The 101,237-nt window shown below is 46.8% G+C and overlaps 3 protein-coding genes across 13 annotated transcripts; 1 reads left to right on the top strand and 2 right to left on the bottom strand.

The window, feature by feature from the left end:
- Window positions 1-2,974: 2,974 nt before the first annotated feature.
- Window positions 2,975-26,226, bottom strand: DUSP15 (dual specificity phosphatase 15). Of its 3 annotated transcripts, XM_084645834.1 has the most exons (8): window positions 26,144-26,215; window positions 25,667-25,783; window positions 20,103-20,136; window positions 13,702-13,784; window positions 13,084-13,133; window positions 7,580-7,654; window positions 6,636-6,807; window positions 2,975-4,040 (listed from the first exon to the last, which is right to left on the bottom strand). In XM_084645834.1, exons 2-8 carry the CDS (start codon window positions 25,685-25,687, stop codon window positions 3,828-3,830), a joined length of 648 nt encoding a protein of 215 aa, XP_084501960.1. In that variant the 5' UTR covers window positions 25,688-25,783; window positions 26,144-26,215; the 3' UTR covers window positions 2,975-3,827. The 3 variants fall into 3 exon arrangements, with proteins under 3 accessions (XP_084501960.1, XP_084501961.1, XP_084501959.1); XM_084645835.1 differs by lacking the exon at window positions 25,667-25,783 and having other exon boundaries at window positions 20,028-20,136; window positions 26,144-26,226; XM_084645833.1 differs by lacking the exon at window positions 26,144-26,215 and having other exon boundaries at window positions 25,667-25,823.
- A 198-nt stretch (window positions 26,227-26,424) lies between these two features.
- On the top strand, window positions 26,425-61,938 carry TTLL9 (tubulin tyrosine ligase like 9). Of its 6 annotated transcripts, XM_084645828.1 has the most exons (14): window positions 28,014-28,103; window positions 29,037-29,083; window positions 36,023-36,115; window positions 37,124-37,235; window positions 38,132-38,317; window positions 53,859-53,927; window positions 54,712-54,802; window positions 55,447-55,487; window positions 55,580-55,667; window positions 57,151-57,209; window positions 58,424-58,620; window positions 59,938-60,051; window positions 60,669-60,793; window positions 61,399-61,938. In XM_084645828.1, exons 1-14 carry the CDS (start codon window positions 28,089-28,091, stop codon window positions 61,467-61,469), a joined length of 1,308 nt encoding a protein of 435 aa, XP_084501954.1. In that variant the 5' UTR covers window positions 28,014-28,088; the 3' UTR covers window positions 61,470-61,938. The 6 variants fall into 6 exon arrangements, with proteins under 6 accessions (XP_084501958.1, XP_084501954.1, XP_084501957.1 ...); XM_084645832.1 differs by lacking the exon at window positions 28,014-28,103 and adding an exon at window positions 26,425-26,613 and having other exon boundaries at window positions 60,669-61,938; XM_084645831.1 differs by lacking the exon at window positions 59,938-60,051.
- Window positions 61,939-63,771: 1,833 nt separating this feature from the next.
- On the bottom strand, window positions 63,772-72,404 carry PDRG1 (p53 and DNA damage regulated 1). 4 transcript variants are annotated; one of them, XM_084645838.1, is made up of 5 exons: window positions 72,191-72,404; window positions 70,673-70,748; window positions 70,136-70,210; window positions 65,190-65,306; window positions 63,772-64,798 (listed from the first exon to the last, which is right to left on the bottom strand). In XM_084645838.1, exons 1-5 carry the CDS (start codon window positions 72,251-72,253, stop codon window positions 64,710-64,712), a joined length of 420 nt encoding a protein of 139 aa, XP_084501964.1. In that variant the 5' UTR covers window positions 72,254-72,404; the 3' UTR covers window positions 63,772-64,709. The 4 variants fall into 4 exon arrangements, with proteins under 4 accessions (XP_084501964.1, XP_084501963.1, XP_084501962.1 ...); XM_084645837.1 differs by lacking the exon at window positions 72,191-72,404 and adding an exon at window positions 71,465-72,075; XM_084645836.1 differs by lacking the exon at window positions 72,191-72,404 and adding an exon at window positions 71,444-71,929.
- Between the last annotated feature and the right edge of the window lie 28,833 nt (window positions 72,405-101,237).

Raw genomic sequence — 101,237 nt, 5'->3', positions numbered from 1 at the left:
ACCCCAGGGCACCCTACAGGCTCAAAAAGCAGAAGGCAAATAATAAGAACCCCACATCTAGTATGTTTACATAATCTCAGGATTTTTGGTGAGCCTGAATCATGATTTTTGAACATGTGGGGCTGGCAATCCTGGAAGTCCTGTATAACACAGGCCATAGAAGGTTAGACTAGATGATCAGAGTGATCCCCTTGGACCTTATAATTTATGCATTTCAGCTCAGCCCATCATCCCAATGGGGTTTAACATGTTGACACCCTGAATGACTCCTCTCCCTACCCGAAAGAAACTAAATAATAATGGGGATCATGCAATGGCTCGCCTGGGAGGAGAGAGTGTGGGACCCTGGCATGAGGAACATACCACCGCAGGCATGGGGGAATCTCTCTATGTACAAGTTATGAATTCTGGTTGATGCTTTGAAATTGCTGTAACATTGGATGCCTCCGTGCAAGTGGAATCCTCCATGTGCTGACAGGGCTGTGCCACAATATCTCCCAGTCCAGGGACAATGGAGGCTCGTTACGCCTGGATCGCTCCCATTCCAGTGGGAGCACCTCAGAACAATGGGATGGCTGAAATCAGAGAAACCAGCCGGCCACATTTGTCTGTGGAGCTGGAGTTTGAGGCCAAGGAATTTTCCCAGAAAGGGAAACCAAGAAACCAGGGAACCAAGAAACCACAACCATTAAAACCTCCAAAGGCTGAGGAATTGAAGAGGGGAACTCAGAGGAACGCGCAGAGACACAGGAAGTTTGGGTCAGTGGCTAGGAAGGAAGCACAGAGGGGCATGTTGAAGCAGAGAGGTCCCACGCAGTTGCATGACCTGCTATGGAAGAAGGAAACTCTCTGCACACGGGGGGACAGCGAGTGACTCGGAGGAGATGCGGTGTGCAGGAGGGACGAGTGAACTGTCTGCTTTGGGAACTGTCTGCTTTCACTAGAGCAAAAAGAAAAGGAGTACGTGTGGCCCCTTAGAGACTAACCAATTTATTTGAGCATAAGCTTTTGTGAGCTACAGCTCACTTCATCGGATCCGATGTAGCTCACGAAAGCTTATGCTCAAATAAATTGGTTAGTCTCTAAGGTGCCACAAGTCCTCCTTTTCTTTTTACAAATACAGACTAACACGGCTGTTACTCTGAAACCTTTCACTAGAGCATGTCCCGAAAGAGGTGAACGGTAAACCCCGAGTGCCTACATGGCTGGAGCCTTGGGAGAGGGTGGGCTTAAACTGGGCAGTCAGCACACGGCCTGGGGCAGCTGGGCTGCGGGTCCCATTTCTGTGAGGGGGGAACAGATGGAGGTTGCAGCCTATTCAGACCAAGGGACACGTAAGAGCAGACGCCAGGCCCAGTGCGGTGGGACCTGAACACTGTAGCCTGGGGACTGTCCAGCAAAGGGAGGGCTGGGTGCCAGGGGTGTGTCTGGTTTTCAGAATGTAACACTGCCTCCGGCGGGCTCTGAGCTGTTATCCAGCCTCTGCCTAGCATAAGAACAGGGCTGCTGAACAAGGGTGCGGTGTGGGCAACACGGAGCCTTTGCCTAGCACGGGCGCTCAGACCATGGCTATGTCTACAGTACGAGCATGGGGCGTGATTTGCCCCGCTCAGATACAGACTCACACCTGGAGCTAGTGTGAGTACCAACAGCAGCGTAGACACAGTCGCATAGGGGCAGCAGCAAGCGCATATCCACTGGTCTCAGGAGGGTTTGCACTTGGCACTGCTCAGCCATGCCTCTGCTGTCACTCCCTGTGCTATCCTGGCTACAATGCCCAGCACTGGCGTGTGTGCACAAGCAGGGGAATCACGCTCGTAACTCACAGTGTGGGCATAGCCAAGGGCAACACCCATAGGAAAATGCTTGGCACTGAAGCATAGAAACCCAGCAGGCTTATGGGGCACGTCAAGATGACTGGTATTCCATTCGTCTGCTGTAACGCCAAGGGAGGGTTAAGGCACCAGAGTCCTCGGTGCTGCACAGACATATAGGAAGAGAGAGCCCATGTCCTGAGGAGCCTGAGGCTACGAATCCCACCAGCTTCATGTGTCCCGCCAAAGAGCTCCTTGCACAGGAATCTCCCGGGTGTCAGGCAGCAGCTGCCGTTCTGATGATGTTCTGTCATCTGATTTTATTGGGTAACGTAGAGGCAGGACTATGGGGCCCAAAGGTGCAGGTTTGTTGGGTATTTAACTTCAGTGTGGCAGGGATCAAGTCAAAGTCCTTTTGCTAGCTGGGCGCCTGGTGCGCTTGCCGGGTATGTCCAATTGCTTTGGCAGTCTGCACTCGGGGACACGGCTGTGTGAGTTCTTTATTCCACTCTTTTTTAGAATTGCACTTTCACACATGGGCCTCCGAGCTCTCGTCACCCAGGACTGAGATGGTGGGACACTGCTGCCATGGGAGGTACAGTATTAGAGTCAGGACAGAGGGTGAAGGGGGACACCCCTAAATAGAGTTGTTTTTACACTAGTTTATTAACTTTAATGTCCAAAACAGCTGGAATGATGTCTGGCTCTGATCCCGAGCTCTGTGCAGACAGAGCCCCATGCCTGCATAGTCTCCTCTGATGTCCATGGAGCTCTCTGCAGATGCAGAGGTTCTCGTGGGTGAAGCTCCCTGCGGGACTGGGGCCATGGGCTGTGTAAGCTCTTCAAGGCAGAGAGTTTGTCTCTTTATTTGCTCTGCAAAGAACCTGGTGCACATTAGGCACTGTGTAAATACATTAGCAGTAAGCATGAATAATTAATGTCCTAGTCCACTCTGCTGCAGCCGCACGGGAGCGTTGGTGGCAGGGATGTCACATACTCCCAAAGGCTCTTTCTGGCTCCAGAGAGCCTTGCTCACTCCCAGTCTTCCCCAGTCATCACACCCCCTTTTTCCGATTGAACTCTGCTCTGTGCTGAAATGTACATAAAACTCTGCACTGAGAAGAAGTTTATTAGGAAATACGTATGTAAAAAGTCTTCAAACAAAATGGCTTCATATTCAGCTCTAGCAATAGCTGGCCCTGTGTTAAATATTATTTGCCCCCTGTGGGAGACCACACCAGGATCAGAGGAAATGGAGTGCAACCCTGTTAACACACAATTCACTCTTGATTTCTACTTAGCCTGTTGCCTACATTTGGACCTTTGCCTGCATGAGAGCTGTCTCCTGGCTGGTGTACTGGGTCTAATGGAAAACACACACACACTTCTTATCAATCCCCCTGGACAGTGGAAACCACTTGCTGATGGAAAAAGTTTCATCTATAAAGAGACATCCCCCCACACTTCATTTTATTTTTATGGGTTCAGTGCAGCATTTATTGAAGTATTAAAATCTGCTGCCAAAGTCCATCCCTGGCTGCTACTTTCCAATACAGTCTCTTAGCGGCAGGAAAATCCCCTCCTGCACAGCTGTTCTGATCTGACTCAGTAAGCTGGGGCTCAATGCTGTGTGCTCAAGGCCGATCTGTTCACTGATGATGATAGTCAGCACATCTAACCCTCCCAGTGCCCTTTGTATATTTACTAACCAACCTTCACAGCAGCCTGGGAAATAGAAACATAAGAATTAACCCCCCACACGTTAGATGGGGAAACTGAGGCAGATGTTTGGTGACTTGCCCAAAGCCACAGAGGAAGACAACAGAGCTTGGATGGGAACCCAGGAGTTCCTGGCTCCCAGGCCTGTGCTTGCTCCACTGGACCGTACCTCTCCCCTGACATACAATAGCAGGGGTGTCCCTTTCCAGGCCTTGGTGTTTGTCAGTCTGATATGTTAGGCTATGCACTTTCCCAGAATGCCTTGCTTCCCTCCTCTCTGTGCCTCAGCTGGACTCACTTCAAACAGGTGGGGATGCAGGAGAATGTCTGCTTCACCCGCAGCAGAAAGGGGACTGTGTTCTTGATGTCTTTGCTCCTTGGCATCAGTCCCTGCAGGGGTCCATCTGTCCTGGATGTGCCTTCTCTGTCTGCTGGAAGCAGGAGCCTTATCTCCTCCTCGTCATTGAAAGTGTTGGCTCCATATCTCTGCTCCAGGTGTCTGTGAATCTGCAGGGTGCAAGGAGAACATCAGAACGGTCAGGTTGGGTCAGACCAAGGATCCATCTAGCCCAGTATCCTGTCTCCTGACAGTGGCCAATGCCAGGTGCTTCAGAGGTTTGTGATGGCCCAGTTCAGCTGGGTCACAAAGTGCGGAATTTCTGAGGCTGAACATGTGCTGTAATATACTGTGGCCTATTCTCCTCTCACAGCGCTCCTAGACCCCTCTCCTGTCTCTCTCTTGCACTGAGCTACGTGTTATGGGCCAGATCCTCATCGGGTATAAATCTGGGTAGCTCAGTGGAAACGAATCGCGATACTGATTTGCACCACTGAGGAACTGGCCCCAGTAAAGGGAAATGTATTGGCTCAGTATTTAGATGGGTGACCTCCAGGATATATTGAGGTGTAACAGGTGTTGATGGCTCTGTAGGTGGTGCTTTTCCTTTGCCATAAGGAGCAAACCAATAACCCAGCTTGGGCTGCTGCAGGTGCCATATTTCAAATGGACAGAAATCCAAGGTCCTGGGAATTGGTGATCCTGCCACGTTTGATACAAGGGAGGCCAGGAGGCGATATGCACGGTACTGGAGGAGCGGGAGAGTGTACCGCTCCACAGAATTGATTAGGATTTGGTCTCTCCTGCTTTGCTTTCTCTTTTCCTACTGACCCTCTCCAAGATGCTGGTGATGTGGGAGCTCCACGTGTTCCTGCTGGCCCCACCTCTGCTTCAGTCAGTCCACGTATTGGGCCTCCTTGGTCTTCCTGCCTCCCTCAGAGAGCAGGGAGCTAAGTGCCACTCGGGGGAGTGCCCAGATGTTGATAGGTTCACAGATTGCAAGGCCAGAAGGGACCACTGTGATCACCTAGTCTGACCTTCTACATGAAACGTCCCCCAAATCATTTCCAGAGCAGATCTTTTAGAAAAACAGCCAATCATGCTTTTAAAATGGTCAGAGATGGAAAATCCACCATGAGCCTTGGTAAATTGTTCCAATGGTTAACTACCCTCACTGTCAAAAATCTACACCTTCTTTCCAGTCTGAATCTGTCTAGCTTCCACTTCCAGCCACTGGATCATGTTAGAGCTTTCTCTGCTGGACTGAAGAGAGCATTATTAAACATTTGTTCCCCATGTAGGTACTTGTAGACTGTAGTCAAGCCACCCCTTAACCTTCCCTTTCTTAAGCTAAGTAGACTGAGCTCCTTCAATCTATCACTCTAAGGTGTGTTTTCTAATCCTTGAAACATTTTCATGGCTCTTCTCTGAACCGCCTCTAATTTATCAACAGCCTTCTTGAATCGTGGGCACCAGAACTGGACACAGGATTCCAGCAGCAAACACAGAGAGGTAGAACAACCCCTCTGCTCCTGCTCAAGATTCCCTGGTTTATGCATCCCAGATTCACTCTTTTGGCCACAACGGCACTCTGGGAGCTCATGTTCAGCTGATTATCCACCATCAGAGTCACTACTTCCAAGGATAGAGTCCTTGGCCAGTGTTCTTTGTTCCTAGATGAACACATATCCATTTAGCCATATTAAAATGCGTATTGTTTGCTTGCATCCAGTTTACCAAGTGATCCAGATTGCTCTGAATCAGTGACTTGTTCTTCTCCGTTATTTATCACTCCCCCAATTTTTGTGTCATCTGCAAACTTTATCAGTGATGATTTTATGTTTTCTTCCAGGTCACTGATAAAAATGTTAAATAGCATAGGGCCAAGAACCGATCCCTGTGGGACCCCACTGTAAACATACCAACTGGATGACTATTCATTACATTTTGAGACCGATCACTTAGCCAGTTTTTAATCCACTTAATGTGTGCCATGTTAATTTTATATCGTGATAGGTTTTTTTTTATCAAAACATCATTTGATACCAAGTCAAATGCCTTATAGAAGCATATCTATTAGTTTGACAGAATCTATTTTCTATAAACCCATGCTGCCTGCATTAATTACAATACCCTCCTTTAATTCTTTATTAATCGAGTCCTGTAACAGCCGCTCCATTACCTTGCCTGGGATCGACGTCAGGCTAGCAGGCCTGTAATTACCTAGGTTGCCCAGTTAAATGGGGCAAGGAAGATGCCCTTGGTTTGTGCTTGTGGCCATGTGAGTGACCAATAGGAATGCAGTGGCAGGGCAGTGCAGCACGTCAAGCAGGCGGTGAGTGCTACCGTGACCTGCTGGGGGCCTGGTCCAAGCTGCAGGCTGCACTACTGCAGGCAGGAGTCGGGGTCCTATCGGCCTGGGGGGGTGCTAGCCCTGGTGGCCTGGCCATATGCTGTGTTTGGAAGGAGGGGGGATTGTGTGGCTCTCTCATTGGGAATCTCTCTCAGGACAGCCTATCTCTTTCTGTGGGGGATTATAGATCTCTCTGATGCCTTTCCCCACCGTTGGATCCCACGTCTTGATCCGTCTCTTTCTAATGACCACCTTTTCTCTCTCTTCTTCTGAGCTCTCCCTTGCTCTTTGGGGATTCAGGTCCCGCTCTGGATTCTGAGTCCTTCTCTCCCTGGGCTTGCGCAATGCCTGGGAAGCGCTATATAAGGACTGACCACAGTCACCATGGCTATACGCAGCCTTCTGCTCTCACCTTTCGTGCAGGGCCGTGGCCGAACACCTCCAGCTGCTGCCTGAAGCCAGGGTTGGGATTGGCAATCGGTCGCACTGCTCTTACCGCCTGCAATACCTCTTGCCAGCTTAGCTCTGTCACTGCCATGATATAGGCAACAACAATGGTGGTGCTCCGGGAGATCCCCGCAAGGCTGGAGTCAGAAGGGGGGAAAATCAGGGCCTTGATTTTGCTGTTTCTTCCTCATCCCCACCCCCACTCACAGCCATCCTCCTTCGAGCCCATCCCCACCCCCACCACCATGCCCTCCTTCTTTCTTCATGGCTACTTCAGTTCCTCCTTGGAGGGGGGAGGGATAGCTCAGTGGTTTGAGCATTGGCCTGCTAAACCCAGGGTTGTGAGTTCAATCCTTGAGGGGGCCATTTGGGATCTGGGACAAAAATTGGGGATTGGTCCTGCTTTGAGCAGGGGGTTGGACTAGATGACCTCCTGAGGTCCCTTCCAACCCTGATCTTCTATGATTCTCCTGGAGACGGGACACTTTCACCATGACCTCAATTAGATCTATACACACATTACAGCTCCTAGAAGAAGTGAAAACATGAGCCACTTCCTGGAGTCCTGCCCCCAAATCGGTTCCTCTTCCTCTCCATTACAACTGAAACTAATGCTGCCCTATCTGCTTGGTAAACAGTCCTCTAACCCAACGGCATCCTTAAATCAAGCGGGGCTGGGGAGACACTCGCATGATCTCTGTCTCCAGGCAACACCCCAGTCTCAAGCGAGGTTCACCCACAAGCAGAGCCCGTCAGCACACGCTTGCTGTGTTTAGTAAGCTGAGCCCAGCATGTGCAATCTGTTTCCTACAAAGCCTGGGCCTTCTGAGGACTCTGCTGCCCAGTCCAGCTTCCACTGCACTGTACTTGGGAGAATGCTGCATGAGGGTCATTGGAAGGGAGAATTACCAGTGAACAAGGCAGTTCCCTCCATGCAGGCGACAGTAGTGGATAAAATTGATACATTCTTTAAAGTGCTTCTTGCTAGCAGGAAAAATAAAATAGAATGAAGACTCCAGGCTAGGGTGACCAGATGTCCCAATTTTATAGGGAAAGTTCTGATTTTTGGGTATTTTTCTTATATAGTCTCCTATTACTCCCCACCCCGTCCCAATTTTTCACATTTGCTGTAAGGTCACCCTACTCCAGGCTGTGAAATAGGATTTTACCAGGAGCCGCAGGTGCCCCATGGCGCGCAGGGCAAGGCGAGCAAACTAAAATAAAAGGAGTACTTGTGGCACCTTAGAGACTAACCAATTTATTAGAGCATAAGCTTTCGTGAGCTACAGCTCACTTCCTCAGATGCATATCGTGGAAACTGCAGCAGGCTTTATATATACACAGAGAATATGAAACAATACCTCCTCCCACCCCACTGTCCTGCTGGTAATAGCTTATCTAAAGTGATCATCAGGTGGGCCATTTCCAGCACAAATCCAGGTTTTCTCACCCTCCACCCCCCCACACAAATTCACTCTCCTGCTGGTGATAGCCCATCCAAAGTGACAACTCTTTACACAATGTGCATGACAATCAAGTTGGGCTATTTCCTGCACAAATCCAGGTTTTCTCACATCCCCCCAATCCCCATACACACACAAACTCACTCTCCTGCTGGTAATAGCTCATCCAAACTGACCACTCTTCAAGTTTAAATCCAAGTTAAACCAGAACATCTGGGGGGGGGGGTAGGAAAAAACAAGAGGAAACAAGCTACCTTGCATAATGACTTAGCCACTCCCAGTCTCTATTTAAGCCTAAATTAATAGTATCCAATTTGCAAATGAATTCCAATTCAGCAGTTTCTCGCTGGAGTCTGGATTTGAAGTTTTTTTGTTTTAAGATAGCGACCTTCATGTCTGTGATTGCGTGACCAGAGAGATTGAAGTGTTCTCCGACTGGTTTATGAATGTTATAATTCTTGACATCTGATTTGTGTCCATTTATTCTTTTACGTAGAGACTGTCCAGTTTGACCAATGTATATGGCAGAGGGGCATTGCTGGCACATGATGGCATATATCACATTGGTGGATGTGCAGGTGAACGAGCCTCTGATAGTGTGGCTGATGTTATTAGGCCCTGTGATGGTGTCCCCTGAATAGATATGTGGGCACAATTGGCAACGGGCTTTGTTGCAAGGATAAGTTCCTGGGTTAGTGGTTCTGTTGTGTGGTATGTGGTTGTTGGTGAGTATTTGCTTCAGGTTGCGGGGCTGTCTGTAGGCAAGGACTGGCCTGTCTCCCAAGATTTGTGAGAGTGTTGGGTCATCCTTTAGGATAGGTTGTAGATCCTTAATAATGCGTTGGAGGGGTTTTAGTTGGGGGCTGAAGGTGATGGCTAGTGGCGTTCTGTTATTTTCTTTGTTAGGCCTGTCCTGTAGTAGGTAACTTCTGGGAACTCTTCTGGCTCTATCAATCTGTTTCTTTACTTCTGCAGGTGGGTATTGTAGTTGTAAGAAAGCTTGACAGAGATCTTGTAGGTGTTTGTCTCTGTCTGAGGGGTTGGAGCAAATGCGGTTGTATCGCAGAGCTTGGCTGTAGACGATGGATCGTGTGGTGTGGTCAGGGTGAAAGCTGGAGGCATGCAGGTAGGAATAGCGGTCAGTAGGTTTCCGGTATAGGGTGGTGTTTATGTGACCATTGTTTATTAGCACTGTAGTGTCCAGGAAGTGGATCTCTTGTGTGGACTGGACCAGGCTGAGGTTGGTGGTGGGATGGAAATTGTTGAAATCATGGTGGAATTCCTCAAGGGCTTCTTTTCCATGGGTCCAGATGATGAAGATGTCATCAATATAGCGCAAGTAGAGTAGGGGCTTTAGGGGACGAGAGGTGAGGAAGCGTTGTTCTAAATCAGCCATAAAAATGTTGGCATACTGTGGGGCCATGCGGGTACCCATAGCAGTGCCGCTGATCTGAAGGTATACATTGTCCCCAAATGTGAAATAGTTATGGGTAAGGACAAAGTCACAAAGTTCAGCCACCAGGTTAGCTGTGACATTATCGGGGATAGTGTTCTTGACGGCTTGTAGTCCATCTTTGTGTGGAATGTTGGTGTAGAGGGCTTCTACATCCATAGTGGCCAGGATGGTGTTATCAGGAAGATCACCGATGGATTGAAGTTTCCTCAGGAAGTCAGTGGTGTCTCGAAGGTAGCTGGGAGTGCTGGTAGCGTAGGGCCTGAGGAGGGAGTCTACATAGCCAGACAATCCTGCTGTCAGGGTGCCAATGCCTGAGATGATGGGGCGCCCAGGATTTCCAGGTTTATGGATCTTGGGTAGTAGATAGAATATCCCAGGTCGGGGTTCCAGAGGTGTGTCTGTGCGGATTTGATCTTGTGCTTTTTCAGGAAGTTTCTTGAGCAAATGCTGTAGTTGCTTTTGGTAACTCTCAGTGGGATCAGAGGGTAATGGCTTGTAGAAACTCGTGTTGGAGAGCTGCCGAGCAGCCTCTTGTTCATATTCCGACCTATTCATGATGACAACAGCACCTCCTTTGTCAGCCTTTTTGATTATGATGTCAGAGTTGTTTCTGAGGCTGTGGATGGCATTGCATTCCGCATGGCTCTACTATCCAAGATCCATAAACCCTGGAAATCCTGGGCGCCCCATCATCTCAGGCATTGGCACCCTGACAACAGGATTGTCTGGCTATGTAGACTCCCTCCTCAGGCCCTACGCTACCAGCACTCCCAGCTACCTTCGAGACACCACTGACTTCCTGAGGAAACTTCAATCCATCGGTGATCTTCCTGATAACACCATCCTGGCCACTATGGATGTAGAAGCCCTCTACACCAACATTCCACACAAAGATGGACTACAAGCCGTCAAGAACACTATCCCCGATAATGTCACAGCTAACCTGGTGGCTGAACTTTGTGACTTTGTCCTTACCCATAACTATTTCACATTTGGGGACAATGTATACCTTCAGATCAGCGGCACTGCTATGGGTACCCGCATGGCCCCACAGTATGCCAACATTTTTATGGCTGATTTAGAACAACGCTTCCTCACCTCTCGTCCCCTAAAGCCCCTACTCTACTTGCGCTATATTGATGACATCTTCATCATCTGGACCCATGGAAAAGAAGCCCTTGAGGAATTCCACCATGATTTCAACAATTTCCATCCCACCACCAACCTCAGCCTGGTCCAGTCCACACAAGAGATCCACTTCCTGGACACTACAGTGCTAATAAACAATGGTCACATAAACACCACCTTATACCGGAAACCTACTGACCGCTATTCCTACCTGCATGCCTCCAGCTTTCACCCTGACCACACCACACGATCCATCGTCTACAGCCAAGCTCTGCGATACAACCGCATTTGCTCCAACCCCTCAGACAGAGACAAACACCTACAAGATCTCTGTCAAGCTTTCTTACAACTACAATACCCACCTGCAGAAGTAAAGAAACAGATTGATAGAGCCAGAAGAGTTCCCAGAAGTTACCTACTACAGGACAGGCCTAACAAAGAAAATAACAGAACGCCACTAGCCGTCACCTTCAGCCCCCAACTAAAACCCCTCCAACGCATTATTAAGGATCTACAACCTATCCTAAAGGATGACCCAACACTCTCACAAATCTTGGGAGACAGGCCAGTCCTTGCCTACAGACAGCCCCGCAACCTGAAGCAAATACTCACCAACAACCACATACCACACAACAGAACCACTAACCCAGGAACTTATCCTTGCAACAAAGCCCGTTGCCAATTGTGCCCACATATCTATTCAGGGGACACCATCACAGGGCCTAATAACATCAGCCACACTATCAGAGGCTCGTTCACCTGCACATCCACCAATGTGATATATGCCATCATGTGCCAGCAATGCCCCTCTGCCATATACATTGGTCAAACTGGACAGTCTCTACGTAAAAGAATAAATGGACACAAATCAGATGTCAAGAATTATAACATTCATAAACCAGTCGGAGAACACTTCAATCTCTCTGGTCACACAATCACAGACATGAAGGTCGCTATCTTAAAACAAAAAAACTTCAAATCCAGACTCCAGCGAGAAACTGCTGAATTGGAATTCATTTGCAAATTGGATACTATTAATTTAGGCTTAAATAGAGACTGGGAGTGGCTAAGTCATTATGCAAGGTAGCCTGTTTCCTCTTGTTTTTTCCTACCCCCCCCCCCAGATGTTCTGGTTTAACTTGGATTTAAACTTGAAGAGTGGTCAGTTTGGATGAGCTATTACCAGCAGGAGAGTGAGTTTGTGTGTGTATGGGGGTGGGGGGGATGTGAGAAAACCTGGATTTGTGCAGGAAATAGCCCAACTAGATTGTCATGCACATTGTGTAAAGAGTTGTCACTTTGGATGGGCTATCACCGGCAGGAGAGTGAATTTGTGTGGGGGGGTGGAGGGTGAGAAAACCTGGATTTGTGCTGGAAATGGCCCACCTGATGATCACTTTAGATAAGCTATTACCAGCAGGACAGTGGGGTGGGAGGAGGTATTGTTTCATATTCTCTGTGTATATATAAAGCCTGCTGCAGTTTCCACGATATGCATCTGAGGAAGTGAGCTGTAGCTCACGAAAGCTTATGCTCTAATAAATTGGTTAGTCTCTAAGGTGCCACAAGTACTCCTTTTCTTTTTGCGAATACAGACTAACACGGCTGTTACTCTCAAACTAAAATAGTGATCACTGCTTCTTTCCTAGGCACCATTCACAGCTGCTGATTTAACAGCGTGGTGCATCAGTGCTTCCAGAAGAAGTAGCCGTGCCAGGGGGCTGATGCTCCAGGCTATTCAACGCACCCTGCAGCAGAGGGCTCCAAAGCAGCAGCTGCCAGGCTTCCGGAGGGCACCCGTGCTCTACGCACCAGTCCAGGCACAGCCGAAGACTGAGGGGCACTTTCCAGGAGTTAATGAAAATGAGCCAAACTCTAGCCTCAGGCAGCTTGTCTGTTTGAGCCCTCGGTTAGTGCTCGCATACCTCAGTGCTGAGTGCATCGCACACAACCCCAAAGCCCTGCTCTGTTATTCATACCTCCGAAGTAGGACCCTTTTCCCCTCCTCCACCACCCCCGCTCTTATTCAGCTAAGCATGCTACCCCTCCCTCGCAGTGGTCTGTGGCCACTGGATTCTCGAGTGGTGTCTGCCATCCTGAGTTTAGGGAGCCTGTAACTAGCTTGTGACACCTCTCAAACTAAGCTCAGGCAGGGTGTTGCATTGTGACTGTGACACCGTCCCAGCGGTATGGTATGATTGTTTCATCCTACAGGACTCTCTGGCAAGGTGCCATCCTGAGTGTCCACTGGAGACAGCTGGTTTGAGGCCTCAGCAGTGCAGTTAGTGCCTATCCCCCAGTTTGTCCTGCAAGCTCCAAGGTTCCCCGTGACTCTGATTCTGGAGCAGCCTTGGCTTGGAACTTACATGTTGGCCTCGGGTGTATCTGGCAGAGGAATGCAAAGATAAGTCATTTCCTGAAATGCACAAAATGCACAGGTCAAGGTTAGGACCCCCGAGAGATCTGAAGGTCTTATTTTCCCAAAGGGCTGCCCCCAGAGCTGCTCACTCTATGAAGACACCTCCCCTTTAGCCCTTTAGTTACTACTTCCCTACCCCAACCCCAGCTTTCCCATGACAGTAAAGCAAGTACCACCTCCCTCTGCTCCTGAAAATACCTCCAGAGTCCAAGGAGCAATGTCCACTATCCATCTGGGAATGCAGACCACGGAATGAGTGATCAGGGAAGGAAATCAGTGACTTTGGATAGCGACGGGATAAACAGAGATGAGGACACAGTGATCTCTAACTAAGGCCAAAGAGCAGACAGTCCCTGATCATTTTGCTTTCTGAGCGTATCTTTGGGACTATTAGATTTGGGGGTTATAGTCACAGGAAGGCTGAAGGAGCAACCCAGTTCCTTTGAGACTGTTGAAGGGTGGGTAGCTATCACTGTGGCTTTTCTTCTTGAGGGAGAAGGAGGATGTTAGGGGCAAGTGGATGAGTAGAAGGCAGAGGGGTGATGTTAGGGACTTAGATACCTACCTGCAGTAGTGGCTGGGGAGATTCATGGATTGAAATAATGTGGGTGATCTTATTCCTGCTCAGTTGCTCCAAATCTTTGGCATCTGAAAGAAGGAAAAACACAATGAGATTGCAGTATGTACTTAGTTATTACACGTCCCACGAGCATGCCTGCCGCACCCCTGCAGACAAATAAGCATGCGCACACCTTGCTGCATAGAAACACATAGCTGCATTACACACACACACACACACACACACACACACACAGGTGCCAATACACACTGCAGGTGAGCAAATGCTGCCAGAGCTGAAAACAACCTATAAATCGCTATGTGCATGCACACACATTACACCAACAGACACCTCCCTAAATGAACACGCACCCTGCCTGCTCACACCTGAATGAATTCAAACGCACCCCAACATGCCACAGTATAATGAACACATGCTTGGAAAAATGTGTGCAAACACACATGCAAACACATTCGCATACCTGCTTGCAGCATGCACACATCCAAATGCTCCCACGTGAAGGAACACACTCTTACCCAACATGCAAACGTAGCATAAATACTAGCAGCTTGTATTGCTGCATGTACAATTTACCCCGTCCATTAACAGCAGCAAAGGAGCTGCACCCACTTACAACATGTCTGAGAGCGGCCCCGTCGGCCTGAACTCTTTAATGTTTGAACTTATCTCAACGGATGATTGTTCCCCGATTCTCCTGACATACGCTCAACTAGCTTTGTTGCATTTGTCATCTTTCGAATTGTACCTACCTGAATGAGGATTCCTAGATGTCCTCCCCGTTCCTACAGAACAGTGACCTAGCTTCTCTAACAGGTCTCAGTATTTTGTGGTTCTGGTCATTCGTTCAGGACCTAGGGTCAATCTTCTGGAAGGTGAGCATGCTGTTCTGGCCAACTAAGCATCTTTGCAGCAGGTTTTTCTCTTATGATTTTAGCAACTGTTAGTTTGCAAGCTGCTAGTTAGGCACTGCTTTTTCCCATCTCAAAGCTTTGGGATTCTAAATGTTCAAGTGGTATCAAGCATTGGCTTGTAGTTCTAAAGCACCGTGTGCTAATGGCACTATATAAATATTTAATACAATAGAGAATCTAAGAGAGTCGTTCCATGTCAGAATTCAAGGGGGGTGGAGGGGAGAGCAAGAACTACCCATCCCTTTATCTGTTTGTATTACCTTAGTATGGGGGTCTGACATGATGGTACTTAGACTGACATGATTTTAATGTCCAGTGTTTTGTGACCTACCAGGACAGAGGATGCTTTCCGTTGGAAAACATGTCTCTAGCTCTGGCAGTTCACAAGATATTGAACTTTAAATCTATACCATGACTCCCAATTTCTTGGTTGAGCAGTGCTCTTGTGGCACCAGTCCAAGATTGAATGTAGCAGGCCTTGGACTTGCTTTAACCCTTCTGGTTAAACTGGAGTCTGAGTATTCTGGATGCTGTCTACTGTAGATATTGGGCTCAGTACAGGATAAATGCGTGAAATACTCTAGTCTGTGATATACAGGGGGTCTCACTGCCTTTCGGAGTCTTCGTCCAAACTACTTTCGAATCCGCTGTGCGTTGGACAAAGGCTTCTGAGAAGGCTTTTCAGCCAATGAACTGCCTGTCTTAATGCACAGAAACAAAGTCAATGGCCTTCTTGAGACAACTGAGTGTCCTATCAGATGTATCTTCTTTTGAGGGGACTGTATCATAGAAGATTAGGGTTGGAAGAGACCTCAGGAGGTCATCTAGTCCAACCCCCTGCTCAAAGCAGGACCAACCCCAGCTAAATCATCCCAGCCAGGGCTTTGTCCAGCCAGGGCTTTGTCCAGCCAGGGCTTAAAAACCTCTACGGATGGAGATTCCACTGTATCCTCTCCTAGCAAGGGCATGGCCTCACTCATTGACTAGGCCTCTTCCACCTGTAAATCCTGAGATCCTATGAGTTACTGAGGCCCCTAAGGGGGAATAAGAGGAAGAATTGTCTTGTTTTCCCTTCCCAGATCTCCCGCTCTGAGCCTGTGGAAATAAATGGTTACACTCTGCTGCTCATGTGCCATTGTCATCGTAGAGAATCACAACGCCTGCAAACACCACACAGTGAGATTTTGCAGCAGGCGACCAGCTGGGTTTCTGACACCCTTCGCCAGAGGGGAAACAGGTGATCACTGGTACACTGCATGAGCTAACAGGTTTCCCTGTCTACTGCTAGTTGTCTATAGGGCAGAAGAATTGCCACCCCCAGTGCTGTGATATTTATAGCTGGTATCAAGATGTTGTGTCAGAGTGGGAGAGGCAGAGTCATGGTGTTGGAACACAAGACACTCGGAGTCACACATGGGTGGTACTACTTCATGATGCCCAGAGTCAGTATGGCGCTCTTTAACCCTTTGGGTGCTTGTCCTGACTGTCACCTTGCTCCCCAACATCCTCACAGCTGTGGTTCACGTCCCTGAATTGAACAAGAGCCCCTCCTACCTGTCTAGCTTTTTACGCCTCTCTCTGGGCACCACAGTTTCATGTCCCACCCCTGCACCAGGCTGAGAACACTGATCACACTGGGGAATAAAGCAGGTGAGAGGAGAGAGCCTTGAGTGGACAAGGGGGAGAGCGCCTCTCCCAAGCACCAGGGGAAGAGTGACAGATGGAGAAGAGGGGAGAGGAGAGCAGAGGTAGGTAGGAGAGTAGGCAGGGCCTTGCAGGTGAGGATGTGGCACTTGAGTTAAATGCAAGAATCAGGAAGTGAGAGGAAGGGATTCTTGCAGGGGTGCTGACACCTCTCTGCCTGCCATGATGGAGACAATGCCTATGACAGAGTGACCCAAGAGCACAGGAAGCTTAATGAGATATGATGGGTTTCAGAGTAACAGCCGTGTTAGTCTGTATTCACAAAAAGAAAAGGAGTACTTGTGGCACCTTAGAGACTAACCAATTTATTTGAGCATAAGCTTTCGTGAGCTACAGCTCACTTCATCGGATGCATACCGTGGAAACTGCAGCAGACTTTATATATACACAGAGAATATGAACCAATACCTCCTCCCACCCCACTGTCCTGCTGGTAATAGCTTATCTAAAGTGATCATCAGGTGGGCCATTTCCAGCACAAATCCAGGTTTTCTCACCCTCCACCCCCCGCCACACAAATTCACTCTCCTGCTGGTGATAGCCCATCCAAAGTGACAACTCTTTACACAATGTGCATGATAATCAAGTCTGGCTATTTCCTGCACAAATCCAGGTTTTCTCACATCCCCCCCACCCCCATACACACACAAACTCACTCTTCTGCTGGTAATAGCTCATCCAAACTGACCACTCTCCAAGTTTAAATCCAAGTTAAACCAGAACATCTGGGGGGGGGGGGGTTGGAAAAAACAAGAGGAAACAGGCTACCTTGCATAATGACTTAGCCACTCCCAGTCTCTATTTAAGCCTAAATTAATAGTATCCAATTTGCAAATGAATTCCAATTCAGCAGTTTCTCGCTGGAGTCTGGATTTGAAGTTTTTTTGTTTTAAGATAGCGACCTTCATGTCTGTGATTGCGTGACCAGAGAGATTGAAGTGTTCTCCGACTGGTTTATGAATGTTATAATTCTTGACATCTGATTTGTGTCCATTTATTCTTTTACGTAGAGACTGTCCAGTTTGACCAATGTACATGGCAGAGGGGCATTGCTGGCACATGATGGCATATATCACATTGGTGGATGTGCAGGTGAACGAGCCTCTGATAGTGTGGCTGATGTTATTAGGCCCTGTGATGGTGTCCCCTGAATAGATATGTGGGCACAATTGGCAACGGGCTTTGTTGCAAGGATAAGTTCCTGGGTTAGTGGTTCTGTTGTGTGGTATGTGGTTGTTGGTGAGTATTTGCTTCAGGTTGCGGGGCTGTCTGTAGGCAAGGACTGGCCTGTCTCCCAAGATTTGTGAGAGTGTTGGGTCATCCTTTAGGATAGGTTGTAGATCCTTAATAATGCGTTGGAGGGGTTTTAGTTGGGGGCTGAAGGTGACGGCTAGTGGCGTTCTGTTATTTTCTTTGTTAGGCCTGTCCTGTAGTAGGTAACTTCTGGGAACTCTTCTGGCTCTATCAATCTGTTTCTTTACTTCTGCAGGTGGGTATTGTAGTTGTAAGAAAGCTTGACAGAGATCTTGTAGGTGTTTGTCTCTGTCTGAGGGGTTGGAGCAAATGCGGTTGTATCGCAGAGCTTGGCTGTAGACGATGGATCGTGTGGTGTGGTCAGGGTGAAAGCTGGAGGCATGCAGGTAGGAATAGCGGTCAGTAGGTTTCCGGTATAAGGTGGTGTTTATGTGACCATTGTTTATTAGCACTGTAGTGTCCAGGAAGTGGATCTCTTGTGTGGACTGGACCAGGCTGAGGTTGGTGGTGGGATGGAAATTGTTGAAATCATGGTGGAATTCCTCAAGGGCTTCTTTTCCATGGGTCCAGATGATGAAGATGTCATCAATATAGCACAAGTAGAGTAGGGGCTTTAGGGGACGAGAGCTGAGGAAGCGTTGTTCTAAATCAGCCATAAAAATATTGGCATACTGTGGGGCCATGCGGGTACCCATAGCAGTGCCGCTGATCTGAAGGTATACATTGTCCCCAAATGTGAAATAGTTATGGGTAAGGACAAAGTCACAAAGTTCAGCCACCAGGTTAGCCGTGACATTATCGGGGATAGTGTTCCTGACGGCTTGTCGTCCATCTTTGTGTGGAATGTTGGTGTAGAGGGCTTCTACATCCATAGTGGCCAGGATGGTGTTATCAGGAAGATCACCGATGGATTGAAGTTTCCTCAGGAAGTCAGTGGTGTCTCGAAGGTAGCTGGGAGTGCTGGTAGCGTAGGGCCTGAGGAGGGAGTCTACATAGCCAGACAATCCTGCTGTCAGGGTGCCAATGCCTGAGATGATGGGGCGCCCAGGATTTCCAGGTTTATGGATCTTGGGTAGTAGATAGAATATCCCAGGTCGGGGTTCCAGAGGTGTGTCTGTGCGGATTTGATCTTGTGCTTTTTCAGGAAGTTTCTTGAGCAAATGCTGTAGTTGCTTTTGGTAACTCTCAGTGGGATCATAGGGTAATGGCTTGTAGAAACTTGTGTTGGAGAGCTGCCGAGCAGCCTCTTGTTCATATTCCGACCTATTCATGATGACAACAGCACCTCCTTTGTCAGCCTTTTTGATTATGATGTCAGAGTTGTTTCTGAGGCTGTGGATGGCATTGCGTTCCGCATGGCTGAGGTTATGAGGCAAGTGATGCTGCTTTTCCACAATTTCAGCCCGTGCACGTCGGTGGAAGCACTCTATGTAGAAGTCCAGTCTGCTGTTTCGACCTTCAGGAGGAGTCCACCTAGAATCCCTCTTTTTGTAGTGTTGGTAGGGAGACCTCTGTGGATTAGTATGCTGTTCAGAGGTATTTTGGAAATATTCCTTGAGTCGGAGACGTCGAAAATAGGATTCTAGGTCACCACAGAACTGTATCATGTTGGATGCAAATTGGATACTATTAATTTAGGCTTAAATAGAGACTGGGAGTGGCTAAGTCATTATGCAAGGTAGCCTGTTTCCTCTTGTTTTTTCCTACCCCCCCCCCCAGATGTTCTGGTTTAACTTGGATTTAAACTTGAAGAGTGGTCAGTTTGGATGAGCTATTACCAGCAGAAGAGTGAGTTTGTGTGTGTATGGGGGTGGGGGGGATGTGAGAAAACCTGGATTTGTGCAGGAAATAGCCAGACTTGATTATCATGCACATTGTGTAAAGAGTTGTCACTTTGGATGGGCTATCACCAGCAGGAGAGTGAATTTGTGTGGGGGGGTGGAGGGTGAGAAAACCTGGATTTGTGCTGGAAATGGCCCACCTGATGATCACTTTAGATAAGCTATTACCAGCAGGACAGTGGGGTGGGAGGAGGTATTGTTTCATATTCTCTGTGTATATATAAAGTCTGCTGCAGTTTCCACGGTATGCATCCGATGAAGTGAGCTGTAGCTCACGAAAGCTCATGCTCAAATAAATTGGTTAGTCTCTAAGGTGCCACAGGTACTCCTTTTCTTTTTGAGATATGATGGTGCTTCTTAATCACGACCAAGCCAGGTAGAAATCTCTCTCCCACATCCATGCAGTACAGAACAATCCCTGTCTTCTGTAGGACAAGTTGTGTGGTTGAGCATCTCTAGCTCCTCTGGATGTCACCTCTCAGGATATTAATCACTTTGATACCAGTGCTTCTGGTCTAAATAAGCACACACAGTGTTGTCAGGGCCTGGAGAGAACAAGGCTCCCTTGTAATGGGGGACAGTGGGGCAGAGGACTACATACATGTCATGCAACACAGACTATCGGTAACTTTCCAGCTCAGACAGTTCTCTGGGTGCTCTCAGCAGTGCTGCTCACCTATGAAGTTCCCAAGGTAAAGTCCAGGGAGAACCTGCAGGACACAAAAGAGAAGATTCAGCCTGAAAGAGGGTGACTCCTGGTGTGTTGCATCCCTTCCCCACCCTCCCATCCAGCATTCAGACAGAGAGGAAGCATGTAGCATGCTTGCCTCTCAGAACAAGCCAAGAAGAACCAAAACAAACAAAGGAAACCACCACTCTGCACCACCAACCCTCCCCCTTCCTGGACCCCTGCCAGTGAAGTCACTAACAAGCTGCGTGGATACTTTTCAAAGACACCATAATAGAAGCTCAACTTAAATGTATACCCCAAATTAAAAAAACACAGTTAAAGAACTAAAAAAGAGCCACTGTGGCTTAACAACCATGTAAAAGAAGCAATGAGAGATAAAAAGCCATCTTTTAAAAAGTGGAAGTCAAATTCTAGTGAGGTAAATAGAAAAGAGCATAAACACTGCCAAATTAAGTGTAAAAATGTAAAAAGAAAAGCCAAAAAGAAGTTTGAAGAACAGCTAGCCAAAAACTCAAAAGGTAATAAAATGTTTTTTAAGTACATCAGAAGCAGGAAGCCTGCTAAACAACCAGTGGGGCCCCTGGACGATCGAGATACAAAAGGAGCACTTAAAGATGATAAAGTCATTGTGGAGAAACTAAATGAATTCTTTGCTTCAGTTTTCACAGCTGAGGATGTTAGGGAGATTCCCAAACCTGAGCCGTCTTTTGTAGGTGACAAATCTGAGGAATTGTCACAGATTGAAGTGTCACTAGAGGAGGTTTTGGAATTAATTGAGAAACTTAACAGTAACAAGTCACCGGGACCAGATGGCATTCACTCAAGAGTTCTAAAAGAACTCAAATGTGAAATTGCGGAACTGTTAACTATGGTTTGTAACCTGTCCTTTAAATCAGCTTCTGTACCCAATGACTGGAAGATAGCTAATGTAATGCCAAAATTTAAAAAGGGCTCTAGAGGTGATCCCAGCAATTACAGGCAAGTAAGTCTAACGTCAGTACAGGGCAAATTAGTTGAAACAATAGGAAAGAATAAAATTGTCAGACACATAGAAGAACATAAATTGTTGGGCAAAAGTCAACATGGGTTCTGTAAAGGGAGATTGTGTCTTACTGATCTATTAGAGTTCTTTGAGGGGGTCAACAAACATGTGGACAAGGGGGATCCAGTGGACATAGTGTACTTAGATTTCCAGAAAGCCTTTGAGAAGGTCGCTCACCAAAGGCTCTTACGTAAATTAAGTAGTCATGGGATAAGTGGGAAGATCCTTTCATGGATTGAGAACTGGTTAAAAGACAGGGAACAAAGGATAGGAATAAATGGTAAATTTTCAGAATGGAGAGGGGTAACTAGTGTTGTTCCCCAAGGGTCAGTCCTAGGACCAATCCTATTCAACCTATTCATAAATGATCTGGAGAAAGGGGTAAACAGGGAGGTGGCAGTTTGCAGATGATACTAAACTGCTCAAGATAGTTAAGACCAAATAAGACTGTGAAGAACTTCAAAAAGATCTCACAAAACTAAGTGACTGGGTAACAAAATGGCAAATGAAATTTAATGCGGATAAATGTAAAGTAATGCACATTGGAAAAAATAACCCCAACTATCCATACAATATGATGGGGGCTAATTTAGCTACAACTAATCAGGAGAGAGATCTTGGAGTCATCGTGGATAGTTCTCTGATGACATCCACGCAGTGTGCAGCGGCAGTCAAAAAAGCAAACAGGATGTTAGCAATCACTAAAAAAGGGATAGAGAATAAGAAGGAGAATATCTTATTGCCCTTATATAAATCCATGGTACGCCCACATCTTGAATACTGCATACAGATGTGGTCCTTCATCTCAAAAAAGATATACTGGCATTAGAAAAGGTTCCGAAAATGGCAACTAAAATGATTAGGGGTTTGGAACGGGTCCCATATGAGAAGAGATTAAAGAGGCTAGGACTTTTCAGCTTGGAAAAGAGGAGACTAAGAGGGGATATGATAGAGGTCTATAAAATCATGAGTGGTGTGGAAAAAGTGAATAAGGAAAAGTTATTTACTTGTTCTCATAATATAAGAACTAGGGGCCACCAAATGAAATTAATGGGCAGCAGGTTTAAAACAAATAAAAGGAAATTCTTCTTTACACAGGACACAGTCAATCTGTGGAACTCCTTGCCTGAGGAGGTTGTGAAGGCTAGGACTATAATAGGGTTTAAAAGAGAACTGGATAAATTCATGGAGGTTAAGTCCATTAATGGCTATTAGCCAGGATGGGTAAGGAATGGTGTCCCTAGCCTCTGTTTGTCAGAGGGTGGAGATGGATGGCAGGAAAGAGATCACTTGATGATTACCTGTTCTGTACACTCCCTCTGGGGTACCTGGCATTGAAGTGAGCTGTAGCTCACGAAAGCTCATGCTCAAATAAATTGGTCTCTAAGGTCTCTAAGGTGCCACAAGTACTCCTTTTCTTTTTGTCAGTAGACAGGCTACTGGGCTGGATGGACCTTTGGTCTGACCCAGTATGGCCGTTCTTATGTTCTTAAGGATGTGACTCTGGGAAACTGCTGTTGCTTTTTAAAATAATCATTAATAATTAACAACAATTTGTATGTTGCTAGTGCTTTTCATCCGAGAACCTCAAAAGTCATTTATCAATTAAGTCTCAGACCCTGGGGAATTAGTACATAGTTTCCCCATCTCTAAAACAGGGATATAATAAGGTACAGAAGTTACAGGACTTGCCCGAGGCCAACTATGAAGTCAGTGGCACAATCAGGTACAGAACTCAGCAGTCCCCTGCTCGGACCACTAGATCACACTCCCTCCTCCATTTAGCCAAATAGTGCCAGTCCTATAAGAAGTCCTTCCTTTTCTTTCTTTTTCTTCTGAAAAAAACTTGTTCCCAACACAAGAATAGCAGGCCAGTTTGTCACAGAATTTAGGAACACAACTGCATGTCTGATCTGTGCATGCAATCATGGTAATTGTGCATTCAAATGAGGTGCACATTTTGCACATGTAATTGTGCCCCTAAACTGTCTGAAAATCTAAAGTTTTAAATACTTTAATTCCCACAATTACTCAATTCCAGTAATCTACCTACTGTATTTCCCATAGTGAGAAGACATCTGTTGCAGACTTAATTTTGTTAGGGACAGAATGAACTTCCAAACCGTAGGTTGGAAACAAACATTTCTTTACCTCCCTTACTAATAGCACCTTAGGCTATTAGAAGTGAGACGTTTAAAAATTCAGTGTACTCATAACTTCTTTGTTTACATTTTTACATTTCTCTCAACCTGGACAATGAAAACTAAAGGAGTCGTTTTCACTTTTCATAGAAATGTAAGGTTGGATAAGACCTTGAAGTCATTGAGTCCAGCCCCCTGTGCTGTGGAAGGACCAAATAAAGCTAGACCATCCCTGACAGGTGTTTGTCCAACTTGTTTTTAAAAGCTTCCAATGATCTTCCATGACATCCCTTAGAAGCCTGTTCCAGAGCTTAACTACCCTTACAGTTAGAAAGTTTTTCCTAATGTCTAACCTAAAATGTCCCTTTCTGCAGATTAAGCCCATTACTTCTTGTCCTACCTTCAGTGGACATGGAGAACAAATCCCCATCCTGATCCCCATCCTCTTTAAAATGCCTCTTAACATATGGAAGACTGTGATCAGATTTCAGAGTAATAGCCGTGTTAGTCTGTATTCGCAAAAAGAAAATGAATGAATGAATTCGGATGAAGTGAGCTGTAGCTCACGAAAGCTTATGCTCAAATAAATTGGTTAGTCTCTAAGGTGCCACAAGTACTCCTTTTCTTTTTGTGATCAGATTGTCCTTCAGTTGTCTTTTCTCAAGACTAAAGATTCCCAGGTTTTTTAACCTTTTCTCATAGGTCAGGTTTTCTAAACCTTTGATCCTTTTTCATGCTCTCCTCTGGACTCTTTCCAATTTGTCCACATCCTTCCTAAATTGTGGTGCCCCAGAATTGGACACAGTACTCCAGCTGGGGCCTCACCAGTGCCAAGTACAGTGAGACCATTACCTCCTATGTCTTGCATACAATGCTCCCGTTAACACACCCCAGAATCATATTAGCCTTTTTTTGCAGCTGCATCACATTGACAACATCCGATGAAGTGAGCTGTAGCTCACGAAAGCTTATGCTCAAAAAAATTGGTGAGTCTCTAAGGTGGTGAGTCCTCCTTTTCATTTTGCGAATACAGACTAACACGGCTGCTACTCTGAAACTCCTATTCAGTTTGTGGTCCGCTGTAACCTCCAGATCCTTTTCAGCAGTATGACCACCTAGCCAGTTATTCCCCATTTCGTAGTTGAGCATTTGACTTTTTTTTATCGTCAGTTTAAAGTTCTTGATGCTTCAGTGGTTGGTTTGCAAACACTGCAGGGGAAAGCTTAAAACTACAGTTTCACTTTTTAAAAAAAAAGTAAATTTGGAAATGTTTCTATTGACCTCATTGTTCAGAAGAGTTTTTTTTTTTAATATTTAAAATTTGGATCAAATTTATATAGACAATATGCCTTTTACAAACTAACTTTCAGCTATCATAGAAATTAGATGCTAAGAGATTGCTGTAGTGAAAGGACACGTCTAAAGGGGAAACTGCAGTAGCTATGTATCCAAGAATGTCCTTATTACACAATAAAGTGTCTCATTCAGTCCTACTCCTCCGTGAAATGCAATAGTTTGATATATTGCACCCTTCATCCAAATTATCACAAAACTCTTCGCTGTGCAGTGATAGTGCAGAGAGGGAGACTGCTTTAAAAAAAGGGTTAAGAATGGAGGTTCTTATACAGGCAAATAAAGTCACTTCCTTGCAACTTGGGAAAACTTCACTGAAGGGGAAGCAGTGGCTGCCCTCTCCGATAAGCTATGCCCTGGATATTGTATACAGCAAAGCCCGTGGTGTTAGAGCAGCTGCTACTGGGAATGCTGAGAAGCCGAGTGGTGCAGTACAAAGGTCACACCTTACAGATCTCTTGTCATGTGCTTATCTCATCTAGTTCTCTAAGGTGGTGTAGAACTTTTCTTTCACCTTCACAGGGTAATGTCCTGGGCCATGCACTGACCTCCTGGCCTCTCTGGTGGCACTGCTGTAATCTCCTGGGGAGGAATCCCAGGATCACCATTGATCAGCTCTGATGTCTGTCTACTTATTGCTGTCTTCCTAGGGTAATAGCACAGTTGCTTAGAAACCTTACTGACACGCCAGACCTGTACTAAGGACCTTGCCTACTGACTTACATGACTGCTAAAGAATCCCCACGTGGTTTCTTGTCCACCTTTGCTCAACGTGTAGTTAAGACCCACTTCTACTAGAGAAGCTGGATTTTGCTGGTCCCTTAAAGTAGATTTCACTGTAAAATTAAGCATACATGAGGGTGCCCTGAAATCTAACATGAAGTGGCGCCTGGCTCTTGCTTTCCAAGAAACGGAGTCCAATAACGAGACCTCGCACCCTAAAAGCTCTGAAAAGCCTGTCTCAGAGGGAACAGAGAGCCACAAAACTAGTGTCTCAGAGTGTTTATCTTTACCTTGTTCATGCCATTTCCCATGGTGCAAAGCAATTAATGTGGACGGCAAGGGGGGCGCAGGTGTTGTCTCTTGATGCGGTGGCACCGGCGTTTCCCCAGTTGAAATCTTAGCTGCCTCTGAAATGTTCAATGACAGAAGCGCTTCTCCGTGGATCTGCCTCCCTCCCAGATGGTGAAGCTACTCTTAAAGTGCCTTGTACCAGTTGTTCTCTTGCCCAGGGCAGAGACAATAGAGGAGAAACCCCACCCTTCAGCACTCATGTGGGAGTGCTAAGGCCATGCTGTCTGCTGACTTAGTGCTGCTGCTTTCCAAGCAAATCTGAACAAAGCCTCAGTGTCGGAGAAATAACAAAACCCTTTGTCCCCCTTGCTCTCCAGAAGGAAGGTCTGTTAAGCCATGCAGCTGAATGCTCAAAGGGATGCCCATTCCTGCCTGTACCCCCCGGGGCAATCAGTACTATGAGACCAGAACCGTACCTCTCAAGAGAAACTTGCAGCTTGGCAGCAATTCCAGCTCTTGCTGCTCACTCACACACAGGCAAAACTTCCCTTCCTCTCGGGTAACCTCTTGCTTTGTACTGCCAGGCGTGATAATGCAGCCGGCGTAGAGTGGAATGCAAGGTCAAGGGATCACAGAGAGAAAGTGGCAATCAGGTACTGTCCATCAATGTCAGGGTGTCTGGGAACATACCATATACTGCATTCATGAGTACACTCCTTATTTACAGACATACCTCCATCAACCCACTCCCCAAGGCATGCCAGCTGACAGCAGTAGCCAGCTGACAGCAGTAACCACCTGCCCTGTTTGCTACATGCTCATGCCCAGCAGCGAGAGGCATTCAGGCAAAACTCCTGATCCAAACATTTCTGAACTTTGGAGGACTTTGGATCTGGTTGGGTGCTAGCCTGGGACTGAGACAATTGCGGTTTGATTTTCGCCACAGGTACTCCCTGTGTGACCTTGGGCAAAACCCTTAGTCTCCCTGTGCCTCCGTTCCCCATCTGGGGGGGGGGGGGCAAATCCCTTAGTCTCCCTGTGCCTCCGTTCCCCATCTGGGGGGGGGGGCAAATCCCTTAGTCTCCCTGTGCCTCCGTTCCCCATCTTGGGGGGGGAATCCCCTAGTCTCCCTGTGCCTCCGTTCCCCATCTGGGGCGGGGGGGAATCCCCTAGTCTCCCTGTGCCTCCGTTCCCCATCGGGGGGGGGGGGGAATCCCCTAGTCTCCCTGTGCCTCCGTTCCCCATCGGGGGGGGGGAATCCCTTAGTCTCCCTGTGCCTCCGTTCCCCATCGGGGGGGGGGAATCCCTTAGTCTCCCTGTGCCTCCGTTCCCCATCGGGGGGGGGGGCAAATCCCTTAGTCTCCCTGTGCCTCCGTTCCCCATCTGGGGGGGGGGGATCCCTTAGTCTCCCTGTGCCTCCGTTCCCCATCTGGGGCGGGGGGGAATCCCCTAGTCTCCCTGTGCCTCCGTTCCCCATCGGGGGGGGAATCCCCTAGTCTCCCTGTGCCTCCGTTCCCCATCGGGGGGGGGAATCCCCTAGTCTCCCTGTGCCTCCGTTCCCCATCGGGGGGGGGAATCCCTTAGTCTCCCTGTGCCTCCGTTCCCCATCTGGGGCGGGGGGGAATCCCCTAGTCTCCCTGTGCCTCCGTTCCCCATCGGGGGGGGGGGGCAAATCCCTTAGTCTCCCTGTGCCTCCGTTCCCCATCTGGGCAACAGAGATAATGGCGGTAAGTCACGCTGTGAAGCTGGATCCGTCACATATTGTGAGGTGCTCGGTAGGATGGTAAGGGGGGGGCAGGCTTCGGTCCTTGTGACTTTATACCCTGCTGTACCCACTGTGCCTTTCGGGCGTTCAGCTCTTTGGGGCAGGGATCCCGTTCGCACGCTGCCTGCTGTGCAGCTTCGAGCACCCGGCCCCAGGCCAGGGTGGAAGGGCGTGGACGGGGGTGAGCCTGCGTTTGAAAACAGGCTGCAGGCAGGTTGAAATAACGTCGGGTCTCTCTCGCACCCAGCAGCTGAGGCTTTCAAAGCCAGGTCCTGACACCACTGTGCCGGGGGGCGACGGGGGGCGGGGGGACGACACACGTGATCTGCCTTTGTGAGGTGGGGAAACTGAGGCCGAAAGAGCCCTTGACTGGACAAAGGTCTGACCCTCCACGGCAGAGGCAGGAACAGAACCCGTGACCCTGCAGTTCTTCCTCAGGCAAGGCGCCCAGAGGAGTCACTGGGGATTTGTCCGGACTCAAGGGCAGACAGAGGTTGTGGCGCCCCCCCCGCAGCCCCCGGCCGCCCGGGCACGAGCCGCGGCACCTGGCCCCGCCCCCAGCGCGGTGGGCGGGGGAAGAGGTTGGTTGCTATGGGGACGAGACGCGCAAGATGGCGGCGGCTCGGGGGTGACCCCAACCGCGGGGAGGCGGCGCCATGGCGAAGAATAAGGTGAGGGCCGCGCGGCCCCCCCTTCCCCTCGGGGTCACGCGGCCTGGGGGGGCCCGGCCCCCACCTTCCCCTCGGGGTCATGCGGACGGAGCGGCCCGGCCCCCCCTCCCCTCGGGGTCACGCGGCCCGGGGGGGCCCGGCCCCCCTGCAGCTGGGCAGGCCGCCCCACGGGCTGGGTACACGCACTGTGCCCCCCCGGAAGCGGCCCCTGGACACCCTAATAGCAGCCAGGCCTGTACAAATCTAGGGTCCCCCCCGCCCCCCCCCTTGCGACAGTGTTACTGGCAAAAAGAACAGGAGGACTTGTGGCACCTTAGAGACTAACCCATTTATTTGAGCATGAGCTTTCGTGAGCTCCAGCTCACTTCATTGTCACTGGGGCCCTGCGCGGACGCAGAATGTGTGTCCGCATCCAACCCGCCATCCTCAAACATGGTCCGCGGGTATAAAGCAGATCTCCACCGATTTGCAGGGCTCTGCTTGTAATAGTTGGTGTGTGCCTTAAAGCCCCATCTCCTGGAGGCAAGTGATTACAGGAAAATCACAGCTTTCCTTTTTATTCTAAGGTAAGTCTCTAGCCCTTGTGGTTGCAGGGAAAGCCTGAGAATGGGAACCCTAATAGGCTGACATCCAGAGGGCAAATCAAAAGAACACCAAATGCATTTTTAAAAAATCTCATGAAGTGTTGGCATGGTTGTTATTTAAATGCCAACAGTGTGCTTGAAAACAGTCCCTGCTCTAAAAAGTTTGGGTCAGGTTCAGCCCTGATTGGCAAGTGCTGTATATGCCAGCATCCTAGTGAAAACTGTAAAGATACTGGTGAAATTTCACAGGACAAAGTGCCCTCCAAGGGGCTGTCCACAACTTATTCTGCACCAGCCTTATTCTCCCCATTTAATTGTTATAAGTTATTTTCTACTTGTCTTGTTGCAGAATGCAGGCCACAAAGGGTCTTATGGCTACCAGAAGCTGAAAGAACGGTGAGTGATTCTTTTTCTGAAGCGTAGATTGAATGACATGTTTGCATGTGGACATGAAGAGGGTGGGTATATGCTATGTATTACTTCACATTTGTTTCTCATTCCGAGAACTGGTCAGTGGCCTTTGTGCAATCATTGTTCCCTCCACAACTATTCTGATAAACAGGGTTTTGCCTGCCTTTGATGGTCATGCTTCTTTTCAAATAGGAATTGGTATTGTCACTTCAGTCATAGATCCTTGGGCTTGTATATTCCTTACTAATATATCTTTGTGATAATGATTCGAGTTGGTTGGAAAAATTCTGACAAAACATTTTTTGTCATAACTTAAATATTTTGTGGAGTCAGTGCAATTTTGGCAAAGTTCCTCCAGCAACTAGACATGTCTCAAAATATTTCCATCAGAAACTTGCCTGTTTTTTTGCCAGCTTGCCTGCCCAGCTCCTTGGCAGGCTGCTGGGAAGGATGGGTTTCCAGTGTCCATGGCTCTGGGGTAGCCCTCTAGGGGGATTATCTCAGAGTCTAGGACTTCAGGGCTCCAGGGTCTGCAGTTCCAAGCAGACTACCCCAGAGCCAGGGCTCCAGAATTTCAAAATGTTGGGGTTTTGTTCCAAATGGGAACAAAACCAAAATTTCAGAATCCCCCTGAAATGAGATCTATTTCTCTGCCCAGAACTAATCATGATCTTGCATCATCCCAAAGCATCCCAAATGTAATAAACTGATGTTCAGACTGTGTAGGGAATCATTTCATGCACAACTAAAATGCAGCTACATCTGGGGTGAAGTACGGCAAATAGTTAACAGTGCTTGGTAACAGTGCATAACAATTTAGCACAAGAAATAGAAATAGTATCAGTTGAATGAGCAGGGGGAATTCTAGATATGCAAAATAATTACTTGAGATGGAACTTGACCAGGACACTGAAATTAACCCAAAGTTTCTTGGTGTTTTTAATGACTACAGGTGGTCAGTACCTTGTTTTTGTATCATATTTGAAAAATAGTACCTCCAGCACCATAGCACTTCATAACACAATTAGGGGCATTGATTATTTACAGACTTAGAGGAAAGAATCAGTAGGACCATTTCTTGCAGGACACAGGTGTTCCTTGGTAGCCTACATCCAGTAGTGCATCACTGACCAACCTTTTACTTAATCTGCAGGGTTGGATGGGATCATAATACAAGGTGGTATGGCTGAAATGTAATTTTATCTAATATGTAGGCTATCTTATTGATTAGAGAAGCAGTTCTCAACCAGGGGTCTGAGGCCTTCTGGGGGGTCCATGAGTCATTTCAGGGGGTCCCCAAGCCACGGTGGGCAGAAGATCCCAGCCCCAGCGCCCTGTGGGGATAAAGCCAGGAGCCCCGAACCCTGGAGTCCTGTGGGGATAAAGCCCCAATCCCCCCCTTTCCACTCCGCAGGGCTAAAGCTGGGCGCCCCGGTGGGCAGAAGCCCTGAGCCCCCAGCCCCACAGGGCTAAAGTCCAGCATCCTATGGGGCAGAAGCCCTGAGCCCCCCATCTTCTCCCCCCCATACCCCTGCAGCTGAAGCCTGGAGCCCCACGCACTTTCTGGAGTCTGCTGGGCCCTGGAAATTTTAGAGCATGTTGGGGGAAGCCTCAGGGTATGTCTACACTACGGAATAAGGTCGAATTTATAGAAGTCGGTTTTTAGAAATCGGTTTTATATATTCGAGTGTGTGTGTCCCCACAGAAAATGCTCTAAGTGCATTAAGTGCATTAACTCAGCGGAGCGCTTCCACAGTACCGAGGCTAGAGTCGACTTCCGGAGCGTTGCACTGTGGGTAGCTATCCCACAGTTCCCGCAGTCTCCGCTGCCCACTGGAATTCTGGGTTGAGATCCCAATGCCTGATGGGGCTAAAACATTGTCGCGGGTGGTTCTGGGTACATATCGTCAGGCCCCCGTTCCCTCCCTCCCTCCGTGAAAGCAAGGGCAGACAATCATTTCGCGCCTTTTTTCCTGAGTTACCTGTGCAGACGCCATACCACGGCAAGCATGGAGCCCGCTCAGGTAACCGTCACCCTATGTCTCCTGGGTGCTGGCAGACGCGGTACGGCTTTGCTGCACAGTAGCAGCAACCCCTTGCCTTGTGGCAGCAGACGGTGCAATACGACTGGTAGTCGTCCTCGTCGTGTCCGAGGTGCTCCTGGCCACGTCGGCTGGGAGCGCCTGGGCAGACATGGGCGCAGGGACTAAATTTGGAGTGACTTGACCAGGTCATTCTCTTTAGTCCTGCAGTCAGTCCTATTGAACCGTCTTATGGTGAGCGGGCAGGGGATACGGATTGCTAGCAGTCGTACTGTACCATCTTCTGCCAGGCAGGCAAGAGATGAGGATTGCTAGTAGTCGTATTGTACCATCTTCTGCCGAGCAGCCATGAGATGTGGATGACATGCAGTCCTTCTGCACCGTCTGCTGCCAGCCAAAGATGTAAAAGATAGATGGAGTGGGTCAAAACAAGAAATAGACCAGATTTGTTTTGTACTCATTTGCCTCCTCCCCTGTCTAGGGGACTCATTCCTCTAGGTCACACTGCAGTCACTCACAGAGAAGGTGCAGCGAGGTAAATCTAGCCATGTATCAATCAGAGGCCAGGCTAACCTCCTTGTTCCAATAAGAACGATAACTTAGGTGCACCATTTCTTATTGGAACCCTCCTTGAAGTCCTGCCTGAAATACTCCTTGATGTAAAGACACCCCCTTTGTTGATTTTAGCTCCCTGAAGCCAACCCTGTAAGCCGTGTCGTCAGTCGCCCCTCCCACCGTCAGAGCAACGGCAGACAATCGTTCCGCGCCTTTTTTCTGTGCGGACGCCATACCAAGGCAAGCATGGAGGCCGCTCAGCTCACTTTGGCAATTAGGAGCACATTAAACACCACACGCATTATCCAGCAGTATATGCAGCACCAGAACCTGGCAAAGCGATACCGGGTGAGGAGGCGACGTCAGCGCGGTCACGTGAGTGATCAGGACATGGACACAGATTTCTCTGAAAGCATGGGCCCTGCCAATGCATGCATCATGGTGCTAATGGGGCAGGTTCATGCTGTGGAACGCCGATTCTGGGCTCGGGAAACAAGCACAGACTGGTGGGACCACATAGTGTTGCAGGTCTGGGACGATTCCCAGTGGCTGCGAAACTTTCGCATGCGTAAGGGCACTTTCATGGAACTTTGTGACTTGCTTTCCCCTGCCCTGAGGCGCATGAATACCAAGATGAGAGCAGCCCTCACAGTTGAGAAGCGAGTGGCGATAGCCCTGTGGAAGCTTGCAACGCCAGACAGCTACTGGTCAGTTGGGAATCAATTTGGAGTGGGCAAATCTACTGTGGGGGCTGCTGTGATGCAAGTAGCCCACGCAATCAAAGATCTGCTGATATCAAGGGTAGTGACCCTGGGAAATGTGCAGGTCATAGTGGATGGCTTTGCTGAAATGGGATTCCCTAACTGTGGTGGGGCCATAGACGGAACCCATATCCCTGTCTTGGCACCGGAGCACCAAGCCGCCGAGTACATAAACCGCAAGGGGTACTTTTCGATAGTGCTGCAAGCTCTGGTGGATCACAAGGGACGTTTCACCAACATCAACGTGGGATGGCCGGGAAAGGTGCATGATGCTCGCATCTTCAGGAACTCTGGTCTGTTTCAAAAGCTGCAGGAAGGGACTTTATTCCCAGACCAGAAAATAACCGTTGGGGATGTTGAAATGCCTATATGTATCCTTGGGGACCCAGCCTACCCCTTAATGCCATGGCTCATGAAGCCATACACAGGCAGCCTGGACAGTAGTCAGGAGCTGTTCAACTACAGGCTGAGCAAGTGCAGAATGGTGGTAGAATGTGCATTTGGACGTTTAAAGGCGCGCTGGCGCAGTTTACTGACTCACTTAGACCTCAGCGAAACCAATATTCCCACTGTTATTACTGCTTGCTGTGTGCTCCACAATATCTGTGAGAGTAAGGGGGAGACGTTTATGGCGGGGTGGGAGGTTGAGGCAAATCGCCTGGCTGCTGGTTATGTGCAGCCAGACACCAGGGCGGTTAGAAGAGCACAGGAGGGCGCGGTACGCATCAGAGAAGCTTTGAAAACCAGTTTCATGACTGGCCAGGCTACGGTGTGAAAGTTCTGTTTGTTTCTCCTTGATGAAACCCCCCGCCCCTTGGTTCACTCTACTTCCCTGTAAGCTAACCACCCGCCCCATCTCCCTTCAATCACCGCTTGCAGAGGCAATAAAGTCATTGTTGCTTCACATTCATGCATTATTTATTCATTCATCACACAAATAGGGGGATGACTACCAAGGTATCCCAGGAGGGGTGGTGGAGGAGAGAAGGAAAATGCCACACAGCACTTTAAGCACAGCACTTTAAAAGTTTACAACTTTAAAATTTATTGAATGACAGCCTTCTTTTTTTTGGGCAATCCTCTGTGGTGGAGTGGCTGGTTGGCCGGAGGCCCCCGCACCGCGTTCTTGGGCGTCTGGGTGTGGAGGCTATGGAACTTGGGGAGGAGGGCGGTTGGTTACAGAGGGGCAGCAGTGGCAGTCTGTGCTCCAGCTGCCTTTGCTGCAGCTCAACCATACACTGGAGCATACTGGTTTGGTCCTGCAGCAGCCTCAGCATTGAATCCTGCCTCCTCTCATCACGCTGCCGCCACATTTGAGCTTCAGCCCTGTCTTCAGCCCGCCACTTACTCTCTTCAGCCCGCCACTTACTCTCTTCAGCCCACCACCTCTCCTCCCGGTCATTTTGTGCTTTCCTGCACTCTGACATTATTTGCCTCCACGCATTCGTCTGTGCTCTGTCAGTGTGGGAGGACAGCATGAGCTCGGAGAACATTTCATTGCGAGTGCGTTTTTTTTTCTTTCTAAGCTTCACTAGCCTCTGGGAAGGAGAAGATCCTGTGATCATTGAAATACATGCAGCTGGTGGAGAAAAAAAAAGGGACAGCAGTATTTAAAAAGACACATTTTATAAAACAGTGGCTACACTCTTTCAGGGTAAACCTTGCTGTTAACATTACATACATAGCACATGTGCTTTCGTTACAAGGTCGCATTTTGCCTCCTCCCACCGCGTGACTACCCCCTCAACCTTCCCCCCTCCCTGTGGCTAACAGCGGGGAACATTTCTGTTTAGCCACAGGCAAACAGCCCAGCAGGAATGGGCTCCTCTGAGTGTCCCCTGAAGAAAAGCACTCTATTTCAACCAGGTGACCATGAATTATATCTCACTCTCCTGAGGATAACACAGAGAGATAAAGAACGGATGTTGTTTGAATACCAGCAAACATACACTGCAATGCTTTGTTCTACAATGATTCCCGAGTACGTGTTACTGGCCTGGAGTGGTAAAGTGTCCTACCATGAAGGACGAAATAAGGCTGCCCTCCCCAGAAACCTTTTGCAAAGGCTTTAGGACTACACCTAGGAGAACCGCATATGCCAGGGCAAAGTAATCCTTTCACATGCTTGCTTTTAAACCATGTATAGTATTTTAAAAGGTACACTCACCAGAGGTCCCTTCTCCGCCTGCTGGGTCCAGGAGGCAGCCTTGGGTGGGTTCGGGGGGTACTGGCTCCAGGTCTAGGGTGAGAAACAGTTCCTGGCTGTCGGGAAAACCGGTTTCTCCGCTTGCTTGCTGTGAGCTATCTACAACCTCCTCATCATCATCATCTTCTTCGTCCCCAAAACCTACTTCCGTATTGCCTCCATCTCCATTGAAGGAGTCAAACAACACGGCTGGGGTAGTGGTGGCTGAACCCCCTAAAATGGCATGCAGCTCATCATAGAAGCGGCATGTTTGGGGCTCTGACCCAGAGCAGCTGTTCGCCTCTCTGGTTTTCTGGTAGGCTTGCCTCAGCTCCTTCAGTTTCACGCGGCACTGCTTGGGGTCCCTGTTATGGCCTCTGTCCTTCATGCCCTGGGAGATTTTGACAAAGTTTTTGGCATTTCGAAAACTGGAACGGAGTTCTGATAGCACGGATTCCTCTCCCCAAACAGCGATCAGATCCCGTACCTCCCGTTCGGTCCATGCTGGAGCTCTTTTGCGATTCTGGGACTCCATCATGGTCACCTGTGCTGATGAGCTCTGCATGGTCACCTGCAGCTTGCCACGCTGGCCAAACAGGAAATGAGATTCAAAAGTTCGTGGTTCTTTTCCTGTCTACCTGGCCAGTGCATCTGAGTTGAGAGTGCTGTCCAGAGCGGTCAGAATGGAGCACTCTGGGATAGCTCCCAGAGGCCAATACCATCGAATTGTGTCCACAGTACCCCAAATTCGAGCCGGGAACTGTCGATTTAAGCGCTAATCCACTTGTCAGGGGTGGAGTAAGGAAATCGATTTTAAGAGCCCTTTAAGTCGAAATAAAGGGCTTCATTGTGTGGACGGGTGCAGGTTTACATCGATTTAACGCTGCTAAATTCGACCTAAAGTCCTAGTGTAGACCAGGGCTCTGAAAGAAGAAGGTTGAGAACCCCTGGATTAGAGGATAACTAGAAGGTCTGAACTATCAAAGTAAAAAGGGGAGTGAGTTGCTCTGCACTTCAGGAGATTACATTATATTTACATATACTGGTTAAGGCATACATGAAAATGATTTTGGTTGTCTCAACATAGTTCATTTTAAAATTAATTTTCTTTATAGGCTTCCCGATGATGCTCGACACTATAGTATATAAACGCCTTGCCTATATTAATGAATTTATCTTCACAACACTTCTGTGAGATAGGAAAGTATTATTATCATTATTGTACAGATGGGGAGCCTGAGGCACAAGAGATTAAGTGAGTTTCCTAAAGTCCTACAAGGAGCCTGTGGCAGAACAAGACACAGAATCCAGATCTCCATTTGTGGCAGGCTTGCTCTTGGACTTCATAGAGAGTATGGTGTCTTTTTTTCCCTCCCCACAGAGAACCAAGAGCTTGCATCCGATTCAAATGTGCGCTCACAAACACCATCTTAGATATCCTGCGCCAGAGACCAGGATGGATTGAAGTAAAAGAGTAAGCTCCAAATTCTTTCCCTTTGCAACTGGTTAGCCTTCCCTATTCTTTTGTCATATTCAACTCTGGCTCCACTAGAATTTTCAACCAAGTTTGCAAATGTGTGTCTAACATAACTCCTTGTCAGTTCATGCTGAACTTTGTTGTATTGCTGCTGTGGACCAGGTCATATGAGTTCAGCATCCTTTCAACAAAGTGTGGTCAACCCTTTTTAGAATGAAGGCTGGTTGATTGGTTTGTTGAAGCTGAGTGACACTGTGCACATCAGCAGAACATTTGATCTCAATGCTGCTTCAATGAGGGAAGACAAAGCTGTGTTTGACCACTGTTGTTAAATGTGGTTGAAAATTACAGTGCAATACAGTCTCTTTTCTCTGCCAGTCTCTCTCATTCCTGCTTAATTTAGTATTGCGATCATTTATCCTGTCTCTAGCTTTTTCTTTCTTTCACTGATTTGTTGTGTTTGAAGACTAGGAACTGCTGACTATAGTTTTTCAGTTTTAGTTCTGTTGCTATTGATCTGTCATCCCTTAAATAGGATCTTATAAATACAATTAAATAATGTAGTACTGACTCAGGGGGAAGACTGCCGCACATTGAATTTGTGGGAACTGACTTCAGTGGAGTTGCCTGGTTGTAGATGACTCTATTCTAAGTCCTGCTTCTGCTTTTCTAACTAATTGGATGATTTCAGTTGAACTCCTGGTAGTCAAGAATCAATATGATAACTGTTTTTTTTATACCTAATACGTTGGTATGTTCAGACCAAACCAGGCTTGGTTATAATGGGAACTATTAAAATTCAGAGCCTAAACTTTTAAAGAACAAAATAAACAAAAAAATTGATTAATCATGTGTACCAAGGCTTTTTATTAGCCTGAAAAACTGCAAGGAGAGAAGGAAGCTGTGGTGGTGATGACAGGTGGTGGCTGTCAAGAAGGGTGGGTGTGGTGATGACCTAGAACTTAGTGCTTGCCTTACCGGCTGTGTCTCTGCCTCTTTCTATAGGGAGGGTGAGTGGGATTTTTACTGGTGTGATGTCAGCTGGCTTCGGGAGAATTTTGACCATACCTACATGGATGAACATGTTCGTATCTGCCACTTTCGGAACCACTACGAGGTAAGAAACCACTATGAGTGAAATATATGGGTCAGGATGGTTTTGGGGAAATAGTTTTGGAGAAATAGTCGTAAACTTCCATGGGAAAAGCTTGTTGATGGAAACTACCTTGGAATATTCCCTGCCATGAAACCTAATACCTCCTGACTGCTGTGCTAACTCCTCCTCAGAATTTATCAACCTCTGTCACTCCAGGAAACAGAAGAGTGGCTCTGCCCAGGAACATTACACTAGATTTATTGTATTCCACATCTGATAAATCTCATGAAGGCTGCGCTGGACCATCTCAGGAATCCAGGACCAACTCTACACTACAAGGACAACTGTGTTGTAGCACAGTTCTTCCTTGGGACAGTTCTAGCATAGTTCCAGAATGTAGCATGTTCAGGGCTTTAGCAGAAGCAGAAACGCACGTAAAGTCCCATGTGCACTACAAAATGGAACTGTGTTTTAAATATATCTGAGAACAATTGTATTGCAACCAGGTCATCTGAGATGGTTGTATTTTCAGTATAGACAGGCCCTAAAACTTGGTGTTTACCTTGGAAATCAGCATAGCAGCTACACCTAAAGGCTTTAGACCAGAAATAATGCACTGGGGATTGCTACAGCTTCCCCTTGCTCCTCCTGAGAACTAAAGAACAACAACAAAAAACCCAAACCAAAGCCCATGCACACACCAACCATGCAGGCTCCTCCACAAAGAAGGAAAGAATCCCTAACTTTACTCATTGGTTTTCTCAGTTAGTTAACCTCCTATGGCATCGCTGCTGAGATCTATTACCAGATATCACCAGAAACATCTCATCTCCTGGGCAATTCAAGTGAAAGAAGAGTGATGATTAATTTGTGTTAACATTTGCAGAGTCTGCTCTTGTATTTCTCTTTCCGCTCAGCTGACTCGTAAGAATTACATAGTGAAAAACCTGAAGAGGTTTCGGAAGCAGATAGAAAGAGAGGCAGGAAAACTGGAGGCAAGAAAATGTGACTTTTTCCCCAAGACCTTTGAGATGCCATCAGAGTACCACTTGTTTGTGGAAGAATTTCGCAAGAATCCTGGCATCACCTGGATTATGAAACCAGTAAGTATGGTCCTGTCCCAGGGGACAATTCAGAGGAGACATTGCTCACTTGGGTGTTCTGTGGGGAGAGAAGAGTATGCACACAAATCCATAGCAGGCATTGCTTAGCCAGGTGGTCATAGGTGCCGACTTTTATTTTTCCTGGTGGGTGTTCCACCCCAACTCTGCCCCCAAGGCCCCGCCCTACTCCACCGCATCCCTCGAGGCCCCACCCTCACTCCGCCTCTTCCTGTCCCCTCTCCCCCGAGGCCCCATGCCACCTGTAGAACAGCTGAACAGCTGTGGCTGGTGGGTGTTGACCACCCCAACTATTTTTTTCCAGGGGTGCTTGAGCCCCGGAGCACCCTGGAGTCTGCCTGATTCTCTCCTCACTTGCAACAGTGTAAATCAGGAGCAACCCCAGTGAAATCCGTGGACTTACACTGGTATAAAATTAATGAGCCACAGGTGGTTCACCAGCCCAGGAAGTAGTCTGAGTGGCGCTGTGATTCAGCAGCAGATATAAACCCAATCTGACAAGCCAGAGAAGGCACGTCAGACTGGCAGTGCCAGCAGGAATCTGAAATGCACTCCTTGAATAGAAGAGGGTACTATGAAGGGGTAAGTCTAGCTGGCATAGCTGTACTGGCAAAGGCGCTATAAACAAGACCTGTATTAACCATGTTCTGGGGCAGTTAATTTCCCTTGTTTCTTGAGGAAGAGGAGTTAGTGAGGGGGCATGATTGGAGGGCACCTGTGGGAGGGGAATGATCTACCAGTTTAGCTACCAGCTCTGCCCTCCTCCTGGCCCCACCATGTCCCCGGTAGGGCTGAAAGGGCCATGGGAAGAAAGGGGGATGGTAACTGATGGGCTGAGAAGCATATCCACCAGCTGGAGGCAGCAAGAGGAATAGCAGGGAGCCCCAAACTTTGTATCTACTTCAGGGAGCTAGTGCAACGGAACAGGCTCTGCAGTACAGGAGTACTGTTGATGTGTGGAATGGCCCATTCACCTCAGTAGGGTGTGCTCAGATGAATTAGGATGCTCCAAAGAGATGAATAATCTGACACAATAACAACAAGGAGTCTGGTGGCACCTTAAAGGCTAACAAATTTATCTGGGCATAAGCTTTCGTGGTACAAAACCCACTTCTTCAGATGCATGGAGTGAAAATTCCAGATGCAGGCATTATTGAAGAGAAGGGAGTTACCTGACAAGTGGAGAACCAGTGTTGACAGGGCCAATTCAATCAGGTTGAATGTGGTCCACTCCCAATAATTGATGAGGAGGTGTCAAGACCAAGAGAGGGAAAGTTGCTTTTGTAGTGAGCCAGCTACTCCCAGTCCCTATTCAAGTCCAAATTAATGGTGTTAATACCATTGGAGCACCCACGGAGTCCACGTCTATGGGCATTGGTCAGAAGTGCTGTTTCTCCTATCTTCTGGTTGATGTTCCTTCTTTTGTAATAACTTATTTCAAAAATTGAAAAATAACCCCATTTATTTGCAGAGCCAAAGTAACCTAACTGTGAAAACAATGTGTGAATATTGGTGGGGAGAGCCTGTGAATGTAAGAAGTTGCTACATTAAGATACAGATTGTGCTGATTTGCTGAAGCAACAGGGAAGTCCCCAGGGGCTCTCACTGCCAAATTCATCCCTAGCAGAACTCTTCTGAAGTCAGTCAGTTAAACCCTGTGTGTGCACAGATGTGAGTGTGCACAAAGTATAACTCCGCTTAACTGGACCTTTGTGTTAACCAAGTCTATTGTGACCCCTGAAGTAACACTGGAGAAGAAAGCCAGTTGCTTTAAAGGAGACACACTGCACCTAACATAACCCTGTTACATCCAGCCAGTTTAAAAAGCTGATTTGCATTCTGTTCACTGCATTCTGGGATGAGGGAACCCTTGCGTGTAACCTTAGCAAAGCCAGCTAGTCTGCATCTGGCTGGCATTTCTTCCTCATTGTGCTTTAGGGTTGAGGAACAAGAACCTTTTCTGAATCCAGTGGCTGGCTCCTCCTGCCTTCTGAAACCCCATTTCTCCCCTGAGACCCAAACGGAGTTGTGCTGTCTGCAGTAACTTCCACTTGGATGTGTATCCTTGGGACCAAGAAAACGTGCTTCCTTTAGAAATTGCCAGTGTAGTGAATGGAGCCTAGAAATGCCATCCTGCTGCCAGATGACTCAAACCATTTAACATCATGAACATTGTACCATAGTGCATAATTAAATGTACACCCAACTGTGAGTCTTACAACATGGGTATTGATAAAATAGGCATCACAGAAACTTGGTGGAACGATGATAATCAATGGGACATGGTAATACCAGGGTGCAAAAATATATAAGAATGACACGGTAGGTCATGCTGGTGGGGGAGTGGCATTATATGCAAAAGAAAGCATAAAGGCAAATATAGTAAAAAATTTAAATGAATCAAACAGTATAATAGAAACTCTACAGTAGAGATTCCATGCTTGACTAGTAGGAGTACAGGAGAAGAATATACTACTGACCTCCTAACTCGATGACGACGGTGACTGTAACATGCTCAGGGAGAATAGAGAGGCTACAAAAATAGAAAAACCAATAATAATGGGAGATTTCAAGTATCCCCATGTTGACTGGGAACATATCACTCAGGATGGGATGCAAAAATAAAACTGCTCAACACCATTCATTGCTGCTTCTTGGAGCCGCTAGTCTTGGAACCCACAAGGGGGGAGACAATTCTTGATTTAGTCCTAATTGGTGCACAGAATCTAGTCTAAGAGGTGCATATAGCTGAATCGCTTGGTAATAGCAACCATAATGTAATTAAATATAACATCCTTGTAGGGAGGAAAATACCAAAAAAACCCACCACAGTAGCATTTAACTTCAAAAAGAGGAACGACACAAAAACGAGGAGGCTAGTTAAACGGAAGTTAAAAGGAACTGTCACAAGAGTGAAATGCCTGTGTGCTGCATGAAAACTTTTTAATGACACCATAATAGAGGCTCAAAGTACATGTATACCTCCAAATAAAAAAGAAACAGTAAGAGGACCAAAAATGCCACTGGGGCTAAACAACAGTAAAACAGGTGGTTAGAGACAAAAAGACATCTTTTAAAAACTGGAAGTCAAATCCTTCTGCGGAAAACAAAGGAACATAAACTTGGGCAGTCAAGTATAAAAGTATAATTAGGCAGTCCAAAAAAGAATTTGAAGACCAACTAGAAAAGACACAAACTAACAGGTTTCAGAGTAGCAGCCGTGTTAGTCTGTATCCTCAAAAAGAAAAGGAGGACTTGTGGCACCTTAGAGACTAACAAATTTATTTGAGCATAAGCTTTCGTGAGCTACAGCTCACTTCATCGGATGCATGTAGTGAAAAATACACAAAGAACATGAAACAATGGGTATTGCCATACACACTGTAACAAGAGTGATCAGGTAAGGTAAGCTATTACCAGCGGGGGGGCGGGAATGGGGGGGACGGACCATTTGTAGTGAGAATCAAGGTGGGCCATTTCCAGCAGTTGGGGGGAGGGAATAAACATGGGGAAATAGTTTTACTTTGTGTAATGACCCATCCACTCGCAGTCTTTATTCAAGCCTAAGTTAATTGTATCCAGTTTGCAAATTACTTCCAATTCAGCAGTCTCTCATTGGAGTCTGTTTTTGAAGTTTTTTTCTTGAAGAATTGCCACTTTTCGGTCTGTAATCGAGTGACCAGAGAGATTGAAGTGTTCTCCGACTGGTTTTTGAATGTTATAATTCTTGACATCTGATTTGTGTCCATTTATTCTTTTACATAGAGACTGTCCAGTTTGGCCAATGTACATGTACAAACTAACAGCAAAATTTTTTTTAAGTACCTCAGAAGCAGGAAGCCTGCCAAAATATCAGTGGAGCCACCAGACAATCGATGTGCTAAAGGAGCATTCAAGGAAGCCAAGGCCTTTGCAGAGAAGCTAAATGAATCCTTTACATCAGTCTTCACTGCAGCAGATGTGAGGGAGATTCCCACACCCGAGTCATTCTTTTTAGGTGACAGATCTGAGGAACTGTCCTAGGTGGATGTGTCAATAGAGGAGGTTTTGGAACAAACTGATAAATTAAACAGTAATAAGTCACCAGGCCCAGATGGTATTCACCTAAGAGTTCTGAGGGAACTACTAATTGTGTTACTTAACCTATTGCTTAAATCATCCTCTATACCAGATGACTGGTGGATAGGTAACGTAATGCCAATTTTTAAAATAGGCTCCAGCAGCAATCCTGACAATTACAGGCCAGTAAGCCTTAAGTACCAGGCAACCTGGTTAAAACTGTAGTAAAGAACAGAATTATCAGACACATAGATGAGCACGATATATTGGGGAAGAGTCAATATGGCTTTTGTTAAGGGAAATCTTGCTTCATCTGTCTATTAAAATTTTTTGAGGATGTCAATAAACATGGATGAGTAATCCCGTAGACAGAGTATACTTGGACTTTCAGAAAGCCTTTGGCAAGGTCCCTCACCAAAGGCTCTTAAGGAAAGTAGGTAGTCATGGGATCAGAGGGAAGGTCCTCTCATGGCTTAGAAACTGGTTAAAAGATAGGGAAAAAAGGGTAGGAATAAATGGTCAGTTTTCACAGTGGAGAGAGGTAAATGGAAGGATCCCCCAAGGTTCTGTACTGGGACCAGTGCTGTTCAATGTATTCATAAATGATCTGGAAAAAGGAGTAAACATTGAGGTAGCAAATTTTGCAGACAATACAAAATTACTCAAGATCGTTAATTCCAAAGCTGACTGTGAAGAGTTACAAAGGGATCTCACTAAACTAGACGACGAGAACTGAGGAGGACGGACGAGGTACCTGAGGACTGGAAAGGGGCAAATATAGTACATAGCTTTAAAACAGGGAATAAGGACAACCAAGGGAATTATAGATGAATCATCTTAACTTCAGCAACTGGAAAGATAATGGAGCAAACAGTCAAACAATTTGTAAGCATCTAGAAGAAAATAAGGTGATAAGTAACATTCAGCATGGATTTGTCAAGAACAAATTGTGTCAAACTAACTTAATATGCTTCTTTGACAGGGTAACAAGCTTATGAATAGGAGGAAAGAAGTAGATGTGATATATTTTGACTTTAATAAGGCTTTTGATACTGTCTCACATGACTGTCTCATAAACAAACTAGAGAAATATAGCCTAGATGAACCTAAAGGTGGGTGCACAACTGGTTGGAAAACCATACTCAGAGAATAGGTTTTAGGGTATGTCTACACTACGAAATTAGGTCGAATTTATAGAAGTCGGTTTTTTTGAAATCGGTTTTATATATTCGAGTGTGTGTGTCCCCACAGAAAATGCTTTAAGTGCATTAACTCGGCGGAGCGCTTCCACAGTACCGAGGCAAGCGTCGACTTCCGGAGCGTTGCACTGTGGGTAGCTATCCCACAGTTCCCGCAGTCTCCGCTGCCCATTGGAATTCTGGGTTGATATCCCAATGCCTGATGGGGCTAAAACATTGTCGCGGGTGGTTCTGGGTACATATCGTCAGGCCCCCGTTCCCACCCTCCCTCCCCCCTTGAAAGCAAGGGCAGACAATCATTTCGCGCCTTTTTTCCTGAGTTACCTGTGCAGACGCCATACCACGGCAAGCATGGAGCCCGCTCAGGTAACCGTCACCCTATGTCTCCTGGATGCTGGCAGACGCGGTACAGCATTGCTACACAGTAGCAGCAACCCCTTGCCTTGTGGCAGCAGACGGTACAGTACGACTGGTAGCCGTCATCGTCATGTCTGAGGTGCTCCTGGTCGCCTCTGTGAGGTCGATCAGGAGCGCCTGGGCAGACATGGGCGCAGGGACTAAATTTGGAGTGACTTGACCAGGTCATTCTCTTTAGTCCTGCAGTCCTATTGAACCGTCTTATGGTGAGCGGGCAGGCGATACGGACTGCTAGCAGTCGTACTGTACCATCTTCTGCCAGGCAGGCAAGAGATGAGGATTGCTAGCAGTCGTATTGTACCATCTTATGCCAGGCAGGCAAGAGATGAAGATGGCTAGCAGTCGTACTGTACCATCTTCTGCCAAGCAGCCATGAGATGTGGATGGCATGCAGTCCTTCTGCACCGTCTGCTGCCAGCCAAAGATGTAAAGGATAGATGGAGTGGGTCAGAACAAGAAATAGACCAGATTTGTTTTGTACTCATTTGCCTCCTCCCCTGTCTAGATCACACTGCAGTCACTCACAGAGAAGGCGCAGTGAGGTTAATCTAGCCATGTATCAATCAGAGGCCAGGCTAACCTCCTTGTTCCAATAACAACGATAACTTTGGTGCACCATTTCTTATTGGAACCCTCCGTGCAGTCCTGCCTGAAATACTCCTTGATGTACAGGCACACCCTTTGTTGATTTTAGCTCCCTGAAGCCAACCCTGTAAGCCGTGTCGTCAGTTGCCCCTCCCTCCGTCAGAGCAACGGCAGACAATCGTTCCGCGCCTTTTTTCTGTGCGGACGCCATACCAAGGCAAGCATGGAGGCCGCTGAGCTCATTTTGGCAATTAGGAGCACATCAACCACCACACGCATTATCCAGCAGTATATGCAGCACCAGAACATGGCAACGCGATACCGGGCGAGGAGGCGACGTCAGCGCGGTCCCATGAGTGATCAGGACATGGACACAGATTTCTCTGAAAGCATGGGCCCTGCCAAGGCATGCATCATGGTGCTAATGGGGCAGGTTCATGCTGTGGAACGCCGATTCTGGGCTCGGGAAACAAGCACAGACTGGTGGGACCGCATAGTGTTGAAGGTCTGGGACGATTCCCAGTGGCTGCGAAACTTTCGCATGCGTAAGGGCACTTTCATGGAACTTTGTGACTTGCTTTCCCCTGCCCTGAAGCACATGAATACCAGGATGAGAGCAGCCCTCACAGTTGAGAAGCGAGTGGCGATAGCCCTGTGGAAGCTTGCAACGCCAGACAGCTACCGGTCAGTTGGGAATCAATTTGGAGTGGGCAAATCTACTGTGGGGGCTGCTGTTATGCAAGTAGCTCACGCAATCAAAGATCTGCTGATATCAAGGGTAGTGACCCTGGGAAATGTGCAGGTCATAGTGGATGGCTTTGCTGCAATGGGATTCCCTAACTGTGGTGGGGCTATAGACGGAACCCATATCCCTATCTTGGCACCGGAGCACCAAGCCGGCGAGTACATAAACCGCAAGGGGTACTTTTCGATAGTGCTGCAAGCTCTGGTGGATCACAAGGGACGTTTCACCAACATCAACGTGGGATGGCCGGGAAAGGTGCATGACGCTCGCATCTTCAGGAACTCTGGTCTGTTTCAAAAGCTGCAGGAAGGGACTTTATTCCCAGACCAGAAAATAACTGTTGGGGATGTTGAAATGCCTATATGTATCCTTGGGGACCCAGCCTACCCCTTAATGCCATGGCTCATGAAGCCGTACACAGGCAGCCTGGACAGTAGTCAGGAGCTGTTCAACTACAGGCTGAGCAAGTGCAGAATGGTGGTAGAATGTGCATTTGGACGTTTAAAGGCGCGCTGGCGCAGTTTACTGACTCGCTTAGACCTCAGCGAAACCAATATTCCCACTGTTATTACTGCTTGCTGTGTGCTCCACAATATCTGTGAGAGTAAGGGGGAGACGTTTATGGCGGGGTGGGAGGCTGAGGCAAATCGCCTAGCTGCTGGTTACGCGCAGCCAGACACCAGGGCGGTTAGAAGAGCACAGGAGGGCGCGGTACGCATCAGAGAAGCTTTGAAAACCAGTTTCATGACTGGCCAGGCTACGCTGTGAAAGTTCTGTTTGTTTCTCCTTGATGAAACCCCCCGCCCCTTGGTTCACTCTATTTCCCTGTAAGCTAACCACCCTCCCCTCCTCCCTTTAATCACCGCTTGCAGAGGCAATAAAGTCATTGCTGCTTCACAGTCATGCATTCGTTATTCATTCATCACACAAATAGGGAGATGACTACCAAGGTATCCCAGGAGGGGTGGTGGAGGAGGGAAGGAAAATGCCACACAGCACTTTAAGCACAGCACTTTAAAAGTTTACAACTTTAAAATTTATTGAATGACAGCCTTCTTTTTTTTGGGCAATCCTCTGTGGTGGAGTGGCTGGTTGGCCGGAGGCCCCCCCACCGCATTCTTGGGCGTCTGGGTGTGGAGGCTATGGAACTTGGGGAGGAGGGCGGTTGGTTACAGAGGGGCAGCAGTGGCAGTCTGTGCTCCAGCTGCCTTTGCTGCAGCTCAACCATACACTGGAGCATTCTGGTTTGGTCCTGCAGCAGCCTCAGCATTGAATCCTGCCTCCTCTCATCACGCTGCCGCCACATTTGAGCTTCAGCCCTGTCTTCAGCCCGCCACTTACTCTCTTCAGCCCTCCACCTCTCCTCCCGGTCATTTTGTCCTTTCCTGCACTCTGACATTATTTGCCTCCACGCATTCGTCTGTGCTCTGTCAGTGTGGGAGGACAGCATGAGCTCGGAGAACATTTCATCGCGAGTGCGTTTTTTTTTCTTTCTAAGCTTCACTAGCCTCTGGGAAGGAGAAGATCCTGTGATCATTGAAACACATGCAGCTGGTGGAGAAAAAAAAAGGGACAGCGGTATTTAAAAAGACACATTTTATAAAACAGTCGCTACACTCTTTCAGGGTAAACCTTGCTGTTAACATTACATACATAGCACATGTGCTTTCGTTACAAGGTCGCATTTTGCCTCCTCCCACCGCGTGACTACCCCCTCAACCTTCCCCCCTCCCTGTGGCTAACAGCGGCGAACATTTCTGTTCAGCCACAGGCAAACAGCCCAGCAGGAACGGGCACCTCTGAGTGTCCCTGAAGAAAAGCACCCTATTTCAACCAGGTGACCATGAATTATATCTCACTCTCCTGAGGATAACACAGAGAGATAAAGAACGGATTTTGTTTGAATGCCAGCAAACATACACTGCAATGCTTTGTTCTACAGTGATTCCCGAGTACGTGTTACTGGCCTGGAGTGGTAAAGTGTCCTACCATGAAGGACGAAATAAGGCTGCCCTCCCCAGAAACCTTTTGCAAAGGCTTTAGGACTACATCTAGGAGAACCGCAAATGCCAGGGCAAAGTAATCCGTTCACATGCTTGCTTTTAAACCATGTATAGCATTTTAAAAGGTACACTCACCAGAGGTCCCTTCTCCGCCTGCTGGGTCCAGGAGGCAGCCTTGGGTGGGTTCGGGGGGTACTGGCTCCAGGTCTAGGGTGAGAAACAGTTCCTGGCTGTCGGGAAAACCGGTTTCTCTGCTTGCTTGCTGTGAGCTATCTACAACCTCCTCCTCCTCCTCATCTTCTTCGTCCCCAAAACCTGCTTCCGTATTGCCTCCATCTCCATTGAAGGAGTCAAACAACACGGCTGGGGTAGTGGTGGCTGAACCCCCTAAAATGGCATGCAGCTCATCATAGAATGTTTGGGGCTCTGACCCAGAGCGGCTGTTCGCCTCTCTGGTTTTCTGGTAGGCTTGCCTCAGCTCCTTCAGTTTCACGCGGCACTGCTTGGGGTCCCTGTTATGGCCTCTGTCCTTCATGCCCTGGGAGATTTTGACAAAGGTTTTGGCATTTCGAAAACTGGAACGGAGTTCTGATAGCACGGATTCCTCTCCCCAAACAGCGATCAGATCCCGTACCTCCCGTTCGGTCCATGCTGGAGCTCTTTTGCGATTCTGGGACTCCATCATGGTCACCTGTGCTGATGAGCTCTGCATGGTCACCTGCAGCTTGCCACGCTGGCCAAACAGGAAATGAGATTCAAAAGTTCGTGGTTCTTTTCCTGTCTACCTGGCCAGTGCATCTGAGTTGAGAGTGCTGTCCAGAGCGGTCAGAATGGAGCACTCTGGGATAGCTCCCGGAGGCCAATACCATCGAATTGTGTCCACAGTACCCCAAATTCGAGCCGGGAACGTCGATTTAAGCGCTAATCCACTTGTCAGGGGTGGAGTAAGGAAATCGATTTTAAGAGCCCTTTAAGTCGAAATAAAGGGCTTCACTGTGTGGACGGGTGCAGGTTTAAATCGATTTAACGTTGCTAAATTCGACCTAAAGTCCTAGTGTAGACCAGGGCTTAGAGTGGTAGCCATGTTAGTCTGTATCAGCAAAAATAATGAGGAGTCCTTGTGGCACCTGAGAGACTAACAAATTTATTTGGGCACAAGCTTTCGTGGGTTAGAACCCACTTCATCAAATGCATGGAGTGAAAATACAGGAGCAGGTATAAATACATGAAAGGATGGGGGTTGCTTTACCAAGTGTGAGGTCAGTCTAATGAGATAAATCAATTAACAACAGGATACCAAGGGAGGAAAAATAACTTTTGAAGTGGTAAGAGAGTAGCCCATTACACACAGTTGACAAGAAGGTATGAGTAACAGTAGGGAGAAATTAGTATGGGGGAAATTAAGTTTAGGTTTTGTAATGACCCAACCGCTCCCAGTCTCTATTCAGGCCTAATCTGATGGTATCCAGTTTGCAAATTAATTTCAGTTCTGCAGCTTCACATTGGAGTCTGTTTTTGAAGTTTTTTTGTTGAAGAATTGCCACTTTTAGGTCTGTTATTGAGTGACGGGCGAGATTGAAGTGTTCTCCTACTGGTTTTTGAATATTATGATTCCTGATGTCAGATTTGTGTCCATTTATTCTTTTGCTTAGAGACTGTCCGGTTTGGCCAATGTACATGGCAGAGGGGCATTGCTGGCACATATCACATTGGTAGATGTGCAGGTGAATGAGCCCTTGATGGTGTGGCTGATGTGGTTAGGTCCTATGATGGTGTCCCTTGAATAGATATGTGGACAGAGTTGGCACCAGGGTTTGTAGCAGGGTTTGGTTCCTGGGTTGGTGTTATTGTTGTGTGGTGTGTAGTTGCTGGTGAGTATTTGCTTCAGGTTGGAGGGCTGTCTGTAAGCAAGGACTGGCCTGTCTCCCAAGGTCTGTGAGAGTGAGGGATCGTCCTTCAGGATAGGTTGTAGATCCTTGATGATGCGCTGGAGAGGTTTTAGTTGGGGGCTGTAGGTAACAGCTAGTGGTGTTCTGTTACTTTCTTTGTTGGGCCTGTTTTGTAGTAGGTGACTTCTTGGTACCCTTCTGGCTATGTCAGTCTGTTTCTTCACTTCACCAGGTGGGTATTGCAGTTTTCAGAACGCTTGATAGAGATCTTGTAGGTGTTTGTCTCTGTCTGAGGGTTTGGAGCAAATGCGGTTGTATCTTAGAGTTTGGCTGTAGTCAGTGGATCGTGTGATGTGGTCTGGATGAAAGCTGGAGGCATGTAGGTAAGTATAGTGGTCAGTAGGTTTCCAGTATAGGATGGTATTTATGTGACCATCGCTTATTAGCACTGTAGTGTCTAGGAAGTGGACCTCTTGTGTAGACTGGTCCAGCCTGAGGTTGATGGTAGGGTGGAAATCGTTGACATTTTGGTGGAATTCCTCAAGGGCCTCCTTCCCATGGGTCCAGATGATGATGTCATCAATGTAGCGCAAGTAGAGTAGGGGCGTAAGGGGACGAGAGCTGAGGAAGCGTTGTTCTAAGTCAGCCATAAAAATGTTGGCATACTGAGGGACCATGCGGGTACCCATAGCAGTCCCGTTGACTTGAAGATATAAATTGTCCCCAAATGTGAAATAGTTGTGGGTGAGGACAAAGTCACAAAGTTCAGCCACCAGGTTTGCCTTGATGGTATTGGGGATGCTATTCTCAGAGAATAGTTATCAATAGTTCTCAGTCAAGCTTGAAGGGCATATCGAGTGGGGTCCTGCAGGGATCTGTCCTGAGTCTGGTTCTGTTCAATGTCCTCGTAAGTGTACTCTCTATGCCATTATCCAAATCATTCATGAAGTTTGCATATGATACCAAGCTGGGAGGGGTTACAAGTGCTTTGGAGGATAGGATTAGAATTCAAAATGATTTTGACAAACTGGAGAAATTATCTGAATTAAATAGGATGAAATTCAATAAGGACAAATAAAGTACTATGTTTATGAAGGAATAATCAGTTGCACAAATTCTGGGAAATGACTGCCTAGGAAGGAGTACTGCAGAAAAGAATGCACTAGTTATAGTGGATCACAAACTAAATGAGTTGTGAATGTCATTCTGGGATGTATTAACAGATGTGTTGTAAGCAAGACATAAGTAGTAATTCTTCCTCTCTACTCAGCACTGATAAGGCCTCAACTAGAGTATTTTGTCCAGTTCTGGGCACCACACTTTGGGAAAGATGTAGACAAATTAGAGAAAGTCCAGAGGAGAGCAACAAAAACGATTAAAGGTAGAAAACATGACCGATGAGGAAAGGTTGAAAAAATTGGCTTTGTTTAGTCTGGAGAGAGAAGACTGAGGGAGCACATGAGAACAGCTTTCAAATACATAAAAGGTTGTTACAAGGAGGAGGGTGATAAACTGTTCTCCTTAACCACTGAGGACAGGACAAGAAATAATGGGCTTGAATTACAGCAAGAGAGATTTAGGTTCGCATTAGATGTTAGGAAAAACTTCCTAACTGTAAGGATAGTTAAGCACTGGAACAAATGACCTAGAGAGGTTGTGGAATCTCAATCACTGGAGCTTTTAAGAGCAGGTCAGACAAACACCTGTCAGGGATGGTCTAGATAATACTTAGTCCTGCATCAGTGCAGAGGACTAAATTAGATGACTTATCGAGGTCCCTTCCAATCCTACATTTCTATGATTCTATGATTGAGCAACAAATTGGCAGATGAAATTCAATGTTGATAAATGCAAAGTACTGCACATTGGAAAACATAATCCCAACTATACATACAAAATGATGGCATCTAAATTAGCTGTTACCACTCACAACAGAGATGTTGGCGTCACTGTGGAAAGTTCTCTGGAAACATCTGCTCAATGTGCAGTGGCCATCAAAAGAGCTAATAGAATGTTAGGAACCATTAGGAAAGGGATAGATAAGAAGACAGAAAATGTCATAATGCCACAATATAAATCTATGGTACACCTACACCTTGAATACTGTGTGTAGATCTGGTCACCCCATCTCAAAAAAGGTGTATTAGAATTGGAAAAAATACAGAGAGGGACAACAAAAAATATTAGGGGTATGGAACAGCTTCCATGTGAACAGAGATTAAAAAGACTGGGACTGGTCATCTTAGAAAAGAGACAGCTAAGGGGGGGATATGAGAGAGGTCTATAAAATCATGAATGGTGTGGAGAGAGTGAATAAGGACGTGTTAGTTACCCCTTTACGTAACACAAGAACCAGGGGTTACCCAGTGAAATTAATAGGCAGCAGGTTTAAAACAAACATAAAGTAGGACTTCTTCACATAACATACATTCAACCTGTGCAACTTGTTGCCAGGGGATGTTGTGAAGGCCAAAAGAATAACTGGGCTAAAAAGAATTAAGTACGTTCATGGAGGTTAAGGAAGCTGGGACTTGATGACAAGGGATGGGGTCACTAGATAAATTGCCCTGTTCTGATCATTCTCTGAAACATCTGGTACTGGCCACTGTTGGAAGACGGGACACTGGGCTAGGTCTGATGCAGTATGGCCAGTCTTAGGTTCTTAACAGGAGAGTCACTTTGCTCTGCACAGCAGGTCTGGTAGGAGGGGACAAGATAGTTTGTCTCACTCTGCAGATCTGGCCTATCAATAAGAGAGGGCTTATGATTAGTGAATGGGAGGCAATTATGCAAACTAACAGTTTAATTACAGCCATAAGGATAACAGCTAGTGATTATCCAAGTCTACAAATGTTAATTTGGGTTAATCAGCAACAAGAAACCTTATATTAAGCTTGTATTTTGTGCCCACAAACTCAATTATCATTGGAAATAACCTGAATACAATAAATGAGACTATATTAAAAGATTGTGGTCACAAAAATTATACCAACAACTGGAATGAAGTAGTTTGTGGCTGACCTCAAAACACACAAGTAAAGATACACTTCGTGTTACTCCTCATGTCACTCTGTGCTCTTGAAAGGACCTAGACCTTGCAGTCTCAGACAGACCCTGCGTGTGTTGCAGTTGTGTTTAGAGGGGGTGTGTGCAATTCTGGTCCCAGGCCACTTTACTTCTTTTCCCACAAATGTGCAGCAGGGAAAATGGGAACTTAAACGTGGAGAGATGATATACACTGTCTTGGCTCAGTGGCAGTTTGAAGCTAGAAACACTGGTTTTATCACATTGGAGAACTGAGATTCCAGGATTTCCAATGGTGTAAAGCAGCTTGTTTCTATCCTTGGCCTATCTTCTTAAGGTCTTGAAGGATTGGATCTTAAAATCATGTCACCCTGGATTTATAGAAAATAGCTTCATTTTTAGAGGTTTTTAAAATTTAACTTTACTGTCACTCCAAGGCCTGTAGCTAGTAACTAAGGCAACCTGGCTTTACACACAGACAGATGTGAAAAATAGTCCCAATAAAAACTTTTTAAACTACTTACAAAATCTAAGGTAACTGTTGTCTAAAATGTGGGATAATCAAAACCCATGATGGCATGTGGTGATGTAAAGGTTTTATTGCCTCTCCTTTGGAATGGCTTGTATAACTCATGGCATTCCCACTCATGAATACTGTCACCATCCCATTAAAACCCTTATATCACCACACACCATAAAATATTTGCTTTTTATAGCTTTACATAAAATAGCATCTTCAGCCTTTTTAAACTCAATATGGAAAAGCACTGACTTATTCTTCTGAACTGAAATTGTGTGGGTTTTTGGCTGACTTTTTATATAATTAATATTAATATTATAGCTCCTTTCATCCAAGGAGCTCAAAGTGCTTTACAAAACTTTAAGCCTCACAATATGCCTGCATAAATATATGGACCAGTTCACCCCACCACTCAAATAGCAGCATTTAAGGTCATGATTCTAAGATCCTTGATCTCTCAGGATTAGGTCCAAGCAGCACAACACAACAGTTCAGGTCAGAAAGTGAAATAGGATACAATTACCTATGTGAAACTGCAGGAAGAACTTAGTTACCTGAGTAGGAATTTGGCCAAGACTGGGGTTGACACTCTTATTCTTACAGATGTTAAATGGCCAGAACCCTGGTTTTGTCTTTTACCCAAAAGACAGCCCTTCAAATAGATCCATGACTAGGGCTCTTAGGTGTTAAGGTAACACAAATTAATAATAATAAATGCTGTACCAGTGCCACAGTATGGTGTTACTGACCAATGCCTCCCGCTGAGTCTCCTGTTTTTAGCTTTTTGTACAGCACCCACCATGCCAAATGGGTGCTTAATAAATAAATGATGAATCAGGGTGTGCAACAGATGCTTCCATAATCACCTTTTAGAGAATAGCAGCTGTTCCGAAAGGGAATGCTAACTGCTGTGTGTGAGAGTTGCCAACAACTATAAAAAGGGCAGCAACCTGGATCTTCTGTTAGCTGCCATGGTGCTATAGAAATAAGATTTCTTTCAGTAACCACTTGTTCCCAGCTGGAGGCGAGGAGAAAACTTAAGAATAAAGCAACTAACACTTCCCTTCTCCTTTATGCTGCAGGTTGCCAGGTCACAAGGGAGAGGCATTTTTCTGTTCCGAAAACTCAAGGATGTCATTGACTGGAGGAAGGTGAAACGTGTACTTTCTCTTCTCACACCACCAAATTTTTTTTTGGAAGGTCCACCTAGAGCAGAGGCCACCAAAGTGTGGGGTGTGCCCCTGGAGGACCATCCAGAGGAGCGTGGTGGGGCCCGGGCCAGTCCCCACGGGGGCAGGGAGGGAGTGCAACCAGTCCCTCCCCACCCCCAGCTGTGCTACAGTCCAGCCCCCAGCCGCATCCCCGGCTCCTGGCCCCATGTGTGTGTGGCCCCAGCCTTGGCCACGGCTCTGTTCCTGGCCCAGGGCCAAGGCCGGGAGCAGAGCACCTGGTCGTGGGTCCGGTTGCTGGCCCCCACCGCAGCCCGGCTGTGGCTCCACTCCTGCCCCAGACCCACCCACAGCTGCGGCCCCAGCCTCAGCCCCCTTACCCTTGTCTGCATACCCCAGCCATGGTCCCGCTCCCGGCCCCAGCTCAGAGGGACACAGACAGGGGTAAGGGGGGCATGACCCTCAAAAGTTTGGGGACCGCTGACCTAGAGCTTTGGTCTTCCAACTGTAATTTTATCTAAATACCTTTACTCTAGTCACTTACTGTCCCCATCTACAGCTTTCACATGTAACACTTATCACCATCCACCAGGATTACAACAGATTTTCTCACTGTGCAACAAAACAAAAGGTGGGATGTTTGTCGTTGATCTGAAATCTAAAACTGGGACGGATTGACTGGAGAATCCTGTGAGTGCTTGTGATTTGATTTTTCTCCTCATTCAGTCTTGTCCATGGAGAAGAAATAACTTGTTTTATTTTGCAGGATGGGGTCCGTACAGATGATCAGAAAGATGAAACTCAAGTAGAGAATTATGTAGCTCAGTGCTATATTGAAAACCCATATTTAATAGGAGGTAAGATGCTTGTTTCAGTCTGTATCTGCCTGACATGTGGAGAGAGACACTTCCCCTATGATGTTCCTGTCACAGAGGGAGGGAGATCCCCAGATCACCTGTCTGATGAAGGTTAAGACTTTATATGGTCAGTTCTTGCCTGAAATTAGCTACTTATGGATTTAAATGTGAATCTTACAATGCTGCACAGTCAGTGCTGCTGGTGTGGTAATTTAGTGGTCCTGCCCCAAAAGATTTTGAGAATACAGAGGTGATCCGATGAACAAAAATTAGACCTAATACAAGTCACACATATTAAAGATAAGCCAAGCCCCATATGGTAGCAGGTTCCTCTCTAAGAGCTTCTCTTCATACAACCAGGACCAAAAGGTTTTAGCGCAAATCTTGTTGTTTTGGTACAAGTCTGTATGTCGCCACTTATTTGGATTAAGAGCATCCTACTGATTTAAATTGTCTTAATCCGAAATTCGTGTCCACACACAGATTTGTACCAAAATAACAAAAGGTGTGACTTAAGACCCATCTAGTTATTTTGGTGCATGGCTGTGTGTAGATAAGTTCTAATCTGGGTTTTTGTAACATTAGGTATGACTAGCACTAACTTCACTATGTTATATTGCTATATATTTCTCTTTGATTCACAGGTCGAAAGTTTGACTTGAGAGTTTATGTTCTAGTGATGTCTGTAAGTGCAGAAGTCCATTTTATTTTTATTGCAGTGACTGGATTGGATTTTCTTGCTATTCACCCTCAGTTTCTCGCTCCCCTTTCTCTCAGTACATTCCACTGAAGGCCTGGTTATACCGGGACGGCTTTGCTCGCTTCTCCAACACACGCTTCACTCTGAGTAGCATAGATGATCATTGTATCCTGACTTGTCCTTGTGGGATACAGGGCAGTTGCTAAGGAATGGAATCTACCATTTTAGTATTTTGGGAGGTGGGGAGTGAAGAAGGGATCCAGAAGAACACGTACCCTTATATCTTGTCTCCTGACTTCTGGATACTTACAGAATACTCATCCTTTGCGATTGTTTCTCACAGGCTGTTCCACTGTCATCTTGTTTCACTCTCGCCCTCTGTCATTGGAATACTGGTGTCAGTGGATCTCCAGAAACGTCAGTCAGCTAGGACCAAACATGGGAGATCAGTCCCACTTTAGCAGTACAGGTGCACTTATTGCAGCCTGCTTTTTTCATGGATTCATGGAGTTTAAGGCCAGAAGGGTCATCTAAACTGGCCTCCTATAAATCATAGCTAGGGCTCCATGTCTGTCACAAAGGTCATGGATTCTGTGACTTTCCGCAACCTCTGTGACTTCTGCAGCAGCCAGTGTGGCTGACTCCAGGGCCGACCAAGCAGCTGGCTCCGGGGCTAGCTGCTCTGGTGGCCCTGTGGAAAGCCACTCCAGCCGCTGCTGGAACGGCTCTGAAGCCAGCTATTCGGCCCAGGGGCCAGCCGCACCAGCTGCTGCTCGGGCAGCCCCAGGCAGCTGGCCCTGAGAACTGCCTGAGCAGCAGTCCTGGGGGCGGCCAGAGCAGCCGCTGCTTGGCAGTCCCAGGTGCAGCTGGTGCTGCTGCCCCACCCCCCCAGTAGCAGCTCCCCGGGGCGCCTGCCCCCAGTAGTGACCTCCACCCCCAAGATTTAGTCAGGGGTATTTTTAATAAAAGTCATGGACAGGTCATGGGCCGTGAATTTTTATTTATTGCCCATGACCTGTCCATGACTTTTATTAAAAATACCCGTGACTAAATCGTAGCCTTAATCACAGCCCATTAAATGTCCAGTTACCCCAGTACTAAGCCCAATAACTTGTGTTTAAGCATAATTTGTATTTGGCTAAAATTAAGCGTATTCTTCCAGAAAGGCATCCAGTCTTAACTTGAAGACATCAAGAGAGAGAATCCACCACTTTCCTTAGTAAAATATTTAGTAACTTGCTCATTCTTGCTCAGTATGATCAAAAGGTAGGTTGCTTTAATGAGGCAATCCAGAGTGGGTCTACATCCAAGGTTCTTGGGCACTGGTGCTCTGCATGACGGTTAGGTTGCGTTCCCAGGAGAAGAGCTTCCATGTAAGTCCATCACAAGACACAATGAGGGCTAAAACTTGCTCTGGGCTTTGTTACTAGTTGTTCCAGATTTCCATTTTTATCTGTATTTATTTTCTCTTAATTTTTCACTAAGATGTCTCCCTGCAGTGGTGGGTATAAGCTCCACAATTAGGGAAGGGAGGAGAGATTCATTGGCATAAGGAGCACAGGAGGCTGGTTTAGGACCCAAATTCAATTTCTAATTATTTAGAGTGTCATTTTCTGTCTCCATGATCCTTACCTCCTCCTCATGCCAGATGTGCATCTCACCAATGTAGCAGTGCAGAAGACTGCACCTGACTACGATCCAGAGAAGGTAAGTGAAAACTTACTGGCTACTTCAGCTGACCCAGCCTGTGTCCAAGCACGCACACACTATGCTGGGTAGTTCAGGGAACGCAAGCAAGTAGCTGTTCTGACTTCGTTGTTCCAGCTACTGTGCAGTATATATGGCAGTTTGGTAGTCCCTGAGGAAGTGCTGTATGGATGCTCTGCCTTGGCTGTCCTCTGATACCCCATGAATGTGTTCATTGATGGATGGTTCAGGAGATCCAGGGAGTGAGAGCTCTGCTCTAACTGTTCCATTACAACTGTGCACTACTTTGTGGTGTTGAGCATTCTGACTCCACAAGTAATTCATTTTTGGATAATGCTTGTCAGAGACCCAGACTTGTAGTTGTTAAGGAAAAGTTAGCACATGTGACTCCATTTTGGTTTGGGGCCCACCATTGTCTAAAAGCAAGCACATCATGCACCAGGAGGAGTGTTCCTTAGATACTGCATTCCTGTGAAAATCCTCCTCCTTGTCTCCAGCCTGCTTTGACTCCCGGTATCTGTTCTTTGTCAGTCCCTAAACTCCCTATCTCCTGTGCGTGACCTACCAGGCGTAATTCGTAGCATTTGTGTGCGTGTCCTACCAGGTGTAATTCGTAACATAGTGCTTAGCATTCATTGCTATTACCACAGCTATAAGATGAGCTTAGCATCTTCAGAGGTCATCTGTAATTGCTACCCCCCTTTTCTGAGGGACCTGCAGTTGGAACAAAGAAAAAATCTTAAACAAATGAGATCAGCTTTAAATATTCTTTGTGAATCTGAGATAGTTAAAAGTTCACAGAAACAAAGGTTTGCATTGAACTTTCCATTTTATTTGCTTTTCCTCTAAATCTCTAGCCTAATATTTCTTGGTCCTTTGGAAAGGGAAGTCCTAGATGTGTGTCTTGTGAAACTCTGATGGAAAGAGAAGGTGGGATGGTGATCACTATTAGGATACCACTCCCAGTTTTGAGATTAAGTATTGGTTTTACTCCACTTTCCAAGCAGAGACTGCTGTTTCTCTCTAGACTAAGGTTAAATTATTCCTTTCCGAGATGCACTGAGGGGAGGAACATCTGATTCTGGGTGTTTGGCTTCTTATTCAGAATTGTCCTTTGACTGTAGAGAATATTCAGTGATTATTTCAGGTAGGCAAGGAAATGCATGGTCACATATGTAGGAACAGCTTGTTATAGTTGTATTTGTATGTGTTAGGGCTGCAAGTGGATGATTCAGCGATTTCGACAGTACATGACTGCCAAGCATGGGGCAGAAGTGGTGGAGACTCTCTTTGCAGAAATGGACAACATTTTCATCAAGAGCCTACAGAGTGTTCAGAAAGTGATCATCAGCGACAAACATTGTTTTGAACTGTATGGATACGACATCCTGATAGACCAGGATCTCAAGCCGTAAGGATGTTAGTGAGCATACAGGTGGAATACAGTGAATGGAAGGCTGTCTAAACAGCTATTAGACTGAAAAGGCTAAATATTAAGTACACTTGCCATAACCTCAAAAGTAATTTATGTGAAGTGTTGGCTAAGAGGCAGCCTTCTTTACAGAGTTTTAGACTGTGGTGGGGTACTTCTCCTGTTGAAGACTATGGGAAACAAACTCCGCAGGAATCTAAGAGATTGTAACAAGAAATCATACATTCAAATTTGGTTCACCGTAGATTTTTATAAAAACAAACTTTCACACAATGTGACTACTAGAAACAATTCAATTGTTTTTTAAATACACATCAAATAAAATGTGCCTTTAAACATAAAAACCTTCTTCTGCAGGGTTTGCAACCAAAATATTGCAACATTGGAAACCTGAAAATAGAACAGACTTTCACTGCAAAAGTAAACAAAGAGCAGCAAAAGCAATAAAATTAGATTTTTAAGATTTTCAGTTTTAATCATATAAAGAGCTATTAGTAACATTGATATGGAAATTTGTATAACATATGATTTAAGTTGACAGTGCCACTTTAAGCATCCTCTCATTTCTTCCTCTTCCTCCCTCTAACAATGTGTGGTAGCCGGTTTTCCAGTTACAACCCTCAATGGCTTGTCAGCATCAGTCTGATGTCTCTGCAGTGCCACTGGGGACAGCTTTATTTGAAGTGAGCTAATAAGCGCTGCTCAACTGTGGTCTTGGGTAACAACCCAAATTTGTACAAGCTAGTCTGCTGTAGTCATAGCTTCAAACCAAACTGCTGCTTCTGCAGTGACAATCTGCACAGAAAGAGCTTGTGTAACTTCTGATCAAGAAACAAATCAAGTTGAGGTGAACTGGACTGAATCACCGTGATGTAACTATAATACTATAGTTTGCTGCTGTCATCTGAGCAATGTATTGGGTACTTCCGGATCCACGTAGTCATATTGAGCAGTTTGTTAGGAAACTACTTCCAAGATACATTCACATCCCTGCACTGAGGAAAGGGTTAAAACTTACCCTGTGATGTAATGGGGTGTGGGGGAAGGTGTTTCATCTAGCCTTTAGTTCTACTTGTATACTTTTTAGGGTGCTGGAGGGGCTCTCTCTTTATTACAGTTGAGCTCAGAATATTTTGTGTACAGGAATGATGTCTGGGGTTCGATTCCCTGTCACTTCACTCCCTCCTACCTGCTCTGCAGCAGTGCAATGAGGGTTCCCTAGACAGGCATTTCTGTTAGGTGGACAGATTGCTTAGCTGTCTGCTTCCCTCTAATTCACTGCTGTTCTCTCTACAGCTGGCTTCTTGAGGTTAATGCTTCTCCCTCACTCACTGCCAGTAGTCAGGAGGACTATGAGCTCAAATGTTGCCTTCTCAAGGACACATTGCATATTGTGGACATGGAGGGCAGGTGGGTGAAAAAACTAGTTTACTGCTCTCCATGAGTCTTACCAAAGCGTGTGAAATGTATCTGAGCTAGTCCTCCAGCTTCTGTAGACAAAAGATCGGACTCAAGGCTGCAGGTTTGTCATGCTGGCATTTGCTTCTCTCACTTGGTGCCACTGCCCTGTGACATATCTAGAACCTTCCAGTGATCCACTGGTGGGTCAGGATCCACCGTTTGGAAAACAGGTTATATAAATTTCTATTTTACACATCAGGAAACTTAAACACTGAGAACACTGTCCCAGTGGCCTTTTCTCAGGGCCACAGATGAAGGTGGTGTGAGAACTGGGTCTTGAACTGGAATTCCTGGCTTCCAGTCTAATGCTCAGACCACATGTCTCTCCTTTCATGCCTCATGTATCCAGCCTCCTGTCCCAGGAAGCTTGCCTTGCATCATTTTATGATTGACGGTGCAATTGTGCTAACCCAAGATATTAATAGTAAATAGCTGCCCATTGCAGCTCTCAGCTGTTTGGTTTTCTCCCTGATCTGCACAGGTTTCCAGCCAATGTGCAGACAGTGAATCAGATAGCTACACAGCCATTGCACATGTACTTTAACACCTTGTATTTGATATTGCAGGCTGACGGGGAAGGAGAAGCGTATTGGGGGCTTTGACCTGATGTGGAATGATGGTCCAGTCAGTAGAGCAGAAGGGAACGTGGATACACCAGTAAATGGAAGCTTCATGGCAAACACACATTTAGGTACTTCACTCATACGCAGATGGCAGGGCATCCCACTCATGGTCCTTAACTGTTTAGACATCACCAAAAGTGCAAAACATACTTTTCCCTCACGAGTAAAAGGACCAGGTGTGAATTATCACATCGTGCTAGCAGAGTGTAGTACCCCTGTGAGGCTAAGTGTGAGGGGGTGAACGTTTTCCAATAGTGGGTGTAAATGATCAAACTATAGGAGCGTTAAAAGCTGATGTGGTGGCAGTAGTAAGATTTTTGGAACTCCTTACCGCATGAGCGAGCACAGGTATTCTTCACCTGCCAGTTCCTTTTAAAAACTGATTCCCAAATGTTCACAATAAAATTGTGACAGCTGTTTATTGTGCACATTTCTAATGTTGGTTGCATATTCTTGTTTTAGGAGCCCACAATAATGCCCAATTCAATCAGGCAGAAAGTGCCTATTGCAGGTTTTCACATAGCACTAAGTAGTTGAATATGCCTTCAGTATTTTCTCTGGTTGTAGCTTCATGCTAACTGATTGGAGCACAGCTTTGTCTGAAAGCAGGTGATTATCTCTACTCTTCACTCTTTGTAAGTCATATGTCACTTTGTTAATGCTTTCATTTCAGGCTACAATAATGACAGGAAAAAACAACTGAAACAGCTCTTCAAACCTCTTCATACCCAGCAGAAAGTTTAATGCTGATCCAGAGCATCAGGAAAGAGAAGTCACTGAGGACTGAGCTCTTTCACTCCCTCTTCCTCCTATCGTGGACCTGCAGTTCTCATTTGTCTCTGGACAGTTTTGCTGCCTCAGCATAGGACTGCTGGCTATTTCTTGGTTCCTTAAGATTTTCCCTGCATGGGAACCTTAGTTAACAAATGAATCCTGTTCATAAGCCAGAGCAACAATAGATGTGGGTTGGCTTTTAACTTGGACATGATGCAATCAGGTATTTTGGTTATGTTCCGTTGTGATTGACCAGTTCTTCAGTAAAGAATTAATCTGTTTTGTTCCACAGCATAGGCTGTAGCAAGGCTGTCAGCTGGCTACTACATATGACTATAGATCAGCGGTACACTCCACATTGCAGACAAAAAGCACTCCTATCCATCACTTTGACTCTGTCTATGTTGCAATGGGTATGAATAAAATATTTAATGCCTCAGTGCTGTTAGAAATCCACAAGAAGTGCTGCTTCACTGGTCCTCAATTTGAGGTTGTTGACTTCAGTAGTTTTCCTTTGAAGTGTAAGCTATAACAGGGGCTATACAGAATTTGCTCAGTAAAATGGAAGCTTTTAAGAAAAGTGGGTATTTGAGCCTCATGCTGCTGCTACTATAGAAACGTGTCAGATCGTAAGACCTGTTGCCATGATACAGTAACAATAACCTTACCGGTAGATTTTATGAAGGCCCTGAGAGTGGCTCCACGACGCTGGTTACATGAAGAGGGCTGTTATAATGAAGGGGTTTAGTACCTTTGAGATAGGAAAAGCAACTTTACCACCCTCTTACAGAAGAGATGTAATTTTCTGGGAAGCTACAGGTGAGGCTATTGGCTAATGGGAATTATTTTTAACTTTGAAATGTGGAATTTAAGCCTTAAGCCTAGAGTGCATAGATTTGCGTTTAGCAGTTAGAAGCTTGTGGCTGTAGCTCTAAACCCTGCACACTCGCTAGTTAAATACAGGCAACTTCTTAAAAGTGCAATCAAGCAAAGCTGACAGATTTATCAAAACAGCCCCTGTCTTAAGGAGAGTGGAACAAGCCTATTCTGGTGCAAACCCACTCCTCCTGAGCTCCATTTAAATGTTATACTTGTGCAAAACTGAACAGGGCAGTGGATAGTAGTGTGTATGTGTCTGCCCAGCTGGCTGGGAGACTGGCTGAGGAGCTAACAATTACAGTTGTTCTGTTTAAAGTGTAAACACCTGGTGCTCAAAGCTGTTCACCCTATACGGCAGGAGGCTGAGTGCTAGAAAAAGATGAAGGGTCAGTTACAGTTCTCTGGGCTGAGTGTACAAAATTTCCCCAAACAGATGCAGTTGTTTCACTGGCTTGCTTGCTGTGACCTACTCCCCAGCCCTAAAATGTAAACCAGTGTTTTAAACTAAAATTCCACACCCAAAAGCACTTTCACTAATTTAGGGCACACTTTCAAGCAATGCAAACATTAACAGTGGAAAAAAGAGTGAAAGTGATTCTGCTAGGCCCCAAACTCCCTTTGCTGTATTCAGAGTGAACCAAGTTTCAACCTTATCTCTGACTTTTTCAAAATTAAATAGCAATAACAAGACATAACACACCTACCACTGTCTGCACTATTGAAGCGATGGAATATGAAGGAGAGCTGCTCACGGTAGAATCACCTTAATTCTTTTCCTTTAGTTTTTGCATTAACTGAAAAGTTGTGTGTTTTGTAGAGGATATTAATATATGATTAATATTTACTAAAGTTTACCTGAGCTAGTGTGGGGAAGAAAACCTTCATTTCTAGAGAGACGACAGCAGGCTTTTCTTGTCCCTGTATGTTCCTCTTCCCCAGGCCCGTGCACAAACATAAGCAGTCATATTTACCATTTCATTAGAGCAATTAGGAACAAAGGAATTACTAGACATGGGATTTATCTAGTCCACTATCCTGTTGCCAGTAGCAGCTGCTTCCAACCGCTTCACAGAAAGGTTCAAGAAAACCTGCTGTAGGCAGTTATGGGATAATCTACCCCCAGGGAAGTTTCCTCCTAATTCCCCATCGTACACACACTCCTCCATCTCCACTCCAAATAGTTAGAATTTGTCTAAAACCCTGAAACACGAGGGTGTAATTTTTTAAACACTACTATGGCTCTGGCGAGTCTTGTTATCCACCAGTGTTTAATCCTTTTTTGAATCCTGCAGTTAGCCTCAATGATATATTGTAGCAATGGATTCCATGTGCTAATTGTGTGAAGAAAGTATTTCCTCCTTTTTATCAGTTCTGAATTAATCATTTATCAACATCATTGAATAGCCCTTTATTCTTGTATCAAGACAGGATGAGTAGAGACACCTCTTCTCTCCTCCAGACCATTCACTGGTTTGGATACTTATGTCCCCTTCCCTAATGTAAACAATCCTACTTCTTCCAGATCTCTTCTTACAAGTTTAGACACAGGAGCCTAGCTCAGAAGTAGACCCTTCAGATTAACAGGCACTCAAGTATCTATTAAAAAGAACAGGAGTACTTGTGGCACTTTAGAGACTAACAGATTTATTAGAGCATAAGCTTTCGTGGGCTACAGCCCACTTCAAAGCTTATGCTCTAATAAATTTGTTAGTCTCTAAAGTGCTACAAGTACTCCTGTTCTTTTTGCAGATACAGACTAACACGGCTGCTACTCTGAAACCTGTCAAGTATCTATTGTACACTTAAAAAAAATCCAGGAATTTTCTTAAGTGTACACTTTAATTGATTCACAATTCTCCTACCACCACAAGCTTACATAACTCAAAGTTTCTTTATTTATTCTTTGAAGACACTATGGATTCACAGTTCTTTCCCTCCTACTCCCTTTCCTGCCAATAGAATGCACTAGCTGTGGAGCTAAGTTACAGAAGTTCATACATAAAAGAGATGCAGTTAGGAATGTCCTGCTCTGATTCTAATAATCCCACTCCCACCCCAGTGATGGCAGGCTGTCAAATAACTAAAAGGGCCAGTGTTCTAGCAAGTCTCTGCAAACTGCAGTATTTAATCCATGATCAACACTGGACCCGAATGATTCCTACCGTGAAAAGATTTCAAAAGCCAAATACTTCTTAGGAAATGTACCACTCGAGAGATACCAGGAGTAAATATGTCTTCACAAGAAATCTGGAGATTGTCCACAGATTTTGTACTGTGAGTGACGGTCTGAATGCACCTTATCAGCAACGTTGAAGTCTCCGTGATGAAGGTCTAGTTTCGTCCTTCCAGTATCTGATTGATTGCTCTCATTTCCTCATGGGTCATGGAGTTCAAGTTAAATCCTTTCAACTCAGGTTTACCTGAGGAAGAACAACAAGCGGGAAATAAAGATATTGTTAAAAAGCATGCTCACTGGCGCCTGGTGAAAGAGTTCTCTAAACAACTGCCAGAACAAGTAGTCTGGAGAAGACACTGCTGTATTTGGCTGCAGAATTGTTCCCATAGTCATCACTGACTGAACTACCAGCAATTAGAAACAACTGATAACATGTTAGTGGTGCACAGTGGGGTCTGCAACAGAACAGTCCCAGGCACATGCCCACAAAACTCGGCAAATATGGGGCTTTTGCTGTAAAGAGAATGGAGGGGAGTTATTCTCGGAATATAATTCATGGATTTTTGGACCTCTTCCCTCCACCCCTCACCTGATTTGTGCTCACAACCAAATGTTTCCTGACCCTTTTCAAATACCTTGAGCTTCAAAGAGACGGTTGACCTTCACTCTCAGCTCTTTCCGAAGTTGGTTTATTTCCTCGTCTAAGTGCTTCTGATCTGAGAAGATAGTGATGATGGTGATAATGAAGCATCCTGGAGTACAGTGAGTTAAGGCAACATCAACTCTGAGTGAGGGGGAACTCTTCTCTGCTGCCTATTCCTTGGATTCTCACTCTCATTAAAACTTGCTGCATTTGTTTTGTCATATAGAAAAAACTAGGTATACAGTTTTCTTTCTACAGAATATACTCATGCCAGATAATCCCTTCCAGTTAAGTATAAGTGAATTGAATGGTAAGAGAAACAAGGTTCTGGAGCCCAAACAGGCTCATCTGTAACTGCATTACAACCTGTCAGAAAAGATATGCCATGAGAGTACTGGGAGCCAAACCGATGGTTTCTTAAAAGTAACCGTAAGCTATCTGGGACAGGTACTGTCTTTTGTTTGGGTGGGGGGGTGTGGGGGAATGTACAGTAACTAATTATCAGGGCCTCTGGGTACTACCACAATACAAACAGTTAATATTTCTAAACCCACCCACTTTCATAGATTTTAAGGACAGAAGGGCCCATTATGATTTTCCAGATTGACCTCCTGCATAGTATACTCCTGGGGGGATTCTGTGCCAAAAAAATTAAAATTCTGCAAAATTATGCATATTTTGTCAAAATAATGCAATATAATCACACCAGTTTCAATTGTTTTCTTAATGTATTTAAACTAAAATACAGAAAAAAAGTCTCAGTAACTATTCAGCGTTTCCTAAACAAATGAAAGTTAAGTTACAAACACTTGGTAACTAATCCCCTGCATTCCAGTTATAATCCTGGAATTTCATTTGAATTACAGAACACCACACAAAAACAAAAAAAAGTAAATATCATTTTAAATTGCTCAGACTTTCACACATGAAAGTCATACAGTTTTGCTAATCATTGTCCTGGACCTGGCTAGGTACTTTGGAAAGTGCTTGGTTCTTATGGTCCTGACATTTTTACTAACTGCTTGGTAAATGTTTTATTTGCCCTCAAAGTCTTTTTTCTTCACGAGGTAAGTAAAATAAATCCTGAGCTGTAATCTAACCCCATTGTGCCACTTTGACACAGGAAAAAAGTGAGAAAGCACATACAGCTTCCTAGCTGAGGATTCCCTTCCTGTCATTTATAAGACTCCTTTACATCACTCTGGCAGTGTAGGGGCCTTGAAACTTTCACAGATTTTCATGCTCCTGGGGGAACTGACTGAGAATCATAGAATATCAGGATTGGAAGGGACCCCAGAAGGTCATCTAGTCCAACCCCCTGCTCGAAGCAGGACCAATTCCCAGTTAAATCATCCCAGCCAGGGCTTTGTCAAGCCTGACCTTAAAAACCTCTAAGGAAGGAGATTCTACCACCTCCCTAGGTAACGCATTCCAATGTTTCACCACCCTCTTAGTGAAAAAGTTTTTCCTAATATCCAATCTAAACCTCCCCCACTGCAACTTGAGACCATTACTCCTCGTTCTGTCATCTGCTACCACTGAGAACAGTCTAGAGCCATCCTCTTTGGAACCCCCTTTCAGGTAGTTGAAAGCAGCTATCAAATCCCCCCTCATTCTTCTCTTCTGCAGGCTAAACAATCCCAGCTCCCTCAGCCTCTCCTCATAAATCACGTGTTCCAGTCCCCTAATCATTTTTGTTGCCCTCTGCTGGACGCTTTCCAATTTTTTCACATCCTTCTTGTAGTGTGGGGCCCAAAACTGGACACAGTACTCCAGATGAGGCCTCACCAATGTCGAATAGAGGGGAACGATCACGTCTCTCGATCTGCTCACTATGCCCCTACTTATACATCCCAAAATGCCATTGGCCTTCTTGGCAACAAGGGCACACTGCTGACTCATATCCAGCTTCTCGTCCACTGTCACCCCTAGGTCCTTTTCCGCAGAACTGCTGCCTAGCCATTCGGTCCCTAGTCTGTAGCTGTGCATTGGGTTCTTCCGTCCTAAGTGCAGGACGCTGCACTTATCCTTATTGAACCTCATCAGATTTCTTTTGGCCCAATCCTCCAATTTGTCTAGGTCCTTCTGTATCCTATCCCTCCCCTCCAGCGTATCTACCCCTCCTCCCAGTTTAGTGTCATCCGCAAATTTGCTGAGAGTGCAATCCACACCATCCTCCAGATCATTTATGAAGATATTGAACAAAACCAGCCCCAGGACCGACCCTTGGGGCACTCCACTTGATACCGGCTGCCAACTAGACATGGAGCCATTGATCACTACCCGTTGAGCCCGACAATCTAGCCAGCTTTCTACCCACCTTATAGTGCATTCATCCAGCCCATACTTCCTTAACTTGCTGACAAGAATACTGTGGGAGACCGTGTCAAAAGCTTTGCTAAAGTCAAGAAACAATACATCCACTGCTTTCCCTTCATCCACAGAACCGATTAGATTAGTCAGGCATGACCTTCCCTTGGTGAATCCATGCTGGCTGTTCCTGATCACTTTCCTCTCATGCAAGTGCTTCAGGATTGATTCTTTGAGGACCTGCTCCATGATTTTTCCAGGGACTGAGGTGAGGCTGACTGGCCTGTAGTTCCCAGGATCCTCCTTCTTCCCTTTTTTAAAGATTGGCACTACATTAGCCTTTTTCCAGTCATCCGGGACTTCCCCGGTTCGCCACGAGTTTTCAAAGATAATGGCCAATGGCTCTGCAATCACAGCCGCCAATTCCTTCAGCACTCTCGGATGCAACTCGTCCGGCCCCATGGACTTGTGCACATCCAGCTTTTCTAAATAGTCCCTAACCACCTCTATCTCCACAGAGGGCTGGCCATCTCTTCCCCATTTTGTGATGCCCAGCGCAGCAGTCTGGGAGCTGACCTTGTTAGTGAAAACAGAGGCAAAAAAAGCATTGAGTACATTAGCTTTTTCCACATCCTCTGTCACTAGGTTGCCTCCCTCATTCAGTAAGGGGCCCACACTTTCCTTGGCTTTCTTCTTGTTGCCAACATACCTGAAGAAACCCTTCTTGTTACTCTTAACATCTCTGGCTAGCTGCAGCTCCAGGTGCGATTTGGCCCTCCTGATATCATTCCTACATGCCCGAGCAATATTTTTATACTCTTCCCTGGTCATATGTCCAACCTTCCACTTCTTGTAAGCTTCTTTTTTATGTTTAAGATCCGCTAGGATTTCACCATTAAGCCAAGCTGGTCGCCTGCTATATTTACTATTCTTTCGAATGGGAACAGTTAACTAATAATAGGAACAATAGGCATGCTGCTACATTTCTGCCCCAGAGAATGAGATCAATTAACTCAGGCAGGCTGCTTCATTTGTGCCTCTAGCCTGCCTCACCCATAATAAAAAGCCCTACCCTTACACACCAGGGAACTGCAGTCACGAGGGACAAAGTCTCTCTCTCTCTCGTTGGCACACAGGTACGCCCAGCCCTGCACCCCTCCTCCTGACGGTGATCACCAGGCACGCACCCCAGCCCCCCCACAATCTCTGAGGCTGCTTCAGGCACGCTGGAACAGATGCGCTGCCTGGGAAGAGACACGTGTCCCCCGGCAGATTTTTTTGTGTTTTTCTGCACGGGGGGGGCACAGAAAAATGCAGACCATATGAATTTTGTGCCGCTGCATGCCGCAGAATCCCCCCCAGGAGTACAGGCCAGACCATTTCACCCAGTTACCCCTGTACTGAGTCCAGTTTTAAAATGTGCCACCTTTCAATTTCATTGAATGCCCCTTTGTTCCTCATATGATAGAGGCAAGTTGAATACAAGTTCCCGATCTACCTTTCTCACCCTTCCTTTTTTTGTATACTTTTATCACATCCCCTCTCTACCAAGGTGGAGAACTAACTCATCTTCCTTTCATAGCAGAGATTTTCTTGTCACTCATCTCTGAAGCCCCTCTAATTCTGCTGCATCCCCTTTGATATGGGGTGGCCCATACCGCACACAGTATCAAAGGGAAGGTGCCCCATTGATTTATAGAATGGTATTCAGATATTTTCCATATTATTCTCCAGCCCGTTCCTTATGCATCCTAAAATTGTTTGTCTTCCTCACAGTTGCTGCCCAGGACTTATAGAACAATACACAGTGATGCCCAGGTTTTTTTCCTAAGCAGTGACAATTAACGTACATCCCAGGGAAATGTATGAGGGGTTCAAATTATCCCCTCTAATGTGTATTTGTCACCACTGAATTCCACCTGCCATTTTGCTGCCCATTTACCTAGCTTGGAAGTTCCTCATCAGCACTACTCCCTCATTTCTTTGACCTAATTTGTTCCTGTACAATTTATACCCAAGTATTAAAATATTAATTTAGCTTTTTACATTTAATCTCCTAATTCCTTAGTAAAAAGTGTAAAGGCTGCACTGTTAAACACTCAGCACAAGCTGGACAGAGGCCACCTCACTTCACAGCCAAGTTAAGGGCCTCTTCCTCTGAATTGCACTCAAGGAAAGTTGTGGGGCACTTTGGAAAGGATATGCAGGGTACATGGCTCACAAAGCAGGTTGACGAGGCAAAGCACTGAACTGGGTGTCAGGAAACTCCAGTTCTACTCCTTGCTCTGCCACTGACAAGCTACTCCCCTTCTCAGTGCCTCAATTTCCCCATGTGTAAAACACAGGTACTGGTACTTAACCTTCTCTGGAAAGCACTCTGAGGCCTAGGGATGAGAAGTGCTATCTAGGAGCTAAGCTTCCAGGCAGTGGTGAGAATAAAAGTTCTGGATATAAAAGCTCTAAGTCAATAAAGACAGACTGGCTCAGCAACCAAATTAGCGCAAGTACCATACTTGTGACACAAGACACCTGTGTATATGTCCAAGGGTATGAAAAAAAAACTTGTTCAATCCTGGCTGAAGCTTGAGAGTTTACAAGCAGGTTTTAGAAATCTGGCATCTGTCTTACCTTTCTGAATCATTTCCTTCGTTTTGGAATTTGGAAGCTGAATAAACATGTTTCCAAAGCAAACCATTGCTTTATCTGAAACAGAAAGACAGCCTGTTTAGATATTTTCATAATGAAACATGCTCCTCTGCATCCTGCTGGGTACAAAATAAATGCAAAATCCAACCAGCAGGCTAGTTTTTGTAGACCCTTCTGTGCTCCATAACAGTCTGCAGAATTGTTTAGGTGTGTGTCTAAGAGCAATTAAGCAAGATTCAGTCTCATGGAACCTGCGTAAGAGTGAGTTAGTCACAACAAACACTGTAATTGACCTTTCCCCAAATCTACCTCCACTCTGAGGCACAAACTCACACAATTACATCCGCAGCTGCAACTGTGTGTTTAATCTGCATGTGCCATTTTGGAAATGTGGCCCTCCATCACTTTGCAGGCAGGGTGTGTCAATTACAAAGATAACACAGCAACTTTGTGTCAGGCATGTCAGAGAGCTGAAAATTTCACAGATGTGAACAGCAGCGCTAACACTGGATCCCTCACCAGAAGGGTCTGGGTCCTTCTGCAGAGCCCTGAGAGCTTCTCGGTTCTGATTCCGCTTTAGATCCAGGTCCACAATCTGGAAAAGAAACACGAACATTCAGATTTCTCCGGCCTAAGGTGAAATCATAACTGTTAGGAGCTGGGTGAAGCCTTGTTTTGGGTTGAGTTAAAATCCCACTGAGAGCCCTAGGTCTGGACTTACCCTGCAATTAACATAACTGCAAGGGCAAGCCCCTGCCCAGGACAAAAGGTGAGTGTGAGGCCCCTGGGACTTTCTGGCCGAGCATCGTTTCGGGGAGGAGTGTGGGATGAGCACAAACACCTGTCAGGGATGGTCTAGAGAATTCTCAGTCCTGCCATGAGTGCAGGGGACCGGACTAGGGGACCGCTCCAGCTCCCTTCCAGTCCTACGAGGGAACACGGGGAAAGGGGGAACGGCCCAGGGCAGAGAAGGAGGCAGAAACAAGCTAGAAAGCCGAGCGGCGCCCGGCGGAGCCCTGGGAGAGCCGGAGAGCCAGCCAGCCAGCGAGCTTTGGGCTCTGGCGGCTAAAGCGGCCGGGGGCTGCGGCTCGGTTCCCGGTTCCCCCCGCGCTGGGGCGAGCAGGGGCTTCCTACCGGCCTGTAAATCGCCCCCCCGCCCCCGTCAGTCCCCCCCCCTCCAGCCGGGGCCCGCCACGGGGCAGCCCCAGGGCCGCTCGGCCTGGCTGGCCGGGGGGTCCCGAGGGGCGCCGCGATGGACCGGGGGAGAGGCCGCCCGCCCGCCCGCGGTACCTGCCGCCGCCCCGCCAGCACCTCCTCCGCCAGCTCCTCCACCTCGGCCAGGTAGCGCAGCACGAACTCGGGCTCCCGCGCCATGGCGCCCGGCCGGTCCGCCCGCAAACCCGCCCGGCCGGGAACCGCGGCCCGCGGGCGCCAGGGGGCCGGGCGGGCCAGAGCCGCCCCTCGGCCCGGGGCCTGGGCCGGGCCCGCCCGCTCCTGCGGCCCCTTGGGCCCCCGGCCGGAGCCCGGCGCCCCTTGGGCCCCGCCGCGGCGAGCGGGCCTGCCGGGCCCTTCCCCGGCTCCCCGCCCGGGGGCTGCCGCCGGGGCCGCTGTTGCCGAGGGCGCCTCCCTGGGGCACGCCCGCTCTGCGGGGCTCGCCGGCCGGTGGGGGTCTCTTGTGGAGGGCGCCCCTGTGCTCGGTCCCAGGCGGTGCCGTCGCCTCGCCTAGGGTGACCGGACCGCCAGTGTGAAAAACCGGGAGAGGCGATGCGGGGTCACAGGCCCCTGGATTTCCCAAAAGAAAGTCCTGAATAGCGGGACTCTCCCTGTCAAACCCGTACACCTGGTCACCCCAGGTCACTTGCGCCGACCCCTCAGCCCCAGCCATATTGCCAGGCGCCTCCCGCTCGCGGGGGGACCATGGCACCCGCCGCTGCCATGCACCTGCCTCTGGGGTGGGAGGTAGCCCTTGCTTAAGGGCAGGCCCTGGCGCAGAATCCTGTCGCGGGTTGGAAGGTCCCGGGGGTAGAGAACCCTTACCCGAATTATAATTGGCCTTGGGGCGAAGGGCACAACGCTGAAAAGTGCCGTGGAATGGCTCATGAGCACCAAGTCAGCGTGGGTTCCTGGCTTCCTGCTCCCTAAGTCCCCCTCTGAGACCACAGAGGTGCACCTGGTTACACCAGATACCAGGGGTCTGTGGGTTTCAGAGCAGCAGCCCTGTCACTCTGTATCCGCAAAAAGAAGAGGAGGACTTGTGCCACCTTAGAGAGACTAACCCATTTATTTGAGCATAAGCTTTCCTGAGCTACAGCTCACTGCATCGGATGTCTGTAGATGATTGATACCCCTAGATGCTGTGCAGCTGCATAATTCTTCCTTCTAATTCTGAATAGGGCAGCATTCGGGATAACTTCAGCTTTCAGCCTAGATATGTGAACTGACTTCTTTACCTTTGGTCCTTGTTACAAGAACTGAGTGTTTCTCTGTGGAGAATGGAGACGTGCTGAATGGAATGCAGGCATCCTGACTACATTTGCAGGGGGCGTTAGTGCATGTCTGTGCGAGAGAGAGAGAAGCAAAAAATCTTCGGTCAAGATGAAGTCGTGTTTATATGGCAAAAATCACTTGAAATTAAACAAATATGTTTTAGAGACTTTCCAGTCAAAAAGAGGACAGCTTAAGTAAATAGCCTCTGAGTTTGAAATAATTGAGAAAGGACAAAGGTATTGTTTGCGGTATAAGAGCAAAAAGGGATGTCAAATACTTGGTGAGGGGTAGGGACTTGGTAGCATCCCCCTCCATGCCTCTTCTGCTGGGTCATTGCCTGAACACTCTTTGTTGCCAAAATACTCTATAAGGGTCTTCTTTACTGGAGAAATGACAGCTGAATATTTAGCAACTCAGGACAGGGAGAGGTTTCTGTGGAAGTGAGTCAGCACCACTCTTGATGAAGCAGCAACTCTGCTGCGTGAAAGAGTAAATTACATTAATGTAATTAAACAGGGGCACTCAATTCATGAAGAGCATCTGTTTAATGCACAAAAGCAATAAAAGTGAGGGATCAGGGCTTCTCCAAGACTGGTCCCTGCCAAGTCACTGAGCAGTTGTCATTAAGGTATTGAAGGCTCTTCCTGGTGTTAAGAACCACTTCAGCTGCAGCTGAAGTCCTTGGAATAATGCAACTTCATGTAACTTTGGAGTCCAGTTATGGATTGCATAAGTGAACAGATTTTGCCAAAGAAATATGTAGGGAAACCTCCCAGAATCTGGATGTAAACTAATATTAATGATTGATTTGCATTAAAGGTTTTTTTGCTGTGCTTGGAAATTGCTTACAATATTAAGTGTCTGCAAGGGTGGGAAATATGTCTGGCTGGGAGGGTGGGAAATGTGTCTGCAAGCTGCATGGAAACTTTTTAAAGGCACCATAATAGAGGTTCAACTTAAATGTACACCCCAAATTAAAAAAAACATAGAAAGAGAACCAAAAAAAAAGAGCCACCGTGACTAAACTACAAAGTAAAAGAAGCAGTGAGAGGCAAAAAGGCCTCCTTTAAAAAGTGGAAGTTAAATCCTAGTGAGAAAAATAGAAAGGAGCATAAACTCTGGCAAATTAAGTGTAAAAATACAATTAGGAAAGGCAAAAAAGAATTTGAGGAACAGCTAGCCAAAGACTCAAAAAGTTATAGCAATTTTTCTTTTAAGTACATCAGAAGCGGGAAGCTGCTAAACAATCAGTGGGGCCATTGGACAATCGAGCTGCTAAAGGAGCCCTCAAAGACAACAAAGCCATTGCGGAGAAACTAAATTAATTCTTTGCATTGGTTTTCACGGCTGAGGATGTGAGGGAGATTCCCAAACCTGAGCCATTCTTTTTAGGTGACACATCTGAGGAACTGTCCCAGATTGAGATATCATTAGAGGAGGTTTTGGAATAAATTGATAAATTAAACAGCAATAAGTCACCAGGACCAGATGGTATTCACCCAAGAGTTCTGAAGGAACTCAAACGTGAAATTGCAGAACTACTAACTGTCGTCTGTAACCTATCATTTAAATCAGCTTATGTACCAAATGACTGGAGGATAGCTAATGTGATGCCAGTTTTTAAAAAGGGTTCCAGAGGTGATCCCGGCAATTACAGCCTGTAGGCCTGACTTCAGTACCGGGCAAACTGGTTGTAACTATAATGAAGAACAATATGTTCATCTATATGTCTGACAATAATTTGTTGAGGGAGAGTCAACATGGTTTTAGTAAAGGGAAATCATGCCTCACCAATCTACTAGAATTCTTTGAGGGGGTCAGCAAGTATGTGGACCCAGGGGGATCCAGTGGATATAGTGTATTTAGATTTTCAGAAAGCCTTTGACAGTGTCCCTCACCAAAGGCTCTTACGCAAAGTAAACTGTCACGGGATAAGAGGGAAGGTGCTCTCATGAATTGGTAACTGGTTGAAAGATAGGAAACAAAGGGTAGGTATAAATGGTCAGTTTTCAGAATGGAGAGAGGTAAATAGTGGTGTCCCCCAGGGGTCTGTACTGGGACCAGTCCTATTCAACATATTCATAAATTATCTGGAAAAAGGGGTAAACAGTGAGGTGGCAAAATTTGCAGATGATACAAAATTACTCAAGATAGTTAAGACCCAGGCAGACTGCAAAAGGATTGCTCAAAACTGAGTGACTGGGCAAAAAATGGCAGATGAAATTTCATGTTGATAAATGCAAAGTAATGCACATTGGAAAGCATAATCCCAACTATACATATAAAATGATGGGGTCTAAATTAGCTGTTACTACTCAAGAAAGAGATCTTGGAGTCATTGTGGATAGTTCTCTGAAAACATCCATTCAATGTGCAGCAGCAGTCAAAAAAGCGAACAGAATGTTGGGAATAATTAAGAAAGGGATAGATGATAGGACAGAAAATATCATGTCTTTATATAAATCTATGGTACGCTCACATCTTGAATACTGTGTGCAGATGTGGTTGCCCCATCTCAGAAAAGATTTATATTGGAATTGGAAAAGGTTCAGAAAAGGGCAACAAAAATTATTAGGGGGATGGAACAGCTTCCGTATCAGGGGAGATTGATAAGACTGACTTTTCAGCTTGGAAAAGAGATGGCTAAGGGGAGATCTGATGGAGGTCTATAAAATCATGACTGGTATAGAGAAAGTAAATAAGGAAGTGTTGTTTACTCCTTCTCATAACACAGGAACTAGGGGTCACCAAATGAAATTAATAGGCAGCAGGTTTAAAACAAATAAAAGGAAGTATGTCTTCATACAACACACAGTCAACCTGTGGAACTCCTTGCCAGAGGATGTTGTGAAGGCCAAGACCATAACAGGATTCAAAAAATAACTAGATAAATTCATGGAGGATAGGTCCATCAATGGCTATTAGCCAGGATGGACAGGGATGGTGTCCCAACCTCTGTTTGCCAGAAGCTGGGAATGAGTGACAGGGGATGGATCACTTGATGACTCCCTGTTCTGTTCCTTCCCTCTGGGGCACCTGGCATTGGCCACTGTCGGAAGACAGGATACTGGGCTAGATGGACCTCTGGTCTGACCCAGTATGGCTGTTCTTATTAAATAAACTGAGGTGAAAGCTCACAAAGCAGACAAACAGTGGTACCCCTGTGTCCACAAGCCCTCTAGAACACCAAGGAGTTAGTAGGGTAATTAAAGTAGATGAAGCAGTTGGAGAGAAGGTAAATGAATTCCTTGCAGCAGCCTTCCTAAAGCAGATGATGAGGAAATTCCTGCCTCAAGGGCATTCTTTACAGGAAATCATAGTATGGCATGAACAGAGCAAGAAGTCTCTGAAGAAGAGATTATGGAACAGCTCAAGTAACTTGAGTGCAGGGAGTCCCTAGAACCAGATGGCATTCCCACAAGAGTTCTTAAGGAACTAAAACTTGAGGCTGCCCTAAGGTTCTGTAACAGATCCCTAACCATGCTCCTGAACCTGAAGAATGGAAATTCACCACTGTGATTATCTTCTTCTAAAGAGGAGCCAGGGTGACCATGAGAATTACAGATTAACAAGCCTCCTGTCAGTGCGGGGAAAACTGACTGAGTGTAATTTCCAAATAATACACCATGTAGAAAAATGTTAAATGAATACAGGCAAACCAGCACAGGTGCTTGAAGGGTAAATATTGCTACTCTGACCTGCTAGAAATTTTTGGCAGAGCTATTAAAATAATGGAGGAAGGGGGAATCAGGCAGATATAGTTTACTTGGATTTTCCAAAGCATTTGCCAAGGTCGTTCCAAGATGCTGTTAAAGAAAATAAATAGCCATGGAGTAAAGGGGCAAAATCCTGTAGGGATTTGAAAAGTAGCTAAATGATAGGAAATAGTGTCATAATTAACAGCTGCTTTTCATAGAGATAAAATGTTTAATAGTGGGAAACCATGGTGATCAGTGTTGGAATCAGTCTTAAATGTGTATGAAAGAGTTGGTGGAAAGTGGGAAATGTGGAGTGATATTTTCTGATGACTGAAACCTATGTAGATCATTAACAATTATCAAGGATTGTGAGACTCTTCAGAAGGAGTAACATTGGGGTTTGGGCATCACACTGGCAATGACATTTACTCATCTCCCCTCTCTTTAATTCAGATAAAGGGAGGACTTTTTAATTGAGGTGTATGAAATACCAAAGGGTCTACTGAAATCCTTCTGGTTTCAGACACTCATTTTCACGCTGAACACTGGATGTGAGAACACAATGGCACTCAGAGCTGAAAGGCAGTACATCTAAAATAATGGGGGTTTTCTTCTTAACTCATTGTGCAATCAACCTACAGAACTCCTTGCAGCAAGAAGTGACAGTTGGTTACACCTAGTGACAGTTGTGGAAAGAATAGACTAATTTCCTTGGAGGATTTCAACAAATCCATCACAAACTGAGTCTGACTAAACAGAATGAATGAATGAATGGAGTTTCATATCTGGGAGCATCTTGCAAGAGAATGGCTTCCATGCAAATTTTTGGAGAGGAGGGAACTCTCTAGGAAGCAATTTTTGACTGGGCTTTCAGTAACAGAGCTGAAATGAGTGGACATGTACAGGTGTAGTAGCAATGATGGGCCAGATTCTGCTGTTGGTCATGCTGGAGTAAATGTAGAGTAATTCCACAGAAATCAATGGATTTAGGCCACATCAACACCATTGTAACACAGCGTAATCTGCCCCAGGAAGACAAGAATCTAGACAGACTGGTAGTGAGGTCTGAAATGAGTGCCAAAGACAGGAGAATAACTGTTTAATTTCAGTAGGATACATTCTGAGAGACTCCATTAAGATGTGGGCAAAATTGAGAAGAAAAAGCAATGGAGGAAAAGGACACAAAGAGGAAATGGAAAGAATTGAAGATAAATTACTGTATCCCCAAGTGTTCTCCATGCACCATACAGCTCAATAACTACCCTAGGAGCAGAAAAAGGCAATGAGAATGAACAAGGAAGTACAGAAAGTAGAGAGAGAAGTGCCCTCAAGGTCTAAAACATCAGGTTTTGGAGGAGGATGGGAGGGGTGTCAGCAAAGGTAAGAGTAAATCCATGGTAGGAAAAGAGAGGATGACGGATGAAGGGAAAGCTGCAGTGTTTTAGTGTAAAAGGTAAAGGTGACTATAACAAGGAAATGAATCCTTGGTTATAGATTGCACAAAGCAGAGTGAAGAGGGAGCATTTCTGGCTTGTTCATGTTCCCATCCGGAACGCAGGGTGCAGCTGGGTTGATGCTGAAATTACATGGGAATCAGATTTCAGAGTAGCAACGGTGTTAGTCTGTATCCGCAAAAGGAGGACTTGTGGCACCTTAGAAACTAACAAATTTATTTGAGCATAAGCTTTCGTGAGCTACAGCTCACGTCATGCTCACTTCATTGGATGCATCTGATGAAGTGAGCTGTAGCTCACAAAAAATTATGCTCAAATAAATTTGTTAGTCTCTAAGGTGCCACAAGTCCTTTTTTTTTTAAAGGGAATCAGAGACATTGAGGGGGGAATGAGCAGCTTGTATAGGAGCCCAGTCCTGCAAGCAACTACTCAAGTAAGTAATCCTATTGAAGGCAATGCCACTGCTCACATCGGTAAGGTCTGCTCCTGTGAAAGTGGATTTGCAGATTGAGATGCTTATCTTGTAGCACAGCTATTTGGCCCTTTGGTGTTGCTTTAGGCTTTCCAAAACCAGAGCTGGGTAAGTGAATTTAATACAACCAGAGTCAATAGGCTTGTGCTTGTTCACATCAAAGCTGAATTTTGTTCTTTATTTTTAGGAATAAGATCCCCCACCCCCATGGAGGCTATAGATCTGAAATAATTAGACAGGAGGGATGAGCTATGTGAGTAAGAGGGAGGAAGCCGGGGGCAGGTGAATGTAATATAGGAAGGGATAGACCAGTGAGGTTAAACTGAACTTCTGTGACTAGTCATTGTGTGGAAATGTTTACCAGGAAGAAACACTTGTGTATTTAGAACAAAAAGAAATTGTAGGGTACAGCTTGCTTCTGTGAGACAAGAGCACACCCGAAGATGGACTTTCTAGCATCTTATGGAAACATAGCGTTGTGTGGCCGAACAATCATCTCACTGAAATCCTCTGTAGTATAGGCAAAAACCTGCCCTCATGTATAACCATGCACCCCCATTTAGGTCATGGGTGCATGTAAATTTGATCCATGATTTTGAACACCGTGAAGACCCCACTAGGATCTTAGAAGGAAGACCCTGCTCCCACGGCATTCAGATTCACTGTGCAAACATGCACAGCCAAGACTCGGCGCTTACCTTTAAAGGACCCTCTTTCAGTTGGGCAGAGGGACAAGAATACTCTGTCCAGAGCTGGGCCAATCTGTTGCACCATCACCTCTGCCACAGAGCTGTTACCAGTGGCTACACACACCCGTCACTGGTCATTTGCAGCTGATCTGTGAGGACATGAAGAGGAGGGACTGATCCGTGCTCATGATTTGCCCCTGCTTCCCCTCCCACATCAGGCCTTAGTTTGTGCTTGTGCACACACACACACACAGAGTAACTTTTTAGATGAAAGCCAATTGCTTTTCCACATGTCTCTGCAGCTGTAAATAATTTATGCTTTGTCATAAATAATCCCCCTTTCTCCCCACCCCCAAGCAGTGCTCACTGGGCTTTGCTTATTCTTGCTGCTTTCTAACAATACATCCATGTCAGGCAGATGGGCTCATTAATAGCAGAGGGTTGGCTGTTGTGATTTTTTTTTTAACAATACGTAATAAAGCGAGCATTAGAAGACACAGTCGATGAGATCAAATTTCATTCACTGCAGCTAGGCTGCTCTTTCAGAGCTCAGTCGGTTATCTGCTCCTGACAGTTCCCTGGGGAAGGGGATCTATCTGTGAAACAGGGCAGCGCCTACCAATAATACAGAACCCACATTAATGAAAGATGCAGTGATCTGCACTAGGAACTAGGCTTCATTCACTGTAAAACCTGCCTGATTACAGACATTTAGTGAGTCAGTGGCAACAAATCTAGCAATGAGCAGAGAAGTCCGAGGTGGGTGCCCAACCATTGCACCTATGGACCACACTGGTAGCTTGCCAGGACCTTGAGAACATTATATAGGACATGTATTTAAATCTTCAGACATTTTAAAATGAGAACTACGTTCACATGCTCGTACTGGTGTTTGAAACATCACTAGCAATTGCTGCTTGTTTGAGTTCACTGAGATTAAAATTCCACTGATGATCAATTTTGTGTTCTTCCTTCTCTTACAAGCGGAGCGCGACTAGGGGATAGATTCAGGATGCTACAGCCCTTCAAGCTGCTCTTTCTGTGCCGTCGTTCTAAGGCATCCCATTTGTGGGAATTGGAGGGATTTCAGAAATCAGAAGCGTTTTGGTTCCCATTTTTCCTAGTCCACCTGATGTATGACAACCTGGTTATCTCCACTCTGCTGGGCTCCTATGATTGTAATTAGTTGTGCACGTACTGCACTTAGAACTGTACAGAATGTGCAGCATGCAGGGCCTCTGCCACGCAGATCTCTGTAGGCTAATGAATGAAAAGCAGTAAATCCATCGCACAGCATTTCTTCTGTATATGACTGAGAACTATCCATGCTAGGTGTTTGGATAGTGTGATGATGGGCATGGGGTAAATATGACAGATTAGAGGGATGGGTTACCCCAGGTAGGTGGCATGGTAGAAATTTATTTTGAAGGAGAGATTTGGGGCATCATGTAAGAATGCACAAAGAAGAGAAGAATACAGAGGGAGGGAGGTGTTGGTGGAAGAGGGGGAGTGGTATGACAGGAAACCAGAGATGATGGCCAGAATAGAGCCACTTTCATAGAAACATTAAAAATAGAGAGAAATTCCCATAAACATGCATCCCACTTCAGACAGTGCAGGATTGATGTTAAATGCCACAAATGATGGTGCTTTTTCTTTTGGAAGACTATTCCACCACTTAATAGTTTGCAAAGTTAACAAATTGTCCTCAATGTTCATCCCAAATATCTTTCTTGTTTTCATACCAATTACTATTTATTGATAACAAAACTTAACATTTAAATAGGGTTTTTCAAGCATGAACTCATTGATCTTTAACCAGTTTAGTGCTTGAACCATCCTTCAGAGTGCCTTTCTCCCTAACCCTGATCTGTTCTCCAGATTAGGATTCATCTTAATCCCTAATAGTTATGGGTTCTTTTAACCCCTGAAGAATTTCCTCCAAGTTTTCTTAGCATTAACTATAATTGTGAATATTCTTGTTATCCATTTCAGTGTCCACGCTTTAATTCCTTTTCCTTTCGGTAGAATACTGTTCAGTCTTGGCTTCTTAGGTACAGTCTTTCCAGTTGAAGGCAAGGGATTCATTATAGCTACCCCACCCGCAGCTGAGTGGAAATAAAATAATTTCTGTTCATTTTAATTTCATTTTTATTCCTTGCAGTGAGTTTGATGCTGGTGCCACATTGACAGCTGTGGAGACTGTGGCCCTCTCTTCAGAGACTAGGGGAGGGAGTAGCAAGACCAGTGCAAGCTTCCCCACACTACCCAGTCAATGACTTGGAAGACAACTCCAGGGATGAGGGGGAAGGTCACCCTCCATGGCCCATTCAGTCCTTGGCCCTTCTGCTGAAACTGCCAGTAAGGAGGCCAATTAATGCCAGTTGTAATGGTAGTTTTAATTATGTAGGTATCTGTCCCGGACTCAGGACAAGCAACTCCATTCACATACATCATCAGCTAAGTGTCAAGAAATACCAAGTGTAGACTGGACCATTTCTAGCGATGACAGGCTCCATCCCCAGTGAGCCACCCAGTCCCCCTTCTATTTGTTTTTAGGAGCCGCTGGCTGCTCTGCAATTCAGCAAGCACATTTTAAAATTCAAAAAGCGCCTTGTGAGTCTTTAAACATTAAAATGCTCCAGAGTGGTCATTATACCCTCCCCTTGCAATTCCGGCTCAGTGTCTCATGATTACAGTCATCCCATTCTGTCACCCACAGATTGCTGAGGGTCAGGGGGAGAGAGTGGGGAGAAGCCAGGAGGATAAACAGGTGCATTCCAAGAATACTCTCTCCAATCATCAGTCCTCTTTGGTATGATAAGTACAGGAAATGGGAAACAAAACAAGGCACGTCCCAGCTGCTGGTGATCTGTGAGGTTTGTTTGGCAGAAAACATCTGAATCCTAAACTCTCAGAAATGGGATCCTTTCCAGAGAGCGTTAGCATTCTATGTCAGGAAAGGAAACAGCTCCTGTGGTCTTGGAGCAAAAAACCTCTCTCTTCCTCCATGGAGCTAGCAAGCTGTCTGACCTTGAACGTGTCCTAAATGGAGTCAAGAAGGTCCGTTATTTGCATTCTGTCAGTAGAAGCTGCCAGTGTTGTTGCCCTTTGAAGAGCTGACATCTGAGATGCTGTAGGGAGGCCTAAGAAAAATGGGAGTGATTGTGAATGTGCAAAATTAGCACTTTATATTGGGGGGGAACCTGAGACTCCAGCAGCAGGGATCACACCAAGCCAGAGTTGTCCTCAGGGCCTTGAGGAACAGTTCCAGAAGGGTGTGATAGCTAGTCAAAAAGGGATGGGCCATATTCACACCTGAATTAATTCCAGGGGTTACAGTGGGGTTAAATGTGTAGGGAACTGTTAGAGAGCTTATTCCTTCACTCTCCCACTTCCCTGGTCCTTCTTGCATGAACAGAGAACATGAACAATACCTGAAGTCCAAAGGTTTATTGGGGTGAACTTCCAGCAAGCTTAAAGCCAAGTTCCTTTTTCCTTATTTTTGAATCCCAACTTACTTCCTGTTTGCCACTAATTTATATAGTAATATTCTTAGCTATACCTTAACCAATCATTCTACTGAAATTTAACTAACCAATCCTAACATATTGTAACATGATTAGCTAACCAATTATATCCCACCACCTTAATTAGTTTACACCCAGCAAAATTAATTATACAGCAGACAGAAACAATCACAGAACCAGACAGAGACCATGCCAATAAAAATAGCAAAGTGGGAACTATAGTGACAAAACAGTACAGAAGTGGGGATTTCACAAGGACATCTATAAAGACATAAGGGTTTCCCAGCTGTGAATATTGATAAGTGAGTTCTTACCAGACAGAAAACTATCAACCTAAATTTCCTTTTACATCTTCTAGGCTGTTCCCTTTCTCTGGAGGTGGTAGATCGGATCACCTTCCTAACGGCCCCAGATTGACTAGTTTGGGATGTGAGGATGTGACCGTTCGCTTCCCAGCTTATGGCTGTCTCTGCTGCTTAGCCAAAGACCTTGGCCTAAGAACAGGTCCCCAGACTGTCACGGTGAGAGAAGGCCCTTACACAGATTCTTTCTTGTATACCGCTATTACTAGCTAAATGATAAACATATACCTACATTCTTAGAGTCTAGGCCTTTACAGACAGGCCTGAATATCTATATCCTAACACTCCACCCCTTTTTTTTTCTTTTGGGATCCTCCTGCCCAGGTATCCCTGGAAAAGCATAGGACATATGGCGACACACTTTCTGATAGGGCCAGGCATCAAGGTGGAAGGTGTCGATGCTCCATCTGTCCCACTGCCCCTTGTGTAGTACCATGCCCTGCACCTTCTCTCGTACGGGCATACTACACCTATTCCAATTAGTGTTCCAGACTTCCCAGTGTAGTGGGCCCGAGAAGGTTGGGTCCGGGTTGTCTAGTACACTTGGGGGGGGCTTACTACATTACTTATAGGTTATAATTAGTGGCTGTTCTCTAGGGGGTTGTGCCCCCCTTGATCGTTTCCATATGCAATGTAACACACATATAGTTAATACACCAGCTGCCATGATAATCCACAGCAACACCGAGAGTCCTGACCACTGCAGTATGGTCCGACATCCTGGCCACCACCAAAAACACTGCTTCTCCTCCTCTGATAAGGTTAACATTTTGTCAGCGCCATCCTGTAGTGTGTACTGTAAGTGTGTCCAACTGTTGGCGCTTGCAGCAAGTTGCTCTTGTAATCTTTGTGTACTTTTGTCCATATTGTGTGTCCATTGAATATCCACAGTGAACTTTGGTATTGTCCAAACCAATTCAACTACTTGGTACGGTATGGAGTAGTAGGTGCCGGTTCGATTGTTTAACGATTAAGTCCACTGATCCATTGGTGCACCATAGTCCAGGTGGCAGTGTATAGAAGTTCATAATTTGGTCATACACTGGAAGGATTTTGCCTCCTAGTGTTATATTGCAGGATTGCATACATTCCCAACAGAATACACCGTACCCCATATGCATTACCCCTAAATGCCCCCCCTTTGCAATAAGCCGTTGATCCTGCTCCTCCATAGTCATAGGAGAGGGGCACATCCATATTTCTCCTCTGGATATACAACTGCTTAATGTGATGACAGTCCAATTTACCCCATTCCACGCCCCCCCCAACTATTTCCTAGTGGCTCCCAACGCACTCCCCCTTCCCTACTTACTCCCATAGGGTTCAAGGGAACCACCTTATTTGCATTTCCTTCCCATGGTATCATAGTAACAATTACACAAGAACTGTCCCCAAAGGTCGGGGATGTTATTTTCCAGGTAGATGGGTATGTTTTTGCAATTGTGGATAAATATGGGTTAGCCTCCCGATTTAATACTGAAGGCCATTGTTCTGACCAAGCATCTCTCATAATATCCATTAACATTATTAACTGAGCATTTTGAATACCTGCGCACACTTCTCCCCATGTTAGTCTTCTGAAGCCACCCCCCACCCGTGTCACCAGGTCCCCTGCCCAGTGAGTTAACTGCAAGTTTACCTCCACTGCGTCCTCCACCCTGTGGCAACTGCCGATACTTGCTGTGCCATTAATTCATTAATTTGTTGTTGAAATTTCACATTTTGGCTCACTAATTGTTTGGTTACCCCCTCGTCCCCCAGATTCCATGTATCCAGCATAGTGTTCCCTGCTGCCCACAATCCCCTTTTCCGACGACGATTCCAGGTGTGTCCCCTCACCCACCCATTGAATTGTTGTTTCAGTCCTTTTATGTACATACTACAATTAGGATGGATTTGGTCCACCCACCATGCCTTGGGGCGTCCCATCCCTGGAATAGAGTGAAAGGACACGTCAAAAACTGCTGGCTGCACCTGCTCCCACAATGGCTCCCAGACATTTGCTCGTCGGGGAATATTCTCGGCTCCAGGCTGTGACCAGAGTTTTTAAGTTTGGATTCTTCCAACTTGGCACGCATATCACCTGTAGGGTTACATTCTGTAAAATGGTTAACTCATCGTACACCCAGCGTCCGAAAGGGGATTTTACACCTTATGTAATATGTACATAACAATCACACCTTCGGGGATTATCTTCCATGGAAGTACCATTGTGGTTACATCACACCCTAAATGTGGGGCCCTATTTTCCCAAGAGGGTTCATTTGCTCCAGGAGACCAGAGGGTTATATTCTTTGGACCCTCTGTAACAAACCACATAGCTGGGTAACTGTGTTTTCCACTATCGTTAATCATGGCAGCACCCAGGGAGTACCATGCGATATTTCCTGATAAATTTGATATTCTCCACCTGGTTGGGATTCCCCCATCTAATCCATAAACCATATACCGACACTGCCAAATTCCTGTTGGAGTATTAGTGGTACATCTTTCTATGGGGAGATTCTCATAGTCTTCATTAGCTTTATTACCACAGGTTGCATGTGTAGCCATCCATGTGTTTCCTCCTTTTGACGCTTCACATCGTGGGATCTGAATAGAATTTGTAAATGTGACAATTGTGATTAGCACTAGTAATTGTTCCATCCAGGACCAGGGAATTTTTATCCTTTTCTCCTTTTTGAATTAACCTGTAATACACACATAACAAAATTTACATGTCCCCTTTCCCAATCCCCTGTTTGTACCTTTTTTATTTACGTGCAGTGAATCCACTCCCGTCCTCCATTCTCTGTACCCAGTAATAGCAGACTGGGCCCTAATTGGTCAAGGACAAGATAGGGGCCCTTCCATTGAGGAGCTGGGAATGGATGGTGTTGACCTGGAATCTTGTACACCACTAGATCTCCCACCATGGGTAGATTACTGTGACCAGTTTTTTCCTCCCATTTCCATTCCCTTTCTTAGCTCACTTTTTATGGTGCGGTTCATGCGTTCCCCCTGCCCCGCAGCCTGGGGGTGATAAGCAATATGGAACAACTGTGTGATTCCAGTGCGGGCCGAGAGCTCCCCTAACAGATCTGAACTAAAAGCAACTCCTTGGTCTGAGTCAATCACCTTTGGGACCCCCCAGCGAGTGAATACCTCATTTACCAGTATTGCAGCAGTTACCCAAGCAGTTTGATACTTTGTGGGGAAAGCTTCCACCCACCTGCTGAAAAGCATCCACCACCACCAACATGAATCGGTTTCTCCTGTGATCTGGTGGTGGGGGTCCTGTGTAGTCAATCTGTATTCTTTCCCATGGTCCCCTGTCTCATTAATTCTCCCCTTAGCACCTTGTGAGGTGGGCTGTGCCTGGCACAGTCCAAACAACGTTCCAAATGTGATTTAAAATCAGCTGCCATTCCTGGCCCCCAGCACAACCTTTTTAAAGTTCCCAGTGCCTCCTCAAACCCGGGGTGTCCCCCTGCCAAGCTCCCATGCACCCAGCTTAAGAAAGCCGTCCGACTTCCCTGGGGGCACAGCATGACTGGTCCCTCAGTTGTTAAGACACACCAAATCACTTCCATTAGTTCCACCTTGGGCACATGCCTGGCCCCAAGTTTCATGATGCCTTCCAGTCCTGGGTCAGATTCCTGCAACTCTCGAATTCGCCCTCCCCGATCTGTATCCACCCCGCTTCTTGTTAACACTGTGACAGGCACACTCTCTTCTGGCTCCCAGGGCCACGGGGGTGCCTCTGTTGCAGCCCGCTTGGCCTCTACATCGGCCAGATTATTTCCTTTGCTTGGGGTCCTGTTTTCTTGGGTGCCTTTACCTTTACCACATTGATCCGTGTAAAACAGTGACTCAGCTCCTCCACTCGCTTCCACTAGGTAGCATGCTTGATTGTGGAGCCGTCTGTTGCCCTGACATGATTATCTGCCCACCATCTCAGCATTAATGTGGCCCTACGAAATACATCATCTGAATCTACCACCACCCAACATTCTGGCTCAAATTTGGGATCCACTTCATTTAAAGCTGTTAGCAAGGCTGCCAGTTCTGCCTCCTGAGCTGACCTTGCTTCTAGTGAGAAACCAACGGTGCTGACTGTCTCATTGCCTCGGATTCCCACAACAGCTAAGCCTGCAGTTTTCCATCCCCCTTGATACCTACAACTTCCATCCAAAAACCATACCAGTGTCCCCTCCTTTACCTGATTGGGGTTAGCCACCCAAAACACCTGACGTTGGGTTTTACCCGGGCTGGCTTCACATTGGTGTGGGGTGCCAGCCAGATGTAATCCAGCTACCCAGACTATGGGTTCCTTTAACACCTCTGCTTTAATGTTTTCTGCCTGTAGAGCCAGCAACCATTTGGCAATACGCTGCCCACTCGCTTGTCCCTGTAAGACAGTGTGCATGTTTAACTGTCGCAGGGGGTCAGGATGAGATCGGACTATGACTTTCTGCATTCCCGGGAGGCATTTGAATTTCCCTACCCCCCAGTAGGAGCACAACCGCACCTTTTCACACCCTCCCTACTTCAGTTCCACAGTGCTCAAAAGTCGAGAGGCAAAGGCCACAGGTCGGTCCTTTGCTCCATACTCCCGTGTTAATGCACAACCAATGGCAGTGTCCGAGACCAAAGGATACAGATAAAAGAATTTCTCCCCATCCGGGGAAGCCAGCACTGGAGCACTGGCCAGGTTTTCCTTCAGCATTCTCACTGCCTCAGGACACTCTTCTGACCACTCCCAAGTTGAGGCTGGGGTTAGGTCAAATAGAGGCTGGGCTATTTCTGCATAATTGGCCACAAAATCCCTGCAAAATCCAGTTAGACCCAGAAAACTTCACAAGCTTTTAACATCCGTAGGGAGTGGCAGGGACTGGATCAGTGGCACCCGTCCCTTATCGATTTCCCTTCCCATCTGAGACACTTCCACTCCTAAGTAGGTCACTCTTGTTTGTCCCATCTGAGCCTTTTTCCCATTGACCTTCAATCCTGCTCTTGCCAAAGCTTGCAGGACCTGCTCGGTTAGTTCCCTGTCTTCTTCCTCTGTCCCTGACATTAGCAACAGGTCGTCTACATATTGTATGCACCTTGCTGAATCCACCCCCTCCAGAACCTATCTCATGTACCTGTGAAAAATTGCAGGGAAGTCCCTATATCCCTGGGGTAGGACTGTCCAGCAGAATTGTCTGCCCTCCCATGTGAATGCAGTTTTATACTGACACGAGATAGCTAGTGGCAGAGACCAAAACCCATTCGCTATGTCCAAAACAGTGAAAATTCGGAATTGGGGTCCAATACGGGCCAAATTTCAGGGTACGCTGCCACCACTGAGGCTGGCGAATTGGCCAGAGTATTTAGCGCCCTGTAATCCACAGTGAGTCGCCAGGTACCGTTTGGCTTCCTCACGGGCCACACAGCAGCATTACAAGGGGATGCAACTGCCCAAATCAGCCCCCTCTGTTCCAATTCCCCAGTCGTTGCCCCCACCTCTGCCAACGCCTCCCGAGGAATAGGGTACTGTTTCTGTGGGGGAGGGTCCCCTTCCTCCATCAGTACCTCCATGCAGCCCCTCCCGCAATCCAGGTTATCCTTCGCCCACACAGGGATGTGTTCCCACCCAGCCGGGGGTGGTGGGAGGGCATGTGCCACTTTAATGGTCATAGTGGCTATCCCCATGGGAATGGTAAAGCCCTGACCGTCCTGCGTTTGCCCCAGTAAACACACCCAATTGGCTAAATCCAGTAGAAGTCCCAGTTTGTGTAAATCTCCTGCCCCCAACAGATTAAGCATATCATTACAACCCCACATAATCACCCCTTGCCCCATGATTCCTTTGATCCATCCCTGCCTCAGGGTTAACTGTGTCTCCCCTCCCGTTGCCCCTACAATTGTCGCCCCTACAATTGTCACCGTCCCTTCTGAGGGTCTCCCCTGCCCCCGTGTGGTTAAACTGATGGCTGCTCCAGTGTCTATCAAAAAATCCCTCATGGGACTCCCTTCGATTGCCCCCTGGAGCGTGGGGCGGCCAGATGCGTCCCGTCCTAAACTGAGAACATGGACAGGACGCCTCCCAGGGCACCCCTAAGTTGCAGCACCCACCTCTGTCCCTCCCACTGGTTCACAGGGGGACCGGGGGTCCTGGCACCGAACACATTCCTGTCTCCACGCAAAATTGTGTGTCTGGCATTTCAGGCAGTCCCAGTCCCCTGGCCTCCGGGGCCACTTTTCCCCTGATCTGGTAAGATCCTGGGTAGTCAGTTTAGCCTGCAGTCTCTGGATCTGTTTCTCTATAGCTGCCCGCTTGTCCCTGACTGCCCCCCCAAAGCCACGAACTGTCCCTCTACCTCCTCCTCTCCAGGCTGACCCACCCCTTTTCACCTTGTATTGATCCCCTGCAGTAATAGCATGGAGAGGCTCTTCCCCCTGACGCATCTGCCTCCACACATCTGCCTGTTTCAGAAACTGGGGTAGCTGATTGGGAGCAAGTTCAGGGTGCTGCAACCTTAAATGCCCCACGAACTGCGGATTGCTCAGCTCCAACCATTTCTCCAGCAATTCCACACCCCTACCCTGGTCCACACCCCCACCAGGTCCCCGTGCCCCTTCCTGGGGCATCAGCCATGGACCATCCAGGGGATCCACCCAGCACCGTGCCCATGCCTGTATGCGATTAAGTGTATCCCGCCCTGTTTCCCCAGGGATTCGCTTCATCTTATTCATCCCCGCAGTACGAGAGTACACCCCAAACAACTGTTTTGCCACCTGTCCGGGGATTAGAAATGGGTTTGCCACTCCTGCCACATCGATTCCCAAGGTACCTCGTCCCAAAAGACTACGCCATAAGATCACCTGGTCCTCCCGAGTTAGACCCTCCATCTCCCTGTCCACTTCCACTAGCCACAGCACAAACTGATCCCAATCATCCCAGGGTACCTTTCCCAAACGGCCCAGTACTGCCTCCCGGTCCTTCAGGGACAAGGGGCGGATTTCTGCCTGTTCTACTACTTGTGGGGCATGGTCCCCCCACCCCGCAACCGGGGCCACTATTCCTGCCTCCTGCAGTTCCTCCGGGTAGCCTCTCTCTCAGGGGCTGTAACTGTGGATCGCCGGCTTACAACGTCCCCTGGCAGTGGTGGGTACAGTGTTTTTTCAGGGTAGGGTGGTGGAGGTGTCTCTTTCAGTGCCATTAGTGGGGCGGATGGTTTGGGGTCCCCAAGTCCATTGCCCCCATGTTCACAATGATACAATTCCTCCTCTAAGTCTCCTACTCTCCCCAGCAGTTCGTCCCTCTCTCTCCGGATTGCCTCACAAGACTCCTCTGTCCGTGCAGCATCCCGTGCCTTCAAATCCGCTACCTCTACTGCTAACACGGATTTTTCTGTTAAAATCCGTTGCTGATCCACAATCCCCTCCAAATCCTTAATGTGTTGGAGGAGATCAGCTTCCCTTTTTACCCAGTATGCCATCCCAGCACACAAACCTTGTCATACCATTCCCTTTTTCCTACACTCCTTTCCCTTGGGGTCTCCCAAAACCTCTCCCATCTCCTTCTCAATCTCATCCCAGGTGAATCCTTGCACCTGGTATGGGCCCTGATTCTTCCTTATCCATTTGTTCAAAAAATCCGTTACCCCAGCTTGCCAGAACCCGCAACTACCATCATGAGAGTTCACCATACCCCCTCCAAGCAGCTGTGCAGACTGTTGGGGAGGGCGACTTACAGGCTGCCACTCACCTATCCGATGCGATGTACCCAAGTCCCGGCACCAAGATGTTACAGAGCTTATTCCTTCACTCTCCCACTTCCCTGGTCCTTCTTGCATGAACAGAGAGCAACAATACCCAAAGTCTGAAGGTGCAAACAATTCAATGTTTATTGGGGTGAACTTCCAGCAAGCTTAAATCCAAGTTCCTTTTTCCATATTTTTGAATCCCAACTTACTTCCTGTTTGCCACTAATTTATATAGTAATATTCTTAGCTATACCTTAACCAATCATTCTACTGAAATTTAACTAACCAATCCTAACATATTGTAACATGTTTCAGAGTAACAGCCGTGTTAGTCTGTATTCGCAAAAAGAAAAGGAGTATTTGTGGCACCTTAGAGACTAACCAATTTATTTGAAAGCTCATGCTCAAATAAATTGGTTAGTCTCTAAGGTGCCACAAGTACTCCTTTTCATATTGTAACATGATTAGCTAACCAATTATATCCCACCACCTTAATTAGTTTACACCCAGCAAAATTAATTATACAGCAGACAGAAACAATCACAGAACCAGACAGAGACCATGCCAATAAACAATAGCAAAGTGGGAACTATAATGACAAAACAATACAGAAGTGGGGATTTCACAAGGACATCTATAAAGACATAACGGTTTCCCAGCTGTGTCTATTGATAAGTGAGTTCTTACCAGACAGAAAACTATCAACCTAAATTTCCTTTTACATCTTCTAGGCTGTTCCCTTTCTCTGGAGGTGGTAGATCGGATCACCTTCCTAACGGCCCCAGATTGACTAGTTTGGGATGTGAGGATGTGACCGTTCGCTTCCCAGCTTATGGCTGCCTCTGCTGCTTAGCCAAAGGCCTTGGCCTAAGAAGAGGGCCCCAGACTGTCACAGTGAGAGAAGGTCCTTACACAGATTTCAGAGTAACAGCCGTGTTAGTCTGTATTCACAAAAAGAAAGGGAGGACTTGTGTCACCTTAGAGACTAACCAATTTATTTGAGCATGAGCTTTCGTGAGCTACAGCTCCACAGTATGCATCCGATGAAGTGAGCTGTAGCTCACGAAAGCTCATGCTCAAATAAATGGGTTAGTCTCTAAGGTGCCACAAGTCCTCCTGTTCTTCTTACACAGATTCTTTCTTGTATACCGCTATTACTAGCTAAATGATAAACATAGACCTGCATTCTTAGAGTCTAGGCCTTTACAGACAGGCCTGAATGTCTATACCCTAACAGGAACCTGGCGAGCTCAGAGCCTAGCGGGAGTTGAGGGAAAGTTTCAGGAGTGTGCTATCGGTGGAAGCGATGGGCAGGGGAGTCAAGAGCAGACTGTTCTTCCTGGGTTCAGCAGGCTTCTGACATGATGCGTTTATATGACTGACCGCTCGCTTTTAACTGAACAAGAATCCCAGGCGCCGAGTTCCCTGAGTGGAAGCCGGGAGAGTGCGCATTTCTCCTCGTGTCTCTTTCTGATTCTTTTATGAAGCTAAAGTTGAGAACTGTGACGCTAATCATTGTAGGTGCTTATCTGGCCTCTGTTGCCTCAGCGCTTCACAGGCTTTACTGTATTTACCCTCACAACGCCCCTATGCAGTAGGGCAGAGCTGTTATCCCCAACCCTCCTTACTGCTGGGGAACAGACCTGAGAGACTATGCATATGTCTACACTTCACACTAAGCCCAGGCTGTGACTCAGGTTTGAACCCAAGCCCCACTTCTGTCCACACAAAATCAGTCTGAGCTGGGTCCACAAGCATTAAGGACCCATGAACCTGTTGGGGGGAGGGTCAGAGCCCGAGTCCTGCTGTGACTTGGGGCCAAGCCCTGTAATTTTGCAGTGTGGACGTAGCTCAAGCTGCAGAGCTAAGTCAGATGTCCTGTGTAGTGCAGCATGGATGCGTTCAGAGGTGCTGACTTTCTGATTTCCCTGAGGGTGCTCAACCTCCACTCCGCCCCAGGCCTCCCCCACTCCACCCCTTCCCCCAAAGCATCATCCTGCCCTGCCTCTTCCTGCCCCATTCCTCCCCCTCCCCACAGCGCACCCCATCCTTGCTCCACCTCTTCCTGCCCCCGCTCCTCCCAGCGTCTCCTGACGCCTTTGAACAGCTAATCACCAGTGGGAGGGAGGTGCTGGCGGGGCGGGGGAGAGCTGATCAGCTAAGCACCCACTTTTTTTTCCCCATGGGTGCTCCAGCCCCAGAGCACCCGCAGAGTTAGAATCAATCATAGAATCATAGAATATCAGGGTTGGAAGGGACCTCAGGAGGTCATCTAGTCCAACCCCCTGCTCAAAAGCAGGACCCATACCCAATTAAATCATCCCAGCCAGGGCTTTGTATGCCTGTGTATGCATTAGCATGGCCGTGAGACCTGCTCTAGCAATTGTAAAACCCAGTGTTGTATGGACACTTAAGCACAGACCTGGAAACACAGATTCCACAAGCATGGGGTCCCACAGACCTGGGTTTATAGTGCAGTGTAGACATACCTGAAGTGACTCTTCCAGGATGGATGCCACACAGCAGAGAAGGGAAATAAACCTGGGTCTCCTGAATCCCAGGCTATTGTCCTAACCACTGGGCCATCCTTTTCTCAAGCAATGTCATAAAACCTCCCACTCTATACTCTGTCCTACGAATGTGGATATTAGGCATGAAGTCAGCCCAGTGTAGTGCAAGAAACAAGATGGGAAAAGGCAACAAGAGGACTGGCTTGCTGGTAATCATAATACTTTTGTTTGCAGATAATCTCTTAAAAAAGATTACCTATAGATTGGAAGATTACTGATCTTAATCACATAAGGCCATTTGCTCTAGTTAACTTGAGATGTATTTCTGGCCTGCAGCAGTGTGTGCTAAAGCAAGAATGGTTCAAGTGAACATAATATTAATTAAAATGTGCACTTATCCACAGTGATGTTGGCCAGAATAGGACTGAATCTAACTTCTTAGATTTTTTTTTAATGCTAGCTAAAAAGAACCAGAAGATTGAAATGAAATCTTCTCCTTTTCCCAACGGGGGTCATGCCATTGGACCAATCTTTTCCAGGCTTGCTGGTCCGACACTCACTCTCTATCCACTCCGGCCTTCCATACACATTCTAGCCATTGTTTTCTTGGCTCTCCTCTTGTTCTCCTCCTGTGAACGCTAGTCTCAAGTGCTTCCGTGACAGGATTCCCTTCATCCATCCTTCATCCATGCCCACACCATGTCAGCCTCCTCTCTAGCCACTTCTCTCTGGTACTGCAGACATTGGTCTCGCTCCTGATGACATCATTCCACATGTGGTCCACCAATGGCTCCCCTCTTGCTGCCCTGAAGCGTCTAATTTCAATGGCTGCAAGTCTTCTCAAGTGGCTCTCTTTGGTCGCCCATGTCTCTGATCCACACAGGAGAGCTGGTCTTACCAAGGACAGTCCTTACCCATACACAAAGTATGCAGCTGCGTAGGGCACCAGGAAATTTGGGGCATCAAATTTCCTGGGGCCCTATGCAGCTGCATGCTGCTCCAGCCCATGCTCTGCCTCTTCCCCATGCCCCCACCCCTGCTCTGCCCCAGCCCTGCCTCTGCCCCACCCCAGCCCCGTCCCCACTCCACCCCTTCCCCTGAGGACTGCAGCAGGGGTCGGGCGCCCTGCATTTAGGGGGTGGTGGTAAGTGGAGCAACCTGGCCCCAGCCCACTCTGCACCTCTGGCTCACAGCCGCACCACTGGTAAGTGCTGGGGGGCAGTTCCCCTCCCTGCCCCCCAAGTCCCAAGGCTGGGAGCCAGGGGAGCAGAGCGGAGCGGGCTGGGGCCGGGTCACTCCACTTCCCGCTGCCCAGTGCGTGCGGGGTCGAGCTCACCCTGCACTCAGCGAGCAGCAGGAAGTGGAGTGACCCGGCCCCAACCCGCTCCGCTCCGCCGGTGAGTGCTGGGGGGTGGTTTCCCCCCTGACCCCCCAAGGCTCCGCCCCAATGGAGGCCTGGGCCAGCCCCCCCCCCGCAAAGGCCTGGAGCCACACGCACACACCCCCCGCAGGGGGGCTGCGTAGGGCACTAAAATGGCTAGGAACAGTCCTGGTCTTACCATACTTTTGTAGAGTTGTCCCTTAAGTATCCTGGGCATCTGTTTATCATAAATCATTCCACTTATCTTGTGCCATGCAGTTCTCTGTCAACTTCTCCATTTGCCACTAACCACCCCCCAAAGTACTTAAAGCAGGAACCTAATTTAGTTGCTGGCTCTCAGTTTTGATATTAATCTGTTTTGCTTCTGCTCGAGTCACCCACGTGGCTTTAGACTTTTCTTTACTCATTTTGAGAATATAGTTTGTTAATTCCCTGTTCCAGGGATCAGTTGTCTGGCCCAAATTTCCTCTCTAGCTCGGAACAAAATACCGAGGATAAACTTATTCTGAAAAATACTTCCATTTTTGTTTGAGGAGAGCTGACTAAATCCAAACTCTGAATTGAGCCTGATGCTTCCACTCTGGAACACTGTTTTTGACTTCATTAGAGTTACCCTGGCATAAAAGTGGTACAAAAGAGTGAAGAATCAGGACCCAAGGCCTGTCCCACTTGACTGGACATGGTAAATCCTGTCAACAGTTGCACTGTTGATGCCTGAGAGTGCCAGATTTTGACAAACATGACCTGACTTCAGCTTTCATTCTGGCTTTACAGCACTACTCGATCCTATTGCTTAGAGGCGCTCAGAAGATAGAACCCCTTATTGTAAAAATACACACTAGGATCAGTATCAAACCTGGAATATATATGGACCTTTGCTTACGAGGACACTAATTGTTCATTTTAGTTTTCAAATCAATGATAAAAATCCTTATGGGTAATAAAATCCTTGGATGTCTGGAGTTTTCCAACAGACATGAATGCAGAGCTTGAAATAGCCTTTTAAATAATGGCTCAGCAGTGAAGAGGAGAGAATCCAACAACAGCTTTACCATCGATGGGATAGACTCAGAGAATATAGGGGCCTCCTGGCTCTTCTAGTCCAGCTCTTACCTCTGTTACCCAGGCTTCTTCTGGACACCTCTTATGATGGTGCTTCAGTTAGTTCCCTTCTCAAATGATTCCATTGTCTAAGTGGCCTCATGGTTAGAAGTCTTTCCCTGATGTCTAACTTCATAAGAACATCAGAACGGCCAGACTGGGTCAGACCCAAGGTCCATCTAGCCCAGTATCCTGTCTACCGACAGTGGCCAGTGCCAGGTGCCCCAGAGGGAATGAACAGAACAGGTAACCATCAAGTGATCCATCCCCTGTCGCCCATTCCCAGCCTCTGGCAAACAGAGGCTAGGGACACCATCCCTCTCCATCCTGACTAATAGTCATTGATGGGTCTATCCTCCATGAATTTATCTAGTTCTTTTTGAATACTGTTATACTCTTGGCCTTCACAATGTCCTATGGCAAGGAGTTCCACAGGTTGACTGTGTGTTGTGTGAAAAAATACTTCCTTTTGTTTGTTTTAAACCTGCTGCCTATTAATTTCATTGGGTGGCCCCTAGTTCTTGTGTTATGAGAAGGAGTAAATAACACTTCCTTATTTACTTTCTCCACACCAGTCATGATTTTATAGACCTCTATCATATCTCCCCTTAGTCATCTCTTTTCGAAGCTGACAAGTCCCAGTCTTATTCATCACTTCTCATATGGAAGCCGTTCCATCCCCCTAATCCTTTTTTGTTGCCCTTTTCTGAACCTTGTCCAATTCCAATATATCTGTTTTGAGATGGGGTGACCACATCTACACACAGTATTGAAGATTCACTGTCCCTTTCTCTGATTTGAAGCCATTACCTGCCCATGATCTACATGTTACCTACTTTGGATAATCCCTTCCTCTTTTATGCTGTTACCTCACAAGTGCTTGTAGACATGCATAGGCTCCCTTTGTCCTTGCTTCTCTGAGCAGCACATATTAAGACCCCCTAACTCTATCATCCTGACTGAAATTGGCACTCTGTTTTAAAAGAAGCTAGATGATAATAGAGTTTTTTCTAGAGATAGTAATACCGATCATGAGCTTTGCCTTATGTACGGGGATAAATTCATGTTGCCCATTTTAACACCACTTCTACAAGCCAGGCATTTACCATGTCAGCCAGAGTTCTGACAGTTTTGATGGGCTTTGAGAGCCATGCTGCAGTAGCTGTATAAGAGAACATTACAGCAGGAATTTGTGCTGTGCTGTGTCTATTTAAATCCTGATAATCAAACTTGGCAGTGTGTCTGAAACAAAAGGTTCAGAGAATTTTTTTGCACAGGGTCTCAGTGTGGCCAGAGCTGGCATCATTAGTTTAAGCCCAGGCCTGCCTGCAGCATTAGAAATGCATAAAAGGAGCAATCATTTCCTCTGCTTGTAAGCAATGCTCAGAAAATAAGGTGCAAATCTCTGCCTTTCCAGCATCTCCAAGGGAACGATGAGCCTGGTAGGGCTGGGAGCCCAAATTGCACAGGTGCACCTCCAAGTGCCTCTGACTGGCTGCATCAGCGAGCGCTTCTCTCAGCATATCAATGAGGTTCTCAAGGAGAGTCAGAGCAAGTGGAGCCATTCCTCTGAAGGAGCCAACGCTCTTGAAAAGACCAGCTGGTGCAAAGGCTCCTTTCTTTTGGCTGAGGAATGATTTTCAGTCAGAGAAGAGTCCCCTCCCCCAGTCAGTAGTTTGTCGAAAGGATCTGTCAGGAGCTTCTCAAGGTTAGGGATTAAAGTCACATTATCCATGCTAATGTATGCAGCACTCAAAACCTCACACCGGGCCTGATTCCGCCACTCTTACTCACACTGAGTAGCATGTTACTCCACAAATCGTTTCATTGATTTCATGGAGTAGGAGTCTGATCCAGAGATAGTAATGGTTTAAACTGATCTCATTCTGTGGTGTTGTGCAAGAAAGAGTTTTAAAAGTTAATCAGAATGTCTGGTCCACTCCCATTAAGGGCACTCCCACTCCCCATGTCCCTCAACACCCACTCAGGGCCAGCAACCGTTTGCACATTCAGCTTCTCAGCAGACAGAGACACCAGGACAAATCTGAAAGGTAAGGTGCAGCGAGAACTGTGCATTTTTGCTGTTAAATCCACACAGCAGCTGCTCAGAGTGAGTGATGTCACTCGCAAACAGGGTTGCAGCCTGTGGATCTATGCACAACATAGATCAGGAGGGCCTAAAACCCATGCCAAGGAGCAGCAGCAGGCCTTATTTGCTCGCAGTAGTGCTAGCTATGTGGGTGACTTGACCCTGTTCTGAACCGGGGGACGGGAGTGAGGATTCCTTCTCTGTGCACGCAACTTCTTCATGAGACCAAAGCCCTTTTGCTAGAGCTTTGTTCTAATAAACCCCTTGTGGGTATTCACTCACACTGATGATACATACACGGCCAGTGCATTCGTACCTCTGGTGAGCACCCTCTTGAATGCCTATCCTCCTCCATTTACATCCAGGCTCAGAGGCCCAACAAACTCCCTGCACACCCTGGGGCACTTCCCATGGATGCATGCGTGTCAGTCCGTGGCATGTTGACTATTAATCTAACAGCGCTGTCGTATGTATATAGACCCTTTTATTCTACAGGATCCCAAAGCGAGTATTAAACTACATACCTTGGGATCATTCTCACATCCCTAAAACGCAGCCACCTATGCGATGGGGAATGGGGCAACCAGTCTGTGTGAGAATCCCTGTGTTACAGCTTGTGTGGAGGGGAAATGGAGAATGAGCTCTGTCGTAGACTCGTCACAAAGAGCGTCGTACGCCTGACATGCAGTATGAGCACTTTCACACTGAGGACATTGATAGCTCCTGACCCTCCCGGGAAATACCCTCCATCTCCTCACCAGCTACTGACACGAACTCCTCGGCTTGGTGCTGCCACTCCTGTTGGAAAGGCACTCCTGTAACACACACATCCCCAGGCTGACCCAGCCAGGTGTGTTACCCCTGTGTCCTGCCATCCTGAAGGGGGGGTGTCGGATGGTCTCTGCCGAAAGCTACGAACTAGCTGATGGAGTGGTTATTGCATGATGTTTGTATGGGAAATAATTTTTGAGTTATGTAACATAGTGGATACTGGCTTTCAAAGTTGTTGGTGTGAAACTTGTCACCTTGAGGTCTCAAGGCTAACTCAATCACCACTGAGAACAATGGACATGCATGGAGCCAGTCCTGCATTTGCTCTCTGGACCTGGTGCAGAGTTGTGGATTTACAAAGACAAATGAACCCCAAGAAAAGTCTCTGAATAGGGGACCCCCTGGGTAAGAGACAGAGTCTGTGACTGTATAAAAGAAGAGGAAAAGACAACAACATTTTATCCATTACAGAGAAGAGACTCTACCAGCTGTGTTCTCTCATGACAGGCGGATCTCAGCTTTCTGGACCGGAGAAGAACTGACCATGGTTGAGAAATACCTTATTAGACAGGAAAGGAAGGATAGGCTATAGGGTGCAGTTTATGTTTTCCTTTACTTGTGACCTTATGTTTCCAAACTTACACTATCTTTTATTTGAAAATCTATCTCAAGCTCTGTTGAATAAACTTCAAATTGGTTTTGCTGTAGACAAGTCTCCGTGCCTTGCACTAAGGAGAGTGTTGCACCTCAGTTCCCTGGTTTCACCTCAGTTCACTGCTTCCCTGGAAGCAGCGGATCGGTGTGCATTGCAGGTATCAGGAAGATAGGGGACTGGGCACTTGAGTGTAACCAAGTGGAGAGTGTAAATTCCTAGCTTGCACTGGGAATGAGCAGGGCCTGCGGAGAGAGCTTGTCTTGTCACCAGCTGGGAGGGAGGGAGGGAGGGCAGGCGGGCTTCCCCAGGTGGGCACAGACAAGGCTCTCTCCTTGTAAGCTGGTGGTAGTGATTCACCCTGGACACCTTGGGGTAACCCTAAAAAGTGCCACAACTACCTCAAAGGCTCCTGCCTGCAGGCACCAGCTAAGTTGTGAGCATGTCCACCTTTGACAGCAATGAATCAGGCCCTACTTGAATTGTGGGATGATTGTAAAACATTGCGGTTGAGTGGCAGACAAGCCATGGAAAATTGTGGAAAAGTAATAATGGACCTTATGGTAATAAAATCCATTGGTACTTTTCCGTGATGTTCTGCTGTCGGCTGCCTGGGGATGACAACCGGAACAGGGGGCTGACAGTGGGGGCTCCCTCTCAGCCCCAGGGTGGCTGGGGCTTCCACTGTCAGCCCTGCACACAGTGGGGCTCTTGTGAAACCTGCCGTGACAGTCTAATATTGCAGAACCTGCAGTTTCTGCAATATGGCCCGTTAAGTGGGGCACATTAAGTGCGGCCTTATCAAGGAGGTATTTTCATTTAAAACCCCACCCCCAGGCAGCCCTGCTGCTTCTGCTGTCTCCTCCACTCCTAACTTGCATGAACCAACAGCTCCGTTCCAAACCAAAATATTAGGTCACCTGAGCCCCTCACTGTTTCCTTTCATCTACTGTCTCCTCCCTCCCCTGCCAAAAGGCCCGTGCGTGGCTCCCCATAAAACCCCTGTGCAGAAGGGAAATGATCTACAGCGATCCTCTCACATCCCCCCGTGGCTTTAAACTGGGGAAGAAATGAGGAGGTGGAGTATAGCCGTGGTGAGCTTTCTGTTCTCAGTCCAGGAAAGCTGCTGGCTGTGGTGCAGGAGGGAAATGAACATAGAAGGTACGTGTCCAGCTGGATTCTTGTATTTTTAGGGGTGTTAACTAACTATTGTAAATTCCAGTATAGACATGTGTACCCCACATTGGTTCTCAGCCAAGGGTTAAACAAAAATTGAAAGGAACATCCATGTTTTGTCTACAGTCATATTTAGCACATTAAAACATGACAAAGAATTTGAGCGTGGACCTCCCCATAGGAGACTTGGGGTTAGGGTGGCCATGGCCCCAGTGTGAGATTCCTGGAAAGGTTTCCCATCTTGACTTGCTGCCTCTGGGAGGGGGCATGTAGCTGGCCAGTGCACTAACCCTCATGAGAGATGGTCCTCACCAGGCCCCCTCAGTCAACCTTTCCCCCCATGCTGGAGAGGTGCACAGGGACTAGAACTGATAGTCTACTCAAATTGAGCAGAACCTGGTGCATGACTAGCCCCTTTGAATCTAGGGGGAGTAAGGTATTATTTGAGGGGAGTAAAGCTTTCAGAATCCGGACCTTCTTTCTAGAAGGGATCCCACCACCGTCTGCGCTGGAGGGGAGCTTGGAGCTACATCCCAGTTTGGCAGCTTGGGACCTCTCCAAACAGGCCCAATGGCCCCTCTGAGGAGCGGGCCCTTTACAGCAGCGGGGTGAGAGGACAGGGAACGTTGCTGCGTCCCGACGCCCCGTGAAGTGTGAGCTGGTGGCTGAGGAGGGAAGGGGAAGGGAGGGGAAAGCAGGCGCGCAGAGCTCCTGGCAGGACCTGGAGCAGAGCCAGCCACGGCCCTGCCAACAGCCCAGCGGAGGTTCCGCCAGCGGCCGGCCTCGCAGGCCAGAACTCTGCGTCCCGAGAGGAGCCGGCCGCCCACGGGAGGGAAGCAAGAGAAGGAGCGAGCTGGGGGTGGAGCGGAGACCCGTGCGCCCTAGGCGCACACCGCGGGGAGGCGGTGGATTCCTTGGGGAGACGACAGGAAGGCGCAAGGGAGTCTGCCCCCGGAGATGCTCCGCACACCCCTGCCAG

Source organism: Lepidochelys olivacea (genome assembly GCF_965140295.1).
Source record: "Lepidochelys olivacea isolate rLepOli2 genome assembly, chromosome: 13".
Taxonomy (NCBI): domain Eukaryota; kingdom Metazoa; phylum Chordata; order Testudines; family Cheloniidae; genus Lepidochelys; species Lepidochelys olivacea.
The sequence above is the reverse complement of the archived record's forward strand: the minus strand, read 5'-3'. Positions and strand labels throughout refer to the sequence as shown.

Coding starts and splice junctions, on each gene's coding strand:
- DUSP15 (XM_084645834.1), bottom strand. CDS start 25,687: ATGGGAAATGGCATGAACAAG. Junction 20,137..25,666: donor TGGGAAATGGCATGAACAAG/GTAAAGATAAAC, acceptor TGTGTCCTGCAG/GTTCTCCCTGGACTTTACCT. Junction 6,808..7,579: donor GGGAACTGCCTTGTTCACTG/GTAATTCTCCCT, acceptor TTCTGACTCCAG/CCTTGCGGGGATCTCCCGGA.
- TTLL9 (XM_084645827.1), top strand. Junction 37,236..38,131: donor ACTTTCGGAACCACTACGAG/GTAAGAAACCAC, acceptor CTTTCCGCTCAG/CTGACTCGTAAGAATTACAT. Junction 53,928..54,711: donor ATGTCATTGACTGGAGGAAG/GTGAAACGTGTA, acceptor TTTATTTTGCAG/GATGGGGTCCGTACAGATGA.
- PDRG1 (XM_084645836.1), bottom strand. CDS start 71,527: ATGGCGCGGGAGCCCGAGTTCGTGCTGCGCTACCTGGCCGAGGTGGAG. Junction 70,749..71,443: donor TGCTGGCGGGGCGGCGGCAG/GTACCGCGGGCG, acceptor TTTCTTTTCCAG/ATTGTGGACCTGGATCTAAA. Junction 64,799..65,189: donor CCGTCTCTTTGAAGCTCAAG/GTATTTGAAAAG, acceptor GTTCTTCCTCAG/GTAAACCTGAGTTGAAAGGA.